Source organism: Bos javanicus, chromosome 11 (genome assembly GCF_032452875.1).
Source record: "Bos javanicus breed banteng chromosome 11, ARS-OSU_banteng_1.0, whole genome shotgun sequence".
NCBI lineage: Eukaryota > Metazoa > Chordata > Mammalia > Artiodactyla > Bovidae > Bos > Bos javanicus.
Genome location: NC_083878.1, coordinates 79,232,051 through 79,376,229, shown reverse-complemented (window position 1 = coordinate 79,376,229; position 144,179 = coordinate 79,232,051). Strand labels below are relative to the sequence as shown.

Here is a 144,179-nt window from a genome sequence, read left to right as displayed (position 1 = left end):
CTCAAACTCTTGTTTCCTCATTGTTTCTTATAGTATCAAGCCATCCATCCACCGTTCCAAACATGACTTTAAACTTTTTAATAAAGTTATTGTTATTGTCGTTTAATTGACAAGTTATGTTTGATTCTTTTGCAACCCCATAGACTGTACCTGGTCAGGCTCCTCTGTCCATGGAATTTCCTAGACGAGAATACTGGAGTGGATTGCCATTTCCTTCACCAAGGGATCTTCCCTACATGGGGATCGAACCCACGTCTCCTGCTTGGCAGGTAGGTTCTTTACCACTGAACCTCCTGGGATACTTCATTCCAATAAGGCGTGAGCTCACCTTGATTTTCTCCTTTTCAATGATATAGTCCACAGGCCCTGCTCCTATGAATACACATCAATACTTTCTCAAACATTCTTGTTTTCTGACAGTAAAGTGATTCTAGAGCGAGCAGTTCTGAATTGTTCAGGTCTTTGGCAGCCAAGCCACTTTCTGACATGGAGGAAGCTCTTGCAGGCCTGAAGTGGTCCCCGTCTGGCCACCTCACAGAACCTCCCCTCTTCCTGCAATGAGCGCTCCATCTCTTACGTAAGCATTCACAGAGGTCTTCCAGGGTCTCCTCCTACTTACTCCTTAATCAAAACTTCTTGGTCAAAAGTAGAAAGTGGCCAAAATTCCAGCTCAAACCCAATTAAGGAGGCTCATGGGGGATGCAGGAGAATGCCGAGGTTAGAACAGAGGTTTCTGTGATCACTGAGCTTTAGAACCAGGGCCCTCTCGGGACCACAGTCTAATCCTTTATTCATTCAGTGGTACATAGTTAGGAGTCAGACTGCCTAGGTTCAGATTATTTCTCCACCACCCGTCAGCCCTGGGACTTTTTCTTACCTTAGTTTCTCTATCTATAGGTTAGATGCAATGCCAGTAACTACATCGTAAAATTGTTGCATGTGTTGAATGAGGCAACTGTAATAAGCCTATTGAAGTGTTTGGCACAGAATAAGCATGATAAAGTCCCCTCACATTGGCTCACATTCAGCTAGGATGGGAGCTGGGATTTGGGAGAGCCCCATATGCAGCCTCCTGGTGGAAACTTTAACAAAAGAAGCTTCATGCAGATTAAAGAAACCAAAACAGGAAAAAAGCTCAACCCAACAATGGAGTGCCAATTGGGAGAACTACCATCCTGAGCAGATGGAGGCAGGAAGCAGAGACAGTCACACCTGAGTGACAGCTGGGAGCTTCATCTCAGCACAGATGGGGACATGGGACCCCTAGCTGTGTCCAGGGCGTGACCACTTCCACCAGGAACTAAGCTCTGTGCCTCCTTCAGTTGCTAATGGAGAATAATACCGCCCTGTCCCCTCTACCTGGCAGATTCCAGGGCTCTGCCTGGATTAGCTATCATTGACATCTCTTAATCAAGGCTCTTTGGTTGCAAGTATCAGTAATATAAATCACGCTCACGCTTGAAAGTATCAGTAATCCAAATCATGCTCTATGAATGGGATAATAAAGAGCAGAAAGGATGGGAGTAGACTGGGAGCTTCATAAACAATTAGACTCCAGGACTCAATATCCTGAGGTCTTCCATAGCATCCCTCTCTGCTCCTCTTGAGTGTACCTTTCTTCTCTTAGACAAGCTCCTGCATGAGGCAGACACATTGTTGTGATAACAACCTCTGTGCTGTTAACCTAAGCGTGGCAGCTCCCATTAAAACTAATAAACAGAGGGGCCTTCTGTGCCAGCCCTTCCCGCCTCCTCCCTTCTGTCTGGCCCCCATGCTTTGGAGACCAGGACTCCAAATATGGATGCCTCAAGTGCTCCCAACCAGGCTGACTGGTGCTGTTGCTAAGCTGGGATACCCATCCTCCCACCCTCTGGATGCTCCCTCTAGGGCTTGTCACTGTGCTCCCAGGATGCTAAGACAGAATGCTGGGGCCAGCCTGCAGTGACAACGTGGTCCCCATCTTCTTGATCCCTTTTAAAAAAAATTTAACTAGAGGATAACTGTTTTACAATATTGTATTAGGTTCTGTCATACATCAACATGAATCAGCCATATGTATACATATGTCCCCTTCCTCTTGAACCTTCCTCCCACCTCCCACCCCATCCTACCCCTTCTAATCTGAACCCTGGTGACTGCCTCATCAGGCCTGTTGTATTAATTATAAAATAATAACAATAATCAGGAGAAATAGGTACAAACTACCAGTGATAAAATAAATAAATCACAAGAATGTAATATGCAGCACAGAGAACATAGTCAATGTGGCATAATAACTTTATATGGTACATAATCTATAAAAATATTGAATCACTATGCTGCATACCTGAAACTAATACTGCAAGTCAACTATACTTCAATAAATAGAAATAATAACAAAAAATGAGCTGGTTGACCTTGAGCCAATCACTATAATCAAGACAATGAGGAGCCATATTTGTGAGCCTTCATCAGAGCTATATGTTTGGTATAAGGAAGAAGCATTTCCCACAAAGAAGGAGATGCCATTTTGAGAAGATAAACAATAAACAACAATGCTTCCTTCATACACCAGTTCAGCTGGAGAAACAACAAACAGCACTAACATTCAAAATATTTAACAAGTAATACAGTCTGGCCGGTCCCAATGGCCATTGGTGCCAGATTCTGGAAACCTCCCTATATTGTGCCCAGTATTCCCTGGTGGCTCAGATGGTAAAGAATCTGCCTGTAATTCAGGAGACCCAGGTTCCATCCTTGGGTCAGGAAGATCCCCTGGAGAAGGGAATGGCAATCCACTCCAGTACTCTTGCCTGGAGAATTCCATGGACAGAGGAGCCTGGCGGGCTACAGTCCATGGGGTCACAAAGAGTCAGACATGACTGAGCAACTAACACATATTATCCTGGTATTTCCTGGATTGCAGGGAGAATGAAGGGTTTCCAGCGGAGTGAACCATCTAGCAAAAAGGACAGCATAAGAGTACTCAAGAGGCTCCTGGAAGTGGCTGTCTACCAATCAATATGAAAGTATTTCAAAGTGTCACAACCCTTTTGGACACTTCACCATGTACTGGCTTCATTTGGTTCCACAGGCATCGCCTCCAACCAAATTCCCCCATGTGTCTAACATGTGGATGGCACCAATCACTGTTCGCTTATGTTGATAAAGACTTCTTTTCCCTTTTTGGCACACTCTGTTGATTATTTCAAGGTGAATTTGAGAGGGAATAACATTGGCTTGTCATGTTAACAGCTTGCTTAGAAATCTCTGGAATTTTTAAGATGAACTTTTTCATTAAAAACCAAACGTCATGGATGCCTTACTCAAGAAAATGGTCTGGTGCCTGAATCTAAACATGTACTCTGCTCTCAGGATGTCCAGAGACATTGGGAAGAAATCCGAAGTCAACATTTCAGAGCGTGTGTTCTTTGCCTCATGATCCAGAGATGTGAGTCCCAATCATCTGAGGTTGCTGCCTCTAAAAATCTAGTGGAAACACAGATATGGGTCTTTTAAGGTTGGGCTGTGTTTATTTTGTCATTATTGTTTCATAAATTTGCTTGAGATTTACCAAAACTGAAAAGCAGAACTGAGTATTCCTCATAACCCACTAATTGTTCTACAGACAAACCTTTCTGTTCCTTCTTAATCTCAGTTGGACTCAACCCAACTGGAATGAAGTCGTAAACTTTATCAAGCTGATTAAACCCTCCTGCCACACACATCCATTCCCTCCTCATTCCCCAAATGACCACATATTTTACAGGAAAAAAAAAGACCACAACTGATAGCTCTAAGATATTTCAACTTATTTAAAAAAATACAATATCTTTCCAGGGGCCATTATTTCTCTGTTTTTCTGCCTCTTTCAGAGCTATCAGAATTCTCTGAATTTTTTCCCATAAAGACACCTTCAGCATGAATGGGTGTTTTTTTTCCCCCACTGTGTTATAGGCTATAGAATCAGTCAATTTAAAAAATAAGTTATTAAAAAAAAATTGTTTTCTTTGTTAGCAAAACGTTGAAATGCTTGTAGGTTATTTCAGGCATATGTAAAATTCCTATTTAAAAAGAGAGGAAACCCAGATGCCCTAAGAAGCATGGGAAGTGGAAAAGAATGCCACATCTTCAGAGAATGCATTAGCCAGCTCTTCCTTTGTCCATGTCCATCCACTGTTAGTGATATCCACTGAGCCCTCACCAAAGTCATCTTTCCTGAAGCCATCGAAAGCCTGGGTTGAGGGTCTTTTCTTCATAAACCTCAGATGAAAGTTCTGCTGCAGACCATGTGGTTCCAGAGAGCATGTTCCAGGGTTTTGAAGGACAGATGTGCATGCCACAAAACCATCCCACTTAGCCTAATGGGGTCAGCTTCCCACACAAGTATCCTGAGAGCGCAAGATATGACTTATGCAATTCACAAGAAATTCAGCGCTTTCTGCTGATCTTGTCACTACTCCTCTTCCAATCTCATGTCTTCTTACAAACCCTCCCTGTTGGACCCTGAACACCAAATGTCTATTTCACACACACCAACACATCACACGTTTCTTCTCATTCTCTTTGGTCTTCTGAACCTCCCTTGTTTCACTTTATCTTTTGAAACGTTAACACAGAACCCTTTCAGCAAATAATATAGAGCCATGGAAATGGTTAGCGTGAGTGATTAGCAGTTGCTCTCTGTGGCCTCATCACCACCACCACCCACCATCATGCTCACAATTATTATCCTCAAAGACGCAGTTCTCATGCCACCTCTTCTGAGAAGACTTCCCTGCTTCTCAAGTCAGAATTAACTATATCACCTACCCCATATCCAGTGCTTCTTTGTCCCATCTAATCAGTGACTTTATTTTGCATTTTAGTCATTTTATTGTTAATATTACTATTGTTGTTGTTATAAATAAGCTCCCCAATTTGTGTCCACTTTCCTGAGAACTGGGCTCAAGCCTGACTGTTTAGGACTTCCCTGGTGGCTCAAAAGGTAAAAGCATCTGCCTACAATGCGGGAGACATGGGTTCGATCCCTGGGTCTGATCCCTGGGTCAGGAAGATCCCCTAGAGAAGGAAATGGCAACCTACTCCAGTACTCTTGCCTGGAAAATCCCATGGACGGAGGAGCCTGGTAGGCTACAGTCCATGGGGTCGCAAAGGGTCAGACACAACTGAGCGACTTCACTTTCACTTCACTGACTGTTTAGAATGCCCACCCACATCCTGCTCACGCTTTATTCCTTCCCATAATAGGCATTTGATAAACATCAGTTGGATTGTCAGTAAGACTTTCCCATTTTGTTGATGTTTCCATAGTTGATATGGGTTCTTCATTTTGCTGTCCTGCATCTCATTTCTGTGACTACTTTTGCAAACTTAAATGTGCTTATCTTTCCAGATATTTATGTCAGGAATTGATTCTGAGGTTGGTACATTTGTGTTCTCAGTCAATAGTAGAATGTGGCTACCCTGAAAGGAACTTCTTGCTGTTCAAATGTGCTTTCCTTTTGGATCCACATAGAAATAAAAAGGTTAGGTTGCTCTTGATATTTTCACTGGATATGCTCTGACCCCTAAATTAATTTAGGTTTACTGTAGGAAGCAGTGGAAGGTTTGTTTGGGCTTCAAATCCCAAAACCTGACCCCCTGACTCTCAGCCCCAAACTATACAGGAAATTTCTAACCATAAATCAAAAGCCAAAAGTGCATTTATGACAGAGCCAAAGAAAAGAAAAGCATAGACTGGGAATGACCAACAGGATCACTTTTATCATAATCTAAAGATAATCTGTCAATGTAACAAAAGCCTAGTCATTGGCTGCCTGGTATAATAATGTAATTCTTTACAAGAAAACGCAGCTGTCTCATCGTTGTCCTCAGCCACTTCAGCAAAAGCTATACTCCCTGGAGTTGGCAGGACAGAGAAAACACAGACCCCCTGGGCAATGTTCTAAACCACAGGATTCATTACCCAAGGTTCAGCCTAAATATTTGCCATTATCCACTCTCTTGGAGAAGGAAATGGCAATCCACTCCAGTACTATTGCCTGGAAAATCCCATGGACAGAGGAGCCTGGTCGGCTACAGTCCATGGGGTCGCAAAGAGTCGGACACGACTGAGCGACTTCATGTTCACATTCATCCACTCTCTACCTCTACCCAGTCCCCACGTTAAGATCTTACCTCCATATAGTTGACTCAGCTTGCAATTTTAAACCAGTATCATCAAGCTCAAGACCATATACCAACTCAGCATTTCCAACTGCATATCCACAATGACTCCCAATCAAATGTCCAAAAGCATTGTCCAAAACTACTTCAAAATATTCCTCCCTACCAGACTGACTTTATTATGTTTATCTTTATTATGCTTTATCTGAGACTCCTGGTTGGGAGTCTCAGAGCCCTTTTTGAGACTTGTTTTCTTCTTCACATTCAATTAACTGTCCTAGTTTATAATTCTTGGACCATGCTACTTACTCAAACTATGCAGCAGTTACTTAACTATCTTGTTAGGTAACTACCTAACTTACATAACTTACTACCTGAGTGGCTACTTTTAAAACATAGGTCTACTCATATTATTTCCCTCCTCAAAAATCTTCCATGGCTCCTCATTATCCCTTAAGTTTAGCATCCAAGGCTGGCCAAATCATCCTAAACTCCCATTGCTACTATGCTAACCACAGACACCTTATATTACAGTTGCATATGTTCTCTATGAAAGCATGGTCTCTGGTTGCTTCATTTCTATTCCCCTCATAGTCTGAGACTGAGCTGTCACTAAATATGTATGATTTAAATCTCTATGCTTCTCTTTAAAAGAAATGTTAAAAATTATTTTGTTGAGGGGGGAGCTGTGCTGGGTCTTTGTTGCTGCGTGGGTTTTTCTCTAGTTGCAGCAAGTGGGGGCCACTCTCCAGTTGTGGTGTGTGGGCTTCTCATTGCAGTGGCTTCTCTTGTTGCAGAGCATGGGCTTCAGTCATTGTGGTTCCCAGGCTCTAGAGCACAGGCTCGATAGTTGCAGCACAGGGGTTTAGCTGCTCCATGGCATGTGGGATCCTCACAGACCATGGAGGGAACCTGTGTTTATCCTGCATTAGCAGGCAAACACCTCACCACTGAGCCACCAGGGAAGTCCTTCATTTGCCTATCTTGATTTCAGAGACCTAGGTCTGGACCCACCCAGATAAAACCCTCTTTTCTTCATAGAGCATATTGTGCTTGATCCAGATCCCCCTAATTGGAATATCTGACACTTTGAGAAGTGAGGCTGGATTTTATCTTTAAATCAGCTACTTGAAAAGTAAATTAATAGTGTAAATAAGCTAGCATGACATGTTCTATCTACCTGTTTGCGTGTGTTCAGTTGTGTCCGACTTTGAGACCCTACGGCTGTAGCCTGCCAGGCTCCTTTGTCCATGAAATTCTCCAGGCAAGAATACTGGAGTGGGTTGCCATTTCCTACTGCAGGGGATCTTCTCGACCCAGGGATTGAATTTGTGTCTCCTGTGTCTCCTGCATTGGCAGTCAGATTCTTTACCACTGCACCACCTAGGAAGTCCTTTTAGCTACTTAAACATTTTCAAGCATTGAGGACTTTTTACAGCAATTAGTTTACTTTTTTATATGTACTTTTCTTATACATATCCAACCGTGAATGCATCTTAAGTGTATTAAGATGCACTTCTTGTTAAATATTTTATAATCAGACTGATCACTCCATGGATTCAAATCCATGAGGCTTTACTGTTAATTAACTTTAATGTTAATGGTTATCTAATGAGTCCTCTTTATTTGACCTTCTGCTTTTCAGTGGTAAATGTAGAATGAGTCTCTTCTGCTTGACATCAACACTGACTACCCTTTTCTACTTTAAATTCATGACAGGGGACTTCCCTGGTGGTCCAGTGGCTAAGACTCTGCACTTTCAATGCAGGGTGACTGGGTTTGATTCCTCGTCAGGGAACTAGATCCCACATGCCACAGCTAAAGATTCTGCATGCCGCAACCAAGACCTGGCACAGCCAAATAAATATGTTTTAAAAGATTTCATGTCAAACTATCACTGCAAAACTCAGATATCCTCCTAGAGGCAAGAGCAGCAGCTGCAGGATCTTGGCCCCAATGACAGACAGCGGTGTCGTGTTCCCATCCCTTGTGGGTCCCTGGTCTGCAGAAGGGAAGTGGTGGTTGGTGCTCTTGGGTCTAGGTTCCCAGACTGCCCAGCCAGGAGAACCCAGAAGCATTTCCCTCTGTCCAAGCAGTAAGGATGGGTTAACTGTGTTGCTTCTTACTCCCTGGTTGCTGCCAGGTGGGCTCTGGAACAAGTCTGGGATCAGATTTTACCTTTTTCCCTCAATCTGTGGCCCCCTCAGCTAACTGATGAGGTTCCCATTAGCCAATTGTCCCAGAAAATAGTCCTCAACCTAGCACAACATGGGAGTAATTTGGAGAATTCTAGGCTGCAATGCCTACAGACATCATTGAACTAGGAGAGAATGCTGTGGTCAGATGCTTGATGTGCATTAATTAAAAACAACCTGCATTTTCACAAATGAAGCTGTTCCACGCCCCCTTATACTCCTCTACATTTCCAGTTAGGAACCACGAACAACAGTCTCTGTCCCTTTAAATTCACAGCTGCTGCTGCTGCTGCTAAGTCGCTTCAGACGTGTCCAACTCTGTGCGACCCCATAGACGGCAGCCCACCAGGCTCCCCCGTCCCTGGGATTCTGCAGGCAAGAACACTGGAGTGGGTTGCCATTTCCTTCTCCAATGCATGAAAGTGAAAAGTGAAAGTGAAGTTGCTCAGTCGTATCCGACTCTTCTCGACCCCATGGACTGCAGCCCACCAGGCTCCTCTGTCCATGGGATTTTCCAGGCAAGAGTACTGGAGTGGGGTGCCAAATTCACAGCAACCATCCATAATTCACCCCAAGGCACAGGACTCCAAAGGATCAGTTCTTAATCGGTGCAGGGGAGGCATTTTCCCATGCAAATTACCAAGTGAGTGATAACCCAGTGTTGCAATAGCCACTCAATTTGCCTTAATATTCACACAAGCAATGAACTTCAGACCTAGGCAAACCAGCGACTACTTGGAAGACTGCCAACTACTATCAAGTTTCTTCAGCCTCAGGGTTGCCCTTCAGGATATATCACATTAGGAAGGACTTTTGGGGAAGGGGGTGCTTCAGAACAAATTATTCAGTGAGTGTTCATGCCTACAACTGATCTTTAGGCAAGACCTTGATGTGTTCATATATACCCTCGAGGCCTGTCTTTTCTCCTCCAAGATGGATAACAATCTCTACTCAGTATACAAGGTTGTTGCAAAGTAAATGGACATCATTGGTAAATAGCAATTTCATATGTGATAACAAGGGAAGCAAATGCAATGCCTTCCTTGCAAAAATGAGATCATATCTCCTATCAGTCCTAAATCCGCCTTTCTCCCTGCCTCAGACACAAGCATACAACATTAAAAAAAAAAAAAAAGCCACTAGATACTGCCATGAAAAGAAGAAACAGAAAAATTAAAAGTGTTTGTTAGCCATGTACCCAACATGCTTAGCATATTTTAAGAGAGGGATAAAGTTGGTCAGCCCATGGATGGCAATCATATTGAGCTTTCTAAATCAAACCATTGAGAAGGAAATGATATTATACTTGCTGCTGCTGCTAAGTCACTTCAGTCGTGTCTGACTCTGTGAGACCCCATAGACGGCAGCCCACCAGGCTCCCCCATCCCTGGGATTCTCCAGGCAAGAACACTGGAGTGGGTTGCCATTTCCTTCTCCAATGCATGAAAGAGAAAAGTGAAAGTGAAGTCAATCAGTCGTGTCCAACTCTTCGCAAACCCCATGGACGGCAGCCCACCAGGCTCCTCCGTCCATGGATTTTCCACCAAGAGTACTGGAGTGGGGTGCCATTGCCTTCTCCAGATATTATACTGATACAAACACAATTCACCACTATCTAGAAAAAAGAGATATAGAGATTGGAGGACACAAACACCCACAATGGTAAATTACTATTACAAAAAACTGGTTGCAGCAATGACTCTTGAAAGGTGAAACAATCAGAAAATGACATCCTGAAGGCTGGGCATGAAAGAATATGGCACAACTCAGACTTTATGGTTTTGCATTGGAGTAATCTGGTAAAGAGCTCTCCTGTCAATGCAGGAGACTTAAGAGACACAGGTTCAATCCCTAGGTCAGGAAGATCCCTTGGAGGAGGGCATGGCAATCCATGCCAATATTCTTGCCTGAGAAATCCCAGGGCCAGAGGAATCTGGCAGGCTACAGTTCACAGGATTGAAAAGAATTGGGCATAACTGAAGCAACTTAGCATGCACACAAACATGGAAGTTATCAGAGGCTATAGGATTATTGTAGGGATAGAGTTTTTGTTATTTTTAGTGCTTTAATTACAGAGCCATCTATTTAGCTCACAATCAGAAGCCTCTCTGTGTCCCTGTCTAGAATTCTGTCACTTTTGGTGGCTAGGGTGTTAGTGGTTCCATGATTTAGTTGATTCTTGGCTGGTTCAAATGAAGGAAGGGAACACGGCCAACAAGGTTATATATTGGGTGAATATTTTGGAGATCGATGATGGATAGTTGTGTTTGAACTCAGAGATAATAAGAATTAGGAGAGTCTTCACAGAATGCACAGTCTACAGCCTTCATTCCTAATTGTTAGATAGAGGCATTAAAGTTCAGAAAGCCCAAGGTCAAAGCAAGTGAAGGAGGAAGCTGGTAGCAGTTCACTGAGTAAGGTGACCTCACGTCTGACGTGAGTGGAAGGGATCACAGCTATTTTCCCAAAGACTGATACCTAGGAGTTCTAACAGCATGGCTACTCCGTCAAGTGGTTACTCAATAGCTCCACTGAAAATTACTAACAATATCATTTAAAATAAGTAGCTCAAAAATAAAATTGGTAGAAAATCAAAATCCTTATCACTGGTTCTTTTCTTCATAGAAATTTTTGTACATCACATGGGCAATTTCCTCAAATTTTAACTTTCTAACTCAGTATTATATATTTTATGGAATTCTTGGTTTGAAGTGATAAGGTTGTCCCACTTTTTCCCTTTTATTTAAAAAAACAATTTTAGACTTTTATTCCTACACTTCTTGCTTAACATGGTGTGTATATTTAAAAAAAAAAAAATTAGCTTCCCTCTCCAAATGAATCATCTAAAACAAATCACTTCATGTTCTTTAAACCCGTTTGAAGAGTAAAGTGTCAATTTTGACATAAATGTCTGGCAATTCTATTTACTCCCTCAGTAATTTTGCATTTTTCCTAAATTCAATTCCTATCAGTATTGCCTAGCCTATATCTCTAGCTATTTTACCAAATTTTTAAGTTCACATTTGTTAATACTTTAGAAATTCTGTGAAACTCCCCTGCAACACTATATTGTAATCATTTAACAGGTGGCGCAATAATAAAGAATCTGCCTGCCAATGCAGGAGACACAGGTTTGACTCCAAGTCAGAAAGATCCCCTGGAGAAGGAAATGGGAACCCACTCCAGTATTCTTGCCTGGAGAATCCCATGGACAGAGGCGCCTGGCAGGCTATAGTCCATGAGATTGCAAAGAGTCAGTCATGACTTAGCAACTAAACAAAAAAATAAAATAATTAAAAAAAAAAAAACTTGAGGCTATGGGGGAAACCATGAAAAACCTCACTGAAGATTTAGGGACAATCTTTGCCCAAGTTTTCAGATTTTTGTCATTAAGGCACAAACAAATGAAGAAAAATGAGAGTGACAGGCAAGGGGTCCCTTGACTGAAGGGCAGGCCAACAACTGGGTACCCTAGAGATGGCATTGCTGCCAGCCTGGGCACAGAATCCTACACCTGACATTTGTGAAAGAGTCAGGAGTTGAAAATGGAGTATAAATCCTGATCTATATAAATACTGAGATGGCAGAGGTAAATTCTACATATTATATGTTTAATGTAATTTTAAATGTAAGTTTTCTACACAAATATAGGCACAGAGATGTTTATAGCAGCTTTATAAACAGCAGCTTTATTTGTGATTGCCTAAACTTGGAAAAAACCAAGATGGCCTTTGGTAAGTGAACGGATAAATAAACTGTGGCACATAAGACAATGGAATATTATTTAACAGTAAAAAGAAATGAGCTGTTAAGTCATGAAAAGACATGGTGGAAACTTAAATGCATTTACTAAATGTAAGAAGCCAATATGAAAAGGCTATACACTGGTTCTAACTATAGGACACTCTGGAAAAGGCAAGAAATATGGATTCAGAAAAGGATCTATAGTTGCCACAGAAAAGAGGGGTGGGTATGTTGAGCACAGAGGACTTTAGGACAGTGCAGCTACTCTGTATGATACAATAAGAGTAGATGGCTGTCGTAATACATTTGTCCAAATCCACGTGCAAGGCCACGAGTGAACCCTGGGCTTCTCTGGTGGCTCAGTGGTAAAGAGTCTGCCTGCCAATGCAGGAGACATGAGTTCAATCCCTGGTCCAGGAAGATCTCATATGCCACAGAGCCACTAAGCCCATCAACCACAAGTACTGAGCCTGTGCTCTGAGTCTTCGAGCTGTAACTACCGAGCCCACGTGCTACACCTACTGAAGCCTGCACACCCTAGTGCCCATGCTTCACAAGAGAAGCCCCCACTATGAGAAGCCCAAGCACCACAATAAAAAGTAGCCCCTGTTCACCACCATCAGAGAAAGCCCGCACACCAATGAAGACCCAGGACAGCTATAAATAAACAAAATTATTTTAAGAAAAAGAGTGAACCCTAACATAAAACATAGACTTTGGGTGACAGCGAGGTGTCAGTGCAGGCTCATCAATTGCAATGAAAGCACCAGCGTGGTGTGGGACACTGGTGATGGAGGAGGCTGTGCATGGGGTGGAGTCAAGGTTATTCGGGAAATCTCTGTACCTCCTCCTCAATTTGTCTGTGATCTTATAACTTCTCTTGGAACAAACAAAACCTAGTTTTTAAAAAAAAAAACAAGAAGACCTTAAAAATATTAATTAATAATAATAACAGCTACCACTGAGTGTTTAATCAGTACCAGACATTACGTAAGTCCCTTATATGTGTTGATGCGCTTAACCCTCAAAACAGCCCTATGAGGTTGCCACTAGTATGACCTGCACCTGACCGATAAAGCGGGGACATGAAGAACAGTTCAGTGGCTGGCACAGAGTGGCAGGGCTGGAGTTTTCACAAGAAGGCGGTGAGGTTACAGACTTCAGTTTCTTCCATTGCCTCCAAGGCTCTCCATTTTAACCCTCACATCTGAACAGCAGTTGTGATATGAAAGGGAAGGAGGGAATCACTCAAAGCCTGGACTTGAAGAGTGTTTCCTGAGCAACAACAAGGACACTTCCCAGCTGTAGCTGCACTTTGACCTTTGCTGGGGATCTGACCCCTCACCCCATGTCTGCCCGGCCATGCCAGGGTCACTGCCAGTGTGCTGCTAGAGGGACTCTGCACCAATGCCCAGGGAGCTCCTGGGACGTGTGTGCGGGTCCTCACCCCGGCAGAAGGATCTGATTGAAGCCGTGCCGTGCACCAGGAGCTCACAAGGATTTCACGGTCACCTCTTCCGATGTGGGCAAAGGGCAGCATTGTTTGTTTTTATGAGAACTGAGCTGGAGAAGCAGGAGGTGTTTCCAATGAAGGCCCACCTGTATCATGTTAAGGACACAGAGGAACCATGGCTTTGAACTACAGCAGTGATGACTGTCTTTCATTCAATAATGGAAAAGCAGCCTGTGAGTGTCTTATTAGGGTTCATAGCAGTCTGGGAATCACTGGCCTGCCCCCCTTAACACAGCAGACATACCTACCATGCTGGCTCTGGGCTGACTTTGCTGTGCTAGAGGTCCATCATTTCGACACAGGGAGCTGCTCTGTTTTCAAAACCAAGAGCCCACGACTGCTTCTCCCCAAGTGACCATGCACCCTGCAGCCTAGCTGGCTTCTCTGCAGAACATGCCCAGGCTGGATGCCCTCTTTTGCCTGCCTGACACCACCCTCCCCCTGCCCTGGAGGGCTAATAGGAAGGAAGCCCTCATCCTGCCTTGCTTCCTCCCAGGGCAACCTCAGAAATGTGGAGGTGATATCTAAGGGCTTCCCTGAAGAACAGCTGTCCAGGGCCAGATGGAAGGAGCACAAGGGTCTAGACACAGAAGCTCCTCTGTGTCCTACCCGGCACGTCCTCCCCTCCCTGCACCACGTGGCCCATGCATCTGCTCTCCTGAATCACATAGTAGGCTCCAAAGTATTCCTAACAAAAGCAAGCAAATGAAACACATTTACATCACCTTAGAGTTGGGTCCTTTCCCAAGGAATTGATAACACAGATGACACTTCAATGATGTGAACTGATGGCTTCAACCTCATGTCTTTCTCTCCTATAGGCCTCTCTGGTATAAACAGATAACTGAGGCCAGCAAGGTTTACCCAACCAAGGGCTTTGCTGACGGTGGGATTTCTAGCACAATGACCCTAAACTGCTGTTTGGCATCATGTCTGTCTGTCCCATCCAGTCCCCTGGAAGGCCAGCTCCCCTGAGATCATGGGCTGAGTCCTACAAGTTTAAAGGGTCCTGCACCGTGTGGGGGCTGTGAGAGCTGGCTCATTCTCTGGGTCACCTCTATGTAAGTTAGCAAGTCACAGTGGCTGGAACAAGTTTGAGTCCTCAGTCCTTACAGTGACAGCTTTGCTGTCTATTCTTGCCTGGAGAATCCCATGGACAGGGAAGTCTTGTGGGCTACAGTCCATGAGGTCACAAAGAGTCAGACACGACTGAAACAACTTAGCACGCAATCACGCACGCAAAGTGGGATGCAGAACAAATTTTTCCAAAGACACAAGGAGTGTGGTGGTCTTCACAGCTGCTCTAGACCCCCTGTCGGCTCTCCTCTCACAGCACTAACTCTCGGAGGTCAGGTCTGTATCCAGTCCATGTTTGTGGTGCCTAACACAGGACCTGGCACAGCGTTACCAAAAGGGAGAAAAAAGAAAAAAAAAAAAAATGATTGTGGAAAACCAAGTGAAGAAATAAACCGTATCATGGGCTTCATGTGTTTGGGGAGGCTGGCCTGGTGAGTGAAAGTTGCTCAGTCGTGTCCGACTCTTTGTGACCCGTGGACTACTCGTCCATGGAATTTCCAGGCCAGAATGCTGGAGTGGGTAGCCTTTCCCTTCTCCACCCAGGGATTAAACCCGGGTCTCCCGTAAACAAGAGAAGCCCACTGTTTAACCAGAAGCAGAAAGAAAGGAAGATTAAAAATGACACAAAAAGGTGAAAATATGTGTTTGTACATAAATACACAAGTATGCAGGAATATAGGAAAGAAAACATACTAGGTTAGGAAGGTAGATTGGTAGGGGGCAAAGGGTGAGGGGCAGAGAGACAAAAGAGCCAAAGAAAAAAAGAATTCTAAGAAAAACTCTAGTATTTATAATAGAACCACATATATGTATCTAAGTAAAACTAGAAGAGGGGAATGATAATTCTCTGAAAAAATCCAAATAAGAAATCAGGTTTAATCCAAGTGAGGAGATGAGCTGAATGCTCTCACAGGCAAAGAAATGAGACCTGAGGCCAGAAACCCCAAGGGCACCTTCATGGCGACATCCAGGCCTGGGGGCTCCCTACACGAGCCGGGGCTCCCAGACTGTAGGTTCTCCAGGCTCCAGGCTTCCCACCAGCATGTCCAACTCCAGCCGAGGACGGGTCCAAATAAAATGGTTCACACAGCTATGCCTGCATCATGTGAGCTGAACTAATATCAACAATTACATCAGGAAAAATGTGTTTACCTTGGTTTCCCGCCACAGAAAATGGGTCCAAAATGATGTTGAACATACGCCTTTCATTCCTGCTTCTCTCAGAAGGACAAATAATTTAACAGGTGGAACTCAGAATTCCACGGTTCTTTTTTTCTTCTTCCTTTTTAAAATTTTACTGTGGAGTATTAAACATTCCACTTTTGGTCAACATAATCTGGAACCCTTCTCAGCAGACCTCAGCGAGCTCTATTTATTTTGCAAAAGCCCTCCTAATGCTCACACGAGCAGCGAGTTGGAAAGGCCTGGCGAGTCCAATCAGACTCTGCTCTCGCCTGTTATCAGTACAATATGTTGCTTCAACCAAGAGACCAAATTCTCTGACTAACTCCTCCAAGAATTGATCCAGACAGCGCAAAGAGAGGAAATCCATTTGACTTTAACAAGGCAATTGGTCCAGACTTCATACAATATCATTTCAGTCTAGAATTTTCAACATCACTGCCAAAAACATCAAACAGAAACACTGCAGGACTTCCACTCAGTTTTCACTCTCCAAAGAACAGCCATCTTGTTCCAGCCCTGGGCAGCAAGAAAGAACTTACAGGGAGATTGTCACATGGAGCATTTAACTGTTTCTCTCAGCTGCATTTCTAAGCTTCATGATAATTATTTATTAAAAGTTACTGACCTTTCTTTTAAATGCAACATATGTTTTATTGACAATTTAAAAACCTTTTATTTTGTTTTGGGGTATAGCCGATTAACAATGTTGTGATAGTTTCCGACTCAGCCATATATATACATGTATCCATTCTCCCCCAAACTCCCCTCCCATCAAGGCTGCCACATAACATTGAGCAGAGTTCCCTGTGTCCTTGTTGATTATCCATGGTTGTTTTTTTTTTTTTCATCTTTAATTGGAGGATAATTGCTTTACAATATTGTGTTGTTTTCTGTCATACAGCAAAACGAATCAGTCATAGGGGTACAGATGTCCTCTACCTCTTGAACCTCCCTCCCACGTCCCACCCTATCTCGCCCCTCTAGGTTGTCACAGAGCACCTGATTTAAGCTCCCTGCATCATACAGCAGATTTCCACTGGCTATCGATCTAATTTTACATATGGTAATGTATGTGTTTCAGTACTGCTCTCTCGATTTGTCCCGCTCTCTCCATCCTCCGCGTCCCGGCTCCGCAAGTCTGTACTCTCTGCGTCTCCACTGCTGCCCTGCAAATAGGTTCATCGGTCCCGCCTTGAGATTAAAGACAATCAGAAGTTCCCCCACATATCAAATGATCCACCTTGGAAAAACTCTCCAACCATACTCGTCAGGTTATGACATCACCTTTTCCCTGTTACTTACCTACCCTATTGGGCTTCCCTGATAGCTCAGTTGGTAAAGAATCTGCCTGCAATGCAGGAGACCCCAGTTCGATTCCTGGGTCAGGAAAATCCACTGGAGAATGGATAGGCTACCCACTCCAGTATTCCTGGGCTTCCCCTGTGGCTAAGTTGGTAAAGAATCCACCTGTAATGCGGGAGACCTGGGTTCAATCCCTGGGTTGGGAAGATCCCCTGGAGAAGAGAAAGGCTACCCACTCCAGTATTCTGGCTTGGAGAATTCCTGTGGTCGCAAAGAGTCAGACACAACTGAGCAACTTTCACTTTCACTTTATCTACCCTATGTCATCATTTAGTAGATTGCCAGGGAAATGTAATGCATATTCTAGATATTGATTGAAAGGGATCTCAATGATGTATGTGAATTAGAGTGCATTAGTACAGGTAATTCTAACTACTACTATGAACAAGCCCCCAAACATACAATGTGTCAAATACAATAAATAAACACCTTGCTCATAAAAGTCCAAAACAGGTGGTACCTATTGTTGGCAGACCTTCCACATGAGATTCTGGGACCCACAATCTTTCTGTCATATACCTAACTCTCTGCTAGGACCATGTGTTCAGAACAGCAGACAGGGAATTAAGACTATGGTCTTAATAGTCTTAATAGCCAAATTCCCTTCTTAAAAACCTCAGCCCAGAATGACACAGGCGATTCCCACTCACAGTACACTAATAACCCAACTGCAAAGAAAGCAATCAGAATATTGCCTAGCTGTGTCTTTAGAACAGGAAACATTTCTAATAAAAAGCTAGATAGCCAACTGGAACAATTCATACTATAATAATTCATATTTTATTATATTGCATTTGTATTATACATATATTATTATTACCATATAATTTGGGAATTATATTTTGGCTCAGAGTGTGTTGGGGAGTGTGTGTCCCATTTAACTGGACTACAATAACCTAGCCGAATTCAACACCTGATTCTTGACACAATTAATATTCATGGAATCCTAAAATGGCTTGTTACTGTTAAATTGATTCAAATACTTATGATGATCCAAATGCTATGATGGAGAATTTGACTAAGTAAGAATTTGAGGAGAAATACAAAACTTTGCCAAGCGCTCTGCCTTCATCGTAGACACCAGCCAGATAGGATGCTCATATAGCCCCAGATGCTTTGCCTGGACAGGTACAATTCCTACTGTGTTCTAGCTTGTTACAGGTTACAAAACATGTCAATACTTCTCCTTTGATCTTCCAGAAACCTCTGTATAATAATGAGAACAGTGATTACTGTCTTTTTTTCACTCTCAATATGGAAACTGAAAGCCAAGTGACCTGAAGGTAAATAAAGTGGGACTTGGGCTTTCCAGGTGGCACTAATGGTAAAGAACCCACATGCCAATGCAGAGACATATGGGACAAGGGTTCGATCCCTGGATCGGGAAGATACCCTGGAGGAGGGCATGGCAACCCACTCCAGTATTCTTGTCTTGAGAATCCCATGGACAGAGGAGCCTGGCGAGCTACAGTCTATAGTGTGGCAAAGAGTCGGACCTGACTGAAGTGACTTAGCACATATGCAAGGTGGGATTTAAACCTCAAAACTTAAAAGCCAACCTCCCACCATATCAGCACCCATAAGCTCCCTAGAAAGGCTATGACACCAGTCATTTCCACAATTATATTTGGCTTCTTCTTTCTACACTGATCACTTTCAGTAAGTCATTCCTAGTGGTTTCATTTAACAAAAGAAAAATCTACCACACATTGTTCCTTGAGTATGATGAACTCTTAACCTCCTCCAAAAAATCTCATAAACCCTACGACTTTGTCACTCAAAGTATGGTGTGTAGACCAGCAGTATTGGAAGCCTCTGAGGTTTGTTCAGTTCAGTTCAGCTGCTCAGTCATGTCCGATTCTTTGCAACCCCATGGCAGCACAGCAGGCTTCCCTGTCCATCACCAACTCCTGGAGCTTGCTCAAACTCATGTCCATAGAGTTGGTCATACCATCCAATCATCTCATCCTCTGTTATCCCCTTCTCCTCCTGCCTTCAATCTTTCCTAGCATCAGGGTCTTTTCCAATGAGTCAGTTCTTCACATCAGGTGGCCAAAGTATTGGAGTTTCAGCTTCCGCATCAGTGCTTCCAGTGAATATTTGCAATGAATAAGGTTTGTTAGGAATGCACATTCTCAGGCTGATTCACTGACCACCTGAATCAGAGTCTCTGTTTAAGTAAGATCTTCAAGTGATGCTTTAGCATACCAAACTTTGAGCAACCTTGCTCTAAGATAACCTTTAACATGTTAACTTGAGTACTGAGTAGGGGAAAAAAGACCTAATATCAAAAGAGTTCCTATAAATCAATACAAAAAAGAAAAACAGGTAGCAAAAAGACAAAATATAAGAATAGTGAATTCACAGATGATATGCAAGTGGACAGCAAACATAAAATGCTCACCTTGCAATTTGGGAAATGCAAATTAAAACGGCACGTTACTATTTTTTTGTCTATCAGATTGGTGAAACTTGTAACATGTTTTCAAATTGAAAACACTTTGGAAAAGGAGCATTTTCTTATACAATGGGAGCTTAAGATGCTATACAGGCACACCTCATCTTACTGCAGTTCACTTTATTGCTATGCAAATACTGTGTTTTTGACAAATTGAAGGTTCATGGCAACCCTTCATCAAGAAAGTCTGTAAGAGCCATTTTTCCAGCAGCATTTGTTCACTTCCTGTCTCTATGTCACATTTTGGTAATTCCCACAATGTTTCATATTTTTTTCATTCTCATATTTGTTATGTGATCTCTGTGATCAGTGATCTTTGATGTTATTACTGCAAAAAGATTACAATTCACTGAAAGCTCAGATGATTTTTAGCATTTTTTAGCAATAAAGTACTTTTAATTAAGAGATGCACTGTTTTTAGTTATAATTATATAGTCCACATCATAGACTACAGTGTAAACATAACTTTTATATGCACTAGGAAAAGAAAAATTTTGTGTGACTCACTTTATTGCAATATTTGCTTTAGTGCAGTGGTCTAGAACCGAACCCACAATAACTCCAAGGATGCCTGTGATCTTTATCTTTTTCTCTTTTTTAGTTTCAAAGATTTTGACCAAAAGATTTCGCTTTTAGTAATCCAGTCTATAGAAATGCTTGACTCTATCGAAGACAAGTGGAAAAGCATCTCATTACTCCATTAGAATTGTGATATATGAAGGGAATATAAATATCCATCTACAAGGAAATAGTCCAATAAATTAAAGGTATTCATACCAGGGGATTTTGCAGTAATTTAAGAAGAGATCAATGTGATGAAAGAAAAATATTCATGGCATAGTCGAATGCCTAAACAAGTTGCCAGATAGTAGGTACAGTATGATCTCATTTGTATATTTAAAAACTGTACAGAACAGAGGTATATATATTTGTCAAAACTCATGAAACACTAAACTTAAAATTGATACAGTTTACTTTCTGAAAATCATACTGTAATAAAACTTGTTAAAAAGACTATATGTGTGTATCATAATATAATGTAACATAATAGATATCATGTATATATTTTCAAGCCAACAAAGTGGTCCATAAGGAAGACAAGAAGCCTTTGAAAGGGGCAGAAGCCGAGGAAAGAATGAGTGGAACTCAGTGTAGTGCTAGCATTTTTCAACCAGTGTGTACACTTCTTGTATTCGAGAAAGCACAAGTTAAAAACCTAAATGAAATCAATGGAGTCATTTGCAATGCTCCTGAACCAAGGTGGAAATGCAAATCCAGCCTGGCTTATTTGGTTCCTTCCACTGGCTGAGTTTAGTCATTTGGTTTCAGGTGGGAGAGTCTACATTTGAACACACCATTGTCAGACTGATTTTCTATAATCACTTGTTTAATATTTTGTAGATAACTATCAAGCATCCTTAAACATCAAGCCCTATGCTAAAAATTTTATGGAATTTTGATACAAAAAAGGAAGACATAGTTCAAACTCCCAGATCTATCACTGTTCTATTGAAAAAGCTTACAGCATTCTGTACCAGTCTTGTGTAGTATGTCTAAATTGGTCATCTCCACTTGCTGCCTCACCCACTGAGCGCTGTTCATCATTATTTTCCTTACTTCCTGTCTACTCAGGTCAGAGTAGCCTTCATACTCCTGCAAATATCCCAGCCTTTGCTTCTGCGGTCCTTCTCACCTGGAATCCCTGTCTTGCACATTATTGCATGCTCTCTTCCATTCAACAAGATCCATCTCTGTCTCATCCATAAAGTTCCTGCTAAGCCCAGAAACCCTCAATCACCTCACCTCTCCTTTCCTGCCTTATTTCTGTAAGGAAAAAGGAGACCATGTCGCCCTCTTTCCTACCCCTTCTTTTGCCTTGTACAATGTCAAGTACACAAGAATAATTTACTGGCAACTAGCAATGAATTGTCACTTTGTATTTTTAAATGCTAGACAAACAAGAGGGAATTAATAGTAAATAAGTGTTTTTCCAAAAGCCTGATGAGGTAGGTATTTCCCCCATTTTATAGATGGATAGACTGAGACAATGAAGTCAGGTGATTTGGTGATTTTACAAGCTTATACATACAGCTCATAAAATATTGGGCCAGTCTTCAGATCTACTTCTGAAAGTTTCTAAAGCCCATGTCTTTGCTCGGCACCATGTCACCCTCCTAACTTGTCACTTAGGTGATCTCACTGAATTCTCACATTTCTGTCTCAAGAAATACTTGTTGATTGATTGATGACATGTTCAGTAGCAGTGTGGTCCAGTTTAAGGGTTTCCTGCAGCTGAATTTGATGAAAAGCCCCTGCTGTGCTCAGAGAGATTTAACCTGCTTCAAACTCTGGCTTTCCCACAATATCATCAGTCTCAGTCCCAAGACTTGTGCAATATACAGCATGATGTTTTATGTACTTACATAGCATAAAAGTAACATCTGAGATGACAGAGTTCAAACTCAAGCCCTTGCATCTGGGGCAAGGGTTCAATTCTGAGGACCCCCATTCCTCTGCTTTCCAGTTCTCCCTGACAGCTGCTCGGCTGTGTGTGGATTGGGATGCCTTGGATAAGCTGTCTTGACTTTACCTCCTGAGACATGTACTATTGGCACATCAATAGAACACTTGGAGTCCTCGGAAGTCCAGACAGACTGATAGTACAAAGCCCGAAATAGACACCCAAAGAGTTAACACCCTGGGCACAATTCTCCGTTAACTTGGGAAAAATACTCGACATCTCTGAGTCCATTCACTCAGATATACTATGGGAATTATACTACCTTTCCTGCCTACCCTTCAGAAAATTAAGAGAATCAGTGAGATACTGTTTATGAAAACGAAACTATATGCATGACAAAGTCCTGCCTGTACTCTATGGTGAAGAGTCCTTGTCACTAGAGAAGGTGGTAGCTGCCATGGGCAAAGCAGTGAAAGAAAGTCAGGAGACCTGGGTTCCATTCCTGGCTGAGCTACCAATGTAATAACCAAGAGGCTCTGTGGGTTAGAAAGCTAGGTTTCCAAGTCTGCTTCATTTGAAAATAACATACACTTGCTAGCAGAAAGCTCTGAACAAGAAACCTAAGAAGTTGGGATTGTGGATAAGCCACGATCTCTTGGGTTAATTTCAGCAGCAACATCCTGGGATTACGGAACTCCAGACATGACATTGACCCTCAGTGACTCACTCAGTCTTGGTGCCTGAAGCATCTCTTTTGCATTGCTTTTCATTATTTTCAATTCTCTTGTTATTTTTAACCATCCTGGTTTAAGTGCATTTTAATCCTATAAGCCACCTCAAATCCTTTTTTGAACCATGTCATCTATAAAACACGTCCATTAACAAGCAACTTGCTTTGATCTTAGTTAAGTCATAGAATTTCAGAGCTGGAAAAGAACTCAGAAATCAGAGTTAGCCTCATATATAGTACATGGTAAGAGAGAGACCCAGAGAGAGAAAAGGACGTGCCCGAAGTCATACATATGCAGTTGGAGGTAGAGAAAGGAATGGACCTGGGTGCTCACGTGTGTCGCTGTCCATATCGTCGTATAACATGAGCCTGAGTCTATGTCGCTCTCCCTATAATATGCAACTAAGAATACAGTGGTCTTGCACCATTGTACGTTAATGCTACATAAGAAAAACGTTGCTATAGTTATTATCTGTGGCTTTTCAAAATTTTAATAATAACAAAACAATATTCTTCCTAAAAACTCAGGGAAAGATTCTTGTAAACCTAAGAACACCGGGTAACCTTTAGTTGTGCCACTGAACCAGGATATTTTGAACTGCGCTGTTCAGACACGCGGTTTGTTCACTGCACGAGGCTGTCCAGTTTAGGGCCAGAGAAAGCCTGTATAGACTCACCGTAAACTGACTTGAAAGTCTTTTAGGTGGAGACTGCTGCAGCATTGTGATACTTAGTCACAAGTAAAGCAAAAACTTATTCCTGCTGTTTTTTGACACAGACAGAAAAAATGGAGTGGCCAAAAAGTTCATTCAGGGTTTTCCATATGCTGTTACAGAAAAACCCAAATTGACTTTTTTGCCAACCCAATACTTGCAGTTCTGTGTTGAAGGGGCCTCAGAAAACAAACCACATCTCACAGATGTAGCAGGGGTGATGCTGAAAAAAGTTCTGTAGCTCCCTGCTCAAGAACATGGGCTGAATGGTCAAAACACTGAGATAGAAATTCTATTGTGGCCACTGACTGACTCTGACCATAAGTGAGTCATGTGACCTCTCAGCTCAGGCTCTGCATCTAAAAATAGAAATAAAAAGAGCATATACCTCAACGGTGTTCATAAAAACTAAATTAGTTAATAATGTAAATGGCTTAAAACAATGACTCGTGCATGATAAGTACCACTAAATGTTAGCTCTTATTTCAGCATTGCAAGAAAAGAATGCTAGTTTGGAGGCAGAGTTTATAAATCTCCCAGCAGCATGACTAACTAGGCACAAATCTCAGACCCTCATGTCCCAAGCTCTTCACGTTTAAAAAACTGTTCCATTCTCCAACACTCATTTCTAAACTATATGAGAGAGAAATTTTCTGTTCTTTCAGAGTATTCACAAAGAAGGATACAGGCAAAGGAGAGCCTTAAGAACCTATGAGAACAGCATAGGCAACTGCCTTGGTTGTTTGCCTTAGGAAAGCCTCCCAGGAAGAATAGCAGGAACACCAAGAAGATCCTGGGAGCCTCTGGCCATGGCCAGCCTGCTTCTCAGCCATGCCTGACCTGCCCCTTTGTCTCCCTGGCTCTGCCCCCATCTTCATGGTATGACCCTGAGTATTTCCCAACCCTCTGGGTTCCTTGGTTTCTCCACCCATATAAAGAGAGGGTGGGGCAAATATAGAAAGCAGCATTGACATGTAACAACATGTACACCACCATGTATAGAGTAGAAGCTAGCTGGAATCTGCAGCACAGGGAGCTCAGCTTGGTGCTCTGTGATGACCTAGAAGGGTGGGAAGGGGGTAGGGAGTGGGAGGGAGGTTCAAGAAGGAGGGACTATATGTATACTTATGGCTAATTCACTTAGTTGTGCAGGAGAAACTAACACAACATTGTAAACCAATTATATTTCATTTAAAAAATAAATTTTAAAGATCTTTTAAAAATGAGAGAGTGGATTAAATTCTCCCTTTGGCTTTTCCAACTTACCTCTTGTTTTTCAATCATCTTACCTGTTACTCTCTCTTCAATGAGAAGAAATCTTCACCGATCACTAAAGAAACATATGCACAGCAATAGAGAAATGTTAAAAAGTTTGTGCAAAATATTCAGTGCTGCTGCTGCTGCTAAGTCACTTTAGTCATGTCCGACTCTGTGCGACCCCACAGACGGCAGCCCACCAGGCTCCCCCATCTCTGGGATTCTCCAGGCAAGAACACTCAAGTGGGTTGCCATTTCCTTCTCCAATGCATGAAAGTGAAAAGTGAAAAGTGAAAGTGAAGCCGCTCAGTCATGTCCGACTCTTAGTGACCCCATGGACTTCAGCCTACCAGGCTTCTCCACCCATGGGATTTTCTAGGCAAGAGTACTGGAGTGGGGTGCCATTGCCTTCTCCCAGTAGTCACATCCAAATTTAACCTAAAATGACAGGTGCTAACTCAAAGCAGACTCACAATATGGGGTGTGGACACTTCAAACTTCTGTCGGTTCATTGGAGCTGGTCAAGCAGGTCCACCCAGGCCATGGGTGGCCTTGGAAATATTCCAGCCAGACCTTTCCTCAGCTCTCCACTCACCCAATATTCTATCCTAGGAATTACTCATGGTCCCCAGTTAGAGAATTTTCGAGGTTTCTAGGCATAACCAAAGACTGGCTCAACTGAGTGCAAATACACCCAGGACTCAAGACCCAACTGGATATAGCAAGGCTTCAGTCACTCTCCAAAGCAACACTGAGATTTGGCCAGAGCTGAGATGTACAAAGATGTTTCAAAGTCCTCAAAACTAGGGTCAGACTTTTTAAAAAGAAATCCCAGAAGACTCACAGACTATTATTTTTGTCTATTATCCAGGATGGCTCTGTAGGAAAGTACCTCCCTTAAAGAAAACCCAAAGTAAAATCCACCAGCACCAAATATAGAGCTCCACCCCAGGAGGCTCTTGATGCATGTTTCTTGAATGAAGACATTTATTTATTGAGATATTTGGGATTGTTCATTTTACAAAGGAACTCACTGCCAGATTCTGTTGAAGAAACTTCTGGCTACATTCATGTTTATGTTCTGGGCTGATGAGCCTGTTTGCCACAGTCTTTCAATAGCCTTCTGCCCTCCCCTCTGCTCTCTGCCCAAGAGGTTCCATTTTATCTTGGCCAATGAGAAGCACCAGCAGGAAAGCAAAAGGCAGGAAGAGAGAGAGATTGGGGTGTACACTTACTCCCCGTCAGATACCTGGCTGCATCCCACCTTAGTTCTGTTTTTTTTTTTTTTTTTAATTATTTTTTTTTTTTTTTTACTTTACAATATTGTATTGGTTTTGTCATACATCAACATGCATCCACCACAGGTGTACATGTGTTCCCCATCCTGAACCCCCCTCCCACCACCCTCCCCATACCATCCCTCTGGGTCATCCCAGTGCACCAGCCCCAAGCTTCCTGTATCCTGCATTGAACCTGGACTGGTGATTCATTTCTAATATGATATTATACATGTTTCAATGCCATTCTCCCAAATCATCCCCCTCCTCCCTCTCCCACAGAGTCCAAAAGACTGTTCTATACATCTGTGTCTCTTTTGCTATCTCACATACAGGGCTGTCGTTACCATCTTTCTAAATTCCATATATATGCGTCAGTATACTGTATTGGTGTTTTTCTTTCTGGCTTACTTCACTCTGTATAATAGGCTCCAACTGCTTTCTAGTTTAGCAGCTGCTGAGCTACAGCCTGACTCTAGAGCTCTGGGTCTCATCAGGGTCCAGGAAGACTCCTGGCCCCTTGCCCTGCCCTGCCCTGCCCCTCAGGCCTAATGGCTTCCCATGGTTACTAGTCCCTGGGTGCACAGTCCCTGTTGGTCTTTACTCTCTGCTCCTGCTCTGAATGTCATCTTTCCACTAAACTGTTCTGCTAGGACTGATGCACTAGCCATCAGCTATTTGGCCAGACTGGAGTGGAGTCAATCAGTTCAGTTCAGTTCAGTAGCTCAGTCGTGTCCGACTGTTTGTGACCCCATGAATCGCAGCACGCCAGGCCTCCCTGTCCATCACCAACTCCCAAAGTTCACTCAGACTCATGTCCATCGAGTCAGTGATGCCATCCAGCCATCTCATCCTGTCATCCCCTTCTCCTCCTGCCCCCAATTCCTCCCAGCAACAGAGTCTTTTCCAATGAGTCAACTTTTCACATGAAGTGGCCAAAGTATTGGAGTTTCAGCTCAGCTTTCTTTACAGTCCAACTCTCACATCCATACATGACCACTGGAAAAACCACAGCCCTGATGGGGCTCTAAAAACTAACTTTGAGTTTTCAGAGCCAGAGAAAAATGTATCTCTGGAATTTTTGAGTAAGTCAGTGGATAAGCAAAGATTCAGTTAACAGGTGTTTCAGGGATATGGTTGTTTATAAAGCATGTATTAAGAACTTCCCTGGTAGTCCAGTGGTTAAGACTTCGCCTTCCAATGCAGGGCATTCGGATTCAATCCCTGGTCAGGAAGCTAAGATCCCACATGCCTTGAGGCCAGAAAACCAAAAGCATAAAATAGAAGCAATATTGTAACAAGTTCAATACATTTTTTTTTAACTTAAAAAAATTTAGAAAGGCATGTATTGTCTAAATCTGGTGCTCTCAACAAGAGTGTGTGCAACCAACTTTCTCAGAGCAGTAAAGATGTCAAACACTTCCTCTTCTTATCTCATCACCACTTGGCAACTTAGGAGGAGTCAGAGATCATAAATGGCTTCATGAGCTCTTCCGAAAATCTTTTCTCCAGGGAAACATAAAAGTGATAGTAGCGGCTACTATGAATGACTATGGAAACAAGCTTAACTGAGATGCACTTCATGAAGCCACACTAACCCAAAGTGAAGTGAAAGTGAAAGCTGCTCAGTCCTGTCCGGCTCTTTACGACCCCACAGCCTACACAGTCCATGGAATTCTCCAGGCCAGAATACTGGAGTGGGTAGCCTTTCCCTTCTCCAGGGGATCTTCCCAATCCAGAGATTGAACCCAGGTCTCCTGCATTGCAGGTGGATTCTTTACCAGCTGAGCCACAAGGGAAGCCCACATTAACCCAACACAGCATGTATTTTCCAGTGCGGCAGAGTGTCCACGGGGGCCTCAAACCTCAGAACACATCAGAGGCCCACAGCAGACATCCATCCTACCACCAAGATCACAAAGACTTCTGGGTCCAGGGCAGAAACATGGAGGTAACATATTCCTTCTTGCTATTCTTGACCTTCTCTGAGTCAGCCACTGCCTCTTTCTGCTTCTCTTCTCTGCAGAAACCAGAAAAGGCACAGACACTCATTCCTAAATCCATGAGAACCATGTTCAGTTTCCCAGCCTCAGAGCATTTTGCAGCAAAGAAAGGGGCCTCCTACTTCCTCATCCACAAAATTGACCAAGTCTCTAAGGACATCTCTTGCACACTAGTGCTAATTCTGTCTTTAGATGTGTAAATTAACTTGCTGCTTCCTCATCCTTTGAATCGGAGAAGGCAATGGCAACCCACTCCAGTACTCTTGCCTGGAAAATCCCATGGTTAGCCTGGTGGGCTGCAGTCCATGGGGTCGCTAAGAGTCGGACATGACTGAGCGACTTCAACTTTCACTTTTCTCTTTCATGCATTGGAGAAGGAAATGGCAACCCACTCCAGTGTTCTTGCCTGGAGAATCCCAGAGATGGGGGAGCCTGGTGGGCTGCCATCTATGGGGTCACACAGAGTCGGACACGACTGAAGCGACTTAGCAGCAGCAGCAGCAGCATCCTTTGAAAAAGATATTTGTTGTCTATCGTATGTCAACTACATGCATCAATGCTGAGGATAGAGTAGTTAAGAATTTAATTTAAATTAAATGTTATGGGGGCTTCCCTGGTGGTCCAGTGGTTAAGAGTCTGTCTTGCAATGCAGGGGCCACCACGTCGATCCCTGTACAGAGAAGATTCCACGTGCCGCAGGGCAACTAAGCCCGAGCGCCACAATTAACGAGGCTGCACTCTGGAGACCAAGAGCTACAACTACTGAAGCCCATTGAGCCCTAGAGCCTATGCTCTGCAACACAAGAAGCCTGGGCACCACATCTAGAGAGCAGTCCCTACTCGCCACAATTAGAGAAAGGCTATGCTCAGCATTGAAGACCCATGCTAAATCGTTTCAGTATGTCCCACTCTTTGCGACCCTATGGATTAGCTCCTGTGTCCATAGGACTTTCCAGGCAAGAATACTGGAGTGGGTTTCCATTTCCTTCTCCAGGTGATCTTCCAGACCCAAGGATTGAACCCACATCTCTTACATCTCTTGCATTGGCAGGCAAGTTCTTTACCACTAGCGCCACCTGGGAAGCCAATGAAGACCCAGCACAGACAAAAATGAATAAATAAGTAAATAATGGGGGAAAAAAATTATTTTAAAGGGACGAGTAATTTCAGATAGTGAGAACTGCTTTGAAGCAAAGAAAGCAGAGGAGTGGGCTAGAGACAGGTGGAGGGCAGGACCAGAGAGCTATTTCAGAAAAGCCAGTCATGAGAGATGCCACTGGAAGGAAACTCATCTCATGCAAAGAGCCAGACTGGACTCCACAGGGTGGATCTCGTCAGCACACTCGCGCCGCTCAGCTAGCCCACCTCACACACGCACCGCATGCGTCCGTCCCACCCAGTCATGAGCTCCACGAACCCAAGGGCTGACCCTTGCTCAAACCAAATCCTCTCTCTAGACCACCCTCCCCGCGCCCACCCATGCTTCCTCTGGCTCCTCACCCACCAGTCTCAGGTCAAATGTCTCTTCACACAAGCTCTTCCTGACATATTACCTGCACCTCCACTGACCTTTTCCCTCAGCCATCACTGAACTCTGCACATGCATACACCTATCACATCACTTTTAATACATTATCACGTTTTCCCATCAGATTTGAATTTTGACTTTAATCATCTGTCTTCTGACTAAGTTGCAAGCCCCACATCACACACCCAGCATCTCTTATGGCCTTTGGCCTGCAATACCTGACCACAAAGCAAATAAGTCTCCCCAGAACCTATGGGAGCATAGAATGAAGTTTTTCTGATTTTACGTATAAGGAAACAGAGGCTCAGAGAGGTGAAGTTGTTTACCTTAGGTCACACAGCCAGTAAATGGCTGAGGCTGGAATTTAAAACTAGGTGTTCTGAAGCCAAGTCCTATATGTGGAGGGTTAGCATCCAGCCAATTAGGGAGAAAGAAGGAACTCTGAGACTGAAATAGCAGAGTCACTGGCAGCCCCAACACAGGTGTCATTTTGAGCCTCCACAGATCTCTGCGTGAGCCCTTTCCCCCTGGCCAGAAACTGAAGCTTATCTGTGGTATTTAAAGGTCCAAGAAATTGGGCAAAGTTTCATGATGGGGATGGAAAATGTTGTGCGCGTCTGTCAAATTTCAAAATCTTACAGTAGTTGTCATTTTTTTAAATGTCCTTCCTTCTAAAAATATTCTCCCTACTCCCCCTCCAAGAAATTCCCTGTTGTCATATAAATTCTCAAAGAAAACCCTAAAAAGATCAAAAAGTGGCTGTTCAGGGCTAGTCACCCGGAGTGGCCCCTGTGTCTTGGATCTTCGAGAATCCTCTAGGCCCAGAAGCAGAGCATCATCGGAAGCAGCAGACGTTTATTTTAAATTCTATCCTTTATTTTAAACTCTATCCATGAGGAATTTCCCTCATGGTGCAGTGGTTAAGAATCCACCTGCCAAAGCAGGGGACACAGGTTCAATCCCTGGTCTGGGAAGATATACCATGCCACTGGGCAACTAAACCAGTGCACTGCAACTGCTGAAGCCCACATGCCCTAGAGCTCATGTTCCACAAACAAGAGAGGCCACCACAGTAAGAAGCTCCCAGGTCATACCTAGAGAGTAGTCCCTGCTGGGTGCAACTGGAGAAAGCCCACACAGCAATGAAGACCCAGAACAGCCAAAAATAAAATAAATAAATGACTTTTAAAACTAAAATCTATCCTTTTGCCACTGCAGGCAGGTAACCTTGAGGTGAACACTCTCCCTGGAAAACCTGGGTGCCTCTAGGGATCTCAAAAGAGAACCCAGCCCACCCCCCCCATATCCCCTCATCACCTGTCCACACTGGGAAATAGGAACCATGGCTCTTGTTTCATATCTTGATCACTCTCAGACTCAGTTTCTGCCCGAAACCTTCCCTGACAACTGGCATCTCCTCTGATCCCCTGTCATTTACTACATGCTCTGTTTCACTTGCGTCTTCTCCAGATTGACCCCAGTTCAAGGCCCGGGCCTCGAACTCATGCGCTCCCCACCACATTCCACACACTGCTCTGTGCACAGCAGGTGATTAACAAGTGAGGTCAGTGCGGTCATCCTCCATGCCTGCACATTCAGAGCTAAGAGTGCTTCCCACACCACACACACAGCTCCAACCCCAAGATCAACTGAGCGGATGCACGGTCTACTGTTTCCCAATGTCAGAGTCCAAGGGAAGAGAAGCTACACTTCCCCACAGTGCCTGGGTCAGGAGTGAGGAAGGGCCCAGTTATCTGGGACACAAGCCCCCAAAGCATCCCCTGCATGTGTGAGTGTGTGTGTGTGTGTAATAACACTGACACAAGTCACAGCCCTCACTCTGCCCCTCTTTCAGCCAGAGCACACCATAGACTCAGCCCTACAGTGTGGAATGGGTAGGGCAAGGCTGGCCCCATGAGAACCAGGCCCCCGTTTCTCCCCTGCAGGCACCTGGATAGTAGCTGAGGAAGGACAGTGCTTTACTTAAGCATGAGTTTGTTCAAATAAGAAATTACACTATAATTTGGAAGTCAATTTCCTGTATTGCAGGCAGTGTCTATTCAAAAGGAAAAAAACAATTGAACAGTGAATGAGGCAATCACAATAGTAGAGCTTGCCCGTGGCCTGTGCTAAAAGAGTCTTCCAAGAAAACAAGCTATAGACTACACACTGGGCCTCTGGCAGTCTCTAGTGGGTCTTAATCATGCCAACAGTGATAGCAAAGGTAGAATGAAAAGGTTTTCTTGTTGTTTAGTTGCTAAGTCATGTCAATTCTTTTGTGACCCCATGCGATTTCCCAGGCAAGGATATTGGAGTGAGTTGCCATTTCCTTCTCTAGGGGATCTTCCTGATCCAGGGATCAAACCCACATCTCTTGTGTCTCCTGAATTGGCAGGGGGATTCTTTACCACTGAGCCATCAGGGAAGCCCATGAAAAAGATTTGATAGCTGTAATTACACTGTAAGACTGGACTTTCCACCTTACCCTCATGTTTGTGTTATTAGCTCAGTCGGTCTGTCTTTGCAATCCCATGGACTGTAGCCTGCCAGGCTCCTCTGTCTATGGAATTCTCCAGGCAAGAATAGGCCATTTCCTTCTCCAGGGAATCTTTCCTGACCCACAGATTGAACCTGGGTCTCCTGCATTGCAGGCAGGTTCTTTACCAACTGAGCCACCAGGGAAGCCCTTAGCCTCCTGAGTCGTCCTATATAATATGCCCAAGAAGCTCATAAGTAGGTCAGGAAAGAAAGGGGAAAGAATTGACACACCTGTGTCATACAAAGTGGTCTCGTGTGCACTGGTCCCTTCTCATTTTCCTGGGCGGATTACCACAGACTGTGGACATGAGAATCAAGAAGTTCAGGTCTCCTGATACTAAGACAACCCTGCCCCTTCCATGGCCTTTAGAGTGAGCCCTGAGAGCCCTGTCTTCAGGGTAGGGATTGTGCTTTTTCAGGGCTTCCTAACCAGCCAGCACTGCCTGCTGTGTCTCAGCTGAGGAGCCACATGGCCCAATGGACCCCATGTGAACACAACTGAGCTAATCAGGCAGATTGTCACTTAACAGTTAAAGGCAAAATGTGCCCTCTGGGTGACAAGAAAATTCCAGACTTTCTGGTTGGGCTGCTTAGTGATGGATGCTTCAAGAGAACTAACTGATGACCTCCATGCATGAGTACGTGCACAGATGCCCAGGAGACAAATGGGGTTTGCCTGCGAGGCCACCACTCTTGTAGACAACACCTTGCCTCTGCTTCCTCATAACATTCTTTCCTTCTCCTGTGGCTTCAGCTAAGCCAGATGGTAAGCTACTCAAAAGCGCACACAAGCACAGGCACAGAGAAGAAGAGCAAGAGCAAACATGTATCTAGTACAAGCAAATCCTGACAACCTTCATTCTGAATGCATGTGATTTATGGGTCTGTCAGTGAGATAAATGGAGGAAGAGAGGGTGATGGATTCATAGTAGGATTGATGAAATCAGACCAGAAAGAATGGGCCCAAAGACTTCAGGGGGTCCCCCAAAGGAATCAACAGGCCACAGAGCTCTTGCTTCTTCTGGGAAACCATACCTAAGCAACAATGCGTAGCTTTTTTCTGTCCTCTGTGCTGAGATTCTAGGCAAAGGGGACACTTATTAATGAGGGGGCTTCCATGTGACAAGTGGAATTCTTAAGTAATACCACTGTCAATGTGGCCTGAGCTCTTGGATAAAGCCCAGGCTGGAGAACACTTTCAGTTCAGTTCAGTTCAATTCAGTTGTTCAGTCGTGTCCGACTCTTTGCGACCTCATGAATCACAACACACCAAGCCTCCCTGTCCATCACCAACTCCCGGAGTTCACTCAGACTCACATCCATCGAGTCAGTGATGCCATCCAGCCATCTTATCCTCTGTTGTCCCCTTCTCCTCCTGCCCCCAATCCCTCCCAGCATCAGAGTCTTTTCCAATGAGTCAACTCTTTGCATGAGGTGGCCAAAGTATTGGAGTTTCAGCTTTAGCATCATTCCTTCCAAAGAAATCCCAGGGCTGATCTCCTTTAGGATGGACTGGTTGGATCTCCTTGCAGTCCAAGGGACTCTCAAGAGTCTTCTCCAGCACCACAGTTCAAAAGCATCAATTCTTCGGCGCTCAGCCTTCTTCACAGTCCAACTCTCACATCCATACATGACCACAGGAAAAACCATAGCCTTGACTAGACGGACCTTTGTTGGCAAAGTAATGTCTCTGCTTTTGAATATGCTATCTAGGTTGGTCATAACTTTCCTTCCAAGGAGTAAGCGTCTTTTAATTTCATGGCTGCAGTCACCATCTGCAGTGATTTTGGAGCCAAGAAAAATAAAGTCTGACACTGTTTCCATTATTTCCCCATCTATTTGCCATGAAGAGATGGTACTAGATGCCATGATCTTAGTTTTTTGAATGTTGAGTTTTAAGCCAACTTTTTCACTCTCCTCTTTCACCTTCATCTAGAGGCTTTTTAGTTCCTCTTCACTTTCTGCCATAAAGGTGGTGTCATCTAACTTCCTGGAAAAAAAAATAACACCTTCAGTGACTGCTCAATCAACAAGAAATAATTCATCTTTAAAATGTGCTTTGTTGTGTATTTGATGGAAGATCTTGGCAAGAGGCTGGTTGCAACTAAGTGATGTCATTTTCTCAAGCCAAGAAAGCTACAAGGATGGATGATGCCTGAGTGTGTATCCACAATGATGACTTCAGTTCAGTTCAGTTCAGTTCAGTCAGTCAGTCATGTCCTACTCTTTGGAACCCCATGGACTGCAGCACACCAGGCCTCCCTGTCCATCACCAACTCCTGGAGCCTACTCAAACTCATGTCCATTAACTCAGTGATGCCATCCAACCATCTCATCCTATGTTGTCCCCTTTTCCTTCTGCCTTCAATCTTTCCTAGCATCAGGGTCTTTTCAAATGAGTCAGTACTTCATATCAGGTGGCCAAAGTATTGGAGTTTCAGTTTCAACATCAGTCCTTCCTATGAATATTCAGGATTGATTTCCTTTAGGATGGACTGGTTGGATCTCTTCGCAGTCCAAGAGACTCTCAAGAGTCTTCTCCAACACCACAGGTCAAAAGCATCAATTCTTCTGCCCTCAGCTTTCCTTATAGTCCAACTCTCACATCCATACATGACCACTGGAAAAACCATAGCCTTGACTAGACAGACCTTTGTTGGCAAAATAATGTCTCTGCTTTTTAATATGCTGTCTAGCCTGGTCATAACTTCTCATCCAGGGAGCAAATGTCTTTTAATTTCGTGGCTGCAGTCACCATCTGCAGTGATTTTGGAGCCCCCAAAAATAAAGTCTGACATTCTTTCCATTATTTCCCTGTCTATTTGCCATGAAAAGATGGGACCAGATGCCATGATCTTAGTTTTTTGAATGTTGAGTTTTAAGCCAACTTTTTCACTCTCCTCTTTCACTTTCATCAAAAGGTTCTTTAGTTCTTCTTCTTATGTTTCTTCATTTCTTATGAGAAAATGACATAAGTACTTATGATACCACCATAAGTGTGGTGTCATCTGCATATCTGAGGTTATTGATACTTCTCCCAGCAATCTTGATTCCAGCTTGTGCTTCATCCAGCCCAGTGTTTCTCATGATGTACTCTGCATATAAGTTAAATAAGCATATTCAGATCAGATCAGATCAGTCACTCAGTCATGTCCGACTCTGCGGACCCATGAATCACAGCACGCCAGGCCTCCCTGTCCATCACCAACTCCCAGAGTTCACTCAGACTCACGTACATTGAGTCAGTGATGCCATCCAGCCATCTCATCCTCTGTTGTCCCCTTCTCCTCTTGCCCCCAATCCCTCCCAGCATCAGAGTCTTTTCCAATGAGTCAACTCTTCGCATGAGGTAGCCAAAGTACTGGAGTTTCAGTTTTAGCATCATTCCTTCCAAAGAAATCCCAGGGCTGATCTCCTTCAGAATGGACTGGTTGGATCTCCTTGCAGTCCAAGGGACTCTCAAGAGTCTTCTTCAACACCACAGTTCAAAAGCATCAATTCTTCGGCGCTCAGCCTTCTTCACGTTAACACCTACCAAAATGTAGCTCAAGCCATTGGCAGCTTCTATCAGCAAAGCAAATAAGTCCGGTCCTAGGACCTAACTTTTCCTTGATTTTTTCTAAGATAAGGGGCCTTAGGGCTCATAATCCCAGAACTATTTCATTCTTCAGCAGGATGTGGTGCTAGTGTTTGATTCTCCTAGGCATTTTGTGTGAATTAGACACCTTCATGTGGAGGACAGAATAGAAGTCTGCCTAAGATGCCAGAGACCTCTGGCATCTGCTTAAAGAGAAGACTCTATACATGGACATCACCAGATGGCCAACACCGAAATCAGACTGATTATATTCTTTGCAGCCAAAGATGGAGAAGCTCTATACAGTCAGCAAAAACAAGACTGGGAGCTGACTGTGGCTCAGATCATGAACCCCTTATTGCCAAATTCAGACTTAAATTGAAGAAAGTGAGGAAAACCACTAGACCATTCAGGTATGATCTAAATCAAATCCCTTATGATTATACAGTGGAAGTGAGAAATAGATTTAAGGGACAAGATCTGATAGACAGAGTGCCTGATGAACCATGGATGGAGGTTCATGACATTGTACAGGAGACAGGGATCAAGACCATCCCTAAGAAAAAGAAATGCAAAAAGGTAAAATGGCTGTCTGAGGAGGCCTTACAAATAGCTGTGAAAAGAAGAGAAGAGAAAAGCAAAGGAGAAAAGGAAAGATATACCCATTTGAATGCAGAGTTCCAAAGAAGAACAAGGAGAGATAAGAAACCCTTCCTCAGTGATCAGTGCAAAGAAATAGAGGAAAATAATGGAATGGGAAAGACTAGAGATCTCTTCAAGAAAATTAGAGATACCAAGGGAATGTTTCATGTGAAGATGGGCTCAATAAAGAACAGAAGTGGTATGGACCTAACAGAAACAGAAGATATTAAGAATAGGTGGCAAGAATATACAGAAGAACTATACAAAATAGATCTTCATGAGCCAGATAATCACGATGGTGTGATCACTCACCTGGAGCCAGACATCCTGGAATGTGAAGTCAAGTGGGCCTTAGGAAGCATCACTACAAACAAAGCAAGTGGAGGTGATGGAATTCTAGTTGAGCTATTTCAAATCCTAAAAGATGATGCTGTGAAAGTGCTGCACTCAATATGCCAGCAAATTTGGAAAACTCAGCAGTGGCCACAGGACTGGAAAAGGTCAGTTTTCATTCTAATCCTAAAGAAAGGCAATGCCAAAGAACACTCAAACTACTGCACAATTGCACCCATCTCACACGCTAGTAAAGTAATGCTCAAAATTCTCCAAGCCAGGCTTCAGCAGTACATGAACCATGAACTTCCAGATGTTCAAGCTGGTTTTAGAAAAGGCAGAGGAACCAGAGATCAAATTGCCAACATCCGCTGGATCATTGGAAAAGCAAGAGAGTTCCATTAAAACATCAGAAAAAGAAAGAGAGTTCCAGAAAAACATTTATCAACTATGCCAAAGCCTTTGACTGTGTGAATCACAATAAACTGTGGAAAATTCTGAAAGAGATGGGAATATCAGACCACCTGACCTGCCTCTTGATAAACGTGTATGTATGTTAGGAAGCAATAGTTAGAACTGGACATGGAACAACAGACTGGCTCCAAATAGGGAAAGGAGTACGTCAAGGCTGTATATTGTTATTCTGCTTGTTTAAATTATATGCAGAGTACATCATGAGAAACACTGGACTGGAAGAAGCACAAGCTGGAATCAAGATTGCTGGGAGAAATATCAATAACCTCAGATATGCAGATGATACCACCCTTATGGCAGAAAGTGAAGAACTAAAGAACCTCTTGATGAAAGTGAAAGAGGAGAGTGAAAAAGTTGTGTTATAGCTCAACATTCAAAAAACTAAGATCATGGCATCCGGTTCCATCACTTCATGGGAAACAGATGGGGAAATAGTGGCAAACTTTATTTGGGGGGTTCCAAAATCACTGCAGATGTTGACTGCAGCCATGAAATTAAAAGATGCTTACTCCTTGGAAGGAAAGTTATGACCAACCTAGATAGCATATTCAAAAGCAGAGACATTACTTTGCCAACAAAGGTCCGTCTAGTCAAGGCTATGGTTTCTCCAGTAGTCATATATGGATGTAAGAGTTGGACTATAAAGAAAGCTGAGCGCCGAAGAATTGATGCTTTTGAACTGTGGTGTTGGAGAAGACTCTTGAGAGTCCCTTGGACTGCAAGGAGATCCAATCAGTCCTTTCTGAAGGAGATCAGTCCTGGGTGTTCATTGGAAGGACTGATGTTGAAGCTGAAACTCCAATATTTTGGCCACCTGATGCGAAGAGCTGACTAATTTGAAAAGACCCTGATGCTGGGAAAGATTGAGGGCAGGAGGACAAGGGGCCAACAGTGGATGAGATAGTCGGATGGCATCACCGACTTAATGGATATGAGTTTGAGTAGGCTCTGGGAGTTGGTGATGGACAGGGGGGCCTAGAGTGCTGCAGTCCCTGGGGTCGCAAAGAATCGGACATGACTGAGTAACTGAACTGAATCTGCAGTGCTTGCCAAAACTTTAGCAACTAGACTGATAAAATCATTGTATAAAGTGAGCTGAATTATTCCTTTGCGAGAGGTGATTGGAGAAACCAAGCCTTCACACCTTCCCCATGTCTTCTAATAATCATACGATCAGCTTTGGCAGCTGGCATTAATTGGCATCCACAATTAAAAAAAAAAAAAATCCCTTTCTTTCATGTGAAGGTGTTTAATGTCTGCATGAGGATCAAAACAGCAACTTGGTGACATTGGCCCGAGACTCCCATCAAGCAAGATAAATTCTCCAAATCCACAGGCAACCCTTCTACAGGGTGAAGTGGAACCAGACTTTGTTTTATCTTGCCAAAAGTATGCTATGATAAGTTCTGCTGCCAGCGATGGAATCTGCAACATTATAGTAAAATAAAAAATCAATGCCTCTTGGTCCTAGACACAACCACAATACTTTTATGGGTCCAAATTCTGAAAGCTATGATAGTGAACATCTTGTTCATGTTGATTCTGGCAACTTCCAAAGATGTTATGTGTATCTCTCTGCCACCCACTAAATCTCCCACCCTTACCACTTCATCAATGACTCCAATTTATAAAGAAAATCTGCATAAGAAAAATACCCTCTCCTCATAAAACTACAATCTCTACACATGAGAATGTTTTATGGAAAACACTTCTAAATTAAAGTTCTAAAATGTATTTAAATAAGGATTGCCTTCTTGTTTGGGTACCACATAAAGAATACATGTGGATCATAGTGAATAATTTCAAGCTCTGTGCTCCACGGACAATAGTGAAAGAGATCCAACTCCAATGTAAGCACCTTGAGAGACCAGGGTTTAATTAACTGTGTAGCCCCAGAAGCTACCAGAGTTCCTGGAACATGGGAGATAACACATATTTGCTGAAAGACTAAACGTCACTCTTAGCCACACTGGGGGCTACATAGTAAACCCTGTGTGCCAACTTTTGAATAGAATTAAACCCTACACTCCACACACACACTGTCTCTCTCAATATCCAAACACACATATACACACACACAAAGACACAAACACAATCAGCTTATTTAGGCTAATACATGCAAAATACATAAAGATACAATATTATATCTGAAAACTATAATTTAGAAAAGTCAAGAAAGACCCAAATTTCTCACTGTGGTTTACACTCATCCTGAGAGATTATACCTTTGGGATAGGTTAAAGCAAACATATATAGTTCAGGACTTCCCTGCAGTCCAGTGGTTAAGACTTCAAATGCAGGGGGTGCAAGTTTGATCCCTGATCGGGCAGCTAAAATTCCCCCATGACTCATAGCCAAAAAAACAAAACATAAAACAGAAGCAATGTTGTAATAAATTCATTATAGTTTTTAAAGGACCACATCCCAGATAAATGTTAAAAAATTAAAAAAGTACATAGTGCTATGATGTTTCCTTTGGTTACAACTTAAAATTTTAAATAAACTTTAAAAATTGAAGACTGGAAGCATATATTCGATTCTCTGTTTTTGTACTACCTGTTTTTTTGTTTGCTTGTTTACTTGCTATAGTTGTTGCTTACCATATTAAAACTTAAAATAAACCTGTTTAAACATGTATGTTTTTCCATAGAGAAAGACAACACGCCTTCAGAAGAAACCCCACCTACACCTGACATGGCACGTTCTCAAACCCAAAGCCACAGTTGCTCACATTTATTTCTCAAACTGCTTAGTGGACTTTGACTTGTCGAAGACTAGACCCAGGTATCATTTCATATAGATGGCTCATTGGTTTTATGAGTTCTTAGTGATCATAAAGGTCTTGAATCCCTTTGCGAAGAGCAAAAATTTCCTCTTTGTGGGGTACCAAGAGTTCATACCAAAGGCTTTGGTGAGATATTCTTGGTCTGCATCTATGAGTAACCATAGGCCACCACTCCATTGCCACAAAGACAATTGGGTACTAATAAAAATAGAATTTCTCCTTTAAAGAGAGAAACACATGTAGTTTGAACCTGGCTGATCTTGGCTAGCCCTCTGTGCTAATGAATCACCTCTGTGACCAAAAATGTCAGGCAATACCACTAAAGATTCAGCAGATTTATTTTAAAGGATAGAAACATGATTTATCTACTCATTTGGGTTTTATGATTTACATTAAAAAAAATAATGGTAAGAATAATGCCTGACATTTCTGTAGGATTTTAGAGTTTGCAAAGCTCCTTTCTTCCATGATCACTTTTGAAATCCCTTAAGCCCACCCACAAAGCAGACAAGGCAGGTTGTGATGTGATTGGCTTGCACCTCAGGTGGAAGGGTAACAGGAATCAAAATGGGACTCTTCCTAATAACACATTATAACACACCAATGCAGGACTTGCAAAGGAGAATGCATCAGAAATCACATTTACAATCCTTAGTCCAAAATCCACTCTGAAAAGGTCTGAGGTTGTAAAGATCTACAAGAAAGAATTTCTTCAGCAAGAATGCTAAGAATTCATTACACCAGCTGTGCACACACTCTATGAGGAAAAGAAAGGGAAAGCATCCTTTCTACCTGTAGGAGGCTTTAGGGTTACACTTTGGAAAGCTCCATCTGGGATCTAAAGGCAGAGACTGGTACCAGCTCTGAGATTAGAGAAACCCAGAAGAAGAGGCATGCTATTTCAGTGACAGCCTGGTGGCTCAGATGGTAAAGAATCTGCCTGCATCGCAGGAGACTCAGGTTCGAACCCTGGGTTGGGAAGATCCTCTGGAGCAGGGGAACAGCTACCCACTCCAATATTCTTGCCTGGAGTATCCCATGGACAGAGGAACCTGGTGGGTTACAGTCCATGGGGTCGCAAAGAGTCGGACATGACTGAGCGACTAACACTTTCACTTTAAGAAGAGGAGGCAGTGATGGGCCACCCAAAGAGCAAACAGAGGAGACAGACTGTGCTGGAAACAGCATGGGGTTGGAGTTTCCCTTGGGTTCCACAAGGACTCTGCCAAAAGTTACCAGAATATATCATGTTATGAAAAATTCTGCCCAAGAATCCTCCTGGGAGCTGGGTGGCAAGATGACCCCAAAGAAGGTTAGAATTGATGTCTGGAGTCATAAGTGGCCAATCATGAAGGGGTGTCAACTGTGTCAAAGGCCTAGCAGTTGAGTCCCAATATGAGAGTATTGAGCTACCACCTAACCCAGAGGGCAACAACGGTTGATCATGATGGGACCCACTAAGTTGCACCTATCTTGCTCCCTAACTCCCTTGCACAAACCTGTTGCAGCCCTAGAAGGCCCAGAGCTGACCAGGGACAGATATGAGGAGAGGACAGGTATGAGAGCACAAGATGGAAAACAGAGATGACCATCATAACTTCTCAGCTCCAACTTCAGGCTGCCATGCCTCAGATACTAGTAGGTTGAAGAAGGAGAGAAGCTTCAATATAAAATGAAATTTAAAGCATTTAGAATATCTAGTGGCTACTTCATAAAAGCTTGACTGCCTAATTAACTGCTGATTACATTTCATGGGTCTCAGACTGGCATTTTGGGACTGGGGCTGGGCTACTCCAGCCCCACTATGGAGAACCAAATCTGAGATGAAAGGAAGGGCAACCAAAAGAAAGTTGTGCCAGCTTTGCTCTTCAGATGCCTTGCTGTTGTGGAAAAAGACATAATACATGCACTTTTGATAAGGGTTAAAGAGGAGAGTGAAAAAGCTGGCTTAAAACTCAACATTCAAAAAACTAAGATCATCACATCCAGTTCCATTACTCATGGCAAATAGAAGGGGGAAAATGGAAACAGTCACAGGTTTTAATTTCTGGGGCTCCAAAATCACTACAGATGGTGATTGCAGCCACGAAATTAAAAGATGCTTGTTCCTTGGAAGAAAAGCTATGACCAAGGTAGACAACATATTAAAAAGCAGAGACATTACTTTGCCAACAAAGGTCCATCTAGTCAAAGCTATGGTTTTTCCAGTATCATGTATGGATGTGAGAGTTGGACCATAAAGAAAGCTGAGCACCAAAGAATTGATGCTTTTGAACTATGGTGTTGGAGAACACTCTTGAGAGTCCCTTGGATTGCAAGGAGATCCAGCCAGTCAATCCTAAAGGAAATCAGTCCTAAATATTCATTGGAAGGACTGATGCTGAAGCTGAAACTCCAATACTTTGGCCACATGATGCAAAACCAGCTCATTAGAAAAGACCCTGATGCTGGGAAAGATTGAAGCTGGGAGGAGAAGGGGACAACAGAGGATGAGATGGTTGGATGGCATCACTGACTCAGTGAACATGAGTTTGAGCAATTCCAGGAGATGGTGAAGGACAGGGAAACCTGGTGTGCTGTGGTCCATGGGGTCGCAAGGAGTTGGACATGACTGAGCGACTGAACAACGACACAAAACTATGTAGAATGAATTTGCACTTGAATTTGTATAACACTTTGTAATCTTTGCAAAATTATTGAACAATTCATCACCTAGATGATTTATATCTTATTCACCTTTGATTCTAAGGAACTGGTATTACTTGCCTTAATAAACAAGCCAAGACCTGGACTAAGAGAATTATCTGTTGTTATTGTTTAGTCGCAAGGTCATGCCTGACTCTGCGACCCACGGACTGTAGCCCGCCAGGCTCCACTGTCCATGGGATTTCCCAGGCAAGCATAATGGGGTGAGTTGCCATTTCCAGCTCCATGGGATCTTCTCAACCCAGGGATCGAACCCTGGTCTCCTGCATTGGCAGGTGGATTCTTGATCACTTAACCACTCAGGAAGCCCTGAGAGAATTGTCTTGAGTCACATAAATAGTAGGAGAGCTTGGGCCAGGAGTTAGACATCTTGGTCCCCAGTCTGGTCTCCTCTTTGCCCCACAAACTCTGGGGTTTGCAGTTAAAAACAACACAGGCAGCTCCTGGAAACTAGCGAGTGTCCCTTCTCACTAACGTCAGGTAACAACATTACACTGGTCTTTCTCAAAGTCCCAAAGGCTGGTCTGATTAAGTGGGCTCTTCCCAGAGGGTCTTGTGAACCTCAAATAACCTTCTTTCTAATTTTTTTCAGTAACCCTGACCATTTAGAGAGAAAACAAACCCATACACAGAGGAATTTAAGGTGTTATTTTAACTTTGTATACCATGCATAAAAAGTTATCCTTTCACTTGAATTTTTGAATATAAGTTGAGAAAAAGAAAAGTTTGGGCACATGTTCTCCAGGTGAATGCCCCAGGGCCTGAAGTTTAACTCCAGGACCCTCAACAAAACACCAGCGTAACCCCTTCCTGCCCAGCTCCCTCTCCCCCTCCTCCAAAGACTCCCCTCCTCCTCATTGTCTCTCACCAGCCACCTATGAGGTTCCTGACTTTCTTCAGGCAGTCTGAATTTACAGTAAGAACTCAGATTTTCTCCTGACTTATTGTCTTTATCTTGTTTACTAAAAGAAGAAAATTATTCTTATATTGTTTAAAGAGAGAGAAAAATTCAAGAGCATACTCAGTCATTAAAAGAGCATAGAGCACCCAGTGATACAAAGACCCAACACACACACAAACACACACACATGTGGCCATAAACATAAATCACTGGATACTTAACAGAACATCAGCAATCCCAAACCATCCAGGGTGCAGCTATTAATCTAACAGATGAAAATTCTCCTGAGAAAGGACTTAAAACATCAAATGCCCTGTGACACCAGGCATTTTGCTGGATGCCCAACCTGAAAAACACAAACTCACAAAACTTTCACCATACACATCATTGTTCCTTTCATACAGAATCAAAAATGCAAGCTCAGGAATGTTAAGTAATGTTGCCTGGAGACACACAACTTATACAAGACGGATCCAGGATTTGAACTCAGGACTCTCTGGATGCAAAGACCATGCTCTACTCTGTTTTGTGCAACGTTTCCAGTGACAGCTCAGTCAGTCAGTTCAGTCACTCAGCTGTGACCGGCTCTTTGCGACCCCATGGACTGCAGCACACCAGGCTTCCCTGTCCATCACCAACTCCCAGAGCTTACTCAAACTCACATCCATTGAGTTGGTGATGCCATCCAACCATCTCATCAGGTAGCAGTCTACAATCTCTATCATTCACTCTGACTGGTGTCCTCAAGTCTTCCCTAAATTGTATAGCATAAAAGAAGGAAGTAGCTATGGGCTGCAGCCGAAACATCTTCACGTGTGCTCAGATACTCAGTTGTGTCCAACTCTTCGACTTTTTGAACTGTAATCCACCAGGCTCCTCTTTTCATGAGATTCTCCTGGCAAGAATACTGGAGTGGGTTGTCATTTCCTCCTTCAGGGAATCTTCCTGACTCAGGGATCAAACCCACATCTCCTTCATTGGCAGATGAATTCTTTACGACTAGCACAACCTGGAAAGCCCTGAAACATCCTCATAAACATAACTAAAATACACAAGACAGAAAAAAAAAGGTATAGCTAGTGTTGCACATTACATTCTCTAATTTATTTTCAAGTACCTCATATCTGTTGATAATCTTGATATTACGAAGCATTATATCTGCTCCTGCCTTGCCTTTAAGTAATGAATGATTGTCATTATGTTTTAGGGCATGGATGCAAGAGCCAGGAGTTTTTCAGTAGTTTCTGATTGTTTCCATATATTGTTGTTCAGTTGCTAAGTCATGTCTGACTCTGCAACCCTGTGGACTGCAGCATGCTAGGCTTCCCTGTCCTTCACTATCTCCCTGAGTTGGCTCAAACTCATGTCCACTGAGTCAGTGATGCCATCCAACCATCTCATCCTCTCTCGCCCCCTTCTCTTCCTGCCCTCAACCTTTCCCAGCATCAGGATCTTTTCCAATGAATCTTCTCTTACGTATTATAGCATGGAATCATCAGGACTAATCAGGCATGGTCAATGTGTATTAAATATCTGCTGGTGAATAAGAACACACACATCTGAAAGATTTCTACCAAAAGCGTTTAAAATATAAAAAGCTATTTCTTTGAGAAATAATTATCAATATATGGGGAAAAGTCACTTTTGAGGAAGAGTTCACTCCTTGACGATATTTCCCTATAATCCCCGTATTTCTTTCCTCCCATACACAGATTCATCTCTAACTTTTGTTTTAAACTTTTACATGGATACTTCTATCTATTCCATTTGACATAAAATAACTGGCTAGAATCACATAAAGGGAGAGGACCATTACCCAGAAGCATTAAGAAGATCGTGTTTCCAAAAATGTTATTAAGAAAAACTCATTTGGGGGCTCCAAAATGTGTTGTCACAGTGAGACCCACTTGGCTCCCTTTCAGAATTCTCTTCTACTTTGCGGAGTCCTGGAAGCCTGACTTCTGGGTGAGCTGAAAGGGAGTCGGTTAATTGCCTAGAAACAAATGTGGGTCTTCTGGGAACTTTGGCCACCACCCCAAGTAGCCCTTGGATGGCCTGCAAATGGTACTGATAACATCTGATCATTCTTTCACTAATCAGTCCCCTAAATTTGCCACTGCAGAAAGATGGAGTGCTGCTGGCAAGTAAGCAGTATCCCACCGGGCAGAGGGTGTGCCCTGCTCAGTGTCAGGCTTTTCAGCTGAGTGGACAATCTGGTGTAACAGTGGGATGCTGGGAGCAGGGACACCGGATGCCAAGGCTCTCCTGGTCCTGTTGGTAACTTCATTTCCCAAACATTCATAATTAAACAGCTTTTATTGAAGTAATCAGCAGGAGCTCCTTAGCTTTGTTTTTGCAACCGGTATCGTGTTTATGGAGCCAAATATTAGAGACTTTGATACTGAATACCTCCTCGGATGTGTTAACGTTGGCAGGGTTCTTGAGATTCTGAAGATGCCGGCGGCCTCAGCACAGCTCCGGCTCCCGCCTCCAACTCATCACCACCACCCCCCCCACACACACACACGCACACACACAGACCACAAGGCAGCGGTTCTCCTATAAAAGACTCACTCACAATATTTCTCCTGCAAGTCCCAGGGAAGGGTGTGCAATTGAAACAGGGTGAAATATGATCTCAAAGTGTCTGTCCGACCAGAAGTTTTCAAAGAAAACATTTCTTAAATCTTGTGTTCACTGCTGTTTCAGCCATCCAATTAGATTGGATGGGACTGCAGGGGGGCGGGGGGGAGCTGTCGCCAGTCACTGCAGCAGGAATAGCAAACAAGACTTAGAGCAAATAAACGGAGCACCAAGCTGGCATCCCAGGGGCCCCTGGCCAACGACCTCCTTCATCCCCCAGGCGGGATGGCCAGCCCACCCTCTGGGACCTGGGGCAGAAGTACAGGTTAATCAGATGAGACATTAGTTAGCAGCCTCGATTACTAGAAAGTAATTAATCAGGGAAAGTCTCCAAACAGGAGGAGAATAAATAAACAGCAGGCACAGGCGGTCCCATCTTGGCTCCAGATAAGGCTGCCATCCAGGTGTCCCGCTGGGGTAGAACCCATCTATCTTGTCCTGCTCCTCTTAGAAGATGTGGCGACATTTCTCACGTCTGCCTAGAAAACGCAAAGCCTGGAGGGCTTTGAATGGGAAGAAGATGAAGGACTTTGGAAAAACTATTAGTGGAAGGCTGGAGGTGGTGGGGGGCAGAGGAAGGGGCAGTTGTAGTGTGCCTTGACTCCCCTAGTACCTTCTTTTTTCACTGTATGTAAACTGGCCTTATTTCCACATTAAAAAAAGAAAGAAAGAAAGAGAAGTTTCTCTGTGGGTTTCCAAACTCCTATTCATTTGGAGAAATCCTGGAACTCAAGAGCTGTTCTTAGGTCTGAGCATAAGAAGCCCACTGGGTCATTAACCTCTGAGACTTTGTTCAGCTTCAGAGAATCACAGTACAAACTACAACCAATTCAGACCCTCCGGAATGACTGATTTCTCCTTCAGTACTGATCTGGAGATGAGGCAGATTAGAAAGAATGGGAAGAAAATATAAATACAAGCGGAGAGTATCAACCATTGGTCCAGCTTGACCTGACATATGGCATCAAGTAAGGTTATCTGTTTATGTTGCATCTTTTTCCTTTTGGAGGAAAAAAAAATGTCAGCAACTAGAGAATGTGTGTAATGTAAACACGGCTGTGTTAGCTCAGCTTCAGGGAAAGCACACCCGAACGTAAGGCCGCACAAGGACATCCTGTGCTCGGAGGGCCAGCACAATGATTTTAACCTAGTGACCCACTCTTAAACAGCTCTACAGCAAATCACAATTAAATAAATACCACTTCATAGCAGAGATTTGTTTTACAGCTAGGTTATTTGTGGGGAGAGAAAGAGAAGGGTGAATGAGCCACTGAAATTTTATTATAAAATTAAGGTAGTTTCCAAATATTGGTGTCAATTCAACCTCAAGCTACATTTATGAAATGTCATGGCGATAAGTTATGGGCATTCTGGAATGAAACAGAGAGATGGGATGAGAGGTGTGGAAGTAAACCAAAAATTGCAGCTGCTTTGGTTTCTTGTCTGAAGGTCCAGTCTAGTGGCCTTTCTTTGGCCCATTCCTAATATTTATTAGGAATACCTGTGTAAAATGATGGCATAGACACCAGGGAAAGCCAGATGGCAGATAAACTCAAAAAAAATGCAGCCGCATGAGTTGCTCTGGGGAACTCCCAGGCATGGGGTCAGGGGAGCTGAAATCAAGGCCTGGTTCTGCTAGTCTCTGGAGCACCAGGAAGGAATTAGTGGGTGTGGAGAAGGGAGAGCTATTGTGGCCTTGTAGCTGACACTGAGAAATCACGACAGCACTAGAGGGATCCAGTGACCTGGTCAACTGTCCCCAAAGAGGCTGACAGGCAGCGCTGACACCTCCTTCACTCCACGGCCGATTCTCCCCCTCCTTTGCTTTTCCTGTCTCTTTATTTAATTCTGATGTTTTCCACCTGTCTAATTTTTTCACACAGGCTCCCACAAAAAAAAAAACTTCCTGCAGGTGACTTGCGCCAGGCTTTCTGGCCTCCAGGAGAGACCAGTCACACTTTCATCCGGCCCCCCACCCAGACCTCTTCGTGTTAAGCTGCTTCAGTGTCCGACTCGGTGCAACCCTATGGACTGCAACCCGCCAGGTTCCTCTGTCCATGGATTTCCTGGGCAAGAATACTGGAGTGGGTTTCCATGCCCTGCTCCAAGGAACCCAGACCTCTACCACCTCTCAGATCTCATAATGGTATCCCTAGGATACTGGTGCTCCATCAAAAGCTTGAGTCCTGAAAAGCCTCTCCCTCTTAATGCCTCAAATGACCCCTAAAGACCTAGACTTGCCAGAAACAGCTCCAAGTTCACCGTCCTTGGTCGTGTGCCATTGCTGAGATCAGAAAGGGCACTCGTGCTGCTGAGAAGGCCAAAGCCTTCCGCTGGCGCACAGCAAAGCCGTGAGATGCTGAGCACCACCCAGAGCACTGCCTGGCCCAGAGGCAATACCTCAAAAGTCACCACTTTGTCAGTCACTGACTAAATCAAAGCTCTGCGAGAGCAGAAGCCAGGTTTTCTCCGTCAGGACAGCTAGCCTGAGGCCTGAACATCAGCTGTCGTCTGTTTGTTCCATTCAACCAAACAGCAGCCTGGGCCCTGCATTCTGCTGTCTCTAAAGATGCATAAAAATGAAATTTAGCCCTTCCTGTAAAGAAGCTAGTAAGAGAGACAAATACATAATAGACTATTATAGTCCTAAATGGCACCTATGATGCTAGGTGTGACTGAAGAATAGACATCTTTCTTTAATCCATGTCAAACGATCTCCTGACTTCTAGAAATCACTTGCTGAAACCAAACCATAGCAAATGACTCTTTCTGAGGGATGTATGAACTGGGGGAGTTCAGAGTCTAAATCAGAGAGGATAGTCCTAGATCACTCTGCTGTGGCCGGGCTGAACCTGGAGGCCCCACAATGGCAGAGAGACCCTGGAGAGACCCATTCTCATCAGAGAGATGAGAATGTAAGAAAATATTCAGCGGATGAAGAGCCAGATGGCAGATAAACTCAAAGTCATACTTACGAGGGAATGGTTGAAGAAGAGTCAAGCGGGGCAGCTGGGCAAAGAGGACCTGGAAGATCCTAGTGAGGGTCTCAAGTGTCCATGCAGGACAGCCCCCCTGTGGCTGTACAGGTGATGGTGGGTGGTCTGTGCACATGGAGCTTCCTGGAGCTGCTAGGTTCACAGCTGCAAAATCACCCGCGGGTGCCCTGTCCTCATCTCTCCTCTGCTGCCCAGAAGAACAGCCTCCTGGTAAATTCTTGGTGTATGAGACCTGGCAATAGAGATTTGTGTGTGTGTGTGAAAAACTTTGTAAAAGACAGAGCAGATCTTTTGTTATTTTAGTTGCTGCCCCAAATGGCAGGAGTAAGACCAGTGGGTGCAAAAATAAGAGGTTAGGTAAAATGTTTTTTTAAGTTTTGAAAAACTTTCTATGGAACAAAGTCTATGGAACAAAGGAGACAGTCGTGAGCCGAGCCCCTACTCCCACCAGCTTTCAGATGCTCTACAAGCAATGGGCAGGTGAGCTGGCTTTGCTTTTAGGGCTTTGGGAGAATGTTCCATTCTTGGAAGAGTAAATGGAGGCTGGGCTCAAGCTGGGGGCTACCTTAGGATCTGGGTAAAGAGCAAACTGCAGTGGGCAGACCACTGGGAGGTCCCAGAAGCTGGCAGGAGGTAGCTCGAGCAGGGCCCAGAAAGAGTTACATTGCTCTTCAGCCCCAGAACGTTTTTAAAGTTACTTCCTGTCAAATCAAACAGTTTCCAAATGATCACGTGGGTTTGCTCAGCAAGCAGAGGGGCCCACGATGCTGTCCGACTGCATTCTGCATGTGATGGAGTCCCCGGTTCCCTCCCTCCTAATCTGATGAATCCTTGTCATAAATTTTTCCCAGGCCATTGACAGGGCGGCTGCTGGCACGGGGCGAAGAGGAGAGAGCTGCTTTATGAGGGCCAGAGGAGACAGCAGACCGCCAAGCCCTCTTTGAGAACCTGGTAAATCAGCAACAGCTGGGAGGCAGGGAAAAGGGGGGCGGCTTCACACAGGAGACACCCCGCCCGGAGCATCTCCCAAACACAAGTGAATAACCTGGAGGAGGAAGGGCTCTGAGCCTCCTGTAACTGTGGGATCCTGAGGACCAAGGTAGCCAGGTACAATGAAGCAAGATTCCACCACCTTCTCGGAGCCTCCTGCATGCCACAGTTTGGATCAAAAAGCACCAAGCCAGATGCTGGGAACACAGGGCCACTGACGGAGAGAGTCCCTGCCAAACAGCTCTCTTTCCAGAAGGGAGACCCACCCAATCAGAGAAGAAAGAGCTTCTATTATTAGTTGACTTGAGCTGCCCTAACAAAAGACCATACCCTAGATGGTTGGAACAACAGAAATGAATTTCCCCACAGTTCTGGAGGCTGGATGTCTCAGGTCAAGATCCCACCCAGGGAACCTTTTGATATGGGCTTTTGTGGAGAGTTGAGCTAAGCTGCTTCATGGAATTCCTGCCTCAGAATCCGTTTTGCTTGGCCCAGCAGATCTAGGGAATCTTAGATTGATGCTCGGAGAAGGCAATGGCACCCCACTCCATTACTCTTGCCTGGAAAATCCCATTGGTGGAGGAGCCTGGTAGGCTGCAGTCCATGGGGTTGCTAAGAGTCGAACATGACTGAGCAACTTCACTTTCACTTTTCACTTTCCTGCATTGGAGAAGGAAATGGCAACCCACTCCAATGTTCTTGCCTGGAGAATCCCAGGGACGGTGGAGCCTGTTGGGCGCCGTCTATGGGATTGCACAGAGTCGGACACGACTGAAGCGACTTAGCAGCAGCAGCAGATTGATGCTACCACCCTCATGTAGGTACATACCCTGAGTAGCAGCCACAGAGTCACCAGCAAATATAAGTTTCCAATAGGACTTTCCCAGCAACCGTGTGAGTTACAGTCAACCCTGCCTCCCAATTCCTGCTCGTATGATGCACCCCCAGGAAAGTGTTAGTCCTTCAGTCATGTCTGGCTCTTTGCAGTCCCATGGACTGTAACCCCCCAGGCTCCGCTGTCCATGGGATTCTTCAGGCAAGAATACTGGAGTGGGTAGCCATTCCCTTCTCCAGGGAATCTTCTCAACCCAGAGATCAAACCCAGGTCTTCTGTACTGCAGGCAGATTCTTTACCGTCTGAGCCACGAGACTTACCAAAACCCTGATTTGGGTTTGAATTGACCAATCCAGCCCTAGCCCAAGAATCCCAAAGCACTATACCCCACAGACTCTAATAAAGACAAATGCTCAAATCCATCCTGCCCCTCTCTATCTCTACACTCTGCCTTGACCTCCCCATGTGGCCCCATAAAGCATGCTTGGGTGTATCCTCCAGGACAAAAAGGAGTCAGCTCAGTTCAGTTGCTCAGTCATGTCCAACTCTTTGTGACCCCCATGGACTGCAGAATGCCAGGCTTCCCTGTCCATCACCAACTCCTGGGGCCTGCTCAAACTCTTGTCCATTGAGTCAGTGATGCCATGCAACCATCTTATCCTCTGTCATCCCCTTCTCCTCACACCTTCAATCTTTCCTAGCATCAGGGTCTTTTAAGATGAATCAGTTCTTCTCACCAGGTGGCCAAAGTATTGGAGTTTCAGCTTCAACATCAGTCCTTCCAATGAATATTCAGGACTGATTTCCTTTAAGATAGACTGGTTGGATCTCCTTGCAGCCCAAGGAACTCTCAAGAGTCTTCTCCAACACCATAGTTCAAAAACATCAGTTGTTTGATGTTCAGCTTTCTTTATGGTCCAACTCTCTCACATCCGTACATGACTACTGGAAAAACCATAGTTTTGACTAGATGGATCTTTGTTGGCAATGTAATGTCTCTGCTTTTTAATATGCTGTCTAGGTTTTTCATAGCTTTTCTTCCGAGGAACAAGTGTCTTTTAATTTCATGGCTGCAGTCACCATCTGCAGTGATTTTGGAGCTCAAGAAACTAAAGTCTGCCATTGTTTCCATTGTTTCCCCATCTATTTGCCATGAAATGATGGGACCGAATGTCATGATCTTTATTTTTTTGAATGTTGAGTTTTAAGCCAGCTTTTTCACTTTCCTTTTTCACTTTCATCTAGAGCCTCTTGAGTTCCTCTTTACTTTCTGCCATTTATTCATAGGAATAAATGTCTCCATTTCAATTTTCCTTGTAGATGATTTTTGAACTGTGGCTCACCATTCAGGACCCTGTGCTCTACTCAACAAAAGTCAGTTTAGCAAATTAATCACAGCTCTCATCCTGGCTTATTGACAGCTGCCTTCTTGTTCTATTCTCATATGGCAGAGAAAAAGAGAGCTTTCTGGTGTCTCTTCTTATAAGGGCACCAATTCTATTGGATCAAGGCCCCAACCTTATGATATCACTTAATTACTTTCATAAAGGTCTTCTCTCAAATATAGTTACACTGAGGGTTGGGGCTTCAACCCATGAATTTGGGGAGGGACACAGATATTCAGTCTATAACAAAGTTCTAAAAAAATTAACTCTAGTAAGAGGTGATGTGTATGTGTGCTTAGTCACTACAGTCGTGTCCGACTCTTTGCAACCCCATGGACCATAGCCCACCAGGCTCCTCTATCCAGGAGATTTTTCCACCAAGAATACTAGAGTGGGTAGCCATGCTCTCCTCCAGGGGATCTTCCTGACCCAGGGATTGAACCTGTGTCTCCTGTGTCTCCTGCATTGCATGTAGTGGTCATTGCATGACCACTGAGCCACTGGGGGAAGCCCAATAAGAAGTGACAAATGCTGTTATAAAATTGAACAAAGCCCTGTGGAGTGACTTGTCTGACAGAGGGGGTTGGGAGTGAGGGAGTAATCAAGGAAAATCTACAGACAAGGCATCGGATTCTGCTCCATGTAGAATAAGAAAGAATCCAGCCAGTGTAAAAATAGAGGAGAGAGACTACATCAGACAGTGGGGAAGAGCACAAGAGGTCTGGATGAAAATCCTGCCTCTGATCCTACTAGTTTTTGTTGCTGGACAAACATTTGAACCTCTCTGAATCTCAGTTTACTCATCTATAAAAAGGAAGTAGGAGAGTCCACTTGACATGGTTGCTGTGGAGGTTAACAAATGAACTCCTGTTAAGGGGCTGAGCAGAAAATGCTCCCTAGTGAGAGATGGCATTCCAGGCAGAACAGGGGGTGAGAGCTTGTCAGTCACATGGAGCCTTCAAAATAGACAGCCTGTTTAGGGAAAGGTGAGCAGTTCAATGTGGCATCTTCCGGAACATTGAGGAGAAGACCAAGACCTGGGTTGAGTCCAGACTGGGAGTCTATTTAGTGACATGCTAAGGAGTTGAACTCTTTTCTGAGAGCTCTATGGAGCTGTTGGGTGACTTGGGGAAAAAAGTGACATGAAAAGTCCTAGATTTTAGGAAGATCACTCTGGTTTCTGCATGAAGCAGGAGCTGAAGACAGAAGCAGAGCAGGGCCAAGCAACAAGGCTTGGGTATCCAAGATGGTGGCCAAGAAACTGTCCCAACAACCATTCCACCTGGCAGCCTCATCACTCTCCACTTCAAAGAGCCTCTGCTGAACTTCCACAATATGCAAGGCCCAGGCCAAGGGCTTCAAAGGAGACTCAGCTTCCAATCCCCATCAGCTCAGTACTCAGGACCTGCCACAGTCTCTTCCCACCACACCTTGCCAGTTTTTCCCCAACACTCTCCAGCAGATACGCTGGGCCCCAGCCAAACAGACTGAAGGGGTTTTCCTGATAGAATGAGCTTAAACTATTTCCTCCCTCCATGCCCTTGTTCTTGCTGTGGGGACTTCCATGCCTGGGTTTGGATCACTCCTTTGCTGGCACTGTGTGACCTATGGCAGATCACTTAGCCTTTCTGTTCCTTCATATGTGTAATTTAAATAGTGACAGTACTCGCAGAAACATTGTCAAGCGTACCTAAAACATTTAGCACAAGATCTAGCATGTTCCCTGGCACTTGCCAGCATGACTCCCAAAGTCTGCTCCTAGGATCTGGTTCCTCACCACTGACCTCCACAGTCTGACCCCTCATTCTGCTCTCAGACGCTGACATATGTTGCAGTCTTCTGGGCACATTAGTTTTCTTCACCCCAAAACACTCCCCAGTGGAGAGATCTCACAAGGACTGTATAGTCCTCCCCCGGGTGTCCTCTCAGAACTGAGCACACGTGATTGCGTAGCTATTTGAATGGGGCACATATCTGTACAGAGTTGGGCTCTGCTGGGTAAACAGCACAACACAAAGACCCATCCACCCAAGACACCATGTCCATGCTCCCTTCTATGTGTTTTTTCTTCCTGCCAATAGTTTTCGATGATCAGACCAGAAGGGGGCACAGACCCAATGAAAGCCTGCTAATAAAATGGCCAGGCATATATGACATGGCCCAACCAAAACCAGGAGCCAAGACGGTCAGGGTCACTGCTGAGAACATTGTTGGACACAAGAAGAAAATCATGCAAGGGCAACAAGAGTTGAAATTGAAAGGACTTTGAAAGTCCCGAAATCAAGACAGAGTGATTGGGGAGAATACAGAACTGGAGCATGGGAGCCCACAACAAGTAAATGTTCTGAGAAACCAGAAATTAATAGTGGTCTTAGAAATTACATATATCGAGGATCTACTACGTGCCACCCACTGAGTTAAGCAATATATGGATTATCTAATTTACTTATTTTTATAAAAACCTTAAGAGTGATCACTATTATTAGACTTATTAGAAGAAATTGAGTCACAGAATGGTTAAATGCTATAAGCCCCCATTGCCCAACTGGTTTTTCAATTCCTTATAAGAAACCTTCACACTATCCCCTATGCCCACCACCAGTTACATAACACAGGTAGATTTCCTCTCCTTGTAAGTACAGAAGCAGAAAATACTATGGAAGCAGACTGCACACCAGACAGGAAAAATGTGCAAAAAGGAGAAGCACCCTGTCAAACACGGCACAGACTAGACCTAGTTCCCAGGGGCTGCCTAGACCCCTGGGGCTGTTGGAATCACTCATTCTCCTGGGCCCCGAAGGTTGGGTCATGCATGACTAATATCTTTAAAGACTTTGTACATATTGTGCCTCTTTTTTCCAGCCAGCTCGTAAGGTCCTTGAAGACGAAGATTGTGCCTTCTCATGCTGTTTGTCCTCTGGCAAATGAGAGCGTCCTGAACTTTTTTCAAAAATCATCTGTGTGGCTCCGTTCAGAGTGCCAGTGCTCCCACCCGTGGACATGGGATCCTTCAGGGCTCTCCAAAGGCATTGGAGCCCTTAGGTGTAATCTGAGAACCGCCAGCAGAATAAATAAATCCCTGCCCTGGTGGCAAATACTTCCCTTTACTTCTTCCCCCATAAATGGAAACTTCTCCAACCCAGTCTCATGAGTGCTCTCTAATGGGTTCTTTGTTTTGTTTATTCCACTTAGCTCAAGCCAGAAGCAAACAAGAGCAAATGCACAAGGAGCCACCTAGCATAGTGCGTGGCAAGGACTCAGGAATTCTGTTTCCTCCAGTACTGCTTAATCTGAAGAGTGCAAACTTTGGTGTTTTAAATGGTCCTTGAAATGGTTGGGCAGTGGGTGGTAGTTCCCATGGCCAAGAAGCCTTCTTCTCAGCCCATAGACAGACTTGCCGTGTGGGCAAGAACAGTGTAAACTTCAGGCTCTTACCTCTGGGCCTCCCAGATGGTCCCTCTGATAGTAATGAGCAGAGAGCTAGACTAGGCCATACCTCCAAATGGAGGTCCCAGCTCAGGATCCATCCACAGGAAACAGCCTCAGAAGAAGCAGCTTCTTCAGGGCTGGATGGAAAAGGAGAGTCCTGACCTGAGAAAAGGGCAGAAGCTGAGGCTTGCAAAGCTGAGAACCTCATGCAAGCTTCAAAATAGCAAGGAAGGCATCAAGGAAATCCCCACATCCAGGGGCCAAAGCTAAACTATGAAGACTGGAGCACAAGGCAGCAGGTGGGGAGGTCTACAAATGTGGACTCAGTGAAGGTAAGTGGAAATGAGTGACTGTCTATGCAGTGGTTTTCAAACATTTTTTAATTTAATTTTTAATTGGGGGAGAATTGCTTTTCAATGTTATGTCGGTTTCTACCATACAACAACACAAATCAGCCATAATTATACATATATCAAACTTTTTAAAAGTATTTACTTGCTTATTTATTTGGCTGTGTCGGGTCTTAATTGCAGTACCCAGGATCCACATTGCAGCATCTGAACTCCAGAGTGCAAGAAATCAGTAGTTGCTGCACACAGGCTTAGTTGCTTCATGGCATGTGAGATCTTAGTTCCATGGGTTTGACCAGGGATCAAACCCATATCCTCTGCATTGCGAGGAGAACTCTTAACCTCTGGACCACCAGGGAAGTCCCTCAGACATTTTTAATAGATGAACTCTCTTTTAAAAATGAAAGCTATGCAACCCTAACACATAAACAATATTTTAAAAAACAGTTTTTAGGATATTAATACATCTACTAATTATAAAAACAACGGAATTGATTTTATCAGAATGAAAATTTGAAATGGAGTATATGATTGGAGTTTTATTTCACCTGAAGCATCTAATTTATTTCAGCATTTTATTTTGGTTCTAGAGTTTCCAAAGAAAATATAAATCCTGATCACAGAGACAAGTTGTTGCAAATGATAAATAGTTCTTTTTAACCAATTGCTTTGCAGTAAGATAATCTTCAACTAGGCAGCAAATGGAAAGTTTTACTCTGAAATTTGCAAATAAAAAAAAAATGAGCAAACACGTTAATGAACAACTCAAATTTGCATAATCACTAAAAGAGATCCTGTTGGTTTAAAAATCCCCAGTCTGGAATATCTACTAACATTTGTCACTTTATTTCAAAGGATTGCAGTGAGCTGGCAGTATGGCCCAATTGGCCTGTCTTAAAAGTTTCTTTCTGTATGGAGTGGACATAGAAGCCAAAGAGGCCCCTGGTGGGGAACTTATGAACAACCCAAGAATTCAAGAAGAAACAAACTACCTAGTCCATACCATCAAATTGCTTAGAAGCAAAAAAAAAAAAAAAATAGTTTGAAAGACTTAAGACAAAACCCCGGGTGTATTATGTATTAACTGTGTGAGATTGGGAAATTATTTAAATTTTCTGAGCCTAAATATTCTTATCTCTAAATCTGGAATAGTAATTTTCTTTCACTGGACAGTTACAAATATTAAATGAGATGCTGTACGTACAGGACTAGCGATTTAGTAGCTCAGTAACTAGGAACGAGGATGGAGCCAGAGGGGCCTGATATAGGCAGACACGGAAGCCTGGGGGTTGTCTTGGCAACCGCATCCAGGCCTGAGAAGGTCTCATGAGCAGATCCTGATCAGGTCCAGAGGGAAGGGAGGAACTGGGGCTCACTTGCTTCTTCCTGCCTCCATAAGGATTGTTACAGGGGACAGAATAGAGCCCAGATAAATAGCTGGAGAAGGCAGAAGTTGCAGGCCAGGAAGACCAGGAGATGCCAGCGATCAACATGATACATGCAAGGACACTTGTGCCCCAGGGATCATTCTTCTGGGATTCCTCTGCATGCAGATTTCTGCAAATAGATATCTCCTGCTCACTTTCCCCTCAGAAGTCTGTAGAAGAAAGATGGCAGTACCCATGCCAGGCTTTTAACAGATCAAGCAGAAGGGGACACACCAGGGCAATGTTGCTTAGAGGTGCCAAACCCAGCCCTATACCGTGAACACACATATACCAGGAGGTCACTGTTTCATTAATGGAAGCTCTGGGGACCTCTCCCTGTTCAAGATCCAAGTCCCATGTTCTTTTACCCTTTCCCCAAATAGCTGCCTGACCCCATGCACATATGAGCAATGGTCCCCAACTTTTATAGCACCAGGGACTGGTTTCGTGGAAGACAATTTTTCCACGGACCGGAGGAGGGAAGATGGTTTCGGGATGATTCAAGCCCATGACATTTATTGTGCACGTTATTTCTACTATTATTACATCAGCTTCACCTCAGGCATTTGATCCCAGAGGTTGGGGACCCCTGTCTTAGAGAACTTCCTTCCTGTATTCAACCCCACTGGGATCTCTAAACAGGATCCTCACGCTTCCTTTGCCCTAGGTAATTTACCAGCACTGTAGCTAGCTGACTCAGCCAGCTGCAGCTCTGTCAGCTCTATCTAATCCCTAATTAGTGATGGACCAAGATGAGATAAGAGCGTAGATTCTTTAGAGATAGAAAGTGAAGCCCTAACACTGCAGCCTTCCTCACAATGTGCAGGAAGGCAACACCCTTCAACGTAGGCTGATGCTTTCTTTTTGGCAGAATTTGTTGAATCCCAAAGGTCTTCTTAATTCCCTCACTGCTGATCCATGACTCAAAGCCTCAAGTCCTGTGAGCAAAGAGCCTCACAGGCATGTGGCTTCTTGTTGGAATAATATTTCAAAGGGGAGAGAGAGTCCTCACCCTCTTCTAATGGATCTCTTAACAAGCTTACGTAAAGATCACCGATTCACCGAGATCATTGTCCGGGTGACAGGGAGCTGTAATTGATTATTGTGACTTAGATGCTTAGAGAGTGATTCATTAGGGCCCCATCATCCCAGTCATTTTTAATGGGAAGGGTTGGGTGGTGCGTAAATATAGTTATGACAGGCAAGGAGAGAGCAAACAGGCCAGGGAGAAAAAGAACCACAGAGGTCTCTACAAGGTGAAGCCTTTCTTTCCCAGAAGGTTGAGATCATTCTGTCAGAGATTCTTTTGCAGCAATTGCCTTGACCCAGTGCTACAGCAGGACCTAAGCAGTGCCAAGCAACATGCCCTTCCTAGGCATCTCAGAACGTCAAGCAGAGAGCTCCACAGTAGACACAATTAAATGAGAGACTGGGGTATAATGGTTGTACCATTTCTAAAGTGTACTTGATTTGACTATAGGATATCCACTGTGCACTCTTGATAGTCCCTTGGACTGCAAGGAGATCCAACCAGTCAATACTAAAGGAAATCAATCCTGAATATTCTTTGGAAGAATTGATACTGAAGTTGAAGCTCCAATACTTTGGCCACCTGATGTGAAGAACTGCCTCATTGGAAAAGACCCTAATGCTGGGAAAGATTGTAGGCAGGAGGAGAAGAAGCTGGTAGAAGATGAGGTGGTTGGATAGCATCACCGATTCAATGGGCATGGGTTTGAGCAGGCTCTGGGAGATGATGAAGGACAGGGAGGCCTGGAGTGCCTGGCATCCATGGACACAACTGAGTGACTGGACGACAACTGTGCAATGTATAGTCAAGCTTACCTTTCTTGTGGGTCAATAAACTCCAGGTCAATACACTTTTGATCCTTCCTTTGCAAATAAGATCAAAATGAACCCCAAGGAATTTGATTCCTTGTTATATGAAAAAAAAAAATTGTTTCATTGTGATCTCAAGGAAAGTCATATCTGAGTAATCATGAAACCATCTCATTTTCTAGGATAATGCCTTGCACCTAATGGGTACTCTAAATTGTTTATTGAAGTTCTAGAATCGGGTTGTGTAACCAGTATGACCCACTTCACCAAAACAGTGTCCATTTTCTTCCTAACATTCAATTTAACCATTTAAATTTAAGTCCAAATTAACAGGATATCCAGTTTCTCTTTCTTGGGATTTCCTTGGCCTAGAATTGCCTATGAGTCCAATGTTTATTCAAAACAAAGGGGCTGTTCCAATTTTCAAACTCCAAGTAAAGTGAGAAGTAGTGAATCAGATTAGTCCATGACTAAAGCCCCAGTGGGTCCTTACCGCATTGATTTCTGTCAGAAATAGATATGCTTGAGCACACAGCAGTGATAACACCCTTTCTAGTCCAGATCCTTATGCTAACAGTAGTGTTCTTTCAGAGAAATAAAAGCCCACATAAGGTACTCAGGAGTTGGATTGGGCCAAAGATGTCCCCACCTTGACCTCCCAACGTCTTTGCTGTCCCCTTATATGCTCGGCTATTGCCCCCTGGACAGAAGGGACTGGATAAGGGGAGGGGCTCCAAGATTTATCCACTAGTTCTAGAAGAGACAGACTTGGTGAAGACACAGAGATCAGCCTTACATGAAGTCTTCACTCAAATGTTATTTTTTATTGTGCTGCCTTTTCTGTAAAGAATAAGTTCTGCTCCAAAATATTTTCTTGAGATCCTCTAGAAAGATAGAAAAACAGAGAAGTCTGCAATTTTAAATGGATTTTTAAAAATTTTTCCTTGTTCATTTTTTTTAATTGAAACTTTTAAATTAATCATGCCTCTCAGTTAGGGTACATTATCATCATTATTCTGTACACTTTTCCTTTTATCATATTTTCCCTTTAATGCCTGTTTCTGACTCATCTTTCTAACATTAACTCTAGTCCTAACCATTCTCATGTGTTTTTGTTGTTCACTTGCTCAGTCATGTCTGACTCTTTGCAACCCCATGGACTGCAGCACGCCAGGCTTCCCTGTACTTCACTGTCTCCAAGAGTTTGTTCAGATTCATGCCCACTGAGTCGGTGATGTTATCTAGCCATCTCATCCTCTGCCGCCCTACTTTCCTTTTGCCTTCAATCTCTCCCAGCATCAGGGTCTGTTCCTGTGTTGGCTCTTCAATCAGGTGGCCAAAATATTGGAACTTCAGCTTTAGCATCAGTCATTCCAATGAAAATTCACAGTTGACTTCCTTCAGGATTGACTGATTTGACCTCCTTGCAGTCCAAGGGACTTTCGGGAGTCTTCTCCAGCACCACAATTCAAAGGCATCAATTCTTCAGCCCTTAGCCTTCTTTTTGGTCTAACTCTCACATTCATACCTGACGACTGGAAAAACCATAGCTTTGACTCTATGGCCCTTTGTCGGTAAAGTGATATTTTTGCTTTTTAATACACTGTCTAGGTTTGTCAGAACTTGTTTTTACCTGTTCCTATAAAAATAAGCTTTTTTGTGTGTAATGTCATTCTACTTACTGATTTTTAATGATGTATTATTTTAAGGTCTATCATATACAGTCCACTGCTTTTAACTTATAGCATCCCGTGTTGTGCTCAGTCTCTTCAGTCGTGTCTAGCTTTTTGCAATCCTATGGTCTGTAGCCCACCAGGCTCAATACTGGAGTGGGTTGCCATGCCTCCTCCAGGAGATCGTCCCAACCCAGGAATCAAACCTGCATCTCCTGCCTTGCAAGCAGATTCTTCACCCCTGAGCCACTGGGGAAGCCCAACTTACAGCATAGTACCCCATAAAATGCAACCCTACATTTAACAATCCACTCCCCAAGGAGTGGACACTGAGTTGCCTCCAACACCTTCTTTCATAGCAGCATTACAGTGCCCATCCCCATTCAGGTCACCTATGGACCTGTGTGAATTTTGTGCTGAATTATAGAGTACGAGTACGCTTAATTTAGCCAAATACTGGCAGATTGTTCTCCAAAATGTCTGCATCAGCCTACACTAACCCTGCAGAGCATGCAACTTACACAAATAACACTCTTTGTAATATGTCTTAATACCTGGCAAGAAAAATATTCCCTTTGTGTTTTTTTTTAAACTCCCTTAGGTATTCATGGATCTTAATCCTTCCAGATATTTTTAGGTTATTTTTATCAAGTCCATCAAAATATCTTACTGGAATTTTAATGAAATTGTATTGTATATGTATATTGATTCGAGTAGGAAGTAACTTGACAAGATTAACTCACTCCATACAGCAACAAGGAATGTTTCTCCATGTAAATAAATCATCTTCTGTGTACTCCAATAATGTTTAACCTTTTCCCATAGAAATCTGTGTACTTTTGACTAAGTTCACTCCTAGATGGCTTATACTTTTTATTGGTAATATGAAGGCTACCTTCTTTTCTTACTGTGTTTTTAGTTGATAGTTGATTATTGCTGATGAAAAATAACTTTAATTATACATAAGTTGATCTGACAGCAAACTTATTGAACTTTCTTACTACTTCTAATGGTGTGTCTATTTTGTTATTTTTTTATGGAAGCTTCTTTAAATTTCATCTTACCAGTTACCTCACTCAACTCTAGTTACAGCAAATATTTCTTCTTGGGATCTTTTTGTTTCTTTGTTCCAGCTATATGGAGGTTATAGATTTAAAAAGCTGTTCGAGTTACTTTTTTAAAGAAATAACATAGTGAATAATGGGAGCTAAGAAGAAAAATCAAATTCTATTTTAATATGGAACACGTTCTACATAAAAACTAAAACTGGACGAAAATACTCCTCTTGGTTCTTAGAAGATTTGTGAGTACTGTCTAGGGTAAACTTTTTTGTTTAACAGTAGTACAGCTAATGTTACACATTAGTGATAAATTAAGACATAAAGGTTATATGAGAGTTTATAAAAACAAGTCTTTCAACAGCTGTGTTAAGAAGATGTCTTGTGAAAAGAAATGGAAGGACATTTGTTACCCAGCAACACTGACAGTTGTAAGCACAACGATACTTACTTAACCTGAGTCACTAGGGCAGGAGGCTAACTACTGCATGAGGTCCTCCCAAGAAGTGTCTGCTTCCTCTTCCCAGGTCTCCAGTTCTACATCCTTCACCTGCTGTCTTGTTTACACCTTTGGTTACAGTATTGCAGAGGTTAAAGTTATCCCAACCAGAAACATTCATAAAGAATGCTTCCAGTTCATTGAACTTTTGTCAGTTTTGCTGGGTACATTTCAAGCAGTAGCAGATGTTTCTCCTGTGCTATTCATAGCCTTACTTGTGTTTCCAGAAGCAGGAGGAACCCTGAAGCAAATGAGAGCTGTGTGTGTGCATGCAAAGTCATTTCAGTTGTGCCCAACTCTTTAAGACGCTATGGACTGTAGCCCACCAGGTTCCTATGTCCATGAGATTCTCCAGGCAAGAATACTGGAGTGGGTTGCCATGCCTTCCTCCAGGGGATCTTCCTGACCCAGGAACTGAAGCCACATTTCTTACATCTCCTGTATTGGCAGGCAGGTTCTTTACCACTAGTGTCATCTGGAAAACCCAAATGAGAGCTATTTCTAACTAAAAAGAGGAATGGTGGTGGTGGTGGTTTAATCACTAAGTCATGTCCGAGCGACTCCACAAACCATAGCCTACCAGGCTCCTCCATCCATGGGATTTCTCAGGCAAGAATACTGGAGTGAGTTGCATTTCCTTCTCCACAGAATTGTCCCAAGCCAGGGATTGAACCTGCATCTCCCACATTGCAGGCAGATACTTTACCAATACTATACTCTAAATGCAAATCCAGTTTGGAAGGAATATGTCACAAGTTTCAAAATCCTTCTATGGATTTTCAAATGATGGTAGTGATCCTGATCACACAGAGATCATATGGAAGAGTCATATTCTTTCACACCACCAAACCCTTTTCCTGATTCTTTTCTTACAGCCAATCAAAGAGCAGCTGGAGTCCTCTAGGGCTCCACCCAACAGCAAAGATGAGACTCCATTCCCATCTTGGACAAGGGGCTGAGAACCATTCCCTGGAGGCCTCCAGAGTTCCACCCAGCAGCAAATGTGAGACTCCATAACCATCTTGGACAAGGGGCTGAGAACCACTTCACTTTGGAGTGAGCAGAGAGGTCTGCCATCACCAGAGCCAGCTCCCTGAGGAAGGAGCTGGGACCAGAGGGAAGGAATGAATGGTACTGGGCCATGAATTTTGTTCAGCTCTTTTAAGACAGACACATGCTGCCACCTGGTTCCTATTACAGCCTCAGTGCACTGAGACTTGCCCACTGAGGCACCCAGGTGGAAGACTGAAGCTGAGGCCCTGTGTGCTTGGAGCCGGGAGAATGTTCCCAGCATATCAAAATTACAGAAACATCTGTGCCCAACAGTTTCCAGCCGAACTGCTGTGAAAATTTACAGTGTTCGATTGCTTTCAGAATTTCTCACTTCTCAGCCTGAGGCAGGGTGGTCTCAAGGCTGCCAGTGAGTTGCTGCAGGAAGTGAGAGAGATCACAGTTTCCAGGGTCTGGATGAAATGTGGCATAAGGGTGTGAGAGGTGAGCCTGGAGCCTTGCGTGCTGCGAACTTCCATCAACTGATCAATCCTTTCTTCCCTTTTAATTCAATCAACATATACTTGCTGAGCATGGTATGAACTAACTTTACAATGGATCAAAATCTGAGTAAGGGTTGGTCTTCAAAGAGCCAACAACTTCGTGAGAAGTAACCAATGATCAAAAATGATTCAAATAATGAAATATTATTTATTTGGAAACCAAAAGACACCAATGAAATGGCAATCATGCACTATATATATATATATATACACACTAAAGGTAAACAATCCTATTGGTTTTATAAGTGCCATCTAGAATAGCACAACCCTAATTATGGTCCTTAAACTAGCAACAATAGCATCCCTGGGTTTCTTGTTAGAAATGTAAATTCTCTGACACCCCACCAACACCACCATCACTGCAACACCCGCCCCCCACCAGTATCCCAGTAATCTGGGAATAGGGCCTAAGAATCTGTGTATTGAAAGTTTTCCAAGTGATACTAAACCTTAAGAAGCAACAGTCCAGCATATGGACAAAATAAAAAACCAATCCTAGGCAAATAAATTACCCAAAACAACCGAACCTGATTTGTTCAGGGGACCAGAGGAGACAGGCAAAAAGAACAGACTTACCAGTGCACTGCAGCAAAGGGTCATGGCATTCGACATTAGAAGCAGGGTAGAATTTTCAAGTAGCAGAAAGAACCAGCAAAGGGAAGAATTGATATAAAGTCTGGGGAAAATCACAGAGATTTTGCATGAGGATATTTTCTAAAAATTTTTAAATGTTGTTAATAGACAATGTCATACAAAGACCACTCAACTATTAAAGGGTGATCTATCACTGTGTAGTTGTTGTGGAAATAGGTCAACGAGACTTTGATCACTATTTACACAACATATGCACAACCATCACTACCTCCTTACCATGCTATGAACTTCGGAGTTTCATGTTTTCCTGCTTTTAAATGTTGGAACACTTTTGTAATGTTTAATTCTATATGTCTACTCGATTACTTTACAGAGCTTCCAGATATTTGATTAAACATTATTCTAGATATATCTATGAGGGTATTTCTGGATGCTTCTGGAGGAGATTAACATTTGGATCGATTGCAGATTGCCCTCCCCAGTGCAGCCGAGTGTGCTCCAATCTGTTGAAGGCCTAATTTGGTAAAACATAACGGAAGGTAGGAGCAGACACTGGCAATTGTGCAAGAAATGTTAGTTGCTCCTGTGTAATTCCTGATCTGAATCAAAGGATACTTTTAGATTTGATAATGCTTGTTGGGGTTCTTTGGTGGTAGTTTGGGTTGAAGTTTCTCTTGGTTAGTTGGTTCACCAGTTTGGGAGAATTTCTTTCTGTTTTAATTTTTTGTTGCCTTTGAAACCATTGATCTGAAGGAAAACATGAGTTAGAAACTGAGGCAGAGTGAATGAAGAGACTCATAATAAAATATCTTAAAAACAAGCTATTATTATGTATTTAACTTTGCAGAGACAGGAAGAATTATCTTCTAGATTTTTTTTTTTCTTAATTCCACCACCATAAAAGAACAGAAGAAAAAGGGAAGAGAAAGCCATCCTCATTATGTCTTTGATAGAAAACTTTAGATTCTGGCCAGTCATAAATATGTGCCCAACTTATATTTGAGGGAATATAAACAATGAAAAAACAGATCTCATTTTTAATTGTCAATGGAAATTTAAAAATAATAAGTTAAAGAAAATTCTCTTGGGCAATTATACAGAAGATTTATTCTATGCTGTCCTTGACCTAGGAGACAGGGCCACAAGCTGACATCAATCCCTAATACATACAAGCAAGCATGTTTCAAAGAGAGGAAATGCAACATATGAAAACAGAGTTAGCAGAAACAAAATATCAGTCTTTGAATCAGAGCAGAGAGCTCTAAAGGCTAATAGAGAGGTTCCAGAATAGTCCTCCCATTAAATAAGTGAGGAAGATCAGACTAAGGGAGAAATGGGCAAAAAGAAACACAGAAAAATAGACAAGCAAACATAAAAAGGCATTTTACCTAAGAGAAAAATGCAAATAATTATAAATGTATGTGTGCTAAGCCACTTCAGTCAGGTCTGATTCTTTGTGACCCCAAGGGACTATAGCCTGACAGGCTCCTCTGCCCGTGGAATTTTCCAGGCCAAGAATACTGGAGTGGGTTGCCATGCTCTCCTCCAGGGGATTTTCCTGACCTAGGGATCAAACCCATGTCTCTTAAAATCACCTGCATAGGCAGGTGGGTTCTTTACCACTGGCACCACCCAGTTTCATTGGAAGTGAAAGTTATTAGTTAAAACAACAATAAGATATATTTTGCACTTACTATATTGCCAAAGATTTAAAATGTGACAGTATCAAGTGTTGGTGAAGAAGTGGAGAAATGGGAACTCTTTACTCTATGAGTCAGTAACTGGTTTTGCAACAAATATAGAAAGCAGTTGAGCATAACACTGAACATACGTGACTGTGACCATCTCTTTCCCAGGTTTACACCCTAAAGAAACTTCAGCAGATGTGCCTCAGGAAAAAAATCTAGCAATGTGCATAACAGAATTGTCTGTCATACTGAAAAACTGCAACAACCCAAATATCCATTAAGAAGAGAATGACTAAATAGAGATGAAGTCATAAAACAGCATTCCACTTAGGACTGAAAATAAATGGACTATAAGTACATGGCTAAATCTCATAACCTGTATGCAGGTCAGGAAGCAACAGTTAGAACTGGACATGGAACAACAGACTGGTTCCAAATAGGAAAAGGAGTACATCAAGGCTGTATATTGTCACCCTGCTTATTTAACTTATATGCAGAGTACATCATGAGAAACACTGGGCTGGAAGAAGCACAAGCTGGAATCAAGATTGCAGGGAGAAATATCAATAACCTCAGATATGCAGATGACACCACCTTTATGGCAGAAAGTGAAGAGGAACTAAAAAGTCTCTTGATGAAAGTGAAAGAGGAGAGTGAAAAAGTTGGCTTAAAGCTCAACATTCAGAAAATGAAGATTATGGCATCTGGTCCCATCACTTCATTGGAAATAGATGGGGAAACAGGGGAAACAGTGTCAGACTTTATTTGGTGGGGGGCTCCAAAATCACTGCAGATGGTGATTTCAGCCATGAAATTAAAAGATGCTTACTCCTTGGAAGGAAAGTTATGACCAACCTACATAGCATATTGAAAAGCAGAGACATTACTTTGCCAACAAAGGTCCATCTAGTCAAGGCTATGGTTTTTCCAGTGGTCATGTATGGATGTGAGAGTTGGACTGTGAAGAAAGCTGAGTGCTGAAGAATTGATGCTTTTGAACTGTGGTGTTGGAGAAGACTCTTGAGAGTCCCTTGGACTGCAAGAAGATCCAACCAGTCCATCTTAAAGGAGATAAATCCTGGGTGTTGTTTGGAAGGACTGATGCTGAAGCTGAAACTCCAGTACTTTGACCACCTCATGCAAAGAGTTGACTCATTGGAAAAGACGCTGATGCTGTGAGGGATTGGGAGCAGGAGGAGAAGGGGATGACAGAGGATGAGATGGCTGGATGGCATCACTGACTCGATGGACATGAGTTTGAGTGAACTCCGGGGGTTGGTGATGGACTGGGAGGCCTGGTATGCTGCAATTCATGGGGTCACAAAGAGTCAAACACAACTGAGCAACTGAACTGAACTGAACTGACAGAAATCTCATAAATATAGCTAAAAGGATAAAAAGCATATCAAAGAAAAATACATTATAGAATTTTCAGCTTAATAAAGTACAAAAACAAGTAATACTAATCAATATACTATTTATTGATAGGGTGTATGTGTATATATATGTATTATTATATAATACATATATATGGCTCAGACGGTAAAGAATTGGTCTGCAATGCAGGAGACCTGGGTTGGGAAGATCCCTTGGAGGAGGGCCTGAATACCCACTCGATTATTCTAACCTGAAGAGTCCCCATTAACAGAGGAGCCTGATGGGCCACCATCCATGGGGTCACAAAGAGTCGGACATGACTGATCGACTAAGCACACACACATACATAATATAAGTGAAGTCGCTCAGTCGTGTCCAACTCTTTGTGACCCCATGGACTATAGCCTACTAGGCTCCTCCCTCCACGGGATTCTCCAGGCAAGAGTACTGGAGTGGGGTGCCATTGCCTTCTCCAGATAGAAAAACATAAACATAAAACCAAAATCCACAAAAATGGTTAGCTCTAGGGGTTAAATGAAGATGGAAGTTGCACAGAAGAGGAACACATGTAAGACCTGAAAAGTATGCACAATGTTCTATTTCTTTATCTAGTTGAAAGGTATCCAGGCATTGGTTTTATTAGTCTATAAACTATACATATGCCCTTTTGTACATTTAACTGTCATCATTAAAAATAAAATTAAACTTTAAGCATAAACTGGTAGTTAAAAGGTTAAGGAAGTTTCCCAGGTAACTACAAGTAAACATCGCAGCCTGGACTTGAACTCAGATGATCTAATTTCAGCACCCAGGCTTGTAAGGACTGTGTTATTCAGCCTATCATGCCACTAGTCAATACAAGACTCCTCACCTAACCTTGCTGAGTCTCGGCTTTTTCATCTGTAAAATAGAAACTGAATATACGTTTGGGAAGCTCTAGGCATCTGCTTAGCCCATGCCAAGTGTTCAAAGATAAGTCTACAAAGGAGCAGAAGCGAGGAAGGAAGGATGGGTGGGAAGAGAAAAAGGAAGAGGAAAAAGTGAGAGAGAAAGAAAGAAACACCAGTGCAGAGGGGCACTCAAGGGAACTTCACATCCAGTTTAGAAAAGGCTCGGAGTGGCAGTGTAAACTAGAAAGCCTGTTTTCTCTTCAAGGCTGCAGGCCCCAGAGCATCTGGTCTCATTAAAGGTGCAAAAGTCGAATATCCTATTGAAAATTCTCTTTGGTGTAGGAAATTAAGTTAAATTAAAAACATGACCTTTCTCTCAGACTGGCATAAGTGATCTCGTTCTCTGAGCAGGATCGTCTCCATCAGAAAAGCATCAAAACCAGACGTCTCAGGGGGACCTCTACAGCTGAGCCATCAGCCTCCTCGGAGACTCCCATTTATTTGGCTCCATCCAGGCAAAGAGGATCAGGTTCTTCATAAAATCCAAAGGAAGAAGGTGATATCCACCCGGGGAGGAGGGTTTCGGGTCTTCTCTAACATTTCACAGGCCATTGACTCAAAGAGCTGCTAACAGCCTGGACGATTGCTGCCCCCCGCCACCCTCACCCCATCCTTCCTCTCCTCACTTTGGATACAACCTTGTAGCCAGTGGGGGTTGCTGCAGACAGAATTACTCTCTCTGGCAGAGACTTAAGTTGTGAATTCAATTGTAATCCTATAAAGCCCAGCCGGGAGAGCTCTAGAGACCCAACAGCCTTCTAGGCAGGGACGTTCCCCCCAGGGGCCTGACCTGTCATGCCCCACCTCTCCTTGTTCCCTGGGGTGCCCACCCTGTTGCCAAGCAGGGCCTACTTTTTCCACTGACACCAAGATCCCCCAAGGCAAAGGGACACCCTCAGTCCAGCTTCGCCATCCAACAAACAACAGCAAAGCCCCTCCTCTTTCAACCCCACTCTTGCCCAGGCCTTTCTGGAGGCCCTTCTAGGATCCAGAGAGAACACAAGCGTAAGAGAGCTACAAAGAGCTGAGTAGCGGCACTAACTAGACAGAACCCAGAGCATGGGCAGTCCTGAGAGAAAGTGACTGGCCTTCTGGAACCAAACGCCAAACCAATATTCGGAAACGGAGATAAATAATGTGTGCATAAGCACATACTGTTCTTTACATGCCCAAATAATATGGCATAGTTTAACTGCTCAATTCAGAAGATGGTTGTGTGAATTATGATCTAACTATAGCATATCACTTAAAATAGTCTGTGTCATAGTAAAAAAAAAAAAAACTCCAGTATGCAACTCCAGTCCCTGATTTTTCCAATTACATTACTATTATTACTTATAATTTGCATATTAATATTAAATGGAACTTCACAATTTACTACAAACTTTTCTCCTATCAAATTTGCTCCCATTTAATCAGCATAATGTTCTTTGGAAGGAATTATGCTAAAGCTGAAACTCCAGTACTTTGGCTACCTCATGCGAAGAGTTGACTCATTGGAAAAGACTGATGCTGGGAGGGATTGGGGGCAGGAGGAAAAGGGAATGACAGAGGATGAGATGACTAGATGGCATCACCGACTCAATGGACGTGAGTTTCAGTGAACTCCGGGAGTTGGTGACGGACAGGGAAGCCTGGCGTGCTGCGATTCATGGGGTCGCAAAGAGTTGGACTCGACTGAACTGAACTGAATCAGCATAAATATATGAGGTAGATATTATTATCCCCATTTTATAGATGAGGAATTAGATGCTCGGAAAGAGGAAAGGATTTAACCAAGTTAAATACCTAATAGGCTCCCTGGTGGCTCAGATGGTGAAGAATCTGCTTGCAATGCAGGAGACCTGGGTTCAATCCCTGGATCAGGACCCTGGAGAAGGGAATAACTACCCACTCTAGTATTCTTGCCTGGAGAATTACATGGACAGAGGGGCCTGGTGGGCCACAGTCCATGGGGTCACAAAGAGTCACACATGCCTGAGAGACTAACACACACATACACAGGTCTTATTTAAAGTGGCTTCAGATAGTTTTGAAATGCACTGGAAAAAGCGTTTAATCAGTATTAAGGGCCAAAAAAGATATCTATCACTAATGTGTTGAAAGAACAAAGACATTTACAATTCTAGGGAGACTTTCATTAAAGACCTTTTGCAATCAGGAGTCTACTAAATAATTCTTAAAACTGGGATAGCTATATCTAAAATAAATTAATTAAATAATAGTAATGATGATGATGGTGGTAAAGGGGAGTAGAAATAGAAGGGAAAGGAAAATAAAAGGAGAAAAGGAGGAGTAGAACATAATTGTGCTAAAACAACATGTATTTCATAATTTTATAGCAAACATCTAACAACCCCTGAAAATCTACTATGGATTACATAATGGGGAACCAGAATCACATAGAGCTTATTTATTTTCTTGATGTTTTTCATTGTTTTAATCTTCAAAAACTTCAGAGTGAAAGGAAATAAAACCCTCCTTAAATTTCTTACTTAACTTCTGGCTTGTTCCTCTTGGGTTAGTAAGGGGTGTGAATTACCAAGCCGTTGTTTGGAGGAGAGCTAATACACAATAGTATTCATTATTCAAATAGCCAAAGTATGGAAACAGTCTAAGTGTCCATAAACAGGTGAATGGATAAAGAATGTGCTGTGTGTGAAATGCGGTGTGACAACATACATACATACACACAATATACACTACACACATAGGCATACAATGGAATGCTATTCAGCTATAAAAAGAAGGAAATCCCATTATTTGCAACAACATGGATGAAACTGGAATACATTATGGGCTGCCCTGGTGGCTGAGTTGGTAAAGAATCTGACTGCAATGGCAGGAGACCTAGGTTTGATCCCTGGGTGGGGAAGATCCCCTGCAGAAGGAAGTGGCAACCTACTCCAGTATACTTGCCTGGAAAATACCATGGACAGCGGAGCCTCGCGGGCTACAGTCCATGGGGTCGCAAAGAGTCAGACGCAACTTAGTGACTAAACCACCACCATATTAAGTGAAATAAACTAGATGCAGGAGAAAAAAAAAAAAAAAAAACCACTGTATGATCCCACTTATATGTGGGATCAAAAAATGTCAAACTCGCAGAAGCAGAGAGTAAAACGGTAGTTGCCAGAAGTTGGGTGGTGAGTAAATGGGGATATGCAGATAACACCACCCTTATGGCAGAAAGTGAAGAGGAACTAAAAAGCCTCTTGATGAAAGTGAAAGAGGAGAGTGGAAAAGTTGGCTTAAAGCTCAACATTCAGAAAACTAAGATCATGGCATCTGGTCCCATCACTCGTGGCTAATAGATGGGGAAACAGTGTCAGACTTAATTTTGGGGGGCTCCAAAATCACTGCAGAGAAGGCAATGGCACCCCACTCCAGTACTTTTGCCTAGAAAATCCCATGGACGGAGGAAGTCCATGGGGTCAATAGAGTCGGACACGACTGAGCGACTTCACTTTCACTTTCCACTTTCATGCATTGGAGAAGGAAAATGGCAACCCACTCCAGTGTTCTTGCCTGGAGAATCCCAGGGATGGGAAGCCTGGTGGGCTGCCGTCTATGGGGTCCCACAGAGTCGGACACAACTGAAGCGACTTAGCAGCAGCAGCAGCAGCAAAATCACTGCAGATGGTGATTGCAGCTATGAAATTAAAAGACGCTTACTCCTTGGAAGGAAAGTTATGCCCAACCTAGATAGCATATTCAAAAGCAGAGACATTACTTTTCCAACCAAGGTCCGCCTAGTCAAGGCTATGGTTTTTTCAGTGGTCATGCATGGATGTGAGAGTTGGATTATGAAGAAAGCTGAGTGCTGAAGAATTGATGCTTTTGAACTGTGGTGTTGGAGAAGACTCTTGAGAGTCCCTTGGACTGCAAGAAGATCCAACCAGTCCATCTTAAAGGAGATAAATCCTGGGTGTTGTTTGGAAGGACTGATGCTGAAGCTGAAACTCCACTACTTTGGCCACCTCATGCAAAGAGTTGACTCATTGGAAAAGACCCTGATGCTGTGAGAGATTAGGGCAGGAGGAGAAGGGGATGACAGAGGATGAGATGGCTGGATGGCATCACCGACTCGATGGACATGAGTTTGAGTGAACTCCAGGAGTTGGTGATGGACAGGGAGGCCTGGAGTGCTGCAGTTCATGGGGTCACAAAAAGTCGGACACAACTGAGTGACTGAACTGAACTGAACTGAAATGTAGAGATGTGCAAAGTGTGCAGATGTTCAGATATAAGATGAATAATCTTGGAGACCTAATGTACAGCATGACTATAGTTATTTCATATTTGAAATATGCTAAGAGAGTAGACTTTAGATGTTCTTACAGCAAAATAAACAAAAAAAAAGATAACTAAGTGATGGATATGTTCATTAGCTGGAATGTGATAATCATTTCACAATGTATATATATATCAAATCACCACATTGTACACTTTAAATATATACACTTTTTTTTTGCTAGTTATACCTCAGTAAAGCTGGGGGAAAATGCACAATATCTACAAATGCATTTCCATTAATAACAATAATATATAACATATTTATGTGTCCTAATATACAATATTACAATAAAAAATATTATTACTGTTGTTGCAGGATAAAAACATGGAAACAAAAACATGCATTGAAGTATGAGTAGAGAAAATTATACTTTGGGAATGCAATGTGAATTGTGCAATTGTATATGTGTGTAAATAAACTAAGAAGAAGGTATAGTAACAAGAAAAAGGAAAAAATGAGTACTTAATTCTACCAAAGAAGAAAAATATTAAGGCTACTGTACAAAACACTGTTGCACTAACAGGTTTCAAACAGACTCCTAACTTCTGGAGGTCATGGTCAATTCATATCTGTTCAGCCAGCTGTTTCAATGGATCCATCTGCCACCCATGAATGGGTGCAAAAGCCTACAATTGCTGTTAATGAATCTAACGTTTTCTAAGTTTTTCATAAAAGGCTCTTTTAAATAAATGGAACTTGAGTAGCTACACTGTTTTTTAAAAAATAGACCATAGATTGTGCCATATTGCTTTCCCCACCATGCACTGAAACTTAATTAGAGCTGTAGTTATCTGAACTATTTTGGCCTTTAACTTTATAGCACAACATTTAATTCCTATTGGTATAGTAAACCAGTAACTTCAGTATTTGTTAAAACTAAATAAAGTTTATAAGGCTATCAAAATACCTCTTGTTTCTTGTAAATGTTTAGGAAACATTTCTGAAATGTTTCTGAAAGTTAAGGTCTTAAGAGTTAGCAGGCAGCAGTGACCTCACTTTGCACTCTGCTTCCTTCCGAGTGAAGCAAATTCTTCACTCTGTAAGGGATGAGGAGAGGCCCAGGCATCAGACAGGCAAAGAGGAGATGGACCACAGCAAGAAAGACAGGCCGCTTTCACAATCACGCAAGGCCCCTGAAGATGCCATGCTTTGTCTACTAGTGGCCGGGCAGCACCCATTTAAAAAGGCATCTTTAGGGACTTCCCTGGTGGTCCAGTGGTTGGGATTTCACCTTCCAGTACAGGGGTGCAAGTTCTGATCTGTCAGTGAGTCCTATAGGCTATGCCTTCAAAATACATAGAGAGAATACAAGCTCTTCTCATCACCTCCATCACTGTGCTGCCCACCCCAGCTCCAGCTAAATGAGATGAGAAGCTGTTGGGAGACTCTGAGCAGAGAAACGATGACAGGACTTAAGTGTAAAAGGATCTCTGGCTGTACTGACAATGAACCGCAGGAGGTCGATGGCAAAAATGGAACTGGTCAGAAGCCTATTTCAGTAACCCAACTCCTGGATCGCAGAATTTATTGTTGTGTCCCCACTCCCTAAAACAGTACCTGACTAACAATAAGAGTTTAGTGAATTTGTTGAATGGAAGAATAAGTACAGCACCAGTGGATTCTGGAGGGGCTGGATCAAGGTCAGTCTGTCACGACAACAGTCAGATTAGTTGAGCTACTTTCTTGGTGCAGAATATTCAGTAGATGCTCAATAATTGCATGTTTGAATACTTGGGGTAGATGGATGACTACAAGGATAAATTGACTAGCAGGTAGGTGTTAGGAGGTAGGTTAGCCAAGCTGTGAGAAGAGGAAGGAAGTGGACAAAGAGGCCTCAGAGAAAACAATACACCCAAAATCATCACCAGAATACTCCCCAAAAAGAAAAATATAGAGGAGACACCTGCCCTTCAAAATTCCCTACTCTCCAAAAACAACTTAATACACTCAGAAGTGTGCTTAAACTTTCAATATTACGTGAAACCAACAAGGTACATTATAAAATATCAGTTTTACTTGTTCTGTGACATTGTGAAAATTACAAATATTTTATTGACCCAAAATGTTTAGATGTTTAATTTTGTTTTAACCCAGTAATAATGATGCCTCACTTAATCTCCACCCTTCTTGGGTTCTGCTAACTACTCAGACTCAGCATTCATGCTCATACCTACACCCCTTCCATCACAGCACTCATGCGTTACTTTTATCAGCGTTTCAAGTGTATCAGGTTAGGGTGTGTATGTGTGTGTTTGGTAGTGTAAATATGTAAAAAGGGGATTAAAATGTCTCTTTTGCTCTCCATAAAAATTTTTTCAGTGGCTTATCCAAAAGCCACAGCTAGTTTGCTTTTCTACTGTCTGTGTCTCTTCATTCAGCATCCCTGGCTCAGAATTCCTGGGAGAGACTGAGCAACATCTGCAGTGGCCTGGTATTCAGAGTCACAGCCATGCCCTGTGCAAAGATGATTCAGCACTATGGACAGCAATGTGTATGCTCCTGTCCCTTCCCCTCACTCCCCCCACCACAACAAAAAGATTCTACGTTTGCTCTAACTCTACCCAGAATGTACCCATATTATATCAACTTGTATCCCCCAAATAGCAATAACAACAGGTGAGATTTCTCAAATACCTAATATGTGCCAAGCATCATACGAATCTATTTAGTTACTATATTTAGTCCTTTCAAGAACTTGGTTATAAGTCTTATTATTTCCACTTACTGATGAAGAATCTAAGGTTCAGAAAGCATCAGTAACTTTTCAAGTGTCAACAACAAGCCTCCAGAGCGGGTCCTTGATCCCTTTGCTATAGCCTCTTCACACACACAGTGCCAAAAGAGATGCTTTTGAACTGTGGTGTTGGAGAAGACTCTTGAGAGTCCTTTGGACTGCAAGGAGATCCAACCAGTCAATCCTAAAAAAAATCAGTCCTGAATATTCACTGCAAGGACTGATGCTGAAGTTGAAGCTCCAATACTTTGGCCACCTGATAGGAAGAACCGACTCCTTGAAAGAGACCCTGATGCTGGGAAAGATTGAAGTCCGGAGAAGAAGGGGACAACAGAGGATGAGATGGTTGGATGGCATCACCAACTCAATGGACATTAGTTTGAGTAAACTCTGGGAGCTGGTGATGGACAGGGAGGCCTGGCGTGCTACAGTCCATGGGATCACAAAGAGTTGGACATGACTGAGTGACTGAACTGAACTTCACACACACACACACACACACACACACACACACACACACACATGATTTCTTCCTGAGAGTCTGATGAAGCCGAGTTTAGTGGGCTACCAGTTCACTTCCTGATAACAATCAGTGAGAGGAAGGCCCTACCTCGGGAAAGAAATCATGAGAGAAAGTTAGGTGCTGTCCAAGGAGAGCCATCAGTGTGCAAGGGGGAGGGAAGGGGGCTCTGAGACATGTTTTCCCCAGCCGTATCTACAGGTTGCTCACAAGGTCTTCGGGCACACAAACCACAACGAGAGGCACATTCCATTTACAAATGCTTGCATGTTTTCATTTTCATGTCTCTGATGTCTACATTTTTTTCTCAAGCATAGAAGTTTTCTAATCAGTCCCGCATGTCTGTTCTCAACCATGTTTCTGCGAGCCAGCCAGACAAGCTACAAAGTCCTTGGCCACAGAAGCACCTGGCTCCCCAAGGATGTGAGCCTTGTTGTCTTCAATCCAGTGAAGGCTCTTTGATCTCCCTGCTTAGACAAGATTGGAGCCAGGCCTTTCTATAGCTTCCACCCAGAGCCGGCACTCTCTCTTCTCCCAGAGTCCTTCAACCCTCACTGATACTAAACTCTCTCCCTCTCCTTCCTCGTCTCCCATCGCTCTGAGCAGCTGTGGATCCCTCTGGGTCCTCCTCTTGCCTCTATGACACATCTCACTGAGATATGCTCCCTTTTATCCAGGAGTGTGCACATGACTGTCTCTCTAACTAGACTGCAAACTTATTTAGGATAAGAACTACCTTTTAGGACTTCCCTGGTTGGCACAGTGAATAAGAATCTGCCTGCCAATGCAGGGGACACGGGTTCAATCCCTGGTCCAGGAATATTCCACCTGCCCAGAGTAAACTAAGCCTGTGTGTCAGGCCTACTGAGCTCTTGAGCCACAACTACTGAAACCCACGAGCCTGCACTCCACAAGAGCAGCCACCACAATGAGAAGACTGCATTGCAACAAGAGTATCCCCAGCTCTCTGAAACTAGAGAAAGACTCCGTGCAGCAACGACGACCCAGTGCAACCAAAATTAATAAATAAAATTGGTTCAAAAAAGAAAAGAAAGAAGTGCCTCTAGGGAGGCAGCTTTACTCTGGGACTACGTCCACTTTAAGCATTATTCCTTTGACTTTCATTGGATCTATATTCTTCTCAGACCATGGAGCCTAATTGTGACATATAAAACATGGTCCCCACACTCACAACTTTGGATCTCTCACACTGTTTCCTCTTACTTTAGAACACTACTTCTAAAAAATACACACAAATACACACACAGGCACATATGTATATGTATGCATGAGTGTATGCCTGTCTGTGTGTCTGTCTGTCTGTCTGTCTGTATAGTGCTTTCTCTGCTACTTAATCACTGACTTCCTAAAGGTAGGAGATGTCTAATTCTTCCCTGAAATTCCAAACTCTAATACTGTTCCAGATGTGTAGAATATGATTGAGTACATGAAAGGCAGATTTAAAGGCAGGGCATGTGGATAAAATAGCTCATATATAGAGATGGGAATAACTCTCCCACCAGCTCTACCTGGAAAGAACCTAACAGCTAAGTCTAACCCGTCTGAGTGTGCTGCTCAAGAGCTGGGACACAGGATTGAATCTCCAAGCCCACACCTCCGCTCCCACCACTGCCTACAAAGGGCTTGGACAGAAAACCCCTTTATACCAAACACCACAAACAACTCAGATGCCCACTTTGATCCTTTCTTTGTGCCAGATCCTCTAGCTAGGAATAAGAAAGGAAAGTGGCTTAGTTTATAACTGCTTTTGAAAAATACTGAAGAAAACTGAATTCATGCAGCAGGGGATTAAAATAAAAGGGAGAGTACATTGCTTTTGTTGAATGACCATTGTGTCTGAGGTTATTGTACATATCACCTCATATAAACATCACAAACAACCTGAGAGACAGATCTTATTTTTCCCCCTCTCAGGGAGCTCTGGAAAGACCTGAGCCCTGCTCAGTGGGCCCAACACCTGCTCTGTGGGCATGGCATTTATGCCACAGACCTCTAACCCTTGTGGGACACAAGGTTGATCACACAAGCATCCCTCTCCACTCACTGTCTGTTTCTACTTCTTCTACAGTTCACTAGAGAAGGCAAGCCAATTTGAGCACATAATACAGTATAGTCTAGTAATGTTTCTTTATGATAGAAAACCAGTAAAGATTTCCTGTTGTAATATTAAATGCCACTTAAAGGAATACAGATGCTGAATCTGGGCAGATTAGCTAAATTATAGTATAAACTCCAACTCTCCGAATTGTATCCCCAAGGCAAAGTAAAATGTCCGGTAGTGGTTACCCCATTCCTCAACAAAAAACAGCTTTCTAAAATGTGATGCATATAAAATATTACATTTCTTAAACTATGTTAGCTTTGGGCGGGTTGCACGTTTTCTATTGAAGTTAATACCACATATTGAGGTGTAGGAACTTAAGACAGGCATCTAACACAGTGGGCCATTTAGGCAAAACAAGAGGTAAAAGCCAGCAGTGTGCTCCACACAATGTGACTTGCGTCTCATGGCTTTTGGGTCTCACTGATTCCTCCTTTGCAGTGTGGAATCCTTCACCTCTGGCCATAGCTCTAGGCAGCTGGGCAGCATATATTGAACAAGTAGATGAAGTTGGTGTGTCCCCTCCAAACCTTCCTCTTTGGGAGGCCCTCCCACTGCCCTCATGACAACACTGTATTCCAGCTTCATGTTTCGATCCTAGACCTAGAAAAGTTATGCTTTTAAGGCTCCAAATTTCCACCTTCCCCCAGATCATTCAGTGTGCTCTCCCATGCTAAGGCATTGCAATTCCAAGAGTCAACTTCTACCGACCTCCCAATGTGTGTGATCTCTATATAAATAGTTGACATTTACTGAAAATTATGATCTGCCTGGTGCTGGGATAAGTTCATTACATGAATGACTTTCATCTCGACTTAATTAGGTATATACATCTGAACCCCCACTTTATAAAAAAAAAAGAAACGGAAGCAATTCTAGAAGACAAACTCCTCAAGCATTTTATCTCATCTTGCTCTAACTCCAAGGCCTAGAATAAAACCTGGTGTATAAAAGCTCAAGAAATAAACATTAAGAACAGTGATAGCATCAGCACAACAGAATAAGATTTCTCTACCATCTTCCTCCCAAAGAATACTGATTTAGGTAACCACTTATGGATAAGAGTGCCTTGTAGAAGCCCATGACATGGAGACAAAAGTTCCAGTTCATGGCTGGAGGGAAAAAAATTCCAAAATTGGATGCATCTTAGAGTAAGAGGATCAGTTTCATTTTATCCACATCATCCCTCCGCAGGGTAGCACAGATCAGTGCCAAGAGATACCTCCTTAGCCTGTGGTTTCTCTCATGAGGTGGGATGTGAGGATGGGAGTGAGCACCCAGTTCCCCAGCTTTGTGGGACACTGACAAAGAGATCCAGTTCTTCCCTACTCCACCCAGAATACTGAGGTGTGCTACATGATTGGGGAGTGGGAAGTAGCTTGGAGAACAGAAGTCAGGGGTCCTGAAGAGCCTCTAATGGACATGGGCCCGACTAACTAACTGAGCAGTCCACGCCATCAGGAGCCCACCCAAGGGCCACTGGGGATGTCTCACCCACGGATCCTCGCAACTGGTATAGACATCCCCAGCGCTCCACAACCTTGGCTCACCCTGTGTTCAGCGATCTGAGCATGCCCCCGATGGCAGCAAGAGGAAGCCCTGGCAGACAGCTAGTAAGCACATGCAGGAAGCCAGCCCAGATCTGCAGAACTGCGAGAAAGTACACAAATATGAGCAATCAGTACAGGCCTGGGGAAAGCAAAGTGGAGGCTGAGAACACCGAGTGGGGCTTTGCAGGCTTGAGAGAAGATGTGTAATCAAGAATTCCCCCTCCAGGGGGGAACAAGAGGATGTGAGGGCAATCTGATTGAGACATCTCTCACCCCACTGATCGCCAGAGTTGATTCGGCTGATATGGCAGGCTAGGCAGGTGTCCCCTTCCTCTGTCACCGCTCCATATGTGTCCCTCCCAAAGCTGAGTGCTCAGTCAAAGAGGATGACCATCCCGGATAGAGGAGGACCAACCTTCCGTCAAGGGTATACGAGCTCCCCTGCTAGAACCTCCAAACAAGCTCTCAAGAGGGAACAAAACTACGGAGCAGGAGTATCAGTAGGAAAGAACTGAGAAAGGCCCAGAATTCCTAACATGGATGATATTTGGAGAAACAGAAGGTATTTCTCTCTGAAATTCTGTTAGTAAAAACTGGAAGAGGTGACTGCTTCTTCAAATATAGCAATATAAAACTTCAAGGAAAATGTAAAATCAAAAAAACATGACACCACCAAAGAAACACAATAAATTTCCAGTAACCTATCTCAAAGGAATCTAAGAGCTGCCAACAAAAAATATATATATATTAAACAAACATTTCAAGGAAGCTCAGTGACTATAAGAAAACACAGAAAGACAATTCAAGAAAGCAGGGAAAAAATTAGCAAAATGAGTTTAGCAAGGAGACAGAAATCATTAACAACAAAACAGAAATTCTGGAACTGAAGAATATGGAATGGAATGAAAAATGTAATAGAGAACATCAATATCATATGTATTAATACCATACTGGATGGAGTAAAACAAAGAATCTGTGAGGTAGAAAGCAGATCTTTTTACACTACCCAGTAAGAGGAGAATAAGGAAAACAGAATGAAAAGTTTGAAGAAAGCCTACATAAACTATTAAAAAAAAAAAATCCTGTATTATAGGAGTCCCAGAAGTAGAAGAGAGGGAGAATGGAGCAAAAGCTTATTTAAAGAAATAACGGCTGAAACGTCCCAACATTGGGGAGAAATGTGGACATCCAAGTTCATGAAGTTCATACGTCTCCAAATTAAAATTAAGTTCAACCCTTCTCTAAGATGCATTGTAATTAAACTGTCTAAAATCAAAGACAGTGAATTTTAAAAGAAGCAAGAGAAAAAAAAATCCTTACATACACGGGAAGCCTCTACAAGGCTAATCAGAGGAATTCTCATCAAAATCTTGCAGCTTAGGAGAGAGTGGGACAATAGCTAAAATAATTGGTTAATAGATACACAATATAAAAAGACATAAATTGTGACATCAAAAACAAAAAAATAGCAGAGATGAAGGAGAGTAACTCGTACAACATGACTGAGCAACTTCACTTTGACTTTTCACTTTCATGCACTGGAGAAGGAAATGGCAGCCTACTCCGGTGTTCTTGCCTGGAGAATCCCAGGGATGAGGGAGCCTTGTGGGCTGCCGTCTACGGGGTCGCACAGAGACGGACACGACTGAAGTGACTTAGCAGCAGCAGCAACTCGTACAACTCAATAGCAGAAAAAACAAATACTCTGGTTAAAAACATGGGCAGAATGCCTAAATAAACATTTTTCCAAAGAAGAGGTACAAATGGCCAATAGGTTCATGAAAAGGTGCTCTACATCACTACTCATCAGGGAGAGGCAAATCAAACCACAATTAGATATCACCTTATATCTGTTAGAACAGCTATTATCAAAGACAAGAGATAACAAGTGTTAATTAGGATGTGGAGAAAAGGGAACATTCTGCTCTGTTAGTGGAGATGTAACGGAGAAGGCAATGGCACCCCACTCCAGTACTTTTGCCTGGAAAATCCCATGGACGGAGGAGCCTGGTAGGCTGCAGTCCATGGGGTCTCTGAGAGTCAGACATGACTGAATGACTTCACTTTCACTTTTCACTTTCATGCAGTGGAGGAGGAAATGGCAACCCACTCCAGTGTTCTTGCCTGGAGTATCCCAGGGACAGGGGAGCCTGGTGGGCTGCCGTCTGTGGGGTCGCACAGAGTCAGACACGACTGAAGCGACTTAGCAGCCGCAGTGGAGATGTAAATTGGTACAATCACTGTGGAAAACAATATGGGGTTTCCTTGCAAAATTAAAAATAGAGCTGCCATATGATCTATCAATCCCATTTCTGTCTATGTATCTGAAGGAAATGAATTTATTATCTGCAAGAGATATCTGCATACTTTCATGTTCACTGCAGCATTATTCACAATAGTCAAACATGGAAAAAACCAAAGTGATTATCAATGGATGAATGGATAAAGAAAATGTTATTTTACATGTACATATGATAGATCATAAGGCTTCCCTGATGGCTCAGACAGTAAAGAATATACCTGCAATGCAGGAGACCCAGGTTCAATCCCTGGGTCTGGAAAATCCCCTGGAGAAAGGAAGTGCTGCCCAGTTGGAGATCAAACCAGTCAATCCTAAAAGAAAATCAACCCTGAATATTCCCTGGAAGGACTGATGCTGAAGCCTAAGCTCCAATACTTCGCTACCTGATGCGAAGAGCCCCCTCATTAGAAAAGGTCCTGATGCTGGGAAAGATTGAAAGCAAAAGGAAAAGAGGGTGGCAGAGGATGAGATGGTTAGATAATATCACTCATCCAATGGACATGAATTTGAGCAAACTCCAAGAGATAGTGAAGGAGAGGGAGGCCTGGCATGCTGCAGCCCATGGGGTCGCAAAGAATCAGACCCAACTTAGCAACTGAACAACAACAATGTTAGATCACGCAGGCTCAGTCACTTAGTAGTGTCCAACTCTTTGTGACCCCATGTCCACCAGGCTCCTCTGTTCATGGGATTCTTCAGGCAAGAATACTGGATTGCCATCTCCTACCCCAGGGCATCTTCCTGACCCAGGGATCGAATCCATGTCTCCTGTGTCTCCTGCATTAGTGGGTGGATTCTTTACCACTCAGCCACTTGGAAAGCCCACATACATTAGATAAATAGATATAAATGTAAATATGTGCACAGCATTTAGCCATTAAAAAAGGAAATCTTTGAAACCTTTCCATTTGCAACAACATAGATGAAACTTCAGAGCCTTATGCTAAATGAAATAAGAAACTGAACAAAGGAAGAAAAATACTGTATGATCTCACTTATATGTGAAATCTCAAAAAGCTAAACTCATAGAAAGAGTGTAGAAATGTGGTTGCTAGGGGCCCGGGAGTAGGGGAAATGAAGAGATGTTGGTCAAAGGTACAAACTTTAGTTATATGGTAAGTCCTAATGTATAGCATGGTGACTATAGTTAACAATACTCTATTGGATACGTGAAAGATGCTGAGGGTAATTTTAAATCTTCTCACCAGACAAAGGCAAAAAGTAATTATGTCAGTTGATGGAGGCATTAACCAATCTTTCTGTAGTAATCATTTGCACAATATATACATGTGTGTACACCTTAAACTTAGAGAATGTTATATGTCAATAAAGCTGGAAAAAAAGAAATTATATGAAAAAAAATAGTAAATGAATGAATGAAGCCAAGGAAAATTGACCTGAGTTTCCAACGTTTACACAGTGTTGAGTCTAAAATGTTCTTTAGAAAGTGGGACTTCTTAACTTTCCTATGAAAGTGAAAATGTTAGTCACTCAGTCATATCCAACTCTTTGTGACCCCATAGACTGTAGACCTCCAGGCCCCTCTGTCCATGAAATTCTCCAGGCAAGAATACTGGAGTGGGTTGCCATTTCCTTCTCCAGGGGATCTTCTGACCCAGGGACTGAACCTGGGTCTCCCACATTGCAGGTAGACTCTTTACTGACTGAGCCCCCAGGGAAGACCTGTAACTTCCCTATACCTAAAAGGAAATAGTCATTTCAGCTTCACAGAGTGGATGTGAAAATTACAAAGGATAAACTCTGAAATCACTTTCCAAACTAAAAAGATCTGTGCTACCTTAAGTCAACAACAAAAGCAAAAGAGAGGAGGAAACACATTTTCTAACATTATACACAGTCACTGCTTCCAGGACCACTTGTCAGAGAAGATTTAGCTGTATCTGCCCTTTGCCTACCCTAGCCAGCTCACTGAACCTCAAGGCCACTAGCTAAAGCTTGGGCAAAGAATTTCACACCAGGAAATTTCAGGCATGATCTTAATTAACCTCAGGATACTGATATGACTATATTCCAATCTGCAGGAATTAGGAGTCAAATCTGGCCTAGTCCCACCTGTTAGCAAGCTGCCCCACAGCACAGCCAGCTTTCCAATCTCTGCTGAAATAACTACATCTGTGTGATCTGCTTCTGGCTCGAGGCCTACCACTCTACGTGTCCATTTAGCTTCCACTGAGATCGTCATCTAATATTCTAGGAATGTGCATGCTCAGTCACTCAGTTGTGTCCTACTCTTTGCAACCCCATGGACTGTAGCCTGTCAGGGTCCTCTTTCCATGGGATTTTCTAGGCAAGAATACTGGAGTGGGTTGGCAGTTCCCACTCTAGGGGATCTTCTCAACCCAGGGATCAAACCCGCATCTCTTGTATCTCCTACATTGGCAGGCAGATTTTTTACCACTGCGCCACCTGGGCATTCTAAGAAAGTGGAAGAAAAAAGTAGAAGTGTTAGTCACCGAGTTGGGTCCGACTTTGTGACCTCATGGGCTGAAGTCCACCAGGCTCTTCTGTCCATGGAATTCACCAGGCAAGAATACTGGAGTGGGTAGCTATTCCCTTTTCCAGGGGATCTTCCTGACCAAGGGCTCAAACTCAGGTCTCTTGCATTGCAGGCAGATTCTTTTCCAACTGAGCCATACTAATCATTAAATGTTGAACTATATACCATAAAAAAGATATGGTGGTGGTTTAGTCACTAAGTCGTGTCCACCTCTTCTGACCCCATGGACTGTACCTGCCAGGCTCTTCTGTCCATGGGATTCTCCAGGCAATAATATTGGAGCAGGTTGCCATTTCCTTCTCCAAGGTATCTTGCCAACCCAGGATTCAAACCCAGGTCTCCTGCCTTGCAGGCAGATTCTTTACTGATTGAGCTAAAAGGGAAGCCCCCACACACCCAAAACAGGTATACTAAACAGATGTGACTTATTAAGTTAAAGTAAGATAGGCTGGGTCCCTAATCTGATGTGACTGGAGTCCTTATAAAATGATGTCTACGTCGAGACAGACACACAGGAAAAATGGCATTGATGAGAAAGGCAGACAGTGGAGTTATGTGGCTACAAAGCAAGGAAACCAAAGATTGTCAGCTAGCTACCAGGGGCCAAGAAGAGGCAAGAAGGAATTCTGTACGTTTCACAGGGACCACAGCTCTCCTGACCCATTGACTCCAGGCTTCTAGCCTCCAGAACTGTGAAACATAAACTTCTCTTGTTTTAAGCCGCTCAGTTCATACTTTGTCACAACAACCCCAGAAAAGGAATACACCTACTATTCAACAATCCAGCAAAAGACCACAATAGCTCCATTCTCACCAAAAGCAGGATTCCCAAACGAAGTTCCAAAGAGGAAATATACCTCATTTATCAAGGAAGTGGTGCTTTGGCAGACTTAACTATGGAATTGTAGCCATGGGACTCAGTTTTTTAAACGAAGGAAACTAGTTAAATAAATTACAATATTGTGGTAAGTAGAGATACACTGCCTGCATAATAGTGGTGATAATCAATACGATGAACTTGATCCCCCCCTGGTTAGGTCATGTTATAGGACATTGTCGTCCTGGAAACAAGGAGAGTATTCCTGTTGGCCTGACCCAATCAGGTGAGTCCTTTTAAAGCAAAGCATTTTCTTCAGCTGATCAGAGAAGAAGCCAGAGATTCAAGATATAATAAGGAGTCAATGGACCACTGCTGGCTTGCAGATCAAGGGAGTCCCGTGTCAAAGGAAGACAGGTGGCCTCCAGCTGCTAAGAGCAGTCCCCAGCTAACAAGCAGCAAGGACGTGAGGACCTCAGCCCTACCATCTTGAGGAACTGAATCCTGCTGACAAGAATGAAGTCAGCTTGGAAGTGATTCTTCCCAAAGCCTCCAGAGGAGAACTTGGCCCAGCTGTCATTTTGATTTTGACCTTCTGAGACCTCCACAGAGACACCAACTTCTGATCTACAGTACTGTCAGCTAATCAATGGGTATTGCCTTAAGTTGCTGAGTTTGTGGTAATTTGTCACACGTCCAAAAGCTGCGAATATATAAACTTAAAATATTTCACAGGTGTTTTCATTAAAAGTGCAAGAATATTGGCAGATGTTGATGATATAATATTTTTTGGAAAAAGAAAACAAGACCCAATATATGACTGTAACTGTTTCATATTCACATAGATGAAAAAATTCATGAAAACACAGCAAAATGGCATCCGAGGAAATATCTGGTGAAAAGACTGAATATTTTAAATTTCCCCCTTATACTTTTCTGATCCAGTTTTTCCACAATGAGGGTTTATTACTCTAATGGGCAAAAATAAAATCAATCATTCATACTTCAATCACTGCCAAGAACAAAGCAACTGGTTTTGTGGGGCTGCTAAAGTGTTTCAGCTGGTTTATCAGTAAGAAGGGAATGACCTCTTAGATAGCATTTTATACTAATATTTATAAATTAAGCTCTGCTCCCTGATGGCTCAGTGGCAAAGATTCCCACTGCAGTGCAGGGGCCATGGGTTCGATCCCTGGGTTGGGAAGATCCCTTGGAGGAGGGCATGGCAACCCATTCCAGTATTCTTGCTTGGAGAATCCCATGGACAGAGGAGCCTGGTGGACTACAGTCCAGGGGGTCGCAAAGAGTCGGACACGACTGAAGTGACTTATACACACACATACACACACACTCATACACGTGGAATGAAAATACAGAGACACAAACACAAGGGGATGCTGGTGCCTCTGACCACTTCAGGCACGACTTCAGGTGATGTGAATGCTGAAGTGTCATCTGCCCCCTTTGGCAGTAGAGCAGAGAGGCTGTGAATGAACTTTGAAAACGCATTGAAATCCTTGCCTCCGCTGCTAATCCTGCTAATGCACTCACAATCTGTTTGACGGGCTTGCCCATCACATCCCCCCCGTCAGGGTGAGCAGCCTTCCGAGGTGGCGGTGACAAGGGGATTACTGAGAGGACAGACCAACCCTCCCTCCCCTACATTCTGACTGGCTTTGCAGATAGGCTGCATGCCTCAGAGGGCACCGGACGGAGGCTTGTCTGCAGTGTGGAGCCCTTGGCACAGAGGTACCAGAGGGAGACACTTACCAACCCCAGGGGGATGAGTGTTTTCTGATGGCCGTGTCACTCCTCCCGCCTCATCCTGGAGAAAACAAACAAGGCAAGTGGAAGGGAAACTTCACAGGGCTGAGGTTTCTGGAAGATTCCCTCATAGCACAGCTCCCCTCCCCTTCAGAGATCCTAGGTGCTTTAGGAAACTAGAAAAAGTCGTGGCCTCGTGGGATAGGCATAGCAAACCCCTGCCCCTCCTTCCCTCTGGCTTCCAGGTTCTCGGTGAGTGGTTGACACTCTATAAAAGCTACTTTTATGGCTTCATCTTCATTAAATTAGCAGGATTGCTTTATTTGCCTTCTGAATTTTCAGAGGTTTCTTTTTAAATAGACTGGAAATAATAAGGAGAGTCTTCATGCTAGCAGATTATGCTTATCTGAAAAAATACTCTAGGATTTGTCCCCAAGCAAGGGTGCTGTTCCCTTTTCTGGAAAGTCCCTCTAGCCAGCCCCATCTCTCTGGCTAGAGCCAGGGTCTAGCAGCCATGGACAGTGTCTTCCACTCCAGTTGACACTCAAGGTTCTCATTCACAGCCGAAATGAGCAGAAGACTTTTCCCAGAAACACAGTTAACCACTTATCTTCTTTTCCCCAGTTCCTATGAAGTTTTCCTCAGTCTGTATTTGGGCCAAAACTGTTGTCTGCTTCCAGCTTAGCTAGGAACCTCATCTTGGGCTCTGGTGCCCCAGAAAATACAGGAGATGCTGAAACCAGAACAACTGGCCTGTGTCCTCAAGGAAGCTGCCATCAATAAGTAAACAGACATTCATAATGCCGTGTTAGAAATGTTAGGACTGAGGTTTCCATGGCTGCACGTGGGATAGACCCCCAGACCAAACAGTGAAGGTACAGAGTCTAGCCTGGGTGACCTAAGTTCCTCTGCCTGCTGTCTTCAGCTTTACTTCAGCCACACTGGTCATTGGTGCCTCAACTACAAGGTGAACCTCTGAAGGGCTGTGAAATGTTGTAGTCATATCCCATCGTGGTAGCATCAGAGACCCCTTTGGGGCCTCCACACTCCACTCTACCATCAGCCCTTGACAAGTCCAGCTTAGGTGCTCCACCATTACTCAGGCTCATGGCTTATACTCTAGTTGGTAAAGTGGACAGGGATGCGCAGGAACCTAGTGAAATGGACAGAAATGCACAGGAACTTCTTACACCCACACTGCCCTCTGAAGCAACCTTCACCCTCTTTCTGATTAAAGAGAGGTGGGAGAACCCTGGTGCAAGCAGGGGTCAGCCACGCACACCTGCTCCCCCTCCCCCAAAAGGGGTTCCAGCCTGAATAAGACCCCTTGGCAGGTCATCTGTGAAACAGAAAGAGGGTCTCTGCCTTGTGCCTGGAGGTCAAGGCTAGGACCCCAGCCTTCCTCTTTCCTGGGCCTGCACTCAGCACACCTTGAGAGGCCCAAAGCTTTCTGAGCCCACAAATCTTAGCTGCTCTCTCCCTCTCCAGGAGGGGTTAAAACCCAGAATTCTGTCCTTCTAGGCAAGAGGGATGGGCATCTTTGAGGAGATTTCAGTGAATCTCAGTCCCAGGGAGCCAGGAGGGGGCCCTAAGGGTGCAGGGACTTGAGAGTCTGAAGAATCTGGGTGTGAAGGCTGGTTCTACGACATATATTGTCACCTCATGCAACTGTATACTTCTGAGCCTATTTCCTCATCTTAAAAATAATAATAATAACATCTCTGAATGTCCGTTTCCTGGGACAGTGTTTTCTATATGGTAAGGTCTCAAGCGATGGTAGCTCCTCCTTCTAAGTCTGTATTCTAAACATCAGCTCTCACTAAGGAATGAGGGCTTCCCTGGTGGCTCAAATGGTAAAGAATCCACCTGCAAAGTGGGAGACCTAGGTTCCATCCCTGGGTTGGGAAGATTCCCTGGAGGAGGGCATGGCAACCCACTCCAGTATTCTTGGGCTTCCCTGGTGGCTCAGATGGTAAAGAATCTGCCTGCAAGTGATGGTAGCTCCTCCCTCTAGGTCTGTATTCTAAACATCAGCTCTCAGTAAGGAATGAAGGGTTTTCATGAGAAAGTGAAGGACTCTAGGCCCCTGGGGAGAAGGGAAGGGAAGCAGGTGAGGGTCTGTTTGTTTTCAAAGGCAGGGAAGCTCTCACAGGTGTCCCTGAAATCACCCTGCCAAGAGGAATATTTTCAAGACAGTTTCTTTGCACACCCTAGAGGCATGCCTTCTGGGCCGAGGGAAAGACACCCCAAGAGCCATGTGAAACACAAAGTCAGCTGTGCACCCAACTTCCTGGCTGTGCATTTACACGGGGATTTTCTGGACACCTCAAAGAACCTGCTGTTTGACAAGCTGGCTGAGGACGATCACCCCACTGGGGAAAAGAGGGAAACTAACAAGCTGGAAGGGCAGGAGGTTTTCACCTGGCTTCCTCAGGAGCTACACTGACCCTCACTCCCCATGCCCTCCTGGTCCATATCTATTGTACTCCTCATAGTGATCTACATAACAAGGAAGCAAAACCAATATTAGACACATAAAGAAAACTCTAAACATTGCTTTGCATCTGCCAGTCAAAAATGTGCTTTGCAGCCAACCATGAAATGACCTAACAGCCACAACTAAAGTCCATGTAATGCCTAGCTTTGGCTCACTCCCTAATTTCAGACTCTGAAATATTTGTCTGAATACAAGAAAAGGCTTTCCAGTGGTAAAGATGTGCCTGCCAAGGCAGTAGATACAAGAGATGTGGGTTTGGTCCCTGGGTCTCATTGACAGGTAAGGAAACTGAGGCTATAGGATGCTACAAAATTTGACTCAGGTGCTTCCCAGGTGGCAGTAGTGATAAAAAACCCTCCTGCCAGTGCAGGAGACATAAAAGACTCGAATTCGATCCCTGGATTGGGAAGATACCCTGGAGGAGGGCGTGGAAACACACTCCAGCATTCTTGCCTAGAGAATCCCACCGATAGAGGAGCCTGGCATGCTACAGTCCATGGGCTGCAAAGAGTTGTACACAACTAAAGTGACTTAGCAGGCATGCATGCACAATGCAGCAAAGTTCAGCAATAAACTTGTGCTGAGACAAAGGTCTCCAGCTTCCTAGTTTGTTTTTTTTAATCCCAGTTATCTCCTTAAATCAGCCCAGACTTACTGAAATAAAAGTTAGGTTGTAATCACATATATCTTGGAAAAAGCATGGACTGTTGATCTAATTTAGTATAACGTCCACACTTACCCTATTCTTTGGAACAAGTCATAGACCTTAATCAATAAATAATATTAACTGAAGAGAAGTTTTCACTTTAATAACTATTTATCTCCCTGACCAAGGCAACAATAAGAAATCTATAAGGCACAATTTTGGAAGAGAAAAAAAAAATCCTATCCCTTTAGGAAATACTTTGACAGTGAAGGAAACTAACCTAATACTTTAGAAAAAATTGGATAGATTTCTGCAATTCCATTGCCAAAAATTTAATGAGGCTTAAAATTCTATGATCAAATTTATGTTGAAAATTATAATCTGAATACCAGACGAGTGAGTAGGGCAAAAAAGAAATCCACGCTCCCAGCCACTATATACATGAGATTTTTTTTTCTTTTCATAAAACAATATAATAAGAAACTTATTGGTCAAAACTCAAGAGGTTACAACTAATCCTAAAATACCAATTGTTCTTTTTCATCCACAGGGGCCCTACTTACCAACTTTTGAGAGTAGATAACAGTTTTATAACTTTATAATAAAATAAAAAGCATTTTATGTCAAAACACAGGTGATAATTTTGCATTAGGAAATTTAAAATACCACAATATATTAGAGTGGTAACCCAGGACCATCTTAGAACAATAACTGAAGAGGCAATCCCAGAAAGTGGAAATTGGAGAAGAAACCTGTCAAATAGTGTATATGTGTATATGTCATATGGTGTATACAGTAAGGCCAGTACTGGTTCACTTACTCAGAAAGATATCCAAAAAGCCACCAATTAGCAGGCAACAAAGACTGAGTGGGGAGCCTGGATTTCTGTCTTTGGCTGTAAAAAGATGCTCTTCCCTGGCCTACCCGGGGTATCAGAGAAGACGGAGAGGGAAGCCAAACTTACAGTATCACCCAGAGGTAAGCAGGACTTCCATCGACCTCCAGCAGAAGCAAGAAAAAGGGACTGTACCTCTCTCCCCTGGCCGAGGAGGTGTCAGTAGAGGACTAGCCAGGAGCCTAAAATCCCACCTCCACCAAGTAGTATGGGTTTCCCAGGTGACACTAGGGATAAAGAATCCATCCGCAATGCAGGAGATGCCAGAGATGTGGGTTTGATCCCTGTGTTTGGAAGATCCCTGTGTTTGGAAGATCCCTTGGAGGAGGAAATGGCAACACACTCTAGTATTCTTGCCTGAAAAATTCCATGAACACAGGAGCCTGGTGGGCTACAGTCCATGACGTCACCAAGAGTTGGACACGACTGAGCATGCATGCCCAGAGAGAGCACCGAGTAGTGAGGAGGCACCCCTGTCTTCCCAGGGTGCCAAGGGTCACCAAATGGGGAGCCTAGACCTTCGCCCCCGTGTGGTGGCAGCAAAGCTGTTCCTCCTTCTTCCCCCAGCATCACACCAAGACCGAGGAGACTTGCTAAAGACAGATTTAAGTAAGATGTACAGCCTCATAACATAATACCAAAAATGTCAAGGGTAAAATCGGAAATTACATGTCAGACCAAGAACCAGGAAAAACCTTCACTTGAAAGAGAAAAGATAATCAACAGACATCAGCATCAAGATGACACAGATGTTCGAATGAGGCAGGAATTTTAAAGCAGCCGTCATAAAAATACTTCAACACTTAACTGTGAACTCCTGAAGCAGCTGGAAGTCTCAGCAAAGAAACAGAATATATGAAGAAAACCCATTTGGAAATTTCAGAATTTTTAAAAATACAATCATTGAAAGCTTTAAAAACTTCGACAGCTGAATGGAGGGGACAACAGGAAAAAATCAGTGAAGTGGAAGAGAGAGTAGGAATTACCCAAGCTGATCAGCAGCGAGAAAACAGGCTGAAAAAAGTGAACAGAGCCACAAAAAGCTGTAGGACCATAACAAAAGATGTAATATTTGTGTCACTGGAATCCAAGAAACAGAGAAAGAGATCAGCACTGAAAAAAGTACTTGGAGAAATTATGGCTGAACATTTTTCAAATATGGAAAAGAAAGACAAGCTGAAATTTTTTCAAATATGGAAAAAGACATACATGGATTTAAAAATTTGGGCCAAACTCTGAATGAAGAAACCCAAAGAAATCCATACCAGGAACCATCATAACTTCATAACCAACCAAACTTCAGACAACTGAAGATTTAAAGACAAAATATCTCAAAAGCAGCAAGAGAAATGACACCTTACAAAAAGAGCAAAAACCAAATGACAGCAAATCTTTCATAAGACTCATGGAAGCCAGAAGGTTGTAGCATAACATTTTTCAAGTGCTGAAAAGAAAGAGCTTTTAACCCAGAATTCTGTACCTTGTGAAATTATTTTTCATAAATGAAAGAGAAATAAATTCTCAGATACAGGAATGGTAAGAGGATTTTCTACCATCAGGTCTACCCTAAAATAGCATGGAAATGATTTTTAAAAAGGAATCTTGGAACATCAGGAAGAAAGAACAATGGTAAAAGCAAAAATGTGCTTACACACAGTAGACCCTCCCTCTCTTCTCAAGTTGTCGAAATTATGCCTGATGGTTGAAGCAAAAAGTATAGCATTGTCTGGTTTGCATCTCCATGTGTGTAGAAGAGACATTTAAGACTACTGTGACATAAACAAGGAGCTTTAAAGGCGGGACCTTCATTCAGGCTACTGTAACAGAATATCATAGACTTGCTGGCTTAAACAGATGTTTAATTCTCACAGTTCTGGAATCTGGATCCAGTGTCTGACGATAGTCATCTTCCTGGTTTGTAGACAGCCATCTTGTCTTCTCACTGTGTCTTCACATGGTGGAGAGCAGAGAGAGGAAGGAAGCTAACTCTCCCATGACTCTTCTTGAAAGGGCACCAATACCATTTGTGAGGGCTCCATCCTCATGACCCAGTTACCTCCTAAAGGCCCCATTTCCTAAGACCATCACTTTAGGGGTTAGGATTTCAGCTCAGGGATTTTGGCCGGACACATTCAGTCCATAACAGGGGATAATGTTTCTATATTCACTCAAACTGGTAAATGATGACACCAGTAAATCTCTGTGGTGATGATATAAATCTATACTGTGAATGTGCTGGTGGTTACAGGAATCTTCCCAGTACTACTGCTATGTTTGTGAAAAACTACCATAAGAATATACACACATGGTAGACCAATACTGATTTTTCTGATTATGATATTGTATTATCAATATGTAAGATGTAATCATTGAGAGAAAATGGGTGAAGGATACATGAAACCTCTCTGTACTATCTCTGAAACAACCTGTATACCTATAATTATTTCAAAATAAAGTTTTTTCAATGGGAAATGGTTCTAGATAAAAAGATGCTAAAGACATATGCAGTGACAATCTACTTAGATTGGATTACAATTTTTTAAAATCCAAAAGGTTAGGGAGTTTGGGGAAATTTTAATATAGACAGTGTATTTGATGGTATTAGATAAAATTTTTGTTAGTTTTCTTCAGTATGATAGTAATGTTGTGATTATATAAAGTCTTTGTTCCTAAAAGATGTGCACTGAAGTATTTAGGCTTGAAATATATTGGAGTCAATTTTAAATGGTTCAGGGAGAAAGATAGTGAGAGAGAAACAAATACAATAAAACATAGAGTCCATTGTTGACTCTTTGAGGAAGACATGAGAGTGTTCCTTGCACCATTTTTTCAATTATTTGGTATTTGTGTACATTTTCAATTTTTAAAAGTTGGAGGGATGGATTGATGGATAGATACATGAAAAAACAAATATGCTCAAATGTTAATTGTGAAATTTAGGTGGTAGGTAATTGGGTATTCATTATAAACTTATTTCAATTATTCTTTATGCCTGGTACTGTTTAAATTAAAATATTGGGAGGTAGACAGCTGAAGGAACATATTGAAACCCAATGCCCTTCCTAGCACTCCTAATCCTTCCAGACCCAGTTAAACCCATACTTACAATAATTAAAACATCATTTGCCTTGGGCCAAAGCTTGCCTGGTTTCTCACTGAAGAAATCCTCATAACGCCTCACACTTCCCATAATGGTAAAGTCCCAGGCACTGCCATTGTCCACACCACCACACTGAGAAGTCTCCAAAGAGTATTACTGATTGTCAAGGAGAGACAAACCTGAACAAAGCCAGGCTGGGCTTATGGATAATCCAGTTCTCCCAGAAATTACAAAGCTATGGTTTTTCCAGTAGTCATGTATGGATGTGAGAGTTGGACTACAAAGAAAGCTGAGCACCAAAGAATTGATCCTTTTGAACTGTGGTGTTGGAGAAGACTCTTGAGAGTCCCTTGGACTGCAAGGAGATCCAACCAGTCCATCCTAAAGGAGATCAGTCCTGCACATTCATTGGAAGGACTGATGCTGAAGCTGAAACTTCAGTCAACTGATGCGAAGAACTGACTCATTGGAAAAGACCCTGATGCTGGGAAAGATTGAAGGCAGTAGGCGAAGGGGACGACTGAGGATGAGATGGTTGGAGGGCATCACTGACTCAATGGACATGAGTTTAAGTAAACTCCGAGAGTTGGTGATATTGCAGTCCATGGTGTCGCAAAGAGTCGGACATGACTGAGCAACTGAACTGAACTGAACCCAAAATTTAAAGGAGTTAATGCCCCTTATGTGAACAGCTGAGGCCTAGGAGTAGTGAGAAATGTGGTGGTGCTGAGCAAAATGAATTTTGAGTCATTTATATATGTTGAAAATATTTGGGGTATATTTATTTTTAGGGAAAAAAATATATATATATTAAAACTACAATAAGAAAACAATTCTACCATCATGGTAGGAGTTTGTAACACATTAAGTATCAAAGTTAGGAATTAATCAACAAGGAAATTGAAAAATTAAAAAAGAATACAGAAGATATGAACCTTATCATTTTAAAAAATGGATTTTATGATGCATAGATCGCTATAACAGTTGGTAAGAACTGTTTTTTTTTGTTTTTTTTTTTTTAATTCTAGGAAGGATTTTGCTTTCTTCCTATCTTCCTTCCTTCCTGCTTTTTTCCCTCTCACTCTCTTTTTCTCCCTCCTTTCCTCCCTCCTCTTCCTTCTTTTGACAGGAACCCTTTAAGCCATCCAACCTGTCTTTGAGTATCTGGTCAAGTATTTCAATATCAGTCGATCTCTCCCATAACAAGACCATGGAGACTGTTCCTGACGGCCATGGCACCACATCTGCTCTGGTTCTTGGCTTACTGCAGACCTACAGGAGGAGCTACATATGCTGTGAGATACTGAAAACATTCTGAACTCTGCACAAAGACACTCAGTTCCAACCCAAGTCAGTAAGAAGTGAACCAATCTCCCAAGTACATCTCATTATTTAAGACAAGGCCCATATTCTCTGGAAGCTCATTTTCCTTCACTGGTTCTTGGAGTGGCAAAGATCTAGCCATTCCTACCCCATCTCCTCTAGTTTTCTTTCACATCTCCTGTAAAGTTTCTCATCTCGTGCCACCATCTACTTATAGGCTCCAAGTGGTACCCACTCCTGCGAATGACAAAAAGCAATCCATCCTTGCACTTGTCATGACAAAACTCCTTATCTTATCTCCCTAGCAGAAGAGTTCAATCAAACCAAACATTAAAAATAAATTAATTATACTTTATCCCTCCCCAGAGATGGCTGAGCTACTAAGAGCCAGCGAAGTGTCTAGAAAGGAAAAACAAAACTCTCAACTGATTTATCCGATCTTTCATCCATCTCAAACTATCCCACTTTTATGTCCTTTTACATTCTTATTGCTGGAGCTGGAACCAGCACTGGTCAGGAAAAATGGCTGAGAATGGAAGACAGATGAATGGATGAAGAAGATGTAGCATATATATGTATACAACAGACTACTACCCAACCATTACAAAAAGAATGAAATTATACCATTTGCAGCAATAAATGCAACTACAGATTATCATGCTAAGTGAAGTAAGTGAGAAAGACAAATACCATGTGATATCACGTATATGTGAAACCTAAAATATGACACAAATGTGAAATGGAAACAGACTCAGGGACATAAAGAGCAAACTTGAGGTTGCCAAGGGGGAAGGGGTTGGAGGAGGGATGGAGTGGGAGGTTGGGTTAACAGAGTGGATAAACAACAAGGTCCCATTGTATAGCACAGGGAACTATATTCAGTATCCAATGATAAACTGTAATAAAAGAATATTAAAATGATATGATTTTAATATTAATAATATATATACATATAACTGAATCACTTTGCTATACAGCAGAACTTAACACACATTGTAAATCAACTATACTTCAAATAAAACAATGTTCAAAAAAATGGCAGCAGATGGCCAGGGCTTGGATGGCTGGGTGACAGAAACATTCCTACAAATGTTTTCTTATAATACTATTGTGTGACTAGCTTTTCTGTAGGCTAGGACACTCCAACACAAATCAAAGGAAGCACAGATCCAAAGAAGACTATAGTGGGAGGTGTTTGCAGTGTGAAATATCCCTACTCTTATTAAGTGACACCTGTCACATACATAGGCCCCTGACCCACACCTCAGCCTGCCCCAGGGTAATTTTTTTTCTTCCCTAAGCATATTCCTCAAAGGAGTGGTGAGTAAGGCACTTACATTTTGTCTCCCGACTTCCTCTCTCAACCAAAGATAACCATAATCTGTGAACTGATTAATCTATTTGTCTCCATGGAGTTAGAAAAAAAAGAAAGAAAAAAAGCTTCTTTCAAAGTTTTCCGGAAGGCTTCAAGATCACCAGTCCATATGCTGGCAGCCTAATCTCAGGCTTCCAACTTCCAGAACTGTAAGAAATAAAATTCTGTTGTTTATTTAAAAACAAAACAATACTCCAAATCAGATACTCTTCCTCCAACCCATTTCATGAATGGGCTATGATAAAGTGGGCTATGATAAATCCCTGGGCTATGATAAAGTGAAGACAAAGAGTCACCCAGGAATATGGCAGTTTGATAGGCAGGCTACTTTAGCACCCTGCGAAGCATTATTATTCCTAATAATACTTTTACATGGTGCTTCGTAAATGCCCAAGTTGTTCTCCATAATACCAGGGTCCAGGTTTTGGTTCAAGCAGTGAATAAATGACTGAGAAAACATGTATGACTTTGCCCTCTACATTAACCGAATGAGGTAGGTGGAAAGAGTATTATCCCCATCGCGAGCCTCAGAGAAGTGTAGGGACGTTGCCCAAAGCTTGTGAGCGGCAGGTAAAGCTAGAACTGCATTTTCAGGCCACAAAGGAAGCACAGATTCTAAGTCATCCTGACATGATACAATAGCCACTGACATGAGGTTTGATCTCCATGAGATCGTAATCTCATGTCCCTAGTGAATTTTTCACCTGAAATCTATGCAAACTGGGCCCGACCACCAGTTTGGTCCTAGAAGTGGCCCCCAAAGCTGGGCTGAACGCACAGGGTGGGTGACCAGGTCTGTGCCCCTAAGAGTTCCGCCGGGGTGGGGGTTCCCAGACCTCTGCCTCAGAGACCCTGCCCTAAAAGGCTAGGGATGCAGTGGACTCGCTCATCTAGGGCGGGGCCCAGCCGCACCACCCCAGCCGGCTGGAATCCCAGGGACTTGCTTCGGACCTCGGCTGCGTTGGACTCGAGAGACGCCAAAGGAACTCCAAAAGTCTCCAGCCAGCGTTAAACCAGAAATGCCCTCTTCCTCTTCCTCGTCGGCATCTCTAGTGCTCACATGTGCCACTGGCTGGATATGTCCGCCGGGCCACTGTTACCCGGAGTTTGTGACCCCTGAAAGTGTGGCACGTAACTCAGCAGCCGCCTGACACTGCGCGGGGACGCGGCGCTCCCGCGCCCCAGAGCTCTGGGCGCTGAGTTCCAGCTGCGCCTGCGCGCCGGGCCTGCGTAGTGGGCGGAGAGGCGGGTGGGTAGGGACCTGGCCAGGTGGGCGGGGCGACAGTTGGCTCCCTGAAACCCTGGTGCAGGACGACTGTTCTAAACCACCCGGATCCCAAAGGCAGAGGCTTCCGGGCATCCTCCTTCACTGAGCGCAGCTGCGCATCCTTCGAGTCTGCAGAGTCTGTCGCTGGGGGACCAACCCATTCTTGGCGCCTTTACGGGCAGGATTTGAGGGGCGGGACCGGGAAGTGTGGAAGCATAGTGTCACTGCTCCAGGCGTGGCCCCTCTGTGACGCCATGGAAGGACGTAAATGAGATACCGTTGCAGGCGTCGCGGAGCCCTTACGCTCCTGCCGGAGGCCTGTGTGACAACACTGTGGCAGCGGGAGGATGCCCTGACGTCACAGCGTCATCGTGCTCTGGGAGGTGGGGTGGGACGCCTCTGAGCCTGTTCTCAGGATGCCGAGGCTTCAGGGAACGGGGTGGGGATGATATCACAGTTCCCTTGTTCTCGGAGATGAGGTGCCATCAAGGAGCCCTGCACCATCCCACTGCCTTTCTCCATCCCACCAGGACCCTATGCTAGTCCTGAATCCGGAGACAAGGAGGTCAGCAGGTAAAAGGCCCTTCGTGCGCCCCAAACCCCCTAGCTACATTCCGGAAGGAGGAGGTGGAACCTGAACCCGTCCTCTGCGAAGAAGCCCCTGAGGGCTGTTCTTTTCCCCAGGGCGCTCCTGATTCTCTTCCCAGAACAGCGCTAGGGGAGCGCCAGGCTGCACCAAGGGTCTCTTGTGCCTACTCTCCGCCCAGCAGAGAAGTCCAGCCGGGTAGTTTCCCCACCCCTGAGCTAAAGAAGACCTGCGGGCCTAGCAGCTTTGGGAAGGGTTCCAGCCGAACTCTACGGGCCCAAGCCACGCTAGGCACGTGAGGCCAGAGGAAGCTTACTTTATGTCTGAAAGTGGAGGTGGGGTGGAGGGGAGAGTGAGGGCGGGGTGGAATCTTCCAGAGCTGTGGCGGGAAAAAATTAGCCACCTGCAGAATGGACAGGCAATAAAACCCACCCAGCATTTCTAACCGGCTGGTTGCTTTTCTACGACCTACAGAGTATGGTCAGGAAATTGTAGCCTGTGTGGGATCTGGTGGCCCCGGAACTAGGCTTGCCCTTCTCTTTGCAGTTGCTGTTACTGATCAATCTATGAAACCCCTGCCATGAGGACAGACTGCAGGCAAGCTGCACTGAGAAGTGGCTTCTGGTTCCACCAGGATGATAGAGGCATTAGGAACAGGTTGGAGGTCTCTGGGCAGCACTCTGCCCCCCTCCCACCTCATCCCCCAAAACTTTGCGCGTAGGGATTCTTTTTTGCCAAGGATGCACATTTCATACTGACTGTTTCTCCGAGGCCAGGGCCTATGGATGGAGGGCAGAGGCAGGGATTCAGGGTACCAAAGCTGGTTGGGCCAGAAACAAAAATCTTCCCTGGCAATCCCCCACCCCCCACCTTCAAGTCTTTGTGAAGTCCTTGAGTTTCTGCAGAGGTTCTATGTATCCTGGGGAGGTTGGAAGTGGTTCAATGTGAGGGACAGGAGGGCAGCAGCAGTAGTCAATCCTTGAGAAAGATGAGTGAGTGAATGTTAGTAGCTCAGTAGTGTCGGACTCTTAGCGACCACATGGACTGTAGCCCACCGCTCCTCTGTCCATGGGATTCTCCAGGCAAGAATACTAAAGTGGGTTGCTATTCCCTCCTCCATGAGAAAGATGGAACTGCCCAAGAGACTAAAGGGTCTGAATGAGGCTCTCTCAGGTCCTCAGAGGTCTTCACATCTCTGGGTAGTGCGTATGTGTGCGCGCCCACGCCCATGCACTGTCCTCACCTTGGAACAACCACTTCAAAGGTCTGGTAAGGAAGGGACAAGGCTTCTGTCCTAGGCGCTTACACAAGCTGAGGCCAGGCACCACCCATACCATAGCCTGCGCTGCCTGGGCCCGAGCCAGCCATCGAAGCCCAAAACCCACTGATTAGCCCTCGCTCCGGATGCCTAGAGGTCACAGTTCTCTGGGATATGGGCTCCATCCTTTCCTGTTGCTAGTCCTTTTGGACCCGAGGGATTTTGGTCCTGGGATCTTGCTCTACTAGCGGATATCTCATAGGCCGGTCCAGAACCGGCAGTGCTCTGTCCCCCTCGTTTCCATGGGGCCCTGGGACGCGCGTCAAGAAGGTTTTAAGGGCAAGACCAGATGCCGACAGGGCCAGCAGTGGAGGGTTCCTCAGGGCTTCGAGCAGGACGGAGCGAAGTGCCCCCATTCCTGGGCCGCCCCTCCAGGCCTGTCCAGCAGGGGGCAGCGTGGCTCCGAATGCCGACCGCTGGGTTGGTCCGCGCGGTCCCGGCCAAGGCCGCGGTGATAACTTGGGTTCTCGAATCGCGGAGATTCAGCCAGCGGAAGGCGGAGTGGGGAGGGGGGGGCGTTCCCAGCGGAGATGGGGATGGCACAGTGAAAGGCTAGAGAACATTTTAACTCCTGCAGCCCCGGGCCCACTTTCTCAGACCGAAAGGCCCGGCCTGAGGCTGGGATTGGGGATGGGGGGCAGTCCCAGTTGCCGGGAAGCTCGGCACAGCTGTGCCCGCGGCCGTTGAGCGCCAGGCGCGGAAGGCCGAGAGCCTGCGCTCGAGCCGGCTGGGAAGGGCTGGGGGCGCCACCGTCAGTGCCCGCCGCGCGGTCGGGCTGCAGGAGCTGGGGGAGCCCCACCCCGCCCCAAGCTGGAGAGCCCCCCGGCGGCCTGGCCTCTAATTGTGAGAAAACTAGGCGCCCCAGGGAGCGTTCCACTTGTGGAGGACGTACTCGGATTTCTCCTCCTCGACTCTCTGGGCCTCCCAGGGCGCCCGCCCCCGCCATTCCTGACAAGGCTTTAAAACTGCAGGGAAATCTTTGCGGGCACGGAGCCGGGATCCAGGCTGGGGACAAGCCCCAGCCGGAGAATCGTGTCGGGGGGATCCTAACGGAGGGAGGGACGCAGGTTTGGGGACTTAGGAGAGGCAGCGGTGATGACTTATTTGCAGCGGCTATTGGGCCCCCTGGGAGGGTACCGGTTGGAGATTGACCGTGAGGGGAGGGCGCTTTCTTCCCTCCCCAGGGCAGCAGCAGGAGGCCCCGGAAGGAGGCTTTTGTTTGGGGGCTGGGGGGCGGGGTAACTTTCTTTTCCCTTAGTTGAATTTGAAGCGACCCGGCTCCTGGAGTTGTTGTAAGAAAAGTTCGAAGTTTTGGCCGCAGACTCGGCTTCTTTGGAGCCCTTTGGAGATGCGGAGTGGGGAGACGACACTGAGGCCTCAAGACCAAAGTGGGGGAGAAAAGTAAATTAAGTTATCCGAGGTTGACCACCACGGAGGGCGTCTCCGTGCATCCCAAGCTGACCCGAATCAGGGGAAGGTTGATGAATTGGGACAGGTCGGCGTGGGGAGCGAAACCCCGGCTCCTCTTAAGAAAAGGAGCCGCCCAGTTTGCTGCGTTTGGGGAGAAAACACAGGAATTTGGGGGAGGGAAATTACCCACCCTGCAATGCCTGTAAAATAACCGTTTATTTAATATTTTTAAAAACTCCAGTGATAAATGTCCGTTACCGATGGTCAGCATAAAGTGCCAATCGCAATACACCGCCCTGCTGCTAGCCTTCAGCCCCTCGCGGCGAAGGGGCAGCGGAGCAGGGAAGCCAGAGGCCGGGCCCCCTTTAGCCGCAGGGCCCGAGGCTCCCCGCCCCACTGTCCGGGTCCGGGAGCCCACCGCCCGCAGCGCGGCAGGAGCCGGGAGGGGCGCTCCTCGGCCCCACGCTCCCTGGGCCGGAGGCTGAAGCAGATACTGGGATTACACTTTTGCAGGCTCCCGGGGGTGGGGATGGGGGCGGGAGGAGGGGTGGGAAGCTGCGAGAGCACAAATCTCCTTTTTCTCTCCCCTCTCTCTCCGCAGTCAGAGTTACAAGCTTATATGGTCAAAGAAAAAAAAATAATAAAGAAAACGTATAAAATAACAATAGAAAAAGTAATACTTCTGGGAGAGGCGCCGCTGCGGCTCCGCGAAGCTTTCGTTCTCTTTTTAATGCAGTTTCCCTTCTGCCACACGAGTACCGCCTTTTGGCCAAGAGTTTAGCCGCGTCCTGGGGGAGCCGCCCGGGCGGCCGGGGTCATGGCCCGGGGCGCGGCTGTGAAGTTCCGCGTGCGCCGGGGACCCGGGGGACGCGTTTGGGATGGAGGAAGGTCCCCGGAGCCCCTCTCGCTGCCCGCCAGAGTCGCCTTGGGCTTCTGTTCCCTCCGGAGGAGGGGGCAGCGTGACCCAGGGTCCTGTTGACTCGGAGGCTCTGTTTAGCATTTGATCTTGGAGGTTTTGAGCTCCTTCACCTGTGAGTGTAGCGTCTTGTGGACAGCGAGAGTCCTGGACTGGCAGAATCCTTTCCCACACTCTTGACACTTGAAAGGCTTCTCTTTGGAGTGAATATATCTGAAGGCAAAAAGCAAACCGATAATTAAGCCTTGCAAAAATGATGCAGTGTTATAAGTAGTTACCCAAAATCCCTTCCCACGAACATGAAGAGCTTGAACCTCAAAAGAAAGAAGGACGTGGGGTACCTAGCATGGAACAGGCACATGCTGAGTGTGGGGAGGGGATGGGGAGATGAGGGAGACACCTCCTGTCTTAGCTGCGCCCATGTCCAGCTAGGTGGATCCCTGCCTGCCTAACCAGGGGCCAGCATTCGGCCTTATAAGGCCTGAGTCAACAGGGAAGGTGAGTGAGGTGGGACAATTGGCTAGCACTGTGCTGTCCAAATGTTAGCCACCTGCCACGTGTGGTTACTAAAATTAAGTTAGTTTCTCGGTTACACTAGTTACCCATTTCAAGTGCTTAACTGTCACATGTGTCGCATGTCACACTTCATCATCTCAGAAACTTCTCTTGCACAGCATTGTAGATGGAGGAAGCCGTGCATGCCTGTCTGGAGCTTGGGACCTGTTCCTGTCATATTCTCTCCACCCATGCTCCAAAAACCCAGGCTTGAGCTTGGTTGGTTTCCTTCCTGATTTAGGGGGAAGCCCAGAAACTCAGAAGGCTTGGAACCTGGGGGCAGGGGGAGCAGCCTAATGAGCCCTGGCATCAGAAGCAGACTGATAGCTCTCTTCTGCACCCCTCCTCCATAGTACTGCACCTGTGGTCTCGTAGGTGGTCTTGCCTCCGGAAGGCTTTGTGGCAGATGTCGCATGTGTAGGGCCTCTCGTCCGTGTGCGTCCGCTCGTGGATAAGGAGGTTGTAGGATTTAGTGAAGTGGCGGCCACAGAATTTGCAGACGAACTCCTTCTTGGTTTTGGAAGGCAGGCGTCCCCTCGTGGGCTTCTTTTCGGGGGACAGCTTGGTCACATCCAGGAGAGCGCCTAGCCCACCGGCGGGGGACCCAGGGCCCTCCCCCCGGCCAAGCTTGGATGGATCTTCTTGCGTGGCGGCCAAGGCCAGGTTGGCAAAATCAAAGCGCGGCTTGGTCTTGAGTGCTGCGGGGCCACTGCCTCCAGCGGTGATCTCGGGCTTGGGCTGGATGACATGAGGGAACCAGGGGAAGGCGGGCAGCTGGAAGCGCGCATCCACCAGGCTGGACACGGCTCCGGGCACTTTGGAGAAGGAGGACCGCGGCAAGTGCATGGCGGGGTAGCCCAGCGTCCACTGGTGCAGGTGCACTGCGTGCAGTGCGCTGAAACCGTACAGGTTGGGCAGGTGGTCCGAGGGCACCGTGGGCAGGCCATTCACTGCCTGAAGGAAGGAGTAGTTGGTGAGCTGCAGGGATGGGTGGATGGGCACCGGTGCTGGCAAGGTTTTGCTGCCCATGGCCGAAGCGGCAGTCTGTTCTGACTTCCTGCTGCAGGAAAAGAAGAAGAGGGGAGGGGAAAACAGACAAGTTCAGGCCCTCCTTCTGAGTTCCAGCCTGGCCACACCCGTTCTGTCCCCAGAGACTGGGCTGAGTGCCTAGGACCCCACTCAGGGATCTCACTGGCCTCAAGGAGAAGACAGGAACCTTCAATAATCCAAGGACTCCTTACAAATGGCCTTCAGCAGAGACACAAACTTGACACAGAAACCAAACTAAATGCTGGGCAACGCGACCAACTTAAAATGAGAGTCTACAGTATACCTGACACTGAGAAAAGCAGAAGCACAGGGAATGTACATCCAGGCAAGCCCGAGTCAATATAGAATACACTCTCCTGCAAAGATAACACTTGGAAGCGCACTTACATATTTGTTCAGATAAACAAATACAGAAGTGCACACTGACAGATAAACCCAGGTTCACACTTTCTGAGCAGAGTTGACAACAAGGTGCAAAGATAAACTGGGACCATCAGTATTGTGCTACTAAACAAAATGCAGGAACTGAACACACACACACACACACACACACACACAGGGCACCCACAGAGAGCCCCAAAGGCAGACAGCATACATACAAAAGCACACAAATCTGTACATCTCTCAGCTCCGGAGCATTAAGCTCTATCAGCTGACAGTCAATTTGGCTTCTAGAAGCCATGTCCTCTTTCTCCTTACAACTCGCAACTTTGACTTCAAATTTGTTTTTCTGTCTCACTGTTAGCCAGCCCTTTAACGCCACCCTCTCTGCAGCTTCTTGTGGACTGACTCTTTTCCATTGTCTTTAGGGATCACCTTTGTTTCAGCGAGGACAATGACACCCACATTTATTTACTCACTCAGCCACATGCATTCATTTGCTTCTGAGCCCTCCCTACCCCATAAGAAAGGGGGACAGGGTCTTCGGGCTCTCAGGATGTTTGTGTGTCTGCTGAACACCCCCTCCCTGAGCAGGTGGGTTTCCCTATGAGCAGGAGCATGGAGGCTGGGCCTCAGCTATTGTGAGCTACGCACCCTCCAAATGCAAGGCCAGGGAGCTTGAGCCAAGCCAGAGGGGAGCCCTGCTGATGTGACAAGCAGTCTGGTGTCTTCTGGCCTCTTTGACCCTTGGTCAGGGTCCCTGGCCTCCATGGACAGGTCTGGAGTCCGCAGAAAGAATTTTTATGTCTGTGCCTCCCAGACACTCCTAACTCAGGTCTGTCCAGTGGAGGCAAAAACAGGGAGAAGGAAAGCCAAAATTACACAGAGGGCCTTGGGAGGCTCAAGTGCTGAACTCCATCTCAAGAAGTCACAGGGGAGAAGGGTGCTTAGGATGCAGGCACTTCTTCGCCTGTCTCAATCCCCTGCCCTCCACTTCTCCCTTTACTCCTGATTTGCCCCCTCCTCTTCCTCAGATCTCTCCTCCACCTAGTCCCCAACCCTGGGACGGGCAGGCCCCTGTTCTGTTCCCTCCTTCACGACAGACCCCGACACCACCCCTGCGGTTTCAGAAGCCTGGCTTCTCCAAACCCAGGTCCTTAAGGCTCAGGTTGCCTTTCGCTCTAGGGAAGCTGTTAACGTGAGGGCAGTGCCCAGGATGTTCCCTGGAGGAGGCAGGACAATCTGGACCTAGATAGCCTTCTCCTTGGAGGCTGGCAGGAAGGTCACGCATCCAGTGCGGTGGCCCATAGGCAAAGAGGCTCTGCCGAAGGTGGAGAGGGTGCCGAACACCCAGAGCCGGCAGATATCTGCTTGCGCAGGTTAAATCGGCAATCCAATGAAACCCCTGTCGGACCGCCGCAATTAATTCCGCCAGGGTCTCTGCGAGGCACAAAATGGGATGCGGAGGGGAGCGCGGCCCCCGGCGGCGGCGGAGCCGTGGCCTGGGCAGCGGGCTTCTCCGCTGCGTCGCTCACGCTCTTGCGCCTGGGACAACCCGAGACCCTCCTAAGGCGCTGAGACGCTGCGAAGAACGAATCGGGCCAGAGAGAAAGCTGGAGCCTGTTTGGGTTGGGAAGGGGAAGGGGGAGAAAGAGGAGATGACTCGCCGACTTCAAAGGTCTGCCCAGACTTAGGCGAGGTGAGCGCTCTTTGATTTGCTGTCACCTCTCCTTCCCCTCCAGGCGCTGGAAATCAGATCCTTATCTCTGGCTCCCCCCGGGGCCCGGCAGGCGCCGCCGGGGCCTCACTTGCTCCTCTCTGCGCTCAGTCTATCCCTGGGCGATGGCGGCCAGGCGCTGGGCTGCACCCGGGCCCGGGCCCGCTCCGGGCGGGGTGAGGGAATCCCACTGGCCCCGCGCATACTAACCCAACCTTTCCTTGACCACCCCCAGGAGCCCAGACCTTGGGCTCGGTGAGGGGAGGGGGCGCCTATGCCGAAACTGCTTCTGGGAGCCAACCTTTCCGGGCTATCTGCCCGATCTTGTTTCCCCCAACACTCAATTTCTTTTTCTCAGCGGCGCAGCCAGTTTATTTTCTGCCGCATTCCCAGGGCAGGGCTCCCCAGGCTCTGGTCAACGGTTTTCTCGGGGACGAAATTCGTTCGAAACGTGGCTATCTACACAGTAAAATACCAAGAATGGGCCGAATTCACGATCCGGTTTCAGGCGGTCCGCTAAGAGGAAAACATAAGTCTCACTCTGCCTTTGCTGTGGGAGAAGATGAGCAAACCTCAAGCCCCAGTGGCTCTCCTGGTCCTGACCCCAGACCCCCAGTGTGAACTGCTTTAGATCCTTAAGAGAGGAAACCCGTCTCCCCAGGCTCCAGGCCAGGCATCCGCTCTGCAAGGAGCTAGGACCCCGGAACCTGGGCGGCGCGGGTAAGGGTGCCGACTACGCGCACCAAACGCCATTAGCGCTTCCCAGCCCGGGTCCCCGCGCGGTTCAGACACAGTTTCTCTCCTGCGGTAGAGCGCCAATCCCGGTTCTGCCGCCAGCCCTATGCCGGGCATTAATGAAGTGTGCAAGAGTCTATTAAAGTGGTTTATTCGGGGCTAATTGAGCGTGAGCGAGTTAACTGCTTGCATTAATGAGGACGGATCGAGCTCCACAAGCGAGCGCCTGGAGGAGCCCAGCATCAGCCCCGGAAAAATCATCCTTGACACCGAATCCCCAACACGCGTGCTGACAAGCGTCCGGACTCCTGGCGAGAGGACTGACCGGCGCCGGACACTTCTGTTTAATTCTCCCAACGAACGAGATCGAATGAACCCTTCAGCTAGGCAGCCATCCCCCTGCATCTAAATGCCCGGCTGCGTCCTTAGTGATCTGCTCCCCAGTCTTACTAAAATCACAATTACTTTGAGGAACCTCATATAGAACATTTACTCATTGGTCGCCCTCCATCCGTTCCTCCCGCCTCCCCCACCCCGCGTCCTTGCCAGCCTCTCTCTTCTCTAGGAGGCCATGAACCTGGGAGATTAACTAGCCTTGCACGTGGTTTCTGTTCCCAAGAGCCAGCGCGAATCCTTAGCCCGGGTGAAATTTACCAAATTGTGGCAACAAAGAAACCGTCGCAGCTCCTCTATACTCCAAGAACCTACCCCGTGACTGGCCGAGCTGCTGAAAAAGGACTGTCTGTGGGTTTTCATTCCTCTTACGAGACAAATTTCCTGGGAGAAATGAGTTCAGCAGGCAGCCCGTCACCTCTTTCCCTCTCTCCTCCGGCTCCCGCCTTTTCCCCTGAAGGGAGACAGTCCCGGGAGCAAACGAATCTTGCCCTTTCAAGCCTGAAACTGAGAACATCCGCAGCTGCAGTGTTTCCGCTACCGCGGCGTGCGGGGTCTCTGATTGGGGAGTAGTGTTCGCGCCCCCTACATGCTCCCCTTCACCGGATCAGTCGCGGGTTACTCTCCAGGCCTCGACCACAAGAGCAGTCACCGAATAGAGAACACCCCGAAGTCGGAGGGCAAGTGCGAGGCGGGGTCAGGCACACGGGCCAGCACTCCCGGGTGGGGCCGGTCGCGTACCTGATCGCAACTCTGCCACAAGACCAGCTCAAGAAAGCGCGACCCGGCGGGGGCATGCACCTGTCCTTGGCGCGGGCGGCCGTGGCCATCCGGCCACTCTCTTTTCCTCCTTCTGCTAAGGTAGGTCAGATTGAGCTAGGCGCGCGTTTTGGGAAAGTTTGTGCCCGCACAAGTTGCTTCGGTTTCTTGAGAGGGGCCACAAGCTGACTTCCGAAGTCCGCAGGCACCTCGCCGGGGATTGCCCGGAGCCCGGCGGCGCTGGGGGTAGTAGCAGGGATCCGCCCCCTCGTTCCCCCCGGGTCAGAGGCCGAGGACCCCCGCACGAGAAATTCCTGAGCCAGCACCCCCAAGCACCCAGGACTGCAGCTGCTCTCACTTTCACAGAGGTCCAGCAGTCTTCATTTGTTACGAGGAGCTTCTTTCCGGGACTTGGAGAAAGAAGAGACACCCGCCGAGCGGTGACAAGGGGACCCCGGGGATCCTGCCCGCATTCCCCTCGCCAAGCCCGGGCGCCCAGGGCTGCAGTTACCTTATTCCGCGGCGGTCCCGGAGTTGAGCGCGTCTCTGGGGCTCCCGCTGCGAGGGGACCCGGTTAGCCAGAGGCGCTGGATTTCCACAGGCACCCGCGGAGCTCTAGAGTCCCGGCCCCTCTCCGGCGGCCGCGGGGACTCCGAGCGCCCGACACGCGGGAGCGCTCAGCTGCCCTGGAGTCCTGTCCGCCCAGGGGGTGGTGAACTTCTGTCGCGGTTCCTTGGTTGGTTCTGAACCCGGAGCGGCTGAGAAAGCGCTGGGGAGAGACCGAGCTCCGACTCACTTACCCCTTAGCACCGAGCCGCCTACTTATTTTAATCCACCACCCTCCCTCCTTCCCCCCTCCCCCCTCCTCCCTCCCCTAGCCTCAGGATTCCTCCCCTCCCTCCCCTGCCCCCTCCCCGCAACCATCCTGCCCTGCGCCTGCGCACTGAGACACAAAGTTTTGCTGACCCGGGCAGCCGACTGGGACTGCGGCGCTCGCCTGGCCCCGACCTCCCGGGACCTGCGTCCCCAGTTCTTCAGACCTGTGCGACCCTTTCTGCGTGTTGGGCCCACGAGGTTGGCAGGCGAGCTCGAATAAAACAGCCTCTTCCATATGAAATTGGGCTGAAACTTCTCGGTCCCCTTCCTGCGCGCCTAGGACACAGCCCGTGCAAGGTCGGGGTAGGCGGGGGCCGGGGGCGGGGGGGGGGGGCGGTGCGTCGGGATCCTGGCGACTTAGTTTGGGCCCCACACACCTCGGCCCCGCTGAATAGCCTGTCTTATCCCAGAATACCTCTGGAACCGAACAGCTTCAGGACATCCGAGAATGCTCAGCGCCAGGGCGGTTCACCCAGACTCCAATGCCTATGACCGGCCCCAAACCCTGGGTTACCGAGTTCGCTAGAAAGATTAGAGGCGGAGGATGGGGCAAGAAGTCAAGATAGTTACTTTCCTAGGACTCAAAAACCTTCTGAGATTCATGCCCTCTAAAATCCTGTATTCTTTTGTTTTAGAAGGATGGATGAGAGATTGGAGAGTTAAGTACCACAGAGCCGCGATGCAAGCTGCAAAGTTCTCCAGCTCTTAGGGCCTTTGAGTCCAAGAGGCTGATTCAAGTGGAGTTTGGGATGAGAGCGGGCGTCAGGGTTCTGGCCAGAAATTCTGTCTTCACTGCTTATGCTTTAGGGAGAGTACCAGTAACCCCTTGACTGCCTGGCTCCAAGAGCTGACCTCCAGCTGACCCCAGCCCAGTTCCCTCCCTGCCACCTCTCTGGAACAGCCCCCCCTCCCTGGGTTCGGGAGGAGGGGCTGGTCTCCCAGGCTTGGGTGGATCCAGATTCTCACCTCTGTACTCCTGGGGTTTGCCCCCAAGGCTGCTGCTTAATGACCCTCCTCCCCAGCCCTGGAGACTGGACCTGGCCTCTGTGGGTCTCTTGCATACTGGCACTGTGTCTCTGGAGACCTTTCCAACTTTGGTGTGCAAGTCTGTGTTGGCTTTCTTTTTAAAGGAGTCTTGGTTTCCTGACCTAGGGAAATGGTAGTGGAAATGCCCCCCATAAGGAATAGTTGGAGGAGACCCTGGTCTTACCCTCAGTCCTTCAGAAAGAGCCTGGCCTCCAACCCCAGGTAGCTTTGACCTGGGCAGAGAGGAGGGCAAATGGGTGCAGTCTTTGCCACAAGGGAGACTGTACTTAGCCACTGCAGGCTAGTGTTAGAGTAAGGAACCCATGTAAGCTTGCCTGTGCAGCTGAAAAAATCCTAGCCTGGGGTGACATTCTGGCCCTTGGGAGGCCCCTTGGGAACAGAAGGAGCTGAGATCACTCCCTTCCCTGAGATTCCAAGGCAGCAAGTTCCAGGAGCAAAGGAAGGCCTGAAGGGAAAGTCCAGGAGGGCATTCCTGGATTGTACCAGCTTCCACCTTGGGCCAGGGAAACTGTGTGCCCTAGTCTTAGGGTGTCCTAGGAGACAAAGCTTAGTGCCTTCTATTAACCAGCAGTGAAAGAATCCAAAGAGGCCTCCACAATGAGGCATCTGGCTGTCCAGACCACTTAGAAAATGTCTCCCAGGAAGAGGATGTTTGGGTAGGATGGAAAGAGCCTCCTGGCATATACAAACCCCATCTCTTGCTCAGAACTCCACCCAGTGCAACTGTGCTGACTCCATCTTTCCACTTGCCTCTTTCTTCTGAATCAGGGTCCCTGGCCAACATGACTCAAAGACTTCTAGAAATCTCCAGGTAGTAGAATCCCTAAAGAACTCTTGGAGAAAATTTTTAGGGATCCTAAAGAAAGGGCCATGCAACTCTGTTGTTTAATGCTGCTTTTGCCAGGTTACCTGGAAAATTGATCCCCACTCAGGTCAAATCCCGTAACTAATAGCTGGTATGGAGCAAGATGGGGCTGCAAGGCTAGAGCTGTCTCTCTTAGCTGAGCATCTCAGGCTTTGCCTCTCAAGCTGCCACCTCCAGAGCTGATCTGCAACGTAGGTAAGACAAGATGAGAAAGATGCAGGACATTGGCATTGCCCAGACTTGCCTCTGTTTCAGACACCTGGCTTCAACGACATTCTTTCTAGGTCTTGGACTGTGAACAGCCCCAGAAAGCTAGAATAACGAAATTCAAGATTTGATAGTTGCTGGAGAGTCCCCCATCTCAATCCAAGCTCCCATGGGGATGACCCCCGCAAACCCTGGCTTCAGTACTCAGTGGAGACCAACCAGATTCTAGTTCTCTCTGGATGGAAGGAAGAAACCCTGGACGTTAAGAACCCCTCACCTCTCTGTGCCATGGGAACAAAGGGGGTTCCCCTCCCCCGCCGATTAAAAGAAATTGATCAGACTAATCTGAGTCTAGGTACCCTCGCCGTGTCTGGACTGCAGTGTGGTAGATTGAGAACAGGGCTACCAGGTAGCTTGGTTTTCAACTAAGATTCGTTTAAAACTCGCAAGGACATCATGGTTCCAGTGTGGTCAACGTCCTCGGTATTCGGACGGGACCCCACCACTCTATGGCTCCCCGAGCCCAGTGAAGGTGAAGAAACTCATCTCTAGACGCCCAAGCCATTCCGGGGCGTCCCGCGCAGGGTTCCCCTCGGTGGCTGCAGCCTCTACACGCTTAGAGCCCGCGGGCTCCAGCCAGGGAGCAGACCAGGTTCAAATTCCGCCGCCACTGCTTGTTTCTGGTTCGCCCACCCACCGCCAGCCCCCCTCGCAACCGCGGGCGCCCGAGTCTGGGACTCAGCAAGCAAGCCTTGGGGAAATGGCCCCACAGTAACAACCGGGCCTCCAGCTCAGCTCCGGAATTCTCTCTGCCAATGCCGATGGGGTCCAGCAGAGAGCGATACCCAAGCCGGCACGTGGCACCGGGTCGTGGACCTCCCTGCGCCGCGTTCCGAAGTGAGCCCTCGCCGCGCCAATCCTAGGCGTAAAGGGGGTGGTGACAACCTTTGCCAGACCACCCCCCGACCCCCCCGCCCCCGCCCCAACCCCAGCCCCTCTCCCGACTCCTGCTTACTAGGAAGGAAAGTTCGCCAGCCTGTCTTCAAAGTGAAAATTGAGCAGCTTCCAGAAAATTAACTAGAAGGTAGCTTATTTTGCTTGAGGGGGGCTGGGGGGTAGAGGGATTGGATAAAAAAAAAATGAACCCCACCTCTCTCACTTCTCAACCACACAAAAATGACCTCTAAAAAAAAAAAAAAAGGAATGTACTTAGTAATTGCAAACTTTTGCTTCCAACGCAAGCTTTCCTGTAACTACTTTGTGGACGATTGGGGGTCTGCTCATTTGACCCCCCTTTAAGCGTGTACAGAGCTTTCAAATAACCGGGAGATTTAGGTATCCCTCTGTAATCATTTAGATGATGGATTGTAATGGCTCAATAGTTCCTCTGGAACCATTACGATCAATCAGGTCAAAATCCAGCTTGGGGGGGTGGGGGGAAGTATTTAAGCCCGGGGAGGTAGGCAACAGGACTTCCACACACACTTGCGCAGATTTCACGCTCTGATAAGGTACAAGCAACTCCAGGGTCTTAAGGAGAATAGATCACAGGTGAACCCACGAGCTGGTGTTTACTGTGACAGCGACAGACAAGTTACAGTATCAAAACTGAAAGGGAAACTGAACTGTTTTTCCAGGCGGTTTCCCGTTTCCTAAGCGCTTTATGAGCACATAAGTATCTTGTTACTATTTGTCACCTTACTAAATAAAACGATTCCTGCATGCATACATCTACCCTTGGTTTATTATGAGAAGATGTACGAAGCACGAATATTCATGTGGAATTTCATGAACTCCCAGACTAGCCCTGGAAAACGGAATGAAAATCACGCCTTAAATTGGGAAAATTAGATGTTAATGTGAGCATACATTGTGGAGTTTGTTGTTTTGTTTTGTTTTGTTTTTTACTTGTACAAGTATGAATTGTCAGAATTATTTTCGACGGATCTAAGATTATAGAATTTTCCTTTTATCCAAAGGTGAAAATAAATGTATTAGAAACGACGCAGTGTCTAACCAAACTGTAGTTGATGAAAAAAAAAGTTAACTGAATCGCGTATAGTCAGGGAGAAGTCCTGCGGACAGAAATACCTAACTGCACCCGCGGCTCTGTGACTCTGACCGGCTACATAGGCGGCGGTCGGCGCTGGAGGAATGCGCGTTCGCGGTAATTAATTTCCAGACACTGGAGGGTTATTATCTGCATAGCGATTTCCGGCGAGGGAATTCGGGGCAAGTCTGGCTGCGATGTTCTACCGAGACTTGGGGACCGTAATCCTAAAGAAAACGCGCCACCTGCTGGTAAGCAAGTGACATCTCTCGGCGCCCCTTCCTCGAAAAGTCTCAAATCGAGTTGTCTCCTGAGTGGGTTTCCCCCGCAACTGCCTTAAACGTTCTTTTCTGAGTTACGAAATTTACCCTGTTTAAAACTACACACGTTCTTGCTCTTCCAAAGAACAAAATTTCTATTTTCCCTGCTCCAGGTTTATGAGGTTTTTTGCTTGTTTTGGTTTAAGAGTTTGAAATACTTAGCAACTGTATGCCACCATTGGTTTCGGGTCCTGGGAAAAACGATGAACCAGGATCTACTGTCAAAGTTTTATGCACTCTCGGAGCTGGGTTAGTGCTAGCTCACAGATAACTCCTTGGGGCCACTTCCTCCCTCCCAGCCCTCCCTCTTCAGCTCAGAGGTGCTTCTGGATCAGGCCCCTCCCAGAACTCCCGGTGCAGCTTTCTGAAGAACCTAAGGAAGAGGATGAGGAGCTGCTTATGAAACAAGCCAGGTCTCCTCCTACCCTCACCTTCCTCCCAGGCCACTGGATTCTAGGTCCCTTTCCTTCCTGGAATTCCCTATAGAATATTTCATCTGGACCCTCTCTACTCCTTGGCATCAAAGCTGCAATTTTTTCCCAAACTTATTTATTTTTAATTGAAGGAAAATTGCTTCACAATATTGTGTTGGTCTCTACTATACATCAACAGGAGTCAGAGCCATAGGTATACATGTATCGCCTCCCTCTTTAACCTCCCACCCACCTCCCACCCCTCTAGGTGGTAACAGAACTCTGGTTTGAGTTCCCTCGGTCATACAGCAAATTCCCATTGGTAGTGTATATATCGAAGCTGCAATTTAAAAAAAAGAAAAACCTGTTTTAAATTTTATTGAGATGTAATTGACATGTAACACTGTGTAAATTTAAGGCATACAACCAGTTGGTTTGATAAATTCTTATATTGCAATGTGATTACCACCACCACAGTACTAGCTTGGTCACACCTCTACCACTTCACATTATTATCATTTCTTTTTTTGTGGTGAGAAAAATGACTATCTAGCTTCTCAGCAACTTTGACGTTTATGACACAGCATTGTTGACTCTAAGCATGCTACCATGCATCCAGCACTTACCTACTAGCTGCAATTTTATACCCTTACCATCTCCACAATTCCTCCAATCCCCCGCCCCCAGCCCCTGACAACCACCATTCTACTTTCTGTTTTATGAGTTCAGCAAAGCTACAACTTTGATGCTCTCTTTTTCTTGTTATCAAAGCTCCAGCTTTCAGATAAGAGACCGGAAGAGAGAAGTCCTAAAAATATACTTATTTGCAGGCTCTTTGGTTTGTCCTTTGCCTACAAAAGAAAACAAGGTAAAAGAGATCCTTGGGGGCTTCTGCTGTGCTCTCACAGGCACTCCTTGCAGGCAACCCTGGAAAGTTCAGAGCTGAAATTGCACAATTTCTCATAAGGAAGAAAACAGAGGCTGAAATTACTTTTCAAGACCAATTATTCCAAGACTTGTATAGCACTCTTTGGAGCAAAGGCTTGAGATCATGTGCAGAGAAGACAAGCTCGGGACTGAGGGAAGGACAGGCTCCCTGGCCCTGCTTCAGACTGTCAGAAGAAGGCTCTGCTCCCTGCCACCCATCTGTCTCTGCCCCAGTAAGAGGCAGGTTTTCCCACTTCCTTGTTCTGAGCTTGCAGTGAGAGGTGGAAAGGGGAGGGACTGACTTAGACATTACAAAGAACTACTAAAGCCAAAATGATGAGAAGCCCCAGGTGCCTCCTCTATGCATGAATAAAGATATTGACTGAATGGGAGGGGACGGGGGCTTGTGGCTCTTTAGTGTTTATGATTGGGGTCTTCCTGCATTCAGAATGTCACACTGAAGAAGTGCTGGATCCCCAAAGTGGTGGCCCAGCTGAGAGAGAAGCGACCACTCATGGAAGGCATCCAGATCAGCTCTAAGAAGTGGTGTGCATCCACCGGGTGTGACTGCAGCCCAAGCCCCAGCTTTGAAGGTGTGGGATGGGCTGGGAGACGGAAAATTGAGGATGCTCCATAGTACTTGTCCCTTGGCAAATCCAGAGTAGCCAGCAAGCTGGAAGAGGACCACGATCTCTGCTAGAAGAACCTTCATTTCTCTGGTATCTATGACCTTCAGCTCAGGAGGAGAAATGGTGTTCATGGATCTGAGCCATGTCATAGTGTAGCTGAACATTTACACAGAGCAGGAAACCACACTCCCTATTGTAGCCACCATCAAGGGCCAGCTGTCCTTCCTTCCAGTCTCAGCTAGCACTTAGAATGCTGGCTCCCACCATAGCTCCTGTATTCCCAGGTGACTCCAGGGAAATTAATTTGTTGGTCATTCCTCCTCCAATCCCCTACATGAGAACCTTTCCTCTGAAGAGAAAAGCATTTGCTGAAACACATTGAACAAATTCAAAATATAAAAAAAAAGGGGGGGAATATATATATATATTAGCATATGATTTTTCACTTCAAAATGACTAATGGTTGGGTCCTTTTGGTATATTTGAGTATGTGTTTGCATATTACCGATAAGGAAATGGAGAGAAAACTTAAATCTGGAACATGATTTTCAATGTCTTTCAGATAAAGAATTTCTGGAATCATGCCTTGGTTTGCTAAAAATTCCTGTCACAAACATTTTAGGAGATTTATCTAAAAAGGATAAACCACATCGGGTGGAGGGGGGGTACTTGTGCTTTCTTAGTATTCCGAGCAGATAGCCAGGAGGAGCTGCAGAAGGCCATGCGGCCCGTATGAGTGGGAAAAGCTGAGTTTTCGAAGCTCAGAGTCCTCAAGGGCAGCAAAGTCCAGGGGGTGTGAAGCATCTCAGAGCATGCCAATCTCAAGCCATGGGGTGCAAAGGCCACTCACAGAGGAAAGGGAGGACCCACAACACCCCACAGTTCAGCTTAAAAGCTGGTCCTCAGCTAATCCTTGCTGGAGTGAGTGATTAACTGACAGTTACCAAGTTAATGGCTTAAGAAAAGTGAAAGTCTCTCAGTCATGTCTGACTCTCTGTGACCCCGCAGCCCATACAGTCCATGGAATTCTCCAGGCCAGGATACTGGAGTGGGTAGCCTTTCCCTTCTCCAGGGGATATTCCCAACCCAGGGATTGAACCCAAGTCTCCTACATTGCAGGCAGATTCTTTACCAGCTGAGCCACAAGGGAAGCCCCAAAATACTGGAGTGAGTAGCCAATCCCTTCTCCAGGGGATCTTCCCAACCCAGGGATCAAACTCGGGTCTCCTATATTGCAGGCGGATCCTTTACCAACTGAGCTCTCAGGGAAGCCTAAGAAAGTGTTTTCCAAAACCCCAGCCACAGAATCACTTGGAGAGTTTTTCACAAGGCAGATTCCCAGGCCCCACCCTCAGAGTTTCTGATTTAGGAGACCTGCAGGGGGCCCTGGGAGTCAGCATGCTTTAAAAGCTCCGCACATGATTCAGATGGTGGTGGTCTTTCCAGTCCAGGCAGAGTGAGAACCATAGATAAAGTCTGATTCTGCCCATGGTATCTGGGTTTTGCTAAGGAAGGTTGAAAAGTTACTCAACAGTCAAATTGTTCTTCATTAAAGCAGTTCATACATTTGAGTAAAGGTTCCTTCTTTATGTTTTCTTTGTAAGAGAGGAAAACTGGACCAGAGAATCATGAAAACTTGTGGGTTCCAAAACATCACCATCTATGTTGTCAGTGGGATGATGAGTGATTTGGGCTTCCCTCCACTCACATCACAGAGGAGGCTCCCACATGGGTTTATCCCAGACAGCCAGTCATCCTGGGCCTTGAGAAAAAGACTCCTCTCAGTCGGCAGAGGTAAAAGTCATTTCTGCAGGAGAACTTGCCTGGGAGTACAGTATGGAGGCCCAGGAAAGAACCAGCTGGCAATGCGCCCTCAGAATTTAGGTCAAACGGGGGCCACGGGGATGTGCAGTTTCAGGCACGTGGGCATCAGCTTTTGTGTCCAGAAGTTGATCACATTTGGGGTAAAGGGAGGGAAAAGAGGCCTCTAACGTCACCTGGTGGACCTCTTTGTGAGAAATTTTAAAATTACTCATTTTTTGGTTGTGCCGGGTCTTTGTTGCTTCCTGAGGGCTTTCTCCAGGAGTTGGTGATGGATAGGGAAGCCTGGCGTACTGCAGTCCACAGGGTCACAAGGAGTCAGACACGACTGAGTGACTGAACTGAACTGAGAGCTTTCTACAGGTGTGACGAGCAGGGACCGCTCCCTAGTTGCGCTGCATGGGCTTCTCACTGCAGTGGCTTCTCTTGCGCTGGAGCACCCCGGGCTCAGTAGTTGTGGTGCACAGACTTACTTGCCCTGTGGGACCAGGGATCAAACCCATGTCCCTTGCATTGGCAGGCGGATTCCTATCTGCTGTGCTACCAGGAAGTCCCTGGACCTTTTCCTTTTTTTTAATCCATAGTTCGTTATATGAGTGTTTGAGAAGCTTTGAGCAGGAAGGTGGTAGATGAGCTATACGGTGACTTTGTGTTTGCCCAGGCACCCTGCACATTCCAGATTTTGTAATAGGTCGAACGAGTGGTTACTCACACAGAAGCAGAGTAGACAGCTGAACGGAAACCCTCGGATGCCTGATAAACTCCCCTGTGGTACTTGGGTCATGACATTTGGTGCCAACCAATGTGTATTTTTTTTTTATGTTTTTACTTTGCCTGCTTTTTTTATGGTTTTATTATGACCTGCAGTCTGCCAGGCTCCTCTGCCCATGGGATTTCCCAGGCAAGAACACTGGAGTGGGTTGCTCTTTCCTTCTCCAGGGGATGTTCCCCACCCAGGGACTGAACCCACATCTTCTGAAGTGCAAGCAGATTCTTTACTGCTGAGACACCAGGGAAGCTCTTAATTTTGATAGCACTTCCCAATTTTGGGTTTGTTTTTTTTTTTTTAAATAGGTCTATTCTCATGACTCTTAGTTAACATGTCCCTTTACATGTCTTACTAATTTTATAGCAGCATAAAGCATTCTAGAGGAATACTGTCAAAAAAAAGAATGCTAACAATTTTAGTCCCCTATGCTATATAGCTGTGTATATGTAGTATATGTAACTTCTCAGGTGGCTCAGACCATAAAGAATCTGCCTGCAATGCAGGAAACCTGGATTTGATCCCTGGGTCAGAAAGATCCCCTGGAAATGGGAATGGCAACTCACTCCAGTATTCTTGCCTAAAGAATGCCATGGACAGAGGAGCCTGGCAGGCTACAGTCCATGGGGTTGCAAAGAGTTGGACCCGACTGACTAACACTTTCACTTTCATGGTATACAGATGACGAAATGTACATATCTTTTTGAAAGTGTCTATCTGATTTCCTCAGGTCAGGTGCATCCAGGGCCCATGATGAGATTTCAGTTCCTAACATCCTTGGAGTGATTTCAGGAGCTCTGTTGTCTGATATCTCCAAGAGAAGACACTCCTGTTATCCTTGTTTCATTAACAGAGTTTCGAGGTCGGGGGCCTCCCTGTAGCTGAGGACTACAGTCCCATAAATGCAAATGGGCTGAATACTCAGGGGGCAGAGCCAGACCTAGTTCTTTCCAGGGTCCTCTGTCTCCTGAGCATGTGTGCCTCGCACTCCTGTGTGACTGGATGGAATCCACATGCCAAACCCAAGACACCGATGATCAGTCTCACTTTCTGTCTGAGCAGATTTGGCTTAGAACTCTGTCCCAAAGTCGCATAGCCAGCTAAGTCGGCAGCCAGGACTTAAACCCAGGTGTATTTGATTCCAAGGTCCAAGTTCATAGTGAAGGCACCCTCCCTTGGCAGTACTCACAGTGTGTCTGCTGGTGGCATGGGCTTCACCCAGGAACTTGTGTGAAATACAGAGGCTCAGGCCTTGCCTCAGACCTAAGACCCGGAAGCTGTGGACCCCATCGGGATCCCCCCACCCAGTCTCTAGCCCTACTCAGGATCCTAGCCCTAAACCCAGGATTTAATCTCAGCTTCTACAATAGACAGCAAAAACTGCTAGATGTACAAAGTCAAATCAAAAGCCCACAGACTACAGCTTAGAAGAACTGCATCACCCAACTATGGGTGCCCCAGAGACTCACAAAATCTCCTTTGGCCCAAGAGTGAGCAGTGTGCAATGGCCAGCAACCTGGCTCTGGCCTTGCACATGGTCATTCTCCTCTCAGGGCTCCAGAGGTTAGGATGACTGAGCAGAGAATCCAGCAGAACAGAACCCAGCTTCTCCGTAACAAAGGGTAGGCTTCAGAGCTTGCTTTGGGAGATGGCAGATGAAGGATGGACGGGAGTCTGATGGTGTTTGGGGAGCAATGATGGTACCTGCTTGCCTCCTCCTAGGAGAAGAGAAACTAAGAAGGGGCTCCTAGGATCTTCTCTGGTGAGGCACGCACTTACACAGTAATGTACACGTTAACCAGGATGTTTGTACACTAATACTGCTTTGCTCCCGGGTCATTTTGGCACAGGTAACATTTTTTAATTCAAAAGGCATCCATAATTAATGACTGCATAGTAAAATTATACAAAGGACTGATCACTCATGAATCCACAAGTTCTAAAATATGCACTCTTACTTGATTATCCTGATCTCTGCCAAATTCAGTGGAGTTATTATAACATCCTCATCAACGCAGCAGAGCCCGGCGGGCTACAGTTGCAAAGAGGCAGACAGGACCGGGCGACTGAGCACACTCGCATGCATGCATCAACATTCTGCCAACAAAAAGGAACCTGGTCTCAGCAAGTGTGCTTCATCTGCTCTTAGCTCCCCTCTCTGAAATCACACACAGAGGATGCTGAGGTCAGGACACAGAGGTCAGAGGCCAGGTGTTCTGGGAGCATCCCCTCTGCCCCACACGGACGTCGGGCCGTGTTGGCATGCTGGTCTCCCTGTCCACGTGCTGTCTTCTTCTCCAGGAACCCAGGGCTTTGGTGCTGGCCCTATTTGACTCTCTCCCTTCTTCTGAGGTTGGAGAAGTCGTAAGAACCACCACATCAAGGGAATTGTGCATTTTAAGAGCAGGGTCTGGAAAAAATCATGTTTAACCTACGGAATTGGCATAGAAATGGTAGAAATTGCCTCTATTCCAAAAAGCACAGAGTATAAACTCTTGGAGGAACCTTAAACATATCATCTTTGACACCTCCATTTCACAGACGAGAAACCTGAACCTCCAAAGATGATTTGCCTGGTGACATGACTGCACCCCGGAGCGAGGTTTCCTGACGTCTGGTGGGGGGGTGCTCCTTGCACACTGCACCCCACTCCCTGGGATTCCTGCGACTTAGATCTAGAAAAGAGGGGGCCTCACAAGGGCCTCCTTTTGTCCTGTGTCTTCTGAGGACAGAGCCCGTATTAGGTCACGATGTTCTGGGTAGGAGGCCCTCCGCATGCCCGCACAGGCACGCAGCGGTGTCAAGATGCCCCGTGGATGCCTGTGCCCAGGGTTTGGATGACTGCTGCTCGTGATGGAGCAGCTTTATGAAAACATTAAATGTCATTACTTATTTCTTCATGTCCAAAATGTATACTTCAACATTTTTTTCTCTGTAGACAAGTGTCACTTTTACTGCAATCTTCAGGCCAGATGTTCCTGGTATAAGTGGTAACAGCTGCCCCGCTGGCAGACGTGTGGCTCGGGTTAAGTCACTTTCCAAAAGACCCCAAAGCCCTCTCTTCAAAAACACTGGTGTGACAGGAGAGACCCATATCTGGCCCCGCTGAGCTGCTGGGGGAAGCACTTGAAGGCTGGGGCGAAGGCTGGAACCGGGGTGTGCGGGCAGGCAGGCCGCCAAACCGCCTCGCCTCCCTCCTCCTCGGGATGAGCGGACTCCGCTTCCTTCCCTTCAGGCTTCCTTTCAAAGCCGCGTTTGTAGTGCCATCGCCCATTATCCATGTCTTGGTTTGTCCAGGGACCAAGTCGTTTCCCTTGTTTTCTGTCACCCTCGCCATAGCCTTCTATGATCTTCAGTTGACATGCTATTGTTTTTGAATTCCGCTCAAGTTGCAGCCGCCTGGTAGCATTTATCTTCTCCATTCCCCTGGGTCTCTGTGAATTCCTCAATAAGGTCCCATCTCAGCATCAGCGTTTCCAGAAAACACAGACCAAATTTGCTTCCATCTTGCGCGAAGACTGGAGACTGGACTCAGCCAGGAAAATAACTCTTGCCTTTGCAATTTTTGGCCCTTGGGCTGAATCGCCTATTATCCAGGAATGTCATCCTGTTGAGTAAAGTTGGATCTGTGTGACACACATGTATGCGGATGGCCGCTTAGGCACAAACATTCTCAGGGCACCACTCAGGCAGCGAAGGCTAGCTGCAGCATGATGCTTCCTCCAAGAGGCGGCAAGCTCATTCAGAGAGCTGGCTCCTTCCCATGGGAGGGATGCCAGCGCTGGGCAGGAGTAAATCATGCTGGTGTTGCTAGAATCCAGAGGGATGGGAACTCAAAGGATGGAGGACTTCCTGGGCCCAGGCTTTCAAGAGGTCGATGGTGGAAGAGTTCATCTGGCCCACGGTCTCCAGGAATTGTCCAGCCACTGTTTCTCCAGCCAGGGTCCTGGGTCTCAGCCCTGTGAAGGAGGGACTCCCACCAAAGAGAGACCCAGGCTCCACATCATAAAAAGAATTGGGCTTTAGCCTCACATAGAGCTGGTTTCTAGTCCTGACCTTGACTCCAACTAGCTATTTGTTCTGGGCAAAGCTGCTTAACCGCTTGACACTTCATCTATAAAATGGGATGAACATGTGTTCTGTGGGATCACTGTGGTTAATAAACCAACATTTGTAAAACTCCCGGCACAAAGGGGATAACTAATAAATGTTATCTCCTACTTCTGCTGGGACCAGATTATCATTTCATCACTTCTTGAGCTGAGAGGTCTTTTAGGAGAATTCCTGCCTCAAAATTGGGAATGCTTCCAAGCCAGTGCCCGTTATTACAGCAATGGTGTTCTGTTCCAACCCACCTTTCCACACTCTGTTCTGCGAAGCTGGGGCTGGGACCTTGTGAACTACATTTTTCCTCTCCCAGCTGTTAGACTTTGTGGATCGGTGGACAGGGTGGAGGACCAGGGAGGCAGCTTGCTCGCTGCTTGTCAGTGTTGCCTGGTGTGCCCCTTACTCAACATCACAGGTGGTTCCAGTTTCCAACTTCATCCAGTGGTCTCATCCATAGCCTCATCCATAGCCAGCCAGCAGTGCCCTGTCCTCGGAGCTGAGCCCCTGCCCCGTGGACTTCCTCTCCTGAACTCCTGAGCCTCCAGAAGCAGAAAGGAAGTGCTTTCTCCCCAGAGAGCCAGGTCTGCAGGGTCTGTCCTCTGTTAGTAGGTTCTAAGAACCCCAATCTCTGCCTTTATTTCCCCAGCCCTCTCCCCTCCGCGTTCCTGCACTGCTCCCAGCCTGCTTTCTTTGGTGACTCTGACTACGGAACCCATTTCCTCTATTCAGTTATTTTCTCTGTTGAAATGCCTCACATGGTTTCTGTTTTCCCTGCCAGACTGACCAATACAGGGACTTCATATCCCAGTTTACCTAGACTATCCTGATTTATAGTAATCTTCCTGACATCTTGTCTATCCTGATACATAGTAGTCTTCCTGACATCTTGTCTTGTTTAGCATTTGTCCCAAACACAATTGTCCTGGTTTCCATGAGGTTACTTGAGATATAGTTTAACTGGCCACATGGCAAGGACTTAAGCAGATGCCTATATTGGTTTCTACCCACTCCAGCATCCTTGCCTGGAGAATCCCAATGACGGCGGGCCTGGTGGGCTGCCATCTATGGGGTCGCACAGAGTTGGACACGACTGAAGCGACTTAGCAGCAGCATATTAGCTTCTTGGTGCAGATTTCTATTGTTTCTCTCTGATCCACAGGCACATTTGTTGTCTCTACTTTGGAACAGGTGTCACCTACTCTGAGCTTCTGAAACACAGCTTAGAATTGAAGCCATAGAATCACTGCTCATACCTCTTTCTTGTGATTCTACACATTAGCCCACTAGGGGCTATCTGCAGGCTCCCTTCCCAGTCCAATTTGAGAAGAGACCTGTCCCATTTAAAAGGCTTTACACACAAAGACTTTCTTTTGAAATTTTTTTCACATCATGGCCTCAGTTCCTAAAATGACTAGAATCAATGCTATTTCTAAGTCTTTGATGAAGGTACTCTCTTTGCTGGGGATGACAATCGCCCTCTTTTCAACCCACTCGTGGATTATCCTCTTTTGCTCAAGGATCACCACCTGCTTGAACTCTTCCCCCTGATAAGTATCTTTTCTCTCTTTCAAACCCCTTCCATGTAAGTCCTGGCTCACTTTTGATACTTTGCTACTTCTTATTGGACTCAGTATCTCTTATAATGGGATCTTATACCACTGTAACTTTAAATGCACACTTCACTTATCAATTTGACCAGATAATTTCCTTGTTAGAACTGCCTACACTTCATCTCTGAAACAGCACTGATCAGTCTTTTTCTTTCCACTCTAGTAACATCAAACTTATATTTAGTTTCTTTACCTCCATTCCTTACTCCTTCCAAACTCAAACATGTCATCGGATATTTCTGTTCACGTTTTTCCCCTGCCTGGAGCTCTGGTCCCCTTTACCAGACTTATCCCTCCAGACTCCTCCTGCAGAAATTTCCTCTGGATACTCCAGGCTGAGCTAAGTCCCCTTCCTCTCTAGTACCTTCGTACCCCATCACAACCCCTAGCACTGCACTTACCACATTATACTGAAATCACTTTGTAGATGCCTGTCTCTTCTGACGGACTTCTCCATAAGCTCCAAGAATAAACGATGTGTCTTATGCACCCTTGCACTCACAGGACGTAACATAATGCCTGTCACACAGGAGGGACTTGATAAATGTGTGTTGACCTAAACTTAATACATTTTTGCTGAATGATTGAGTGACATCGAGGCAGCAAGTCCGTGAGCTGCCATTTTTCTCCCCTGGACACATGTTTATCTCCTTCTTCCCCTGCCAAAACCCCAACGATTGCTTCACTGTGCTGTCTAATCTTTCTGTCAGATCTCTGACATACAAAACACATGTAATCATTCCATTATGAGGCCTGGCACTAAGTTTAAGCTGAGTGTACAGATTTATTAGATCTTGTACCAGGAAACCAGCAAGGCAGAGACTTTAGGAGGATTTCCAAAGGGGGATGTAAAATGTTCATGAGCCCCTTGTATTTCGAGGCAGTTCCATGCTCCTATGGGGGCCTCAACTGTCCTTGAAGATTGTATTTCTCCATCTTCCTTGAAAATATGCAGGCAGGCGATTGCTATGAATGGACATGGAAAGGAAAGCAAGGGTCAAGAGCATCAGGCAACCTGCATGTTCACTGCGCACTGTAGCCCAGCTTCATGACCAGCACGCCTGACATGACTGTTCACTGCTGCTGCTGCTGCTGCTGCTGCTGCTAAGTCACTACAGTCGTGTCCGACTCTGTGCAACCCCATAGACGACAGCCCAACAGGCTCCCCCATCCCTCGGATTCTCCAGGCAAGCACACTGGAGTGGGTTGCCATTTCCTTCTCCAATGCATGAAAGTGAAAAGTGAAAGTGAAAGTGAAGTCGCTCAGTCATGTCCAACTCCTAGCGACCCCATGGACTGCAGCCTACCAGCATCCTCGGTTCACAGGATTTTCCAGCCAAGAGTACTGGAGTGGGGTGCCATTGCCTTCTCTGGACTGCTCACTGCTTCTATGCAAAGACAAAGTCACACACAGTCCAGACAAGCCATCACTCCAATGTGCACTTTGCGCACTGGCTAGTTTGCTCTGCTGGTATGACTGTGAGCCCCAGGTGCAGGCCTCAAGAGCATCCAGTGGGTGTTCTGATGGTCCCCAAGGGTTTGCTGTCCCTGATGCCCCAGGAATGTGTCCTTTGCAGATCCTCTCCAAACTTTAAGGCTCAACTTAAATCCTATCTCCTCTAAAAAGCTTCATCAACCATTTTAGCTTCCAGGACTCTCTCTCTTAAAGCTCCAAAGATGAATGGCTCCCAATGTAGTGTTGTCTTTAAAAGAGAGTTTAGCGTAGAGAGTCCTGGACTGGGGTTTATAAAGCTCATATACTGGTTCCTGGTCCCTCTGTGATACTGGCTAAATCACCTCACATCGCTGAGTTTCTCTTATCCTCTCCCACTCTGCTCCTCTCTTCTCCCTCCTCCCTCCCCTTCTTCTTTCTCCTCCTATATTTTCTTTCCTTCATCCTTCTATTTCCCCAGGAAGGATGCTGTCTACTGGGAGGGGTTTGTTGGTGAAGATGCCAAAAGGCTGGTGGGGTGGCAGCTGGTGTACCTGGGTGAACTCTACCTCCAGGACACTGCCCTTTGGTGAGGTTTGGGCAAAGTGTCTCAAGTAAAGTGGGGAAAATAGGGGAAATCCTGGATAGAATGGGAACAGTATGTGACTTCAAAGGGTGGGAGAAGAGCAATGCTTGTCAAAAGCAGCAGAGGATGCCTTTGAACAACTTCAGACCACCCCCAGATGGCAGAGAAATGGGGTCTGAACAGCACTTGGAGGGGCTGCAGACAACACCTGACACCAGCCTGCAGGCTCACAGTGGGAGGAATGGTGATATTCTCCGGGCAATTAGAGTTGGAAAGCCATGGTAGCAACAGCTCAGGACAATAAGGGAGACAGAGCTGGTAAAGCTCAATTTACACTTGGATTGGTTGACCATTTGCAAACAAAGATATTCTTCTGTCCCTTTAATTTTGTTCTTTTTAGCAAATGCCTAAAATGTGCTTTCAGTTCAATCACTCAGTCGTGCAGACTGTTTGTGACCCCACGGACTGCAGCACACCAGGCCTCCCTGTCCATCACCAACTCCCGGAGCTTGCTCAAACTCATGTCCATTGAGTTGGTGATGCTTTGGACATTATGTCTTTTGAACATTAATAAACTAAAGGGCAAGATTCCTGTTTTAGGGTTCTTCAGATTATATATCTACCTCTATCTATCTATCTATCTAATCTACCTACCTAGCAGCAGCACCATCACCATTATCATCATCTATTTATCTAAGAAGCAGTTTATTGTAAGGAATTAGCTCACACAGTTATGGAGGTTGAGAAGTCCCAAGACCTGTAGTAGGCAAGCTGGAGACCCAAGAGATCTGATGTACAGTTTCAGTCCAAAAGCATGAGACCCAGAGACACAGATGGAGTTAAATGCCACTCTGAAAGTTGGCAGACTGAAGGCCCAAGAAGAACCAATGTTTCAGTTCCATTTAGAAGGATAGAAAAGACTGCTCTCCCAACTCCAACAGTCAAAGTAGGAGGAGTTTCCTCTTGCTCAGCCTTTCTATTCTATTCAGGTCTTCACCTGACTGGGTGAGGCCCACCCACATTGAAGAGGGCAGTTTGCTTCCCTCAGCCTAAGGATCCAAACATTAATCTCATCCAGGAAAAGCCTCACAGATAAACCAGAATAATGTCTGACCAAAGGTCTGGGCAGCCTATGGCCCAGTCAAGTTCACACATAAAATTCACCATCACAACTCTACTCCTCCATTGGTCTTATCTCCTGGAAAGGGTTAATAGGTCAAAGAAAATGAGGGCAAAGGTAACACTGGTCTTTAGGGTCTCACTCTTTTTGCAAGAATGATGTCAATCAGTGTAGGTACACTGGGGGATGGGTAGGAGCAGAGTTACTGCTGGGGAGGTTTTGTACTCCAAACACAAGTAATTCTTCTAATGTTCACTATTTATTGATCAGTCCTTATTTTCTCAGTTTACCTTAAAGCTATCTTAGGGTAAGGACCCTTCCCCTCACCATCCTCTCTCCCAACCTACACATACCATTCAAACAAGGCTGAGCGGCCTAAAGGCTGACTAATACACAGACAAAGCCCCTAGGTCTCAGGTAGCACTGTTACCTGAAACATCTGTTATGCTTTTTAAGGAGAAATGGTTTCCTTCTTTTAAAGTAGTCCAGATCTCCTTTCTATAAATGATGTATAAAATATTTAAACAATTTCTACAATAAGGAATAAAATTAAACAAATCCATCATAAAAGTTGGAGAAGGAAATGGCAATCCACTCCAGTATTCTTGCCTGGAGAATCCCATAGACATAAGAGTCTGGAGGGCTACAGTCCATGGGGTCACAAGAGTCAGACAGGACTGAGCAACAAACACACTTCAAAAAAGTAATCCCTCATTTAAATGAGGTCTCATCACAAGGATTTAAGCAGGGTAGCAGTGTCCAAGCCTGGACCCCTACTCCAGGAGCAGAAATTCAAATGAGCCCAAAAGAATTCAAGTATATAACTTGTGAGGTAAGTATTACCTATTTTAGCAAAGGAAGAATAAATTAACCAAAAATAAACTATTATACTTGATTATATTAATCTAAGGGAATGCAAAAGTAGGAAGTCAAGAAACACCTGGGGTAACAGGCAAATTTGGCCTTGGAATACAGAATGAAGCAGGGCAAAGGCTAATAGAGTTTTGCCAAGAGAACGCACTGGTCATAGCAAACACCCTCTACCAACAACACAAGAGAAGACTCTACACATGGACATCACCAGATGGTCAACACTGAAATCAGATTGATTATACTCTTTGCAGCCAAAAATGGAGAAGCTCTATACAGTCAGCAAAAACAAGACTGGGACCTGACTGTAGCTCATATCATGAACTCATTGCCAAATTCAGACCTAAATTGAAGAAAGTAGGGAAAACCACTAGACCATTCAGCTATGACCTAAATCAAATCTCTTATGATTATACAGTGGAAGTGAGAAATAGATTTAAGGGCCTAGATCTGATAGAGTGCCTGATGAACTATGGACTGAGGTTCGTGACATTGTACAGGAGACAGGGATCAAGACCATTCCCATGGAAAAGAAATGCAAAAAAGTAAAACGGCTGTCTGAGGAGGCCTTACAAATAGCTGTGAAAAGAAGAGAAGCGAAAAGCAAAGGAGAAAAGGAAAGATATAAGCATCTGAATGCAGAGTTCCAAAGAATAGCAAGAAGAGATAAGAAAGCCTTCCTCAGCGATCAGTGCAAAAAAATAGAAGAAAACAACAGAATGGGAAAGACTAGAGATCTCTTCAAGAAAATTAGAGATACCAAGGGAACATTTCATGCAAAGATGGGCTCAATAAAGGACAGAAATGGTATGGACCTAACAGAAGCAGAAGATATTAAGAAGAGGTGGCAAGAATACACAGAAGAACTGTACAAAAAAAATCTTCATGACCCAGATAATCACAATGGTGTTATCACTCACCTAGAGCCAGACATCCTGGAATGTGAAGTCAAGTGGGCCTTAGAAAGCATCACTATAAACAAAGCTAGTGGAGGTGATGGAATTCCAGTGGAGCTATTTCAAATCCTGAAAGATGATGCTGTGAAAGTGCTGCACTCAATATGTCAGCAAATTTGGAAAACTCAGCAGTGGCCACAGGACTGGAAAAGGTCCGTTTTCATTCCAATCTCAAAGAAAGGCAATGCCAAAGGATGCTCAAACTACCGCACAATTGCACTCATCTCACATGCTAGTAAAGTAATACTCAAAATTCTCCAAGCCAGGCTTCAGCAGTACATGAACCATGAACTTCCAGATGTTCAAGCTGGTTTTAGAAAAGGCAGAGGAACCAGAGAACAAATTGCCAACATCCCTGGATCATGGAAAAAGCAAGAGAATTCCAGAAAAACATCTATTTCTGCTTTATTGACTATACCAAAGCCTTTGACTGTGTGGATCACAATAAACTGTGGCAAATTCTGAAAGAGATGGGAATACCAGACCACCTGACCTGCTTCTTGAGAAACCTGTATGCAGGTCAGGAAGCAACAGTTAGAACTGGACATGGAACAACAGACTGGCTCCAAATAGGGAAAGGAGTACGTCAAGGCTGTATATTGTCACCCTGCTTATTTAACTTATATGCAGAGTACATCATGAGAAACACTGGACTGGAGGAAGCACAAGCTGGAATCAAGATTGCCAGGAGAAATATCAATAACCTCAGATATGCAGATGACACCACCCTTATGGCAGAAAGTGAAGAGGAATTAAAAAGTCTCTTGATGAAAGTGAAAGAGGAGAGTGAAAAAGTTGGCTTAAAGCTTAACAGAAAACTAAGATTGTGGCATCTGGTCCCATCACTTCATGGCAAATAGATGGGGAAACAGTGGAAACAATGTCAGACTTTATTTTGGGGGGCTTCAAAATCACTGCAGATGGTAACTACAGACATGAAATTAAAAGTCACTTACTCCTTGGAAGGAAAGTTATGACCAACCTAGATAGCATATTCAAAAGCAGAGACATTACTTTGCCAACAAAGGTCCGTCTTGTCAAGGCTATGGTTTTTCCAGTGTTCATGTATGGATGTGAGTGTTGGACTGTGAAGAAAGCTGAGCGCCAAAGAATTGATGCTTTTGAACTGTGGTGTTGGAGAAGACTCTTGAGAGTCCCTTGGACTGCAAGGAGATCCAACCAGTCCATTCTAAAGGAGATCAATCATGGGTGTTGTTTGGAAGGACTGATGCTGAACCTGAAACTCCAATACTTTGGCCACCTCATGCGAAGAGTTGACTCATTGGAAAAGACCCTGATGCTGTGAGGGATTGGGGGCAGGAGGAGAAGGGGATGACAGAGGATGAGATGGCTGGATGGCATCACCAATTCAATGGACATGAGTTTGAGTGAACTCCAGGAGTTGGTGATGGACAGGGGAGCCCAGTGTGCTGCATTTCATGGGGTCGCAAAGAGTCAGACACAACTGAGTGACTGAACTGAACTGAACTGAAGGGACTTCCCAGGTGGCACTATAGGTAAAGAACCTGCCTGCCAATAAAGGAGAGGTAAGAGATGCAGGTTCGATTCCTGGGTAGGGAAGATCCCCTAGAGAAGGGTATGGCAACTCACTCTAGTATTTATGCCTGGAGAATCTCTTGGACAGAGCAGGGTGGTGGGCTACAGTCCATGAGGTCACCAAGAAGAGACACAACTGAAGCAACTTAGCACACAGCACACATTAATTTAACAAACCCAAGTTTTAATAATTTTATGTTTTTTCCTGCTAAAGTAAGGCTTTAGCTGGGTAGATACATGAAATACATGCCATTTAAAAAACTTTCATGACTGTATATCTTTGATTTTTTTTAATCTTATTTTTGACATAACTATATTTTTAAATCCCTAAATAAAACAAGGAAATTGAGATGAGACTTGTATTCTGTGTCTTTTAGATGTTATATGTTCAAAAAATTAAGTATTGAAGCTACTCTACAGGTGACTCTACTCTGTAATTAGCAGAAGAAAAATTATTTGGAAAAATGACGCTGAGAGCCTGCAGCCTGGGAAGTTACCAATTCAAACGCTTACATTCCTGTTTAAAAAAGAAAAATCAAAGACTTTGGGTTCTGTGTGAAGCCTGAGTCTCAGAGTAACTAAGTGCCTCCAAATCACATCTGGGCACTTAAACTTTAAGAGCTTGAGAGGAAGTTATGTGGAAATTCTTCTGAACGGAATCACAGACATTTGGTTTCCAAGGAGTGATCTTTGTCCCGCGCAGGTAGACACTTACTCAAGAACTTGGAATGATGGGGTATAGACATCATGTTCCGATCCCCTTCTGGGAGCTGGCTCATGTCTACACTGTATCACTGGAGCAACAGAATGACATGCACAGGGAAGAATGGGACTCTGGTCCCAAATGGCCAGTGTTAGGAAGTGTCCCTCTATTCTGACTCGGGCTGTTCCTTGACCATCAGCCCTGACTGGTCCCTCTCTGTGGCCACTTCTGTCCACCCAGACTCAATCTCAGTGAGTCCATCCTAAAGTTGATCTGTATGCAGTCTTCTTGCTGGACAGTCTGCAGCTCTGATGACCTTGGCAGTGGTCATCTGCTGGAGCGTCCAAGCCCTTTGGGACTAGCCAGCACCCATCTGTGGATGGAAATCTGGAGTACTGCTTTGTCAAGAAAAAGCTGAATTAAAGCCTTCCTTGGACTTGTCAGGGAATTCACCTACAACGTAGGAGACCCTAGTTTGATCCCTGTATTCGGAAGATAACCTGGAGAAGGGTACGGCACTCCAGTATTCTTGCCTGGAGAATCCCATGGACAGAGAAGTCTGTCAAGCTACAATCCACAGGATCGCACAGAATCAGACACAAGTGAAGTGACTGAGCACTCACATTGCTTCCTTATTTTCCCCACATAATGAGATTGATACTGCCCCCCACGGCCTGAGATTGCCCAGACCAGAGCACTTGGGCATTTCCTGGCCCTTTCTGGATGTGACTGAGTTTGTGGTCATAGGAAAACAAAGAGAAGTGAAATAACACTCCACAATGCTCCCCGTGGACGGTTCCCTTCTTGCTGTTTGCATCCAAAGAGCTTTGCTAAATGAAAAAAATCCCAGAACGTCAGGCTTAGATTTGACCCTTGAGATTTTATTAATTCTCTAAGTTGACAGTTTAGTATACTGAGACCAAGAGAGATAAATTTTCTAAAGTTGGGATGCTAGAGACTGGCTGAGCAAGCCCTGGAATCCTGGTCTGGGTGACTCCCTGCCCAGTGCTCACTCTCCTCCAAAGGCTGTACCTCCAAGGAGTTGTTGTCATAAAAGCCTCATCAGACCAACTCTGAACATTCACATTCTTAACAAGCAAGGTCCTGGTCGAAATGTCCCTTTGCTCAAGAACTTGAGAACGGTTTTGTGGTCTCTGCACGAGGTAATTCATTCAGAGGGATGCTCTGTCTTCTAACTGATGCAGAGATGGATGACTGATGTCCAGGCTGAGGGAGACACATGAACAGGTACTACTTATGCAAAACCACCATATGCCGAAACCTCTAGCTTATTTTTCACCTCCTCTCCTTTTAAATGGGTTTTCCTGGTGACTCAATGGTAAAGAATCCACCTGCCAATCCACCTGGAGACTCAGGTTCGATCCCTGGTCTGGTAAGATCCTCTGGAGAAGGAAATGGCAATCCATTCCAATATTCTTGCCTGGGACATCTCAGAGGAGCCTGACAGGCTGTTGTCCATGGAGTTGCAAAGAGTCAGACACAACTTAGTGACTGAAAAACAACAACCCCTTTTAAGTAACTCTAGTTGTGTTTCTAATACATGAAATGGTTAACTCTGTAGGAGAGTCAGAGACGGTACCTAATCCCAGCTTGATGCAATTACTTTAACATGAATTTAAAATAAAATTAAAGTTAACAGTTTAAACTGATGTTTGAGGGTTTTAAAAAGATTTAGTTTCCTTTGGAACCACTGTGTTATTTGATCCAGTACAATCTTTCTGAGCATAACATCTTTACCCAAGTGCCATTACTACTACATTATGCCCATAGGTTGAGTTACAAATGTCTAAAAAATCTTAAAATTATTAAGCTCAGATTAGAGTGTTCAAAGACTATGGTGTTATTTTAGTCTCCTGCCATATCCTCCATTTACTATAAACTTGTTATATTGGCATTCAAATAAAATGTCATAAAGCAAGTATGTAAGGAGGTGTTTGGGGTTTGTTTCAGGCTTCTGCGAGCCAAGTTTGCATGGCAACCAAGATGTAAAACAGAAACATTCAAATGGTCTTCATAAAAAGAAATGCTGAGCAGAGCTCAAGAGTGGAGTGAGTTCTAAGCTGGGACAGACTATCCAAGATGGTCAGAGCCATGACTGATGTCCAGGTAGGGGCAGCATGTCACCCAATAGTGTCTCAAGAGTACTCCAAGCCCCTTCTGCCATAGCTGCCAAGTGCTAATGAACTGGAGGCCAAGGCTTCAGAGACGCAGCTGCATGGATTTGCAGATGTTACAATTGAAAGGACCCTTCGACCCTATGTGAACTAAACCCTTTGCTTTCTAGGCGAGAAAGTGGAGATCCACAGTAATGATCTGCTCCCAGTCACAGAGGTCTGTGTGTCTATTTGTAGCAGAGGCACGTAAATACTCTCTGATCTATGTTCTCTGTTGTAATGAATTCTCTTTTGTTTTCATAGTTAAACTGCAACTGAGTTTGCATTACACAAGCAAGTGTGGATGCAAAAGTCTTGCTTGTCTTGTCGACACTGCCTGAATGGTTCTGGTGGCTCAGCTAGCAGGACCTGTACTACCCACCAAACTGGCCTGCCCCTTCATCAACTACAGATGCTGATATCCACCACTCTGGTTTCTTTCCCGGTAATCTAAGTACATACCAGCCCCTCTCCTTATGCTTAGCTTGTTAAGAACCCTAGCAAAATATATGTCATGAAGCTGCAAATCCAGATGGCTCTGCATAAAAATGGAGTGGAAGGTCTGTTAACTGACCTCCTCTTAACCAACTGACCAGTTTAAGGAATACCCTCAATTTCCTGTCTTTTATTTTATTTAGTTATTTTTGGCTGCTCTGCAAGGCATGTAGAATCTTACTCCCCACATACGTGCTAAGTCACTTCAGTTGTGTCTGACTCTTGGTGACTACTCTGTCTATGGAATTCTCCAAGCAAGAATACTGGAGTGGGTAGCCATGCCCTCCTCCTCCAGGGGATCTTCCCGACCTAGGGTTAGAACCCACATCACTTACATCTCCTATATTTGCAGGCAGGTTCTTTACCACCAGTGCCAACTGGGACGCCCTTACCAGGAATCAAATCTGTGCCCCCTCTAGTGGAAGGATGGAGTCTCAACTCCTGGACCATTAGGGAATTCCCCATTTCCTGTTTTTTATTTGTGATATCATCAGACTTCTACTAGGGAAAAGGTTAATCACATTAGAAATGAACCCCCAAGAATCCTTATAAGTAGGAACACTGAGTCAGAGGACCAGTGCATTATATAATTATGCTGCTGCTGCTAAGTCGCTTCAGTCATGTCTGACTCTGTGCAACCCCAGAGATGGCAGCCCACCAGGCTCCCCCGTCCCTGGGATTCTCCAGGCAAGAAACACTAGAGTGGGTTGCCATTTCCTTCTCCATATAATTATGCTGCTGCTGCTGCTGCTAAGTCTCTTTAGTCATGTCCGACTCTGTGCGACCCCAGAGACAGCAGCCCACCAGGCTCCCCCGTCCCTGGGATTCTCCAGGCAAGAACACTGGAGTGGGTTGCCATTTCCTTCTCCAATGCGTGAAAGTGAAAAGTGAAAGTGAAGTCACTCAGTCGTGTCCAACTCCTAGCGACCCCATGGACTGCAGCCCATCAGACTCCTCCATACTTATGCTAGATAGTACCAATTCTTCCTCTCCAGGGGGTTGGATAATTTGCATCCCATCAACAACAATATGAGAGTGTCAATTTTCCCCACAGTCTCCATAACAGCACATGTTGTCAACATTTGGGATTTTTGCCAATATAACAGGTGAAAAATGGTATTTCCCTGTAGTTTTTGAATATGCATTTTCCTACAATGAGTGAGGTTAAACATTTTTCCGTATGGGTTATGAACCATTTGTATTTTTTTTCCTGTGAACTGTGTGCTCATATTTCTAGACTATTTTTCTATAAGGTTGTTAAAATTCCTATTTTCTTTTTCAGCTGTCCTTTGTATATTACATTAATCAATATAAAATTGCCATTTTGGAACATCGATGAGCAAAGAGTTTTGCATGGTTGAACCCAAACATGAGGTGTATCGTCCTTGTGTAATATGTGGCCAATATCTGTCCATTGCCTTTTTTACTTTTCTTATTATTTTTGTCATGCAAAATTATTTTTTTAATTTTAAGTAGTCAAATTAATGTTTTTTCCTTATAACTGTTGGATTTTGAGCCATAACAAGCAAGTTTTTCCAATGGACATTAGGAATTTACTTACCATCCCTCTTTTTAGTGTTTATCATGATTTCATTTTTTCAATTTTTAATTGAAAGTGTTAATCCCTCAGTTGTGTCATGACTCTTCGACCCCATCTACTGTAGCCCATCACTCCTATGTCCTTGGAATCCTCCAGGCAAGAATACTGGGAGTGGGTTGCCATTCCCTCCTCCAGGGGATCTTTTACATTGTATTTATTTATTTGCTTATCACTGCAGCACTTGCTCGGCATGTGGGATCTTAGTTCCCCAACCAATATTAAACCCACAACCCCTGCATTGGAATTATAGAGTCTTAACTACTAGAGCCAAGTCTCCCAAATTTTACATTTTAAATATCTGGTCATTTTAGATATTGTCTTGATAATTTATCTTCACTTACAAGATGAGAAATACACCCACTTTTATCTCTAATCATGTTACTATCCAGTTATCTCACCACTACTTATTAAAGAGTCCGTCCCTTTCTTCCCCAATTTGAAATGCCATCTTTATCATGTATTAATTAAAAAAAAAATTTCTGGAGTTTCATTACTTTTCCACTGATCTGTCTATTCATGCACCAGTGTTGCACTGCATAATATGTTTCAAATATTTAGTAGGCCAGTTTCCCGAATTGCTTCTTTTTTAAGAGGCTTCTTCTATATTCTTCCTTATTTATCCTCGAATGAATTTTATAATCAACTCATCTAGTTCTAGGAAAAAACAACTTAGTGATTCTTATTTTTCAAGATTTATTGAGAAATAATTGACAAATAAAACTGTATATATTTAAAGTGTATAGCAAGATGATTTGATATACACATACATGGTGAAATAATTTCTACAATCAAGCTAATTGATGCATCCATCACCTAATATAGTTAACATTTTTGTCGAAGTTGAAATCTTGAGCCATGCATAGGCGTGGTTTATCTACATGAAACAATAAGAAATCCAATGAGTGAACCTATATATAACTAAAAATATTTTGCCTTTTACTAAAAGATTGATGACTGAATATATTGTATTAGCTTGCGTTTTTCAAAGATGGCCACAAAAATACCTCCCATCCTACATGCTCTGCTGTCTCTTCTCCATAAAGAAGTGGAGCCTGTGTCTTCGCCTTTTGAACACGGGTGAACATTCAGAAAACTAAGATCATGGCATCCGGTCCCATCACTTCATGGCAAATAGATGGGGAAACAGTGGAAACAGTGAAAGACTTTATTTTGGGGGCTCCAAAATCACTGCAGATGGTGACTGCAACCATGAAACTAAAAGACGCTTGCTCCTTGGATGAAAACCTATGACCAACCTAGACAGCATATTAAAAAGCAGAGACATTATTTTACCAACAAAAGTCTGTTTAGTCAAAGCTATGGTTTTTCCAGTAGTCATGTATGAATGTGAGAGTTGGACTATAAAGAAAGTTGAGCACAGAAGAATTGATGCTTCTGAACTGTGGTGTTGCAGAAGACTTGAGAGTCCCTTGGACTGCATGGAGATCCAACCAGTCCATCCTAAAGGAAATCAGTCCTGAATAGTCATTGGAAGAATTGATGCTGAAACTGAAACTCCAATCTTTTGGCCACCTGATGTGAAGAACTAACTCATTGGAAAAGACCCTGATGCTGGGAAACATTGAAGGTGGGAGGAGAAGGGGACAACATAGGATGAGATGGTTGGATGGCATCACCGACACTATGGACATGAGTTCAAGTAAGCTCCGGGAATTGGGATGGACACAGAAGCCTGGAGTGCTGCATCCATGGGGTCGCAAATAGCTGGACATGGCTAAGAGATGGAAATGAACTGAACTGGACCTTTGCAACTGCCTCATGGATGTCTACTGCAGGATTTTCATTGTGTAACTGAAGTACCACAGCAATTTTTTCCCGTATATCATGCATGTGTGCTAAGTCATTTCAGTCATGTCCGACTCTTTGCAACCCTATGGACTGTAGCCCACCAGGCTCCTCTGTCCATGGGATTCTCCAGGCAAAAATACTGGAGTGGATTGCCATGCTCTCCTCCAGGGAATCTTCCCAACCCAGGGATCAAACCTACATCTCTTATATCTCCTGCATTGGCAGGTGGGTTCTTTACCACTAGTGCTGGGAAGCCTTTCTTCCCAGGTGCATCATGCATAAAGATTGTTAATTTCCTAGAAATGAAGTTTTCTTGAGAAAATATTCTGATTGATAGTAATTAATCATTTCTTGTAAGTTAAACGCACTTTTTCACCAATGTGTGTGTGTGTGTGTGTGTTTAGCCATACATAAACACTGAGGAAGATGGAGATGCAAAAACAAAACAAATGAGTGTGCTTCAGCCATATATTTTCAGGGAATTACAACCACAGAAAGGAAAGACTAGAAGCCACTGAAAGATTAAGACATAAATTTCCAAGCATCTATATGGTTTTGTTTGGCGCAGCTAAGAGTCTGACATTTAAAAAATAAATACAAAAGTGAAATAACACATTTTCTGGTGTTTGCCATTATGGTAAGCCCTACTTAAAGAGGAGAGGAAAGCAAGGCCATCATCAACATCTACAGTAAGTCTGCCAGAGAAAATACAGGACATCAGTTAATTGGGAATTCAGGTGTGACTGGAAAGGTAACTGCCTCCTCACCCCATGATGCTGCATGCTTATGGGGAAACTTGTACTAAAATATTTGTAGACAATCTGCTTCTGGGTCAGGCTTTTGTACCAAACAGAGCAGCTCCCTTGCCATGCTCTACTGAAAGTCAGCCCTGGACTCAGGAATTTGAGATAGACAAAAGATATTAAAAAAAAATCATATTAAAAAGGGAATTTCAGATAAATAAGACATATTCTTAGTGTATTCAAAATATTATATAGGACATGATAAAAGTTATTTTTTGTTTTTCTGAAATTCAAATCTAACTAGTCATTTTAAATGTTTTTATTTTTATTGAGTAGTAATACATATGAAATGCACCCAATTAAACTATATAATTTAAGGGCTTTTTAGAATAGTCACAGGGTTGTACAGTCATCACCATAACCCCTCTTAAGACCCTGGTCATCCCTCCAAAAGGAAATGAGAACCTCTTAGCACCCACTTGACGTCAGCATGCCTAGCCTAAGGCAAACACAAATGGACATTTTGCAACATTGTTCTATGCTTTGTCTCTGTACACTCACCAAGCTGGACATTTCATATAATTGAACCATATAATCCACGATGTATCCTGTATTCTTATTTTCCACATCTGACAGCCCTGGCCCAAAGCCAATAGTCTAGAGCAATGAAGAGTTATTTTAACCAAAGAGAATACAAAGGGAAAGCAAATTCACTACAGCAGACAGAGGAAAATTCACAGCACAGGAAAACCTGGAGGTGCTTCTCCTCACTACATGTGGTCCCTTATCATAAGCCCCAAAGCCAAGACCAGCCAGAGACTCTGGTTCAGGAGAAACATTTTTTCCTAAAGAAAACCCACAGCAACTCTGGGAGAGCCAGAGAATCAGACTGGCTGCTACTATTGTAGCCTAGAACAACATCCAGGCACATCACAGAATTTCTTGCAATGGGAATCTCATCATCTCTGTGTCCAGGTGCTGGGGGGCATCCCACAGACCCTTCACCAGGCATGCTGTTGCTAGGACCTCTGCCATCACCGCATCTGAAAGCCTTGTCTCTCCACTGTGCTCCTTTAGCCTCCTGGCCCAGGAAGAGATGCCACACAGAACTTCCTCTTCTCCAGCATGCAAAAGATGGGGCAAAAGCACAGATTTTTAAAAGAGGTCCATCTCTAATTCTTGCAGCCTGGGCGGTGAGTACAGTTGACAGGAACTGGGGTCACATTTCTGTGCCCCAGCTACATAAAGATCAGAAAAATTAGTTTCCAGCTCCTAACTTGGGGAGGCAGGACCCATAATGTGGGGGGGAAAGCCCAACTACAAGAGAGGATTTCCAAAGACTCAGGGCCACTGTAAATATAATATGGACCCACCACCACAACCTCTTTTACCATCTCTTTGCTCTGTTTCACTTGGGAAGATGTAGAAATGGCTGCTGGCATCAGAAAGGTGAAGTTGGGTAAAAGAATGATGCCAGGCAACTCTGTAAAGCAGAGGATCCAGGACTTTGGAACTGAGAAAACATCCACTGTCCACGGATACTGGGATGTGTGTGACGTCTGTAGATCCTGGACAGTCTTATTTTTGGAATCTCCACTTCCGTACAACATATGTATTAAAATTCATCTGCATTTACCCATTAAATATAAATTATGCCCATACTTTTTTTGGGAAATTCCTTTATAATTTTGCTTTTAAAACTATTTTTGTTTCCAGTAGTTTATTACATTTTAAAATTATAATGATTAATTCACATGTACCATACAAGCTCAGGAATTCTTACAAAATAAGAAAATTGAACATATTATTTCTTTCAAGTATAATGGATTATTTTTACTAATATCAAATTTAACAGTGAAAATGTAGCCTCATGCAACATTTAGAGGCATCCGTTAACAAATCATCACTTTTGATCTTTCCATTTTCTATTTGTCCTTTGGATTCAAATAATGATTTCATGCTTCAACTTTTTACAAGGAGCATTGAAAAGCTTAATGGCTAAAACAACACTGAGAGAATATTCTTATATAAAATTATCTGTGAGATTTGGGGCATAGTTTAACAAAACCCAAGTTGGGAGAGAAGAATCAACCACAAATCAAGGCTACAGATACTACTGACTGAGGCTTTTCTCAAATGCCTGACCCTCCTTTTCCCTCCCGTGGTCTTTAGGGTACAGAAAATCCCATCTGACCTGTAGCATCAAGGGCAAAGACAACTCTCAGCCAAGATGGAAAGGGACTTGAAGGGAGTCTACTCACATTGCAATAAAACAAAAGGACAAAAGGGCCAGAAAGAGATTCCCACTTTAAGCACAGAAAACGTTGGAAAAGCTTGCAAATACACTGTAGAAACAGATGATAATAAGTTGATGTTTACAAATGAGAGACGAAAGGGATACCACATACAAAAAGAAGACAAAAGATCCAGTCAAAATGACTTCAGAGATAAGTTCAAATAACAGAGTAAGATGAAAAGAGAATTTTTAGAGTTAAAACAAACCAAGGACCAAAACATTGCTTAACATTAATTAATTCTATATCACAGAAAATATAATTAATCAGAAGAAGATTGTAACAGTGTTGACCACTTAAAACTGAATTATGGGCATATAGGAAAGATTTAAAATAATCTTAATGAATATCGAGAGGGAAAAGATTAAGATACTAAAGCGGTTAGTGATGTGGTGGTACAGTCTAACCTAAAGATGACATGACTGGAGTCTCTGAAATGAAGAATCCTATAAATAAAACAATATGTATTGAGGTCCTAATACAGAAAAAAGTCAAGGGATTAAGGAAATACTGAGTTTATTGATTGAAAGTCACATTATCTGCAAAGAAAAATAGATACAGAACAATTGAATCTATGCCAAAGCCAACTGAGGTAATGGATTTCAAAGAAACTCTATAAACTAAAAACATGAGATAACAGAATTAAACAAATATATATGTGTATTTATAGTCTAATCATACATGTAAATAAAATATTAATCTTTTAAAGTTTTATAGATCAGGTCACAGAAACTCAATCCAAACATATATTGCATACAAGAGGAGCCTCCAAAACAGATTACAGAAATATTAAAAGTAAAAAGTAAAAAAAAACGCAGTATGGAAACACTATACCAAAGTTGTAGAGTTATTCTCCCATGTTTTCGTCTATACTTGTTTAGTTGCATTTTTTTACATTTAGGTTTATGGTTCATTTGGAAATACTCATATGTGCATGGTGAAAATGGATCTAGTGTTATGTTTTTATTTTCCAGCAATATGATATAAAAAGTTCATCTTTGCCCTGGTAGTCCAAGGAATAACCATTATAATATTCTAGATTATAATTTGTAGCATATGTAGTTCCATGTATTTATGAACTTTCTGTTCTTGCCATTGATTTTTAGGCACACCATTATCATACTGTTTTAATTTTCAAGGTTTTGTAATATATTTAGATATCTTCCTTGTCACTGCTTCCTAGTTATTTTGCATGTGTATTTTTCCAAAACAAATTCTGATATCAATTTGTCTAGTTCAATTGGGATTAAACTGATTTTATTTTAGAGGATTAACATCTTGATGGTATCAAAACATTCCAAGCAAAAACAAGCAACATCTTTGTACTTACTCAAGTCTACCTTTGTACCTTTCAGGAGCTATTACAGTTTTTTAAACACACAATTTGGACACTTCTTTCTAAATCTATTTCTAAAGATTTCATATTTTTGCTGTTATTATAAATAGATTTTCACCTGCATTATATCCTGTGGCTGGTTATTCTTTGTACATGTGAAATTGACCGAATTCCTTAGATGACAATGCAGGGTGCTGAGATCCATCCTACACCACTCCCATTATATAACGGGCTGGTAATTATCATCATTGAGTCCATGTGGGGAAAGAGTCGATTGAGTTGGAGTTCCAGGTTAAGGCCCAGGATAGACATTTACTGGCTCTGCTGCTGCTGCTGCTGCTAAGTCACTTCAGTCTTGTCCGACTCTGTGCGACCCCATAGATGGCAGCCCACCAGGCTCCTCTGTCTGGGATTCTCCAGGCAAGAGTACTGGAGTGGGTTGCCATTTCCTTCTCCAATGCGTGAAAGTGAAGTCATGACGGACTCTTAGCGACCCCATGGACTGCAGTCTACCAGGCTCCTCAGTCCATGGAATTTTCCAGAGTATTGGAGTGTGGTGCCATTGCCTTCTCCGTTTACTGGCTCAGTAGCCATTTATTTGTTCTGGTCACATCAATTTATGGGCTTCTCTGGTGGCTCAGATGGTAAAGAATTTGCCTGCAATGCGGGAGACCTGGGTTCAATCCCTGGGTTGGGAAGATCCCCTAAAGGAGAGCATGGCACCCCACTCGAGTATTCTTGCCTGAGAATCCACATGGACAGAGGAGCCTGATGGGCTATATAGTCCATGGGGTCACAAAGAATCGGACACGACTGAGCAACTAAGCACACATCAATCTCTATATTCCAGAAGAAGGCAGGGGTGGCGAAAGTTAAGTCATGGTCTTCGATTATACACTACATGACCTGCTTCTCAAAGTATATGAAGTCCAAGAGTATTTTTCTCAATGCATCAGTACTAAAATACCGTTAGCATAAACTTAGCCTGGACTGTTTTCCTATGGAATTCCTTGACCTTCTAATATCAGTGAAGTCTCCTGTATTGCTGGCATAACTAGCACAAATTTAGAGGCTTAGAGCCACAGACATTCATTCTTGTGTTCTATATACAGATTAGAAAGTTAAACATGGGTCTTGGGCTAACCTTCTAATCAAGACTCTTTATTTAGTTGCACCTGCAAAGTCCATTTACCATGTAAGGAAATATACTTGCAGGTGTGCCGGGAATTAGAACATGGACATCTTTAGAGGCCATTATTCTATCATACTTTTCATTTGAATTTTTCCTGTAAATCCATGGTTGTTGGAATATCTAGGTGAAGTGTTTAGATGCCTACTGGGAAGCACAGATGAGCAAGAAAGAACCCAAACTTGAGTCTGATAGATCTAGATTTAAGCTCTGACTTGGAGCTTCCCTTGTAGCTCAGTTGGTAAAGAATCTGCCTGCAATGCAGAAGACCTGGGTTCAGCTCCTGGGTTGGGAAGATCCCCTGGAGAAGGAAACGGCAACCCACTCTAGTACTCTTGCCTGGAGAATCCCCATGGACAGAGGAGCCTGGCAGGCTATATTCCATGGGGTCTCAAGAGTCGGACACAACTTAGTGACTAAACCACCACCACCACTGCCTGACTAGCCTGTGGAAGTAACCAATTTTTTAAGCCTCATTTTTGTCATCTACAAAATTAAATGCATGATAATAGTGTCTACTTCTAAAGGTTGCTGAAAGAACTAAAAGAATTGAAGATGTAAAATATTTAACTCAATGCCTAGCACATAGTAAACACTCAAAGTCAGCTAGCTGTGGTCTACAGACACTTCAGGAAAGAAAATGACTTAGTTTTTCTTTAAAAAATTTTTTATTGGGGTATAATTGCTTTATAATGTTATTTTCATTTTTGCTGTACAACAAAGTGAATCAGCTACATGTACACCTATATCCCCTCCTTCTTGGACTTCCCTCCCACACCAACCCCATCCCAAACATCTAGGTCATCCCAGAGCACAGAGCTGAGCTCCCTGTGCTATGTAGCAGGTTCCCACTAGTTATCTATCAGAAAATGACTTTTAATGGCACTGCATTGAGAGCCTGTTTAAGTTATTTGAATATTTTTGGATTTCAAATAAGTAAACCAACTTTTCGATAACCCAAATTGATCCCTGGCTTGACCAGTCAACAAAGGGCATCCCATCCAAGAATTCGTTTATCAACACAGGCACACATGCATTCCCCTACCTCTCTGCCCACAAGAGCGTCATAAATTTTTCCAGCAGGTTAGTAAGCTCTGCTGTCTTAAGGCAGCACATGAATAATCAAGCTGCAAGGCACTGACTTACTGACTCTGCTGTGCTCAGCATTCCAAGTGTTTGTTATGCACTCCTTTAACTATACAAAGAGTCATCTAATCATTATATCTAACCATATGCTA

At 44.6% G+C, this 144,179-nt stretch overlaps 1 protein-coding gene and 2 long non-coding RNA genes across 3 annotated transcripts; 1 reads left to right on the top strand and 2 right to left on the bottom strand.

Moving 5' to 3' along the window:
- Positions 1 to 60,302: 60,302 nt before the first annotated feature.
- Positions 60,303 to 98,390, bottom strand: LOC133257402 (uncharacterized). Its single transcript, XR_009739536.1, has 5 exons — positions 98,304 to 98,390; positions 97,315 to 97,499; positions 64,860 to 64,959; positions 62,683 to 62,799; positions 60,303 to 60,384 (listed from the first exon to the last, which is right to left on the bottom strand). It is a non-coding gene; the product is annotated as an uncharacterized LOC133257402 (long non-coding RNA).
- A 596-nt stretch (positions 98,391 to 98,986) lies between these two features.
- LOC133257401 (uncharacterized) lies at positions 98,987 to 99,650 on the top strand. The gene is made up of 2 exons (XR_009739535.1): positions 98,987 to 99,192; positions 99,304 to 99,650. It is a non-coding gene; the product is annotated as an uncharacterized LOC133257401 (long non-coding RNA).
- A 2,480-nt stretch (positions 99,651 to 102,130) lies between these two features.
- On the bottom strand, positions 102,131 to 109,279 carry OSR1 (odd-skipped related transcription factor 1). Its single transcript, XM_061433240.1, is given in 4 exon segments — positions 102,131 to 102,949; positions 102,951 to 103,062; positions 103,766 to 104,464; positions 108,951 to 109,279. Coding segments are annotated over 3 exon segments (981 nt in total). The 5' UTR covers positions 104,434 to 104,464; positions 108,951 to 109,279; the 3' UTR covers positions 102,131 to 102,748.
- Positions 109,280 to 144,179: the final 34,900 nt, after the last annotated feature.